Genomic DNA, 135,642 nt, shown 5'->3' with positions numbered 1-135,642 from the left:
CCCTAAGACGGTGCCCTAGCAAAACTGGAGCGGAATGATGGACGCTGCTGACTTTGATCAGAGTTGACAGCTTTGATTCTCTTATCCACATGCTGCTTCCTCTGGGGTAACCTCCTGATCCAGAGCCACAGACCCGAGTGACTCCTACCCCACTAGCATCCTGGGCATGACTTTTCTGGACCTGTTTTCACAACTGTAAAATAGCTATGATCACTGCTTGCTACTGTAAAATAATAGTCGGCCCTGCGTAGGCACTTGACTGTCGGATACGGTGCTTACTTGCCCCAGCGAATATGATTATGACTTTAGAGAAACTTGACGTTTGTTTTATTCCTTCTGCAGCTTTTGAAATATCTGAAGAAACTCTCCGCCTTGCCTATTACAGTAGACATCCTTGCGGTAAGAGTTGTGTAACTTTAAATATTCTATGACTGTATTCTGCCCCCTTCCCGCTGGAAAGAGCATAGGGGGAGATTAAGGGCGTGGGCCTCCACTCAAGACTACATCCTGCATGCTTCCATTCCTGTGGAATGTCCAGCGGAGGCAAACCCAGACACAGACGGACAGGCAGAGTAGTGCTTGCCAAGGACTGGGGAAATGGGGAAGAAGAGGGTGACTTTTGGGGGAGGTGGACCTGTTGTGGAATTCGCTGGTAGTAATGGTTACACAGTATTGTGAGTGTCCTGGAAGCCAGTGAGTTCCACGGTTTAACATGAGGAATTGTGTATTGCGTGAGAGTTATTCCAAAATTTAAATGAATTAGAACAGTATTGGCTTTCTCCAATCCTGGATCCAGATCCGAGTTCTGGGACTTTGGTGAAGTGGGTTGACCCTGCTGCCTGGACGTTGCAGACTGGCTCCTGCACTATCTACCAAACCCTTCGCTGGGCGCCCGGCCCCTGCCGTGGTCACTGCTGGCGTTACTGTGAAAGTTGTGACCCCTCTGTGCTTGGTACACTGTGCTGCCGGGTGTCACGGAGACTTGGAAACATGGGCACAAAGGGGCTTAGTCTGTTTGAGGAAAGAAGTGCTGTGTGTTGGGTTTCTCAAGGCAAGAGGCCTTATTTCTGTAAAAAAACGGGAGTCTAGTTGGTGACTCTCCGCCAATTCCTCTGTCAAACGTGCAGGAGACCGGGGTTGGCAGGACGGTGAACAGCCTGCGGAAACACGAACACGTCGGCGGCTTTGCCAGGGAGCTCGTGGCCCAGTGGAAGAAGCTGGTTCCTGTGGAACGGTAAAAGCTGTGTTTTGTCAGCTCACGCAGCGCCAGTTTTCCATGCTGTCCCTACTCTGCCTTCTTATTTCAAGTAACTGTCTTAGGAGACAACGTTTGCTGGCATGCCCAGATGCCATATTGGAGTGCCTGGGTTCCAGTGGCTCCGCTTTTGACCCAGCTTTCTGCTGATCGTCACCTGGGAGGCAGCAAATGGTGACTGACGTACTTGAGTCCCTGTCACCCAAGAAAATACATTTTTTAAAGATTATTTATTTAAAACTCATAGTTACAAAGAAGGAATGATAGGAGAGAGAGAGAAGAGAAATGTTCCATGAGCTGGTTTACCCCCCAAAGTGAAGCCAGGAGCTTCATCTGGGTCTCCCATGTGGATGCAGGAGCCCAAGGACTAGAGCCGTCTTCCACTGCTTTCCCAGGTGCAGTAGCAGAGACCTGGATTGAAAGTGGTGCAGCTGGGACTTGAACCGGCACCCATATAGCATGTTGGTGTTACAAGTGGCAGCTTTGCCTGCTATGCCACAGTGCTGGGCCCAGAAAGTATTATTAAAATAGAATGAGTTGGGACTGATGCTGTGGTGTAGCAGGTTAATGCCCTGAAGTGCCAGCATCCCATATGGGCACTGATTCAAGACCTGGCTGTTCCACTTCTGATCCAGCTCTCTGCTATGGCCTGAGAAAGTAGTAGAAGATGGCCCAAGTCCTTGGGCCCCTGTACCCACATGGGAAACCCAGAAGAAGCTCCTGGCTTCTGGCTTCAGATCGGTGCAGCTCTGGCTGTTGCAGCCAATTGGAGAGTGAACTATCAAATGGAAGACCTCTCTCTCTGTGTAACTCTGACTTTCAAATAAATAAATATTAAAAAAAAAATAGAATGAGTCAACATATCTTATATTTCTATTTATTTTTAAAGATTTAGGTCTTTCTTTTAAGATTTTTTATTTGAAAGGCAGAGTTAGAGAGAGATCTTCTATCTGCTGGTTCACTCCCCAAGTGGCCGCAACAGGCAGAACTGGGCCAATCTGAAGCCAGGTGCTGGGCGCTTCTAGGTCTTCCATGTGGGCGCAGGAGCCCAGTACTTAGACCTCTCTCCGCTGCTTTCCCAGACCAACTAGCAGGGGGCTTTACCTGCTACACCTGAGAGCAAGATCGTTCCTCTGCTGGTTCATTCCCCAACTGGCTGCTAATACCGGGTCTGCACCAGGCTGAAGCCAGGAGCTTCATCTGGGTCTCCCACATGGCTGCAGGGTCCCAAGCACTTGGCCACTCTCTGTTGCTTTCCCAGGCACATTAGCTGGCAGCTGGATCAGAAGTAGAGCAACTGGGACACGAACTGGTACCCATATGGGATGCTGGCATCACAGGTGACAGCTTTACCCGCTACACCATTACACCAGCCCCATAATGCTATTATTTAAAGATAAGCATTATTAATACTTTGATGTGGTTCTTATATTTTCTTAAAAAGCATTTGTATATAGTTGTGAGCTATATAAACCAGAGCCCCCCTTTGAAGTAACAAGTTAAATACGTCCCTAGGTTGGAAAAAGATCTCCAGGTGTTTTCCTGTGCACAAGATACTAATTTGTATGTCGTGGTCACACCCATCACCTTCCATTTGCCAGTGTTCTCCTCATCTCATTTCTGCCTCTGCTTCAGGGCCGCACCAAGGTTCACATCTGTTTCTCCTTTCCTCTTAGAAACAATGAGCCTGATGAGCAGGACTTTGACAAGAGCAGTTCCCGCAAGCGCCCCCGGGAAGCTCTGCAGAAGGAGGAGGAGATGGAGGAAGAGGACCAGGAGCACTGGGAGGTCTCCGGGAGCCAGTCCTGCAGCCCTGAGCCCAGACAGAAGAAGCACAGGAAGCTTGCCGAGCTGGAGAGACCCCACAAAGCCTCCCACAGCCACGAGAGGAGAGACGAGAGAAAGCGGTGTCACAGGGTGTCGCCCGCTTACTCCTCAGACCACGAGTCTTCAGATTATGGCCACGTGCAGTCCCCCCTGTCTTCTGCCAGTCCTCATCAGGTGTACGTGGACCATTACAGGTCCCCGGACCAGGACCCCGAGCCCATTGCTCCACACCAGAAGCCTGGAAAAGGCCACAGCCATGCCTTGCAGGACAGACTGGGGATCAGCCAGGAGCGGCACCTGGGTGAGCCCCAGGGGAGAGAGGCTGTGAACCAAAACAAGGAGCACAAGTCTTCCCACAAGGAGAAGCGCCCTGGGGGTGCCAAGGCCGAGGAGAAGGCCTGTGCCATAAGCAAAGAGAAATCTCACAGCCGGAGGCCGCTCTCGGGTGACAGTGCGAAGGAGAAGCTGCCCTCGGGTGTCTCCCAGAAAGAGAAGGAAAAAGAGGGCAGCAGCCACAAGAAGAAGTTTGCCCCCTCCTTGGAGGTGGCTTCGGACAACCACCTTAAAAAGCCAAAGCACAGAGACTCGCAGAAAACCAAATCGGACAAAAAGCCCGGTCCAGACAGCGTGGACGCGGGCAAGGGGGGGAAGGGGAAGACTCAAGACGGGAGAGTGAAGGCCTCCAAGGCGGGAGAGGAGGATGCCGAGGACGGCTTTGAGGAGCCCACCATGTCCTTTGAGTCGTACCTCAGCTACGACCAGCCCAAGAAGAAGAAGAAGAAGGTCGTGAAAACGTCGGCCCCAGCACTTGGAGAAAAGGGGCTGAAAAAAAGCGACTCTAAAAGCACTAAAGACTCGGGCCCAGCTCGGAAATTGCCTAAGGGGAATGAAAACCAGACGGAGAAGCTGCCGGCAGCCAGCGCCGACTCAGCCAAGCCGAAGAAGGTAACCCTGCAGCCCACCCCCGCTACCCGGCTGGTGTCTGAGGGCCCGTGCCATCTGCTTGCCGTAACTTCTCAGGGCCAGGGCAGCTGGTGCTTTCTGAGCTGTCCCAGTCTGTTTCCTGATCATGGGCCCCTCCAACAGGGACGTGCCTGTGCCGTGTGCTGTGTGCCGTGTACTGAGTCCCGCCGTGGGACGGGAAGCTGTGCTTGTCACCGCGCTGTCCCTTCACGGCTCTCTTCCTGCAGGTCCCCACAGACACGTTACCGGCGCTGCCAGACCTCCCCCTGCCCATGATCCAGACCAATTACCGTCCACTTCCTTCCCTCGATTTGATCTCTTCCTTCCAGCCAAAGCGAAAAGGTAATTTTCTATATCGTTCTGTTTGTTTTGTTTGAAGGTTTATTTGAAAGGCAGAGCGATGGGAGGTGGTGGGGAGAGGTCTTCCATCTGCTGGTTCACTTCCCAGATGCCCACAACAGCTAGGGTTGGGCCAGGCTGGAGCCAGGAACTCCAGGGTCTCCCGCGTGGAAGGCAGAAGCACAGTACTTGAGCCATCAATTGGCTACTTTCCAAGGTTCACGTCGGCAGGGAGCCGGGTTGGAAGCAGAGGAGCCAGGACTCGGACCCACACTCTGATGTGAGATGTCAGTATCCCAGACAGCGGTTTAAAGGCCATGGGGCAGGCACTGTCCCTTTCAAATCATAAATAAATAAATCTTTGTTTAAAAAAATAAGAGAAAGACTTACTAATTCGTTTGTGATCTATTACCATAACAATTGTGTAACATCAGGTTTTTGGTGCACTTCCTGAGTGTAGGTTCTGGAGTTTGACAGCTTGGGTTTGAGTCCCAACTCTGATTTTTCTTTTTTTTTTTTTTTTTTTTTTTAAGATTTATGTATTTATTATTTTTTTGAAAAGCAGAGTTACAGAGAGACGAAGGCAGAGAGCGAGTGAGAGAGAGAGAGAGAGAGAATGTCTTCTATCCACTGGTTCACTCCCCAAATGGCTACAACAGCTGGAGCTGCACCGATCACTTTTCCAGGTCTTTCATGCAGATGCATGGGCCCAAGCACTTGGGCCAACTTCCTCTGCTTTCCCAGGCCATAGCAGAGAGCGGGATCAGAAGTGGAGCGGCCGGAACTCAAACTGGCACTCATATTGGATGCTGGCACTGCAAGTGGTGGCTTTACCTGCTATGCTACCACGCCAGCCCCTTGTTTTTTGCTTTTTAAGATTTATTTATTTGAAAAGCTGAGTTAGGTCTTCCATCTACTGGTTCACTCCCCAAATGTTCACCATGGCCAGAACTGGACCAGGCCAAAGCCAGGAGCCTGGAGCTTCATCCAGGTCTCCCACGTGGGTGCAGGGGCCCAACGACTTGGGCCATCTTCTACTGCTTTCTCAGGCCACAGCAGAGAGCTGGATGGGAAATGGACCAGCTGGAACTCAAACCGGCACCCATGTGGGATACTGGCACTACAGACTGGGGTTTTAACCTGCTGCGCCACAGTGCCGGCCCCAGCTGGGATTCTAATGGACTCGCATGTGGGATGCCAGAGCTACAGGCATTGGCCGAGTCTGTTGCACCACAGTGCCAGCCTCCCAGCTCTGATTTCTATAAGCTGTCTGACCGTGGGCAGTGTTCTAACTTCTTTGGGCCTTAGTCTCATTCTGTGAATGGGAATGATATGGTATTTGCCTCATAATCGTATTTAGTGGATTTAAAACTGATTTTCCAGTAAAGCTTTTAGCTTCAGGCCTTTCAGTTGTAAGTGTCCAATGAATCTTAGCTGCTGCTAGTCTTTGCATCCCTGTATTTTATGCTAGGTGTGATTTTTTTGTCTTAGTGGAAAAAAAAAAAAAAGACCTGTAGTTTTAATAGGAAAAGAACTAGAAGCCACAGCAGAGTCCACCAGCAGGGGGTCAATGGATAAATCATGGTCTGTCTGCACCGTGGGGTCTTTAGGTGCCATAAAAACTGGAATTTTATGCACTGACACAGAAGGATCTCTGCAGTGTGTTCAGTCACCAAAGCAGTGGTGTCATGAGCATGTTACTAATTGATTAATAAGGGGAAAACTGTTTATAAAGATCCACAAGCAATCAGTAGCACTGGCTGCCCTTGGAAGGGAAGGGAGAGGCTGTGGTCTTGGGTGAAAGGGAGTTTCGCTGGAGCACTTAGGACTTTCTGTCATTCCCTTTCTGATTTTTCTTGCCCTCTAGCATTCTCCTCACCCCAGGACGAGGAAGAAGCTGGGTTCACTGGACGGAGAATGAATTCCAAGATGCAGGTGTATTCTGGTTCCAAATGTGCCTATCTCCCCAAGATGATGACCTTGCACCAGCAGTGCATCCGAGTCCTTAAGAACAACATCGACTGTAAGTGGCCCGCGTCTCTCGGCTCGTGCGTGGCGGCGCTGGGAGGCTTGGCTGCCATTCGGCGCGTTCACCTTTGGTTTCTCTGCAGCAATCTTCGAGGTGGGGGGAGTCCCCTACTCTGTGCTGGAGCCCGTGTTGGAGAGGTGCACTCCCGACCAGCTGTACCGCATAGAGGAGTACAATCACGTGAGTGCCCCGTGCGGGTGGGAAGAGGGCGGCACGCTGCTCCGCGCCTCCAGAGACCGCTTTGTCTCTTTGGAATCGGCCGCGACCGAAGGGCAGAGCGGCAGTCGGGTCGCTGTCCTGGGCACGTTTGCTTTGCCTCCGGGCCCCTGCGCTGGCATGTTTTGAAGCACCTGCTGCCGACTGCTCAAGTGGGCCTCCCGGGCTGGAGTCGGGGTGAGACGCAGAGGCCGTGACGCACACGCCCAGCACCTCCCTTGAGCTGGGCACGGTCCTGGCAGCAGGGGGCAGCGCTTTGTGTGGACAGCCAGGTGCCTAGTGTATAGGAAAGAGCACAAACTGGTGTGCGGGGGTCTTTTTCTGGAACCATCCAGATCCATCCAGAAGTCCTCCCCACCACGTGGACGTGTTTGTCGGATTGCGTTTGTGCGCTCACTCTGCGAGGTCTGACGTCCTCCCTGCGGCCTCCTTGCCATTCAGTGCAGGGTTGTGCCGGGAAGCCCTGGGCTTGACTTCATTCAGCTCGACCCTTGCCTGCTCTCCTAGGGAAGATGATGCAGCTGGTTCTTGGCTTATCTCTTGTAGCCAACCAAAAACTGCTAGCATAGTGCCTCCCACATAACTTTTTTTTTTTAATTTAGTAGTTTAGTGTTTTCCTAGTGTTGTGGTATTTTAATATACTACTATAAAGACCAAAAGCTTCTTAAGTCTTTTTAAAAAAATCCCTTTTTTTTTTTTTTAAAGATTTATTTATTTATTTGAAAGGCAGAGTTACAGATAGAGGGAGAGACAGAGAGAGAGACGTCTTCCATCTGCTTGTTGACTCACCAGATGGCTGCAACAGCCGGAGCTGGGCCAACTGAAGCCAGGAACCAGGAGCTTCTTCCAAGACTCCCATGTGGGTTCAAGGGTCCAAGCATTTGGGCCATCTGCTGCTGCTTTCCTGGGCCATTAGCAGAGAGCTGAATCGGAAGTGGAGCAGCCGGGACTTGAACCAGCACCCTTATGGGATGTTGGTGCAGCAGGCAGAGGCTTAACCTGCTATGTCACAATGCCAGCCCCTGTTTCATTTGTTTGAAAGGCACGGTTACAGAGAGGGAGAGACAGATCTTTCATCCACTGGTTCATTCCGGAAATGGCTACAAAGATCCAGGCTGGGCCAAATGGAAGCCAGGAGCCAGGAGTGTCTCCATGGTCTCCCACGTGAATGCTGGGGGCACTTGGGCCATCTTCTGCTGCTCTTGCCAGGCTATTAGCAGGGAGTTGGATAGGAAATAGAGCAGGCAGCAACTTTACCTGCTATGCCACAACTCTCACCCCTGGAAAAGGGATATTTAAGAGTGTTTATATGCAAGAAATATCCTGGTTTGATTTCAGGTTTTAATAGAAGAAACAGATCAATTATGGAAAATTCATTGTCACCGAGACTTTAAGGAAGAAAGACCAGAAGAATATGAGTCATGGCGGGAGATGTACCTGCGCCTCCAGGACGCCCGAGAGCAGCGGTTACGAGTGCTGACCAAGAATATCCAGTCCGCACACGCCAATAAGCCCAAAGGTAGGGGCCGGCGGTGGCAGTGGTGGGCAGCAGGGTCTCGGGGACCCCTGATCTCTGCAGTGTAGAGGCCAGCGGGGGTGGTTTCATTCTGCCACAGCCCATGCTTCCATGCCTTGGGGTTTTCTGGGTTGATGAACAACCTCTAGCTCCGGGGACCTGGACCGCTGCAGATGGCGTCTCTGCTCAAGGAGGCGCATGGGCAGGTGGGCAGCTCCATGTTCCTCCACAGGCAGACAAGCAAAGATGGCCTTCGTCAACTCTGTGGCCAAGCCGCCTCGCGACGTCCGAAGGAGGCAGGAGAAGTTCGGAACGGGAGGAGCAGTTGTCGCTGACAGAATCAAGTAAGCGCTCTGTTCTTGCTTGGGGAAGAGAGCTGGGAGGTCGTCTTCCCCACTGCGAGGGAGCCGTGGGTGCGGGAAGCAACTCGCCCATGGTGGGGATGGCCCTCGGCCAGCTCAACGCTCTGCCCCCCGAGCCTGGACTCCTGGACAGCAGCATAAGGCAGATTGTTTTCCTGTGCCTTAGGGCTGTCAGGATTAACCTGGACACAGGACCCGGCACAGCGGAAGCACTCACTGGCTTTCCTTTTCCCTGTTTAAGCAAAATTATTGCATCTAAGCCACATAGACATTTTCTCTTTATTTAAAAAATTTTTTAAAAATTTTATTTATTGGAGAGGTAGTTACAGAGAAGGGGAAAGACAGAGAGAGAGAGAGGTCTTCTATGCGCTGGTTCACTCCCTAGATGGCTGCAGCAGCCTGGCAGAAGCTTAGCCTGCTGTGCCACAGTGTGGCCCCTACATGAGCATTTTCAGAAGAGAGTCCGGAACCTAAGAAATGAAAGGAGATGAAGCCAGCGTTGTGGCACAGCGGGTAAAGCAGCTGCCTGTGGTGCCTGCATCTCGTGTGGATGCTGGTTCGAGTCTTGGTTGCTCTACTTCCCACCTGGCTCCCTGCTAAAACACCTGGGAAAGCAGTGGAAGATGGCCCAGATGCTTGGGTGCCTACACCCATGGGAGAGGCCAGCCCCAGCCATTGCAGCCGTATGGGAAGTGAACCAGCGGGTGGAAGATCAATCTCTCTCTCTCTGACATTCAAATATTATCTTCATTTAAAAAAAGAAACAGTGAGAGTTGAGGCTCTCATTCATTCTGAAAGGCTGATGCAGCAGCCATCCCTGTGCCGCCACCAGAATCCAGGGCGCCCGCATCCGCCGGTCAGAGCCGCAGGAGGAACCACACTGTCCGTGCTGAGGGCAGATCTCTTCTGCTCGTGACTGCCCAGCTGTGTTCTTGTTACAGGATTAAGCCCGCCCCGTACACCGGCGGAAGCAGCCACACCTCCGGCAGCAACAGCTTTAACGCCAGCCCCGAGGAGCCGGCCTACGACGGCCCGAGCACCAGCAGTGCCCACCTGGCGCCAGTGGTCAGCACTGTTTCCTACGATCCTCGCAAGCCAACTGTGAAGAGTGAGTAACTCGGGTTCCTGCTGAGCCCCCTGCATGCAGCGACTGTTGCATTGCGTCCTGTGTGTGTGTGTGTGGGGGGGGGGGTGTTGCTTCTGAAGGACGCCTCCCAGGCGCTGGGCTGCACGGCGGCCCCTCCTCCCCACCCCGCCATGTCGGCGATGGTGTGAGATCGTAGTATTGGAGGTAACATGAGCCTGTTTCTCTGGGGAAGTGGTCGTTACTACCGACAGCTAAGTGTAACATCTTACTTGAGTCTTATAACCTTCTAAATATTTTTTTTCTCTTTTTGGATCTATTTTTTACTTTATTAGCTTCATTACCATAGACCAGCAGTAGTCTGTGATAGAACCGTTTTTCTGCCAAGGGCCATTTGGATATGTATAACATTGTTCGCTGGTCCCATGCAGAATTATCAACCCACAAATCAGCCTGCTGTAGATGTATTGAATCTTGAGTGCCGCCTGAGGTTGCCTTGGCAAGGCCAGCCCAAAGGAGCTGTGGGCTTTGCACGGCCCACGGGTGCATGCACGATCCCCAGGATCCCCAAGGGAGTCCTGACTTAAGTATTTTGTGTTCTTGGCTGGGCCCAAGCATCAGGTTCACCTGTTGCGAGTCAGGAGTTTGTGCGGCTCATCTCGGACTTGGACAGCATGAGGGACGGCGGGAGTGCTGGTCACTGATTGGACATCTGCGAGGCCACGTTAGATTACTGCCGAGTCTGGCAAGGAGGGAACCCCAGCTCTGCCCTGACACAGTGACCGTGGGCCCTGCGGGGGCCGGGGTGAGAGCGGCGGCCCCGCCCACAGGTCCTCAGCGAGTGCCGCTCTGTGCTGTCGCCTCTGTTGCGGTGTCAGCAGATTCACTGATGGCATCCGTCTGTCTGCCGGTGCACAGCGGAAAGGGGAAAGGCTTGGCGCTGCTCGCAGACCCCGGTGGTGCCGGCGCGTGTCTGCGCCGCCACAGATCTAAAGCGACTGCCCGGTTTCTTTCTACAGAAATTGCCCCGATGATGGCCAAGACGATAAAAGCTTTCAAGAACAGATTCTCCCGACGATAAAACTGAGGGCCCTCCTGGGAGCTGGAATTGTTGGGGGCAGGAAGAGAACAGTGGAGGCCGGGGGTTGGAACTTCCGAAGGAGACCAGGAGCCTTGCGTGGTGAAGACGGTGGTCCCTGAGCGCGGGCGATGCCCGTGCGCCCCGGCCCGGCCCCACTGCCTGCAGCACACTTCAGGATTCTGGAGGAGACGTGAAGCCTCAGTGCACTGAGGATTTTAAGGTCAATTATACTTTTGTTGTTAATTAGCATCTTTGTAAACTATAAGACATAGTTTTAATTAATAAATATTGCTCCCAGATTGTATTTATATTCCCCCCCCCAGCTTTTTTTTTTTTTTTTTTTTTTTTTTGTTTGGTCCTCTACCACTCACTTAGCCTTTTTCCCCCGGGTTCTTTATTAGAGTTCATGAAAAGTGCAGAACAAGCTATTTCCCTGTTCCAGCTCGGCTCTGCTGGGCGGACTCCGGTCCGGAGGGAGGCCTGTGTGGGACGAGGAGTGCCAGGGAGCGAGCCTTCCCGTGGGCCAGGACCGCTCCACGTTCCCGCGCCGCGGCATCTCTCACTCGGTCACTAGTGTTCATTTAGGGAGGCTGTCGGCCAGGGCGCCCGCTGCCCTCCATCCACTTTGTCAGTTACCGCTGTGTTTCCTGGGTTCTGTTTGTTTTGCGGCTCACCAGAGGGCACAGAACCTTGGGAGATGAATTTGTACCGAATCCCAGCATTTTGATAATTTCCAATTTCTGATTCAAAATTTCAGATTTTATTTATTTTTTTCCCCACTTTTCTATCTTTCCTGCTGTCCCTCGGCATGGGGGGAAAACACCGACTTGGCAGGGCTTCTCATAGCTCTGGATACGACTTGAGAGTTTTTAAAGCCAGCACTTTAATCCCTTATTCTCTATGAATTGCAACCAGAAGCCAGTGGTTTTACAAGTCGTGATGCTTGGCTGGAGGTGGGTTGAGAGTGAGGCCACGTGACGGGAAGAGCACGGCGGTTGCTGTTGGGTGGTGAACTTGCAGTGGAAGCTCTGCTTGCTGAGTTTTTAAGCCAGGATTTGGAAGAAAGGGCCAACTTAGGGAAAGTCTGAGCTGAGGCATCAGGACGGGGCAGCCCGCGGGCGCCCATCACGTGTGGGACCGGCGGCTCTCGCTTCCCAGTGGACACGGGAGCAAGAGCCCAACGAGGAGGGCAGCGTCAGCCCCCTTCTTGGCTGTCACAGAGCTGCTGGGTGGGACCCAGGCAGGAGGGGGAGACTGCACGTTTGAGAGGCACGCCTTTAAGGAAACCCAGGAATGAGACGGAGGGGATGGTGTGTGACAAGCTGACAAGCTGGGCAGGCCCTCTGGGAGCCCGCGGTTTGCAGGCACCCTGGAGCCCTCGCTTCGGCTGACCTTGAAGACTCCCGAGCCACACAGAAAATTCTGCGCAACAAAAGCTCCGCATCCTTCCATGTGTGTTGCTGGGCCGGGTGTCTGTGGCGACGGGAGGCGGACACCGCCGCATATCAAGTTGCCGTTTATCTTTGAATTGGATAAAGCATTATTCCCAAGAGAAATGATGCATCACCTTTGCCCCGCCCGCTCCTCTCCTAGGCTGTTCACCACATCTAAAATCCAAAAACCCCTGTCTGACGCCAGACGCACGTCTGGGTCAGGTGCCAGATGCCCTTCAGTCACCCGGCACAGCTTCCTCTAGGTGTCGCCACCTGGGATCTCTCCCTGAGCCCTGGGTTCAGTCTGTGCCATTGACAGCGGATTCTCCTGTTTCCGGTTCTGTCGGGTCTGCCACGATTTCCCTCACTAAGAGCCCGCCCCCATGGGTAGCCACTGGGACACAGAGGTTTGTGGGCAGCCGGACCCCGACCCCCCCCCCCCCCCGCCCGCCCCAAGCTCATCTGCAGAGCAGGCATCAGATGATGTTGGGCCTCGGGCCTCGTTTGGGAAAACGTGTGATTTTTTTTTTCCCCCCCTGTGCCACACTACACAGAGATGACCACGTTACAGATGAGCTCTGCGATCCTTGGCATCACGGGCAGTTTCCCCGGGGCGTTCTCTCTCCGGGAAGCGGGAGGGAAGGCGCAAGGCGGCATCCTGCTCTTCATTTGTATTTTGGTCCCAAAATGTAAATACAATTTTCTATGTTACTTTTTTGTGGTAACTACCAAGATGAATATTTTAATTAGATAAGTTATATAAAAAGGAAAATTCCATGTCTAAATAAAAAAAAAAAAAACTGCACCTGTGCCACGTCTGTCTGCTTACCGTGCCGGGGAATGGAGAGTGGCGACAGTGGTCCCGGGCCAAGAGGCGGGGGTCTTACTCCCCGGCGGGGGTTTAACAGTGCTGGATTAGGAAGAGGGAATTCCAGGTGCGAGAACCACGTGCACGGCGGGAGGGGACTCGGTTGTCAGGAGCACTTGCTGGGAGCACACCCTGTGCCGTCATATACCTGGAATCCCGGACGGTGCTGGTGGCTTCATTTTGCCGTTAGAAGCCATGGCTCGGGGATGCCACCCAAGTGCCCAGCTTGTATGTGGAAAGGAAGGGCTTGGGGCTGTTCTACTTTGACTCCGTCCTTGGGACATGAGGGGCCCAGGTGGGTCCCATCAGCCTCACGCCGCCATCCTAGTGAGCACAGGACGCCGGTGCAGGCAGGGTGGCAGCAGCAGGGACTGGCTGAGCTGCAGGAGCTGCAGCACATGGCCAGCGGAGCCCAGGGTGCGGCATCCCCTGAGACGACCCCTCAAGTCCTGCCCCTAAAGAGGGCATCCTTGACCCATGGTCCAGACTTGGGTTTCCCAATTCTTTGCTAGATCGGATGGTCACTGTTAAGACTTCAAAGTTAATTGTGATGTGTGACAGCTGATGGGTTTTGCTCAGAATTGGCAAGTTAGTTCTTTGGCTCTTACTAATCCAACACTGAGCCAGGATGTGTTGATACAGAGGCACATGCATGTCCAGGTGTCCAGGCAGAGTAATTGGCCTTATTGGCTCATGACCCCACTCTGAGAAGGTTTTTTTTTCTTATTTGAGACATAGAGTTACAGAGGGAGAGACAGAAAGGTCCTCCATCCACTGGTTCACTCTCCAAATGGCTGCAATGGCCAGAGCTGAGCCGATCTGAAGCCAGGAGCTTCTTCTGGTTCTCCCAAGTGGGTGCAGGGGCCCAAACACTTGGGCCATCTTCCACTGCTTTCCCAAGACATAGGCGGAGAGCTGGATCAGAGGAAGGGCAGCCGGGACACAAAGCAGCACCCAGGTTGGATATTGGCACTGCAGGCGGAGTCGTAGCCCACTGTGCTACAGTGCTGGCCCCAGCCGTGCTGCTCTATCCCGGCTCCCTGTCGTGCACGTGGGAAGGCAGTGGATGAGGCCCAGGTGCTCGTGCTCCTGCTACCCACGTGGGAGCACCGAAACGCTCCCGACTTCAGTCTGGCCTAACTGTTGTGGGCACTTGCGGGGTGAAGGTGAACCCTTGGATGATGGAAATCTCCCTTTCTCTGTCACTCTGCCAATGAATAAGTTAATAAATAATCAGTCTTGGCATTTCTCAAGCATAGAATCTCTTGAGCTGGGGGTCCCCAGAAATACAGTTTAGAAAAGCAACCCAAGTGTTAATCAACTGAATGCTGGGTCTCCCCAAAGTGTGTTGCAATCCTAAGCTCCAACGTGGCAGATACAGGAGGTGAGGGCTCTAGGGGTGATCGGGTCCCGAAGGGTGGAGCTTCATGAATGGGATTCTTCCTTATACAGAGAGAGTTTTCTGTCACTCTCCTCTCTGCCACGTGAGGATACCATGGCTTGACAGCGTCTGCAAGCCAGGAGGGGCTCTCCCCAAACAGCTTCTGCCGCGCACCTGATCTTTGGAAACCAATATCATTTGTTACAGCAGCCTGAACCACGACGCCATGCAGTTAAAGTGTCCACTGACACTGGAGATGCTCCAGAGAGTTGGCCTTGAGTAGTGTAGTAAGATATGGGTCACGGCTGGGCTTCCTGGACATTCCGTCACCAGCAAGGCTCGCGTCGCCTCCCCTCTGTGTCGCTGCATAAGGCAGTTGCCCTTGGCCTCGTGAGACTTTGTGCTAGGAGGGGAGACAGTAACCAAACAACTACATGGATACCTGTTTAAAATACAGATGCCTGGACCCCACTGCAGTAATCTGGGCGAACAGACCAGAGGTGGGAGCTGACAGGACCTGTGGAATGAGTCAGATCCCAGTTCAAATCCTGGCTCCACCGCTCCCGCCCCCTCTGAGCCTCGGTCTCCTCATCTGTGCAGTGGGAACGATGATGCAAGGGTGCAGTGAGAAGGGAGCTGAATGCCTTTGCGTGCTTCCTTCCTTCCTTCCTTCCCTAAAGGAGGAGTGAAAGGAAGAAGCGTTGTTTCCCGCTGATGGGAACTGAAAGTGGAGGGCCACAGCTAAGAGGTCGGCAGGTCCTCTCAGAGCTGCCTTCCTGGGCCCTGCTGCCCTAAAGTCGGTTCAGCTTCTCTGGTTTGGGGCCGCTCTTCTCTTCTCAGGCCCCTCAGAACCTCCTTCCTCATCTCAGAGTCACAAACTCAAACACAGCAGTTTGCAGCAAGCAATGGCCAGTGCAGGAACAGCAGGAAAGCGAGAGCTATTTACACAGCTCCACCTGACTGTGTCCTGGTGGAGGGAAGCCAAGCCTCTGCCGCCACGTCTCCTGGGCTGTAAGGAAAAGGCAGAGGCGCTGGCGCTGCGGTGCGGCAGGTTCAGCCTCCACCTGTGATGCCGGCTTCCCATGTGGGCGCCAGTTCAAGCCCTGGCTGCTCCACTTCCAATCCAACTCCATGCTAATGCACCTGGGAAAGCAGTAGAAGATGGCCCAAGTCCTTGGGCCCCTGCACCCACATGGGAGACCCTGAAGAAGCTCCTGGCTCCTGGCTTTGGATCGGTGCAGCTCCGGCCATTGCGGCCAATTAGGGAGTGGACCATTGGATGGAAGACCTCTCTCTCTCTCTCTCTCTCTCTGCCTCTCCTCTCTGTGTAATTCTGACTTTCAAATAAATAAAATAAATCATTAAAAAAAAATAACACACAAATTCTGGAGCTTGAGTGCCTGGAGTGGAATCTTGGTTCTGGTACTAACCACCCACGTGACCTTGGGAAAGTCACTCGGACCCTGTGCCCCAGTCAGCCCACTGCAGAACGAGGATCACAGGACACCTGAAATACGAAGATTCAAAAAATCACGGAAGTAGGAGTGGGCATTTAGCCGAGTAGTTAGACATCTGTATTCCACATCGGAATTCCTGGGTTTGATTCCAGCTTCCTACCGATGCAGACCCCCGGAAGCAGCAGTGATGGCTTATGTAACTGGGCTCCTGCCCCCAACGCGGGAGACCTGAGTTGAGCTCCAGCTTCTGGTTCTGGGCCCATCAACCGAGTCATTGCATGCATTTGCGGGGGTGAACCAGCAGATGGGAGTGTGCTCTCTCTCTCTGCCTCCCAAATACTAAATAAAACACACACACACACGTAAGTAAAGTCCTAAGACAGTACTAGAGCATTACTGAGTTATATGATTGTTAACTGTTATTGTTACTATACCATCAGCTTGCCACAAAGAAGCAGTCAAAAGTGATAATAACAGCAACAGTTTCAGTTTCTTACAGGCTGTGGCGGCAGAGAGAGGAATGTGGAAATACATGCATGTGTTGAACTATGAAAACAGTTATAGACAGAGCCAGAGGATGCAGGCTGTAGCTTGACCCACCAGGCCACAACGCTGGCCCTGAATGCAAGAAAGAAAAACCCGGGAGCTTTTCCTACTTGCCTCGGAATCGTCCTAGGAGCCGGTGAGAGTCCCCATTTGTCTTTAGACCATTCCTGCAAGATAGAAGTGCAGGAGAGGGGCCAGTTAGCAAAGGCCCAGGATGTTATTCCCCAAAACTCAGCTGGGCGTCCCTGCAACTCTGGCCGCTTCCTGCTGTATCCTGCGCCTGTTGGCCACTGCAGTTTCCCATCCAACCAGATGGGGGTGCTGGACAGACAGCCTTGCCCTTGGCCCCAGTGAGCCCCACTGTAAAAGAGACAGGTTTTTCCTTTGGACCAGTATGGAACACTTTTTATGTGTGATCTAGTATTACTGGTGTCACAGAACTCCACAAGGCCTGTATTCTTATTTTTCCCATTTTATATAAGACAAATCTGAGCCTGGAGGGCATTTTTAATATTTATGTCACTGAGGCAGGAGTACAGATGCAGCCAACTTAAAAAGTTACCAATGGGGGCTGGTGCTGTGGCTTGGCAGGTAAAGCCACAACCTGTAGTGTCCTGGCTGCTCCACTTCCAGTCCAGCTCCCTGATAATGTGCCTGGGAAAGCAACAGCAGACAGCCCAAGTCCTTGGGCCCCTGCACCCACATGGAGACCTAGGTGGAACTCCTAGCTTCCAACAAGCCCAGTTGCAGCCATTTAGAAAGTGAACCAGCCAATGCAAAATTTCTGTCTCTGTCTCTCCCTCCCTCCCTCTCTCTTTAAAATAAATAAATTTTTTAAAAAAGTTATCAACATAATGGGTGGTTAGATGAAATCAGCCTATTCTGCTACTTTGATAAAGAAACTTTTGGGCCCGGCATTGTGGCGTAGCAGGTAAAGCCACCACCTGCAGTGCCGCTGGCATCCCATATGGGTACTGGTTTGAGTCCCGGCTGTTCCACTTCTGATCCAGCTCTCTGCTATGGCCTGGGTTAACATGCAGTCCTTGGGCCTGTGCACCTGCATGGGAGACCCAGAAGAAGCTTCTGGCTTCTGGCTTTGGATTAGCCCAGCTCCAGCCCTTGTGGCCATTTGGGGAGTAAACCAGCAGATGGAAGACATCTCTCTCTCTCTGCCTCTTTAACTCTGCCTTTAAAATAAATCTTTAAAACTTTTTTTTTTTATTTGAAAAGCAGATCTTCCATCCATTGGTTGACTCCCCAAATGCCTACAGCATCTCACGCTGGCCTAGGCTGAAGCCAGGAACCCAGAACTCAGTCCAGGTCTCCCACATGGGTGGCAGGGACCCAAGTACTTCTCACCTGTTGCCTCCCAGGGTCTACACTACCAGGAAGCTGGATGGGAAGCATGGAGTTAGGACTTGAACCAGGCACTCCAACACTGGATGTAGGCACGCCAAGTGGTGACTTAAGCCATTGCATCAAACCCTCAGTCCAATGTTTCTTATTTAAAGCTGTTAAGTTTTATGATGGCTTGCTACACAGCATAAGCTAATTGATAGAACATGTTTACTTTGTGTGCCCCTCCCATTCCACTCCAGGAAACCAAAGGAGAATGTGTTCCAGGAATAAACCATTTTATGGAGTTGGCATATGTTACAGCAGGTTAGGCTGTTGCCTGCAGTGCCAGCATCCCATATGGGTGCTGGTTTGAGTCCTGGCTGCTCCACTTCCAATCCAGCCCCCTACTAACGCACCTGGGAAAGCAGTGGAAGATGGCCCAAGTGTTTGGGCTCCTGCACCCATGTGGGGGACCCAGATGGAGTTCCTGGGTCCTGGTTTTGATCTGGGCCCCCTGTCTCTCTGTCACTCTTCCTGTTACAAGAAATAAATAAAACACTACCTGTCTCTCAACATCCCCGTGAAAAGTGATTAAGATGAAATATGTCACGTGCTTAGCATAATGCCTGGTATGCTGAACCTGAGATCAGCAAGGAGGACCCTGATGGAAGCGAGAGAAGACGTCCGGGCACAACCCATGCTGGGCCTCCGGTGGCACACACAGGCTTTCCAAGGAACAGCCAGTGCGCGTGTCATCCAGTCGACCGGACACGTGCTCAGTGTTCACCACAGAATCAGCACCTGGCCTGAAACTGTGGCGTGGGAACAGGCATAATTCAGGGCATTCGGCTATTTTTAAAACAGGGTTTATTTTATTTTTTGAAAAATAGAGTTAGAGAGAGAGAGAGACAGAGAGAGAGGTCTTTCATATGCTGGTTCACTCCTCAAAAGGCCACAATGGCTGGAGCTGGGCTGATCCAAAGCCAGGAGCCTCTTCTGGGTCTCCCACGTGGGTGCAGGGGCCCAGGAAAGTGGGCCATCCTCTGCTGCTTTCCCAGGCGCATGAGCAGGGAGCTGGATCAGAAGTGGAGCAGCCAGGACCGGAACTGGGATGCCGGCATTGCAGGCAGTGGTTGGCTCCAATAGCTGTTTTGAACCCAAATCAAGCTTACCTATTTCACACATAACTGAAGCAGGACATCAAAAACCTTTCTGGCTGTGCTTGAGCAGATAGATTTTTGGGTTTCTATTTCATCAGCCTCCATCTTGTCTGGGCACTGCAGAGCTAATGGGAAGGGTGAAGGTATCCAGAATGTTCTATAATGTCCTCTGCAAACTGTCTTCCCATCCCCACCAAGGAGCCAGGAAGCATTCTACCCCGGAAACAAAATCACGTCAACTCTCAAAGAGCAGCTTTCAATTCTGTAGAGCTTACCTCAGCCCACAATATCAAAAGACATCGTGCCTGAGTATACAAACCCAAGCCTGAAACTAAAGTCTCATTAATGGAGATTTAAAATGTATGACATACAGAGACACACACACAGTAAAGTCCGTGACATTCTGATTTTAAAAATTGTATTCTATTTTTAAAAAATGTTGCCCACATGGGGCCGGCGCTGTGGCTTAGTGGGTAAAGCCACCGCCTTCGATGCCAGCATCCCATATGGACACCAGTTCGAGACCCGGCTGCTCTCCTTTGGATCCAGCTCTCTGCTATGGCCTGGGAAAACAGTAGAAGATGGCCCAAGTCCTTGGGCCCCTGCACCCAGGTGGGAGACCTGGAAAAAGTTCCTAGCTCCTGGCTTCGGATTGGCACAGCTCCGGCTGTTGTCATCTGGGGAGTGAGCCAGCAGATGGATGACCTCTCTCTCTCTCTGCCTCTCCTTTTCTCTGTGTAACTGTGACTTTCAAGTAAAATAAATAAATCTTTAAAAAAAAAATGTTGCAGCCAGCGCCGTGGCTCACTAGGCTAATCCTCCGCCTTGTAGCGCCGGAACACCGGGTTCTAGTCCCGGTCGGGGCGCCGGATTCTGTCCTCGTTGCCCCTCTTCTAGGCCAGCTCTCTGTTATGGCCCGGGAGTGCAGTGGAGGATGGCCCAAGTCCTTGGGCCCTGCACCCGCATGGGAGACCAGGAAAAGCACCTGGCTCCTGCCTTCGGATCAGCGCAATGTGCCGGCTGCAACGGCCACTGGAGGGTGAACCAATGGCAAAGGAAGACCTTTCTCTTTGTCTCTCTCTCTCTCTCACTGTCCACTCTGCCTGTGCAAAAAAAAAAAAAAAAAAAAAAAAAGTATTAAAAAAAAATGTTGCCCACAGAGGCCAGCATTCTGGTGCAGAGGGTTAAGCCGCCACCTGCAATGCTGACATCCCATGTGGGCACCGGTTCAAGTCCCAGCTGCCCCACTTCCCATCCAGTCCCCTAGTAATGTGCCCAGGAAAGCATTGGAAAATGGCCCAATGCTTCTACCCCTGGGAGTAAATGGCTCAATGCTTTTACTCCCCTTTTACACCTGGGAGCTCTAGATGGAGTTCTAGGCTCCTGGATTCACTGTGGCCATCTGGGGAGTGAAGCAGTGGATGGAAGATGTCTCTCTGTCTCTCCCTCTTTCTAACTCTGCCTTTCAAATAAATAACTCCTAAAAAAAAAAAAAAAAGATGAAATGTTGGCCACAGTCTTGTAGACAGATTTTAGGACCTATTGATGAGTCACAACCATCTGTCTGAGAAAACTCCTGGGAAACATCATGTGGGAGGGAACTTAAAGACGATCCAGTCTCGTTCCTTCACTTAACAGGGGTGGACTGAGCCTCAGAGAGGTTAAATCAGTTGCGCAGGGACACACAGCTGTGGCAGAGCTTCGACTGGATTTTTCATAACTACCAGGTGGGGGCTGGCACTGTGGCATGGCAGGTTAAGCTGCCATCTGCAGCACTGGCATCCCACTGGTTCCAGTTTTGGCTGCTCCTCTTCTGATCCAGTTCTCTGCTATGGCCTGGGGAAGCAGCGGAAGATGGCTCAAGTGCTTGGGCCCCTACACCCACATGGAAGATCTGGAGGAAGCTCCCAGCTCCTGGCTTCGGCCTGACCCAGCCTTGGTACTTGTTGCCATTTGGAGAGTGAACCAGTGTATGAAAGATCTCTCAGCCCGGCGCTGTGGCGCAGCAGATTAAAGCTCTGGCCTGAAGCGCCGGCATCCCATATGGACGCCAGTTTGAATCCCGGCTGCCCCTCTTCCGATCCAGCTCTCTGCTATGGCCTGGGAAAGCAGTAGAAGATGGCCCAAATCCTTGGGCCCCTGCACCCACGTGGGAGACCCCGAAGAAGATCTGGGTCCTGGCCGTAGCTGCCATCTGGGGAGTGAACCAGCGGATGGAGGATTTCTCTAACTCTGCCTCTCAAATAGAAAATTTTAAGGAAAAGACTTATTGTTACAGGATCAGCAACAGGCCAGGCCTTGTCGCCAGCTCTGGCCATCCCTAAAGCCCATCCTCAAAGCCCGTCGCCCGCAGAGCGGTCCAGCAAAGCCCACGCAGGAGCGAGCAGGTGCACCGGCCACAACGCGGCGTCCGCTGCGTCCCGGGCCGTGTCCAGCGGCTTCCACAGCAGCGTGGTGGCCAGAGAAGGCAGCACAGCCTGTGGCTTCCCCCACCGATCGCTGGGAACACCCGCTGGCTCTCTCCGCCCTTCAGTATCGGAAACCGCGAGGCCGAGACAGCAGCAGCGCGCGTCTATCCGGCGCGGAAAGAGTCAACACGAACCGAGACCTAGAGGGCGTCTCCCAAACGCCCAGCCCCTCCAAGCGCCGCCCACTCCACTGGGCGCATGCGTCGCACAGGGGCGCCTTTTACGACGCGGCGGAGGCGGCGCGCTTGGCGGCCGGAGCGGAGCGGAGCGGAGCTAGCGAGCCGAGCGGCCGGCGGCGTCGCCATGTCTCACGGCCACAGCCACGGCGGGGGCGGCTGTCGGTGCGCGGCCGAACGAGAGGAGCCACCTGAGCAGCGCGGCCTGGCCTACGGCCTGTACTTGCGCATCGACCTGGAGCGGCTGCAGTGTCTCAACGAGAGCCGCGAGGGCAGCGGCCGCGGCGTCTTCAAGCCCTGGGAGGAGCGGACCGACCGCTCCAAGGTGGGCCCGGGGCGGGCGGGCCCCCCAGGTCTGCTCCCTGAGCCCCATTCCCGGTGTTCAAAATAGCGACGGCCTGGTTGCCCGGCGCCTTGTGGTGCCCGGCCCCTGCCAGCCCTCGGGGAGGCGCCCAGGGCTGCGTCTCCCCATGTCGCAGACAGGGACCACGGAAGGCTAGCGAGGGGAAGGGGCGCTTCGGCTTGGCGCAGCCTGGCGCTGGCCGATAGGAAGAGCTGCCGCGGGGACCACCCTCCTGCCGTTTGACCGTTGGCCCCACGGCCGCTTGCTTGAGCTTATCATCTGGGTGTTCCCCACCCAGAGCCACTGTGGGGCCCAGGCCCCTGCGAGAGCCGTCGGAGAGGCGTGCAGCCCCAGGCCCGGGAAAAGGCGCGCTGATTGGTTGGTCCTGGAGATTCTCCCACTGGGCGCCTCTCGATGGCATGGTCTGTAGCTGTTAGCACCTGTGGCTCGGCCTCCTCGGCCTGGAAGACCACGGACTCTCCCGCGCTGCATTCCGGCTGTGCAACAGGGTGGGAGACGCCTGAAATGGGAGGTTCTCAGCGAATATCTGTTGCTTTCTCCTCCCTCCTCCCCGCCCCTCCAGTTTGTTGAGAGCGATGCCGACGAAGAGCTGCTGTTTAATATTCCGTAAGTATCTCCGTGGTGCCTGCTTCAGGCTGAGCAGGCTGGACCCAGTCGCCTCCTCGGATGGAGAGGTTGGTGGTGTCCAGGGCCCACGTCCGTGTCCGGGAGTGGGGTGAATTGCTCGGGTGGGCTTGAGGAGGAAAGCATGCGGGTCTCTTGGTGCGGACTGGCGACGGATGAACTTGTTGAACAGTCCAGGGAAAGCCGGAGGTAGCCGGGCTCTTAGAATTTACCCAGTAGGAGTGAGAGAGATGAGTGAGTGGCCAGCCGGTGGGGGAAGGGGCTTGCCCAGGGCCCCCGGCCCAGCAGGCTGACAACCTTCTCTCTCGGTTCTGGCAGATTCACTGGGAACGTCAAGCTCAAAGGCATCATCATCATGGGAGAGGACGATGACTCACACCCCTCAGAGATGAGACTGTAAGTGGCCCGCGAGAACCCGAGCGTCCTCTCTTGGGTGACACTTTAGTTCAGAGCCAGTGTTCTTAGCGGGTTTAATGTTCCCCTTTGATTATGTCTTGTCCACTTATCTCTTCCTGAATTAACGACATTCTCAGATTCGGCATCTTGAGGGCCAGCAGCGTCTCTCTCTCCTGAGCGCCCGCTGTGGGAGCCTCCCGTAAATGCCGGCTCTTGGTGGCCTTGCGCAGGTCTCAGCTGATCTTCATGGGTTCCTCGCTCCGGGGTAGCCTCAGGATTTCCCTGTGCTGTGTCGTGCAGTAATGTGTGTGTGGGTTCATTGACGCGGGGTTTTCCATCTGCGTTTGTGTGGCCTTCAGTGAGCGACGTTCTGTGTACCTGCTGGCAACGCCGGGTCTGTTGCCCCCAGAGCACAGACCGACCTCACTCGAGCTCGCCTTCCTCAAAGAAGACGAGAACTAGCCTTTGGGTGTTGGAGGAACAAACCTCAGAACTTCACAGACAAAAAGTCACCTGATAGATGGACCAACCTTAGTGACCAGAGGTAGATGCTATGTTTGAGTGTTAAAACGTGAATTAAAACATCACGTAGAGCAGCTCCTTGTCCGTGATCTCACCGTCTGGTTTGAGATACACGCGGTCAGCGGCAGCTTGATGCAGTGAACACAGCATTCTGGGAATGGGCAGTTCCGGAGGTTTCAGGTGCACCGCGCTGGGGAACGTGGTGAACCCTCAGGTCCTCTGCCCTGGCTGTGGCCGCACCGTGTGCACCTGCGCCTGAGTCACATCGTGGCCAGCGTGGTTATCAGTGGCTGTCACGCTGTCGCGGCGTCGCAGTGCCTGTTTCACTCGATAAGTGTCCAGAGGAACGAGGGTGGTGATGCTGCCAATCGGGATTTACCAAGAGAAGCCATACAGTGTTTCCTTGGAGTGAAAACGTGAAAATTCATGACTTCACGAGGAAAGAAAGTCACTTGTAGGCTGCAGTTGCTAAGATCTGTAGTAAGTTATTGGTGTTAATGTCTTACTGTGCCTCCATTTGTAAATTAGTCTTTATTGCAGGTATATGTGTATAGGAAAAAAGCTTGTGTGTGCATATATATAGGATCTAGTACTCTCCATGATTTGCAGCATCCACCGAAGGTCTTGGAATGTTCTTCTCGGTGTGCGGCGTGTTTGACGCTTTTGGAGATCAGTTACTGAGGAGGTGGACTGTCCGCTGAGGACTGGCTTCCCACGCGGTGGGGTGATTAAGAGTGCCGGCTCTGGAGGAAACGGGGTGCAGAATCCTGCCGTACGCTTGCTAGCTGCATGACATTGTCAGATTTTCTTTTCTAGGCCCTGATTGTCTGGTGTTTAAAATAGGAGTAGTGGGGCTGGTGTTGCACACTGAGTTAAGCCTCCATCTGCAATACTGGTGTGCCGTACAAGCACCAGTTCAAGTCCTGGCTGTTCCACTTCTGATACAGCTCCCTGCTAATGTACCTGGGAAAGCAGTGGAGGATGACCCAAGTACTTGAGTTCTGCCACCCATGCCGGTGATCCAAATGGAGTTTCAGGTTCCCGGCTTCGGCCTGGCCCAGCTCCAACCATTGCGGCTATTTGGGGAGTAAACCAGATGGAACATCTCTCTCTCTCTCTCTCTCTCTCTGTAAATCTTCCTTTCAAATAAATAAGTAAATGTTTGAAGGGAAAAAAAAAAGAGTCTGTGCAGTGGGTTAAAGCCCTGGCCTCCAGCGCCGGCATCCCATATGGGCACCGCTTCAAGTCCTAGATGCTCCACTTCCGGTCCAGCTCCCTGATAGTGCTCCTGGGCCCCTGCACCCATGTGGGAGACACAGAAGAGCCTCCTGGCTTGAGTCTGGCCCAGCCCCGATTGTTGGCAGCCATCGGGGAGTGAACCAGCAAATGGAAAATCTTTCTCTCTCTCTGTCTTTACCTCTCTCTCTAGCTCTGCCTTTCAAATAAAGAAAAAAATAAATCTTTGAAAAAAAAAAAAAAAGAATAGTAAGTACCTTATAAGGGACTTAAATGAGAGAACATGGGAAGAGCTTAAAATAGGTCTGAATCATTGAAAATGCCCAGTTTTGGGTGAGCAGATAAAAATACTTACACAACCATCAGTTCTTATACACTACATATGTTATGCTTTTATTGAATCTAAGATGTCATTGATTATAAGATGCATCATTTTATGTATAATTAATAAAAAATTAATTAATAAATAAAAAATACCTCTTTGGGGCCTGTGCTGTGGCACAATAGGTTAAGCTGCCGCCTTCAGTGCCCATCCCATATGGGTGCCTGTTCGAGTCCTGGCTGCTCTACTTCTCACCCAACTCCCTGCTAATATTCCTAGAAAAGCAGGAGGAGATGGCCCAAGTCCCTTAAGCACAAACCAAGTAGAGGTAATGGGTAAAACTGGCAAAATTGTTGATTATTGAAGATGAATTACAAATCTATAGAGATTCATTGTATTCTCTTTTGTGTATATTTGAAATTTTCCACAGTAACAAAAATTTAAATATGTACATCTCTTAGATTCTATGCAGTTTATTTTTTTTATTTGAAAGGTGGAGTTATGGAGAGGCAGTGAGAGAAAAGTTGTCCATCCACTGATTCACTCTCAGATGACTACAATGGCGAGGGCTGGGCCAAACTGAAGGCAGGAGCTTCATCCGGGTTTCCCACATGGGTGTACCAGGCACGTTAGCGGGGAGCTGGGTCAGAAGTGGAGCAGCCAGGACTTGAACTGGCACCCATATGGGATGCTGGCACTGCAGGCAGTGGCTTAATAAGCTACCCCACAGCACTGGCCCCTCTATTCAGTTTTTTTTTTTTTTTTTTTGACAGGCAGAGTGGACAGTGAGAGAGAGAGACAGAGAGAAAGGTCTTCTTCTTGCCGTTGGTTCACCCTCCAATGGCTGCTGTGGCTGGTGCACCGCGCTGATCCGATGGCAGGAGCCAGGTACTTCTCCTGGTCTCCCATGGGGTGCAGGGCCCAAGCACTTGGGCCATCCTCCACTGCACTCCTGGGCCACAGCAGAGAGCTGGCCTGGAAGAGGGGCAACCGGGACAGAATCCGGCGCCCTGACCGGGACTAGAACCTGGTGTGCCGGCACCACAAGGTGGAGGATTAGCCTAGTGAGCTGCGGCACCGGCCTCTATTCAGTTTTAATTTCCATATCAACTGTATGGAGTATGTACTGTCACTCACCCATTTTATAGCCGAGGAAACCAAGACATAGAAGTTAAATCACTTGTCCCAGATTATACAATTGGTAAATGACAGCCAGGTTTTAAACCTTGGAAGTCTAGCTCCAAAGATATTGCTTATTTATTTTTTTCTATATTGTAGTTGTTGGGAAAAAAAAGGATTTATTTATTTATTTGAAAGAGTTACACACAGAGAGAAGGAGAGGCAGAGGGGGGAGTGTCTTCCATCCACTGGTTCACTCCCCAGTTGGCTGCAACAGCTGGGGATGCACTAATCCTAAGCCAGCAGCTTCTTCCGGTTCTCCCATATGGGTGCAGGGGTTCAAGGACTTGGACCATTTTCCATTGCTTTCCCAGGCCATAACATAGAGCTGGATTGGAAGTGGAGCAGCTGGGACTGTTGCTATGCCACAGCGCTGGCCCCTGTTATAGTTAGTTTTTGTAAATTATTTATTTATTTAAAAGGCAAAGTTAGAGAAAGAGGAGAGAGAGAGAGAGAGAAAGATCTTCTATCCACTGCTTCACTCCCCAAACGGCCACAGCAGCTGGGTTGTCTTAGCTGCTTTCCCAGGTGCATTAGCAATGAGCTGGATCAGAAGTGGAACAGTCAGGATTTGAACCAGTGTTCATACGGGATGCTGGGGTCGAAGGCAGCAGTTTAATTTGCTGCACCACAAGGCCAACTCCCTATTTTATAGTTTTAATGGATAATAATTGTACATTTTGTGGATACATTGTTCTATTTCATATTTGTATACTCTGTGTAATCAAATCAGGATAATTGGCGTATTTGTCACTTTAGACATTTATCACTTCTTAGTGTTGGGTATATGCAAAATCCTGGCTATAGAACATGAGAAATAATTTCTGCCATTCAGCTGTACCCCTGTACCCCTTTACTATCTTCTCTCTAACCCCCCTTCTAGCCATATGTAACATGAGATCTACTTTCTTGGCTTCCACATAAGGGTGACAACATGCAACATTTGTATTTCTGTGCCTGACTTGTTTTACTTAACATAGTATCCTCCAGAGTCCATGTTGTGGCAAATAACAGGGCTTCAGGGTGATGTTCGGCCTTCCTGTTGAGAAAACAGTTGGTATTTCTGTGTCCCATGTTGGAGTGCTTGCATTCAATTCCTGCCTCTGACTCTCGACTCCAGCATCCTGCTAATGAAGACCCTGGGAGGCAGTGGTGATGTCTCAAGGGATGTGGGTCCCTGCCACTGTCAGGGGGAGTTGGACTGAGCTCCTGTCTGGGGCTGCTGCCCGGCTTGGGGACCATTGCAGGGATTTGAGAAGTGAACCAGCAGATGGGAGCTTGCTCCCTCTCTCTGTCTCTCTGCTTCTCAAATGAATGAGTAAAGCACTCATTCTTCTTTTTTAATGGACAAGTTGATGTTCCATTGTGTGTACCCATTTATACCACATTTCCTCGTCCGTTCATCCATTGGTGGATACTTGGGCTGTCGTGGATGGAGCTGCGTGGATCTCTTCAGCTCACGGACTTTCTTTCCTCTGCGTGTATCCTCAGTCGTGGGGCTGCTGGATCATCCGGCAGTGCTATCTTTAGTTTTTCAGGAACTGCGGTACTGTTTTCCATAATGGTTTTACCGATTTTCATTCCCACTAACAGTGTTTAAGAATTCCTCCTTCTCCACATTCTTGCTAGCATTTTTGTCCTTTTTGTAATAAGCATTCTAACTGAGTGAGATGGTATCTTACTGTGATTTTGGTGTGCATTTCCGTGATGGTTAGTGCTGTTAAACATCTTTTCATACAGCTGTTAGCCTTCTGAGTGTTGTTGTCTTTTAAAACTTTTTTTCTTTCTGAAGATTTTATTTATTTGGAAGACAGAGGGAGAGAGATTTATTCGCTGGTTCATTTTCCAGTTGGCAGTAACAGCCAGGTCTGGGCCAGGCCAAAGCCATGAGTCTGGAACTCCATCTGGATCTCCCGGGTGGGTGGCAGGGATCAAGTGCTTGGCCATGTACTGCTGCTGTTTTCCAGATGCATTAGCAGAGAGCTGGATCAGAAGTAGAGCAGCCAAAACTCAAGCCAGTGCTCCAGTATGGTCTGCTAGCATTGCAGGCAGTGGCTTAACCTGCTTCGATACAGTGTCAGTCCTCCCCTCCCCCCCCCTTAAAGATTTATTTATAGAACTGGCACTGTGTTGTAGTCGGTTAAGCCGCTGGCTGAGATGCCAGCATCCCAGGATGAGGCTCCTGGCTCCTGGCTTTGCAGCCATTTGGGGAGTAAACCAGCAGATGGAAAATTCATTCATTCACATTCTCCTTTATATTCTTTCTCTCTCCTTCCCTGTTCTCCCCTCCCCCCACCTCTCCACCTCTTCTCTGTATCTCTGCCTTTCAAGTAAGTAAAAAAAAATCTTAAAAAAATATTTATTTATTTTTACTGGAAAGGCAGAGTAACAGAGCAGTGGAGAAATAGAGAAGAGAGAGATCTCCCAACCACTGGTTCATTCCCCAGATGCCTGCAACAGCCGGGTCTGGGCCAGGCCAATGCCAAGATCAGGAACTGCATTCATGTCACCTACAAGGGTGTACTTGTACTTGGGCCATCCTCTGCTGCCTCCCAGGTGAATTAGCTGTAAGCTGGATCAGAAGCAGAGCAGCTGGGACTTGAACCGGCACTGTTATGGGATGTGAGTGTTCCTTGTGGTGGCTTAATCTGTTGTGCCATAATGCCCACTTCTGTTTGTCTGCTTTTGAGAAATATCTTAGATCATTCATTCATTTAAAAAATCAGATTATTATTTTTTTGCTGTTGAGTTCCTGATATATTTTGGATATTAATCCCCTGTTGGATTAATAATTTACAAATATTTTCCCATTCTGTTGGTTGAGACGCTGTTTTTAACTACAGTGCTTCACTGCCTCTCATGACGCTGCTTGTAAATGGTCACTATTACTGTCATCTGCTGCGCCTCATTCCTAAAAACACTTTGAAGCAAACGTTTGCTTTCTTCAATTACACGCGTTCTGCAGCAGCTGATATCCCGGCCCCCTGTGTTGGGTGTGTTAACAAAACACCCCGAGCTGGCGGCTGGTGGAGACGTGTGGCTTAGTCCTTCAGCGTCTGTGGGCTGAGGGTAGCTGTTTCTTTGAAAAACGTTTTTCTTCTAGTAGTTTCACCTTGACTTTCCAAAGTCTGTTGTAAACTTGCAGCTTTTCGTGCTCTTTCAAAACGCAAGGCCCCAAATTGTGTTTTTAAGAACTGTAAGATGACTGAGTGTATGGGGTAATTTTGGGACGCAAAGAATGTCAGAGCGTTGAGTTACCTGATCTTATCTCTTAACTGTGTTTAATATGTTTCTGCCAAAGTATGTATTTTTCCCCATGAGTAAGCTGTTTTATTGAACACCCTCTGCCTGATGTGAATGTGCTGAGTTGCTTGTTTTCTCCATTTGCTGCATGTGACCTGGTCTGAGCCATCTCTTTGTGTATCGCTTCTCATGTGATCTTAGCCCACTTAAAGATGCCACTGGGTGATGTTGCAATTCTCAGCTCTTTCCTTGTTGCATCGAAGATATTTCTATGTAATGCCAGTAAAATGCCATTTCCAAAACTTGACCCCGAAATTTGATCTCCTTTTGATAGAAGCAAAGCCAGTTGAGCAGTCAGTAGAAGTTTTGAAAAGTGTGCTGAAACGCATTTCTGGACTTTTCTTCCCTTTTCTTTCTCAGGTACAAGAACATCCCTCAGATGTCGTTTGATGATACAGAGAGGGAGCCAGACCAGACCTTTAGTCTGAACCGGGATCTTACAGGAGAATTAGAGTATGCTACGAAGTAAGTGCGGGGCCCATCTTGGCGACTTCTGGCAGCCCCTCACTTGCAGTGAGTCTGCAGTGCGTTGGCACTTCCGGAGCTTGCCCTGTATTTTTTAGCCAGCCTTCTATCCTAGCGCTGGAAGTGAGGTGAAACAGTGGAGGAGCCTTGCTCCTTGACTCCATCAGTTTTTGGCAGAAATTGAGTGCAGGCCACGGAGTTGTTAACTGGGAGAATTGACAGATCTGAGTGAGCTCCTAGGAAAGATGTTTCCTGAACTCCTCTGTGCAGAGAGCTTATGTCAGATTGAATTACACATGACCACTGCGTCTCTTTGGTTTTGTTGTTGCCGGGGAAGGTCCACACTCAGCGTGCTGGAGTCCTTGCCGGGGCGCACAGCATTTCCAAATCCCTGCTCCTTGAGGGCTCACTCCTCCTCCCATCCCTGTTGCCTTGGGCTGGGTTTGCCAGAAGCTCAGGAAATGTCTGCTTAATTAATTGCTTGTCCCGTAGAGACGAATGAGAAGAAAGAACCCTAGTGGGCTCTGACATTGGCCTTGGTTTTACCACCTAGATTGTGTAGCTGAATTGTTGTTTGCCACGGTGGTGAGATGCTTGTTGAACTGTAACCTGTGTCTTCTCTCCTCACTCCTTTTCATTCTCTAGAATTTCTCGTTTTTCAAATGTCTATCATCTCTCGATTCATATTTCAAAAAACTTTGGAGCAGATACAACAAAAGTCTTTTATATTGGTCTGAGAGGAGAATGGACTGAGGTAAGAGGAAGCTGTCTCTCTGCATGCTGTGGTGGTGGGAGCTTAAGGGGAGGGGGGAAAGAGAAGGTGAGACATCCGTTCTCCCAGTCTGTTTGTATTTTTCTGTTTCCTCACTATATATTGTCTGGTTCATTGACTAGGGACGTTTTTAAGATGGCTAAAGTTATTTATACCAATCCACAGTCTTTCACGTTCAAATTCTTTTCCTTTGTTCAATGTTTTGATAATCTTTCCATGGCAGGCCCCAGCTTACATAAGGTGATAAGTGAGATGGACAAGTTCCAGTTCTTGTGGGGCCCCCACTGTAGTAGGGAAACGGATGTTGGGTGATCCTTGATAATCTCTGTAGGCTTCTCAAGATAAAAACTATCAGAAGAGGGGAGAGATCAGGTGATGACTTCTAGAAACGAACGTGAATGGAGACGACAGCCAATGAGTGTGGTTCAGGAAAAGACAGTTCTTCATGGCCCTGACCAGCCTCTCAATTCCCTCGCAGCTTCGCCGACATGAGGTGACCATCTGCAATTATGAGGCGTCGGCCAACCCCGCAGACCACAGGGTGCATCAGGTTACCCCACAGACACACTTCATTTCCTAAGGCCGGCCACGGCTCCCACAGACGCGCTGTGTCAGTGAAGACATGCGACTGCCCGTTGGGAAGGACAGAGATGAGGCTCCAGAGAGCTGGCTGCCGCAGCCTCTGCCCAGCTTTGTCTTCGGGCTTGCTGCAGAAACCTGGCCTGTGGAAGACGCCACACCACCCGCAGAGTTGTGGGTGCTGACAGATAATCGTGGTGTTCTAGGGCCCTGCAGAAATTGGGTCTTAGGCTGGGTGGCATCTGGCAGTCACGGATAACGCTTGCTTTTCCAGTCAGTGTGGCCATGGGATCCCAAGTGTCTTGTTGCTTTGTGGCAAGATTTTTGTGTGATTTTTTTTTTTTTTTTTAAATGGAAGTGATTCCTGAGCTGCAGGAGACTTTCTGAAGCCTCAGATTTGCGTGTTTCTAACCATCAGGAGGGTCTCCAACTAAACACTCATCCCTGCTTGCTCCTTCTCCCTGTCATTGTTCAGCATTCTTGTCAAGTTGCCTTGCTCGGCATTGTCTGTCACACACAGCTTTAGTCTTCGTGACTAGAGCTGGAAAGGGAGGAGTCCCTGATGCTGTGTGATGGCTCAGGGAGGAGGCCTTCCCGCACACCACCTTGCTAAGTGGGCTGGGGAGAGCTGGGCGTCATTTTTGTGTTGGTGGGAACCTGGTCCAGTAAGACGGAAACTTGGCTAAGATTCCCCTTGGAACACCTTAGTGTTTATTAGCTTCTGACTTGTGTTGTAAGCTCAGTGCCAAAATTTGGAGATCTCTTGAGTTCTTCTGTTCATGGCCTTTATTTACTGTGACTAATCAGCTTCCTAATAAATCTTCGCGAGACTTAATGTTTGTATTTTCTTTTGAGTTTCTTGGTGGTACTCACAAGACTTTGATTTGATGGGCAGCTGTAGTGAACTTTGAGATTTTTTTGTTCTTTTGTCATTTCAGACCAGGTAGATCCAAATGCCACGTGAAGTCAAGTCTACATGATTTCTCCAGGAGAGGCCAAGTGTAATGCTGTATCGCAGGCTAACAACACTCCCACCCCAACAGTGTGTAAAAGGGAAAGTAGGGTTTGCTGTATCCCACTGCTCAGAAAGGAAAGTCCGGGGGGTGACATTCACAGAAATGGGGAGAACTGAGTCCAGAGCTCATCCGAAGGAAGGAAGGTGGGGGAGCCAGAGTGCCGTGCGTTCAGTCTGCAGGTGGACCTGAAACTCCGGGCTTAAATTCCAGAAGTCACTACGGCAGTTGGAGAGGGTTTCAGTGTCTCCAAGTGGCAACTGAGATGGTCAGTATCCTGTCCCTGGGGAATAGGAACAGTTGGCAACAAGAATTAATTCTGAATCTGATCCTCTTAGAAAATGTCTCTGAGCCGGCGCCGCGGCTCACTAGGCTAATCCTCCGCCTTACGGCACCGGCACACCGGGTTCTAGTCCCGGTCAGGGCTCCGGATTCTGTCCCGGTTGCCCCTCTTCCAGGCCAGCTCTCTGCTGTGGCCAGGAGTGCAGTGGAGGATGGCCCAAGTGCTTGGGCCCTGCACCCCATGGGAGACCAGGAGAAGCACCTGGCTCCTGCCATCAGATCAGCGCGGTGCGCTGGTTGCAGCGCGCTGGCCGTGGCGGCCATTGGAGGGTGAACCAACAGCAAAGGAAGACCTTTCTCTCTGTCTCTCTCTCTACTGTCTACTCTGCCTGTCAAAAAATTAAAAAAAAAAAAAAAAAAAAAAAAAGTCTGAGGCATTGGCCCACACTGCTGTTGTGGGTAAGGCAGCCCCTGTGTGAAGGCTGCCCTGCCAGGCCAGAAATGCAGCCTGAAACCAGCCAGAATGCAAATGTGGTTTTCGGTGCACTAAGGGCCCACTCTAAACCACAGCTTCCATGTTTCTGCAGAATCAACTTGAAGGTACAAGAAGGGGTATGTTTTAACTTGAACCAGGTTGAAAAACAAAATCTCAGTGCAGACTAGCCCAGCCTTAATGAAAGCACAAATCATAGGCAGCCCCTGAGACTGGGTCTCTGAATTTGAGACGTCACTGAAGGATTTGTGGGAAGTGCCGTGGTGTCTCAGGTGATGGTGGGGAGGGGTGCAGGAGCAGCTGTATGGTTTTCTTCCACTTTATCCCCTTTCTCCTGACATCGGGGTCTTTGGCTTGCCCTGGTCCCCTGGGCCCAAAGATTGCTCGCCCAGAGTCCTGGTGCTTTCGGCTCTGTTTCCATGGCCTGTTGAGTACTTGAAACCATCCAGGCCCAGGGGAACGTAATTTGTTGGGCTTTCAAGTCTGTGTTTTCTTCCAGTTCAGAACAGAACTGAGAGTGGGTTAAGCTGGCTCAATGAGTTCCAAGCTGCTGAGGGACAAGTGTGAGTCACTTCCTGTTTGTGGATCCTAACACGTTCTATCAGGCACTGGTCCTTTGGTGTGTCTGCTTCCCTTCCAGCCTTTCTGTGGACCCTGGGCCCTGCTTCCACGTTACCAGTGCAAAGGGCTACTCAGTGGGGACCAGCTGGAGCTTATGCTGGTGGCATTTTGTGCACAGCACAAGGCATTGCTTGTCGAAGGCAGCGCTGAGGTAGCAGTGCCCATGTCCGGCCAGCTGTCCTGATATGGCCTGTGTGTATTTTCCCACGGCCCTTTTTAGAGTGATTAAGGCTCACACTGTGATTTTACAGTGTGTAAAGTATGTTCACACGGCCTCATTTGAGAGCCTCACGACAAAGCTGTGAAGTGCGCAGGGTGGTTATTAGCGCCGTTTTACAGCCCAGGAAGCAGGTCAGGAGAGGCAGCATCCCCATGGAATCTAGAGGTGGCTGTTTATGCCCCCCCCCCCCCCCCGCCCTGGGCTGTTTCCTCTTGGGAGACTGGAGGACTAGATAAATCCTCAGGTCTTCTGAGGTCGGGGTGCATGATCCCATCCTTGTCCTGGCATAGGGCATTCATCCTCGGTGAGGAGGATGCACAGAAAATCTACAACATGGAGACCAGAGTTAACAGATGCTGTATTCAGGATGTTTGCTAACTGGGATTCTAGCCACAGAGGTGTGTGTGTGTGTGTGTGTGTGTTGGGGGATGGTAATTTGTTCCACTGTAGTGACCTGTGCTAGAGAATGTGTAGGACATCCTCCTGTGTACATTAAATGCCACAATGAAACTGCTCATATGTACCCCACAACCCGGTCGGTGACACCCAAGGGCATAGTAAGGCGTGTCCCACGGGGAGGGGGGAAAATTGGCAAACCTCACGCCAACGCTGGCGTGCGGGAGGCGCACAGGTGGCGGGGCCAAGCTGGGTCCCCGACGCCGCCTGCGCTCCTGCAGGTGGACGCGGCCCCGCCCTCTCCAACATGGCAGCCCCTAGCTGGGGAGCTTCCGGGTTCCGTACCGCCGGCCAGGCTACTTCCGGCAGAGCGATGGCTGGGTTCCCGGGACTGGAGCGGAAGTTCCGGCGGGGGCGGCCGAGGGGAAGAGTGTGTGTCTGTGCGGGAGAAAGGGGAGACTCGCCCGAGCGGTCTCGAACGCCCCGGGGAGAGAGGTACCCCAGCGGCGGGCGCGCGGGCGGGTGGAGGGCGGGCGGGCGAGGTCCGAGCGCGGGGCGGCCGGGGGCGGCCGCGGCCTGGGGAATGGGGGCGGGGAGGGGTGCGAAGGCGCTGTCCAGTCTGGGGGATTCTGGGAGTGGAGCGGGGCAGGGCTGGGGGCTGTCAGGGTGCGGGCAGAGGGACTTGGGCTTCAGAAGTGCAGGCTCCCATTGTGGGGCGGGGGCTTCTCTATGCTGCAACATGAAGAGCCCCTTTGTGGGCAGGGTGGAAATGTCAGCGTGTGGAGGGGGTGGCCCGGGCTCAGAGCTGACGCTCCCACGGTGGAGAGTGGTCAGGAAGCAAGTTCATGCCGTGGGGAGGGAGATACCAGGGCGAGGAGAAGGCGCCCCCCTTCGTGAGAGGTGGGAGTCCCCGCAGTGGAGCAGAAAGGGAATCTCGCGGGGGGGGGGGGCTGCGTTTCCCAGGGGAAGAGGGGCCGCGGGGTCGGAGGGCAGAGGTCCCACTCGGAGACGCGCTCTGGTCAGGTGGAAGCCAGGTGGGAGGGCCGGCGCCCTGGGCGGGGAGGGGCGCCGGAAGCAAGTTTGGGGGTGCTGCGGGGCGGGCGGGGAGGGGCCAGCCGGCGCTGACATTCTGTTGTGTGTTTGGGAGTCCCAGAGCCCGCTCAGCCCGAGTCAGTGACAGCCGCAGCAGCAGGTAGCCCCACGCAGGGGGGCGTGGAGCGCCAGTTGGGGGTGGGAGGCTGCCCAGTGTCCTCACGCTTTCAGGGGCGCCGGGAATGGTTCAGCCTGAACTGCCAGGCAGGCTGATGGGGCTGTGGGGTGTGGGGAGGAAGCCTGTTCCCCTGGCATTTTTCTCCCCTGCACTTCCCAGTAGGGCTAGGGCTTAGGGCAGAGGAGACCTTGGTGATCTAGAGAAGAGGTGGTGGGAGACACTGAGGGGTGTCAAGGGGGGCCCGGGCTGCCCTGCCTCTGCCTGGGTACAGCAAGCTCGGGCTCCCTGCTTGGGCCAGAACCAGGATCCCAAGGTCTGAACCCCCAGAGTGGCTGCACCTGCTTCCCAGCCCCGGGATGTAGAGGAACTTCGTGTTCCCCCTGGGGCTTCTTGCCTGCCTTTTCTCTGTGCCTGGGACAGAACCTGGGTGCCGTGGGGGCTGGGGGCAGCCCCTGCCTGCCTCTTGACTGCTCCCCCTCGTTCATGCAGGCCCAGCCTGCAGGGAGCCCTGTAGTGTATGTGTGGTAACACCATGTCTGTGCCCCTGCTCACCGACGCCGCCACCGTGTCTGGAGCTGAGCGGGAGACGGCCGCGGTAAGGATCCCCCTTTACCCACGGCCCGTCCCATGGCCAGCTCCTGTGGCGGCAGCTGGGGAGCTGGCTGGAGGGGTGTGGGAAAAATGGAGGTGGCGGGGGTGCGCAGGGAGTGGCCTGGAGCCGGAGGCCCGTGTTAATGACTCCTTAGGCAGCTACCTTAGGTCCCCCAGGGCCTCCGCAGGGGAGGGGTGTGCAGAAGTTGGGCGACCTACAAGGGCAAATTCTTCCCTGTCTCCCCATTTCTGATCCTTTTCCAGGTTATTTTTTTACATGGACTTGGAGACACAGGGTGAGTGAGTGGGGAGGGGCTGCTCCTTGGGGAGATGGGCACTGCCGTCCCCCCCCCCCCCCGACGGGTGCCTTCTCTCCCTTCCCTCCTACAGGCACAGCTGGGCTGACGCCCTCTCCACCATCCGGCTCCCTCATGTCAAGTACATCTGTCCCCATGCGTGAGTGTCGCCCCGGCAAGGGCGGGGCTGGGGTGGTCCTTTTGGAGGGATTGGACCCCTCCGGGAAGGGGTGATGCGTGTCCTACAGTCCCAGGCCTGCCCTCCCCCCAGCGGCATGCTGGGACTCATCTCAGGGCAGTTGGAAGTGCCGTTTTCAGCCTCGGCTCTGTGGAGCCCTCACAGATGGGGCCAGCACCGACCCCCAGCCCTGGGGTCTCTCAGACCTGAGACCTCCTAGGATCAGGGCCTCCCCATGTACTCACCCCCAGCTGGAAGCCGTCACCCTGTGAGGGGTTCTGCGTCTCCATCGCTCTGGCTGATGCCCCAGCCACAGCCTCCAGCCCCACGTGGTGGTTGCCTGGCAACACCTCAAACACAGGCCCTGCCTGCTGGGAGGGGCCCCCAGGGACGGCTCTGCCCCCCTCCTGCCTCTCTGCTGTGGCTTCCTCCTCCCTGCTGAGCGTGGTGGGCCTCCTGGCTCTTCCTCCGCAGGCCTAGGATCCCAGTGACCCTCAACATGAAGATGGTGATGCCCTCCTGGTGAGTTTGGGGCTGGGGGAGCTGTGGGGGCGGGCAGGGTCTCCCAGTGGCTGCCAACACCTCTGCTTCCCAGGTTTGACCTGATGGGGCTGAGTCCAGACGCCCCAGAGGACGAGGCTGGCATCAAGAAGGCAGCAGAAAACAGTAAGGTCCCTGCCCACCGAGCGTCCCCTCCCCCCGCCCCTCCCTGGGAAGGGCTGGGCAGTGCCTGGCGGGCTCCCTTCCTGGACCCCTCCCGCGGCCTCCCCCCGACCCAGTCCTGCCCCTCCCCCCAGTCAAGGCCTTGATTGAGCACGAGATGAAGAACGGGATCCCTGCCAATCGGATCGTCCTGGGAGGCTTCTCACAGGTGAGGGGGGCTCGTGGGGGGGGGGGGGATGGGTAGCTGGGCTGTGCTCTGCTAACCTCTCATCCTCTCCTCCCTCCAGGGCGGGGCCCTGTCCCTCTACACGGCCCTCACCTGTCCCCATCCTCTGGCTGGCATTGTGGCACTGAGCTGTTGGCTGCCTCTGCACCGGGCCTTCCCCCAGGTGAGCGACCCACAGCCCCCCTCCCGCGGCTCGGGGACTGTGCCGCGGCACTGGCTTTGCGCTGAGTCCCGTCTGGCCCGCAGGCAGCCAACGGCAGTGCCAAGGACCTGGCCATCCTTCAGTGCCACGGGGAGCTGGACCCCATGGTGCCCGTGCGGTTTGGGGCCCTGACAGCCGAGAAGCTCCGGTCCGTTGTCACACCTGCCAGGGTCCAGTTCAAAACGTACCCGGGTGTCATGCACAGCTCCTGCCCGCAGGTCAGTGGGGCCCCCTCCCGCCCCATCCCTCGCCCTCAGCCCTCCCGCCGGGAGCCTCACCGTGCTCCCTGTCCCCAGGAGATGGCGGCTGTGAAGGAATTTCTCGAGAAGCTGCTGCCTCCTGTCTAACTGGCCGCTGGCCTCCAGCACAGTCCTCCGGCACCGGGGGGACCCAGCAGGCAAGCGTGGCACCATCTCGGATCTGAGCCGGTCAAGCCCCTGTCCCCTCCCTCCCTGACCTGTCCTCTTCCCACAGGCCTCTGGGGCAGGCGGCCGGGGCCTGGCCAGGCCTTGCTTCCTGGCCTCAGCCCCCCGGCTGTCTGGCAGGGTGTGGGCTGCTTGCGTCTCCCATTGCCCTGGAGACGGGCACCCCCGGCAGCAGGCGGGGCTGGAGGCAGCGGGAGAAAGGGGCCCGGCCGCCGACCCACTCACTCAGGACCTCACTCAGAGCCCCGCTTTGGGCCCCCTCCTGTGACCTCAGGGTTTGGCCCGTGGGGCCCTCCCAGGCCCCTGCCCGTGATTCTGCCCAGATAATCGTGTGTCTCTCCTGCCTCCCGCCACTCCAGCTGCTTCTCAGTCATGAATGTGTGCATGGCCCCGGGGCCCCTGGCTGCTGCTGCCTCTGCTGCCGCCACAGCCGCCTGCCCCGGGCAGGAGTGTTGCTGAGGAGGCGGAGTCCCTCGGGGCCCCTCCCTCTGCCATTCCGACTTGGGGGCTGGGCCCTGCCTCCCTGTCACCCTCTTCCCCCGCAGGCCTGGAGCCTGCTGGGCTGGACTGAGGCTCAGTCTCCCCAGCTGTCTCCCCCGACTTCGTCCCCACTCCAGGCCAGGGAGGCGGTGGGGGAGGAGCTGTGTCTCGTCTTCTGTCTCCATGTGGTTTTGGGTGTTTTTCTTGTTGTGTCCTGGATTCCAATTAAAATGAAAGAAATTGCTTCCTCAACTCTCAGGCCTGGCTGGTTCTGTCCAGGGGCGCGGAGAGTGACCATCTGCCGGCTGCCCAGTGTAAGAAACGTTTATTTTCAACACTTCGGAGAGCTCCTTTGTAGCAGTATAAATTAGTGCCTGGGGGGAGGCGGCGTTTGGTCCCAGAGCCTCCCTCCCTGCTCTCGCTGGTCCTGGGAGTTGCTGGACCCTGTGGAAGATAGAGTGGAGAGAGGCCCGGCTCCTGGTCAGTGGAGCCCACGGCCTCCTTCCTGGTGGGCTGAGCTGGCCCAGCTGGGGTTTGAGGTAGGGGAGGCCTTGGCTTGGCCCCAGACGCTCTGGGGCTTGGCTTCCTGCCAGAGGCTGGAGCGCAGGGCGGCTGCTTCTCATTCTCCTATCTGGTCCATGGAGAGGTGGGGGGTCCTCAGGCCTGTGCGCCAAAGCCCGAAGGATTCTGCTTCTGCCAGCGCCATAGATCTTCACCTGCGGCAGAGTGAGGCGTGTGGTCAGGGCCCCGAGTCCTGCGGGCAGCCCGGACCCCATCCGCCCCGTCCAGCCCCCAACACTCCCAGGGCTAGGCCAGCACTCACACATCCTATCCAGCCCTAAGGCTGCCGTCCAGCCCAGCTCTTCGTGGGCCAGGCTGGGGTTGGCGTAACAGACAGCCACATCACCTTCCCGCCGGGCCACCACCTTATACGGGATCTGCAGGGGAGGGGACCCACAAAGCTGAGTCCAGCTGGCCCTGGGCCTCGCCCCTCAGCTGCTGGCCAGGGACAAGGCAGGCCAGGGAGGCCGGGCGGTGCTGGGCGTCCACCTGTAGACCAGCAGGAAGGGCCTGGGTCTTTGCTGCTGAGCGGTGGAGCTGGGCCGGGGGAGGGGAGCCTACCTTCTTCCCAGAGGCCTTTTCCATGGCTTGGACCATCTGCAGCACCGAGTAGCCTGTGCCCGTGCCCAGGTTGTAGATCTGCCCGGGAGAGGGGAGCAGGCTTTGTGGAAGGGGCTGGAACCCCACCCCAGTGGGAAACTCAGACCAGAGGTAAAGAGAGGTGTCCAAGACTACAGTGTGGGCCCTGATTCTGCCCCCAGGCCCTAACCCGCCGTGTGCCCTGCCTGCAGACTGGGGAGCCCCTACCTTTTGGAACTGCACTGGCCCAGGCTTCCGTCCCCTTCCCTCCCTGGCACCGCTCCTCTCCCTACCCGGCAGCCACACTGCTCCTTCAGCTTCTTCAGGGCTGCGATGTGGCCCTTGGCCAGATCCACCACGTGGATATAATCCCGGACGCCTGCAGAGGAGGTGGCGGTTGGGTGGGGAGCTTGTTCCGTCCCTGTCTCCCCACTGGCTCCCGTTCCTGGGTCATCCTAGGCTCACCTGTGCCATCCTCTGTGTCATAGTCATTGCCAAAGACATTCAGGGCCTCCCGACGCCCGATCGCCACCTGGAGGCCGAGGTCAGATCAGCTCCTCTCAGGTCTCCAGCACCAGCTGGGACCCTGGGCCACGCCCCCTGCCCCTCCCCTTCCTCCTTACCTGGGAGACGTAGGGCATGAGGTTGTTGGGGATGCCCTGGGGATCTTCGCCAATGCAGCCGGAGGCGTGGGCTCCCGTGGGGTTGAAATAGCGCAGCAACACTGCGTTCCAGGCCTGTGGGACACAGGTCACATGGTGGGGGCGGGGCCAGGCAGCACGTCCCACCCTTACCCCATAGCCTCTGTTCTCCACAAGCCCTCAGAGGCTGGGGCCCCACCCCGCCCATGCTGGGACCTAGACAAGTCACTGTCGCTCCATGGCCAGAGCCTCCTCCCTACCCAGGGGTGCTCAGGATCCCAGCTGCTCATGGGAAACTCGAGGGCTCAGCCGGTGCGCGGGGCCAGGGGGCCCTCACCTTGTCTGCCCGGCACAGGTCCTGGATCATCTCCTCGATGAAGAACTTGGACTTGCCGTAGGGGTTGGTACAGCCCCCTGTGGGGTGGGCCTCGTCCAGAGGTAGGTACTGGGGGTTCCCGTACACGGTGGCTGAGCTGCTGAACACCAGGTTCTTCACCCCGTGGGTCCTCATGATCTGGCCGAGGCGGGAGGCATCAGTGGCCCGGGCCCCCCACATTCATCCCCACCCTGCTCCTCTGCCACGCTTCTGTGCACACGCACCCACAGATGGGGAAACAGACCAGAGGTAGAGAGGTGTCCAAGACGTACAGTGTGGGCCCTGATTCTGCCCCCCAGGCTCTAACCCACTGTGTGGCCCTGCCTGCAGCCTGGGGAGCCCCTACCCGCCGTGTGGCTCTGCCTGCAGACTGGGGCCCAGCCAGGCCCTCCCCTGCCCCCGCCCTGCCCCCAGCCTCACCTCCAGAAGCTGGATGGTCCCAGTCAGGTTGACTCTGTAATAATCCAGGGGCTTCTGCACCGACTCGCCCACGGCCTTGAGCCCCGCAAAGTGGATGACGGCCACAAAGCTGTGCTGCAGGGCAAAGCCAGGGTCAGGGTTGCTTTCCTGGCCCTTGACCGTGGCAGTGTCTGCTGCCTGCCTCTCTGCCAGGCACCCACCTTCTGGAAGAGACGCTGTAGGGCCGCCTGGTCCAAGATGTCCATCTCCTCAAACTCCACCTTGCGGCCCGTCAGCTCCTGGACCCGCCGCAGGCTCTCGGGCATGGCGCCCCCTCCTGGTAGGGTGCAGGGAGGCCGGGAAGCTCAGGGCTAGCCAGACACACCCCCCCTCCATCCCCCACCCCCACCCCCTCGGTTGGGGAGGAGCAGCAGGGGCTCCCTTCTGCTGGCGGCGCCCAAGCTCACCGCGGATGGCATTGTGGAAGTTGTCGATGACCACGGGCGAGTAGCCTGCCTCCAGCAGCTCTAGCACTGTGTGGCTGCCGATGTAGCCGGCTCCACCCGTCACCAGCACCTCCTCAGCCATCGCACTGGCCCGGTAGGGACAGTCTCGGAGGGGGCCTCCTTTTGTGGGGAGTCTGGCCCCTTGAGCGCACCTGGAAGGCGGGCGGGCAGCAGCGAGCCCTTGTTAACAGGGTGGCGGCTCCGAAGTCAGCCCTGGTTCAGTCCCTCGCTGGCCTTAGGCTCGGGAGATCACTAGTTCTCTCTTGGCCTCAGTTTGCATCCACGGGGCCACAGCAGGGCTTGGATGGGGAGATGGACACGCAGGCACCGTACACTCTAGTTCCATTTGGCCCAGGTTGTGAACATGGGATCTGAGGTCCACTTTTCCCTGCCCAGTGTCTAGTGATTGGAGAGTCCTGGGCGGCAGGCCTGGGGCTCCGGGATCCTGGGAAGGGGGCCTGTCTGCCTGGCGTAGGCCGCCCCAGCTCTAGGTGGCAGGTCTCTGAGCTCAGTGACTAACACCTCCCCCCTTTCCCTCCAGGATCAGCAGGCAGGAAGCAGGAAGTAGATCAGATGACCTTACACAGGCAGGCTGAGCCCAGCTCTGGGGCTGTAGCCCTAGTCCTAGTGTGGGCCTCACCCTACCCCACCCCAGGCTGGTTCAGCCTCTGCCCATGCCAGGGCCAGCCTGGTCACTCCTGGGTGGAGCTAGGGATTCTGCCCAATTCAGGCCGCAAGCCTAAGCCGTGTGGACGTGGGCTTGGCCTCGTCTCCACTACCAGGTGTGCACCTCCGCCCTGAACAAACTGCAGGCAGGCGGTGGAGCCCAGAGGAAGCCCCAGACACTGAGGCCTTTCATTCCCAGCCCTGGCGCGCTGCCGCCCCTGCGCCCTGCTGCCTCACCTCTGGGCGCATCTGGCTCTAACTGAGCGCCCGCTGCGTGCCACGCTCTGCATGACTTTCCTGAATTTCACCCACATCTGGATGAGGCGGGTGTTGCTACTGGCCTTGGGCAGACACCAGGGTCCGAGAGGTGAGGGAATCCGCCGTGGTCACACTGTCAGCGGCAGCCAGGCTGACAGCCGGACCCCCAGGCTGGCAGCCCGGCCCCTCTGCCCAAGCAGTCAGCCAGCCCTCGTCCTCCCTGCTGCCCGCTGGACTCTGCCCGGGCCGCGAAGCCGCCCCCACCCCCACCGCCCAGTCCGGCGCTCTGCACTGAGCACGGAAGGTGGCCGCAGAGTGGCTCTGGAAGGCTGGTCAGCCGCCGTGGTCGCCTCCTCAGTTTTTCCAGTCTGTACAATGGAGGGGAAGGGGCGCTGGGCCGTGAGCGCTCGAGGGCGGCTGGGCATCAGCCGGGACTTTGCGCCAAGGCTCGGAAGGAGCCGAACTAAGAGTCCCTGGGCCGGGAATGAATGAACCGGGCGGTCCAGCCCAGACAGCGCCGAACGGGAGCAGAGGGGCGGGCCTGCCCGCCCTGGCAGGATTCCGCCGGGTGCGCGGCCTGGGCCCTCCCGAAGCTCCCTCGTTGCCCGCGGACCACCCGGTGCCTCCCGAACCCACCCGGCCCTTCATTCCGCTTCCCGAACCTGCACAGAATCCCTCGCCCAACGCTGGCTCCAGAGGCGCCGCCTCCCGCCCTGGAGCGGCGGCTCCTTTAAGGGCTGGCGGCCCACCCAGGTCCCACCCCCTCCACGCCCCCAAGAAAACGTGTCACTTAGGCTACGGCGACACCGGGAGGACAAAAGGCCTGCGCGGCTTCAAGGCGATTGCGCGGCCAGCTCCCACGGAGGGCGGAAGTGGGCGGGACCATCCGCTGACCGGCGCGGTGAGCCGAGACGCGGCGCCCGCGGGCCCAAGTGCCCGGGACGGGGTCGTGCCGGAGTCTCGTGGGCAGAGGGAGGGCATCTGGCGCGGGGCCGACGAGCCCGGGCCCCACTCTACCCGCAGATGTCCAAGCTCTGCCCGACCCTTCGTCCAGTCTTCCTTCGGGAAGTCCGATTCCGTGCAGCTCGGGCAGCAGGGGCTCGGGGCGGGGGGCGAAGGTCGCGGGCGGCTCGCTGGGAAGCTGGAGGGCCTCGGGAGCTCCCGGGGTTCCTGTCGACTGCTCTGTGTCTCTAAGAGGGACTGATGCGCTTCAGGTCGCGCCGCAGCCTGCGCAGTCCACGCACGAGCGCGCCGGCGTTCCCCGAGCGGGGAAAGCCCGGGTCTGCCCGAGCCTGCGGCGCCGCGAGCTGCCACTGCGGACCTGGGAGAGGCCGCTGCTGCCCCCAGGGGACGTCATGCAGCAGTCCCGGGCTCCCAGGCGAAGCCTGAGAAAGGGCCCCTGCGGGTGTCCGCGGGCAGTGGCCCGAGCCAGCCCGAAGCCACTGATTTCTGGCGTCCGTGTTGGTGGCCGGGGAGGAAATCCAGAGATGAGCATACATTTCCCTCTGAGATTGCACCACTGCCAAGGAGTCGTACTCCCCAGTCACACACACACCTACACAGGTACATTCTGGAAAATTAAAGCTTTAATTATCAAAAATCATATTCCAAGTGGAGATTTTCCAGAGTTGCTGGAGTTGGCAGATGCCCCCCGCGGAAGCTCAGCCCTCTGCCTGTCTGGGGGTCTTCAGTGCCCCTTGCCCTAATAATCGGGGCCCCAGGGGTGCCCTGAAGGCTGCCCCCAGCAGGGGCTGGGGTTTCCGCGTGCCCTCAGTCACCTCCCGGGCTGCCGCTGGGGCCCAGGGAAGGGAACCTGCCAGCCCCAGCCTCTGGCGCTCAGGGCTGCAGGGAGGGCCCGGGGCCACAGTGCCTGGTCCTACGCCTCCTTTCGGCCAACTGAGACCGTGCAGGGAGGCTGGGAGGCCCCGCCCCTAATTTCATCCTCATTGCCACGTCCCCATCCGAGAGTCATGCACGCCTGCCCCTGCTCTCTCTCGTCCCCAGGGCTTGATGCGCACAGGGGCTCAGAGTTTGCAGGTGGCCTGAGCCACTTTGGAGCCGGTTTTCCTGTTGAGGGCTTGACAGATAAAGTCCCCTGCTTCCAGGAGCTTCTGCAGGTTCACACCCTTGAGAAACAAGTCAGAGGAGGCCGAGTCGGGAGCTGTCGGCTGCCAGGAAGCAGCAGGCCGGCCAGGCCCCAGCGCTCCTCACAGGCAAGGTGCGTCCCCAGTGCCTGCGAGGGTGGACCCGGCCGCCCCTGGCTTCCCTCATACACGAGGCCCCAGTGGTGCCCTATCTAGGCCTAGCATGGGGCCTGGCCCACGGGGATCAAACAGGCTGGGAGGCAGCTGGCGTCCCGTATCTCTGTGCTGGGGTAGAGTCCAGTGCCTTCTGATGCAGCTCCGTTAACGCACCGGGGAAAGTGGCAGGTGACGGCTCATGTGCTCGGGTCCCTGCCGCCCACGTGGGGGATCCAGTGGTCTGGGCTGCTGGCATCAGCCTGGTCCAAACCCGGCCACTGCCGGTATCTGGGGAGTGAGCCAGCAGCTGGAAGATCTCTCTCTCTCCTCTCTGTCACTCTGCCTTTCAAGTAGGCATAAGAAAAATGGCACCTCGAAGCAAGGACTGTGAGGTGGAAAGGAGCGGGCATGAATTGCGGACAAGAGCAGCAGGAAGAAAACCTGCTGACACAGCCCGACTGGCCGGGTGCTCGCGGGCTCCGCTCCTGCTAAGCAGCCTTATGAGCAGATGCTATGGTCATTCCCAGATCCTAGATTAGAGAGGGATGAGACAACTCGGGCCTGTGAGCATCAGGACTCAGTTTTACTTTTTTTTTTTAAGACTTATTTGAAAGGCAGAGCGAGGAGGACACAGGGGGAGCAGGAGAGAGGTCTTCCCTCCCTTGATTCACTCCCTGAATGTTCGCAACAGCTAGGGCTGGACCAGGCTGAAGTCTGGAGCCTGGAACTCCATCCCAGTCTCCCACACGGGGCCCAGAGACTTGGGTCACCCTCCACTGCTTTCCCAGGCACATTAGCAGGGAGCTGGATAGGAAGCAGAGCAGCCAGGACCCAACCAGCACTCTGACGTGGGATTCCGGTGACACAAGCAGTGGCAGCTTAACCCACTGCACCACAATGCCAGGACTAGGTCCCAGGACTAGGATTTCAACCCAGCTCCGTCTGATCCCAAAGCTTCCCGGCCTCCAGGCCACCACTGGGGGCCCTTAGGATTCTGGGCCACCTGATGTGCTCCTCTCATTTCACAGACAACCAAATAAGGGCCCAGAGAGAAGCTGCTCATTTCAGGTCATGAACCTGACCCCTCTCCAAAGTCCCGGGCGCCTCTCACACGGAGACCCTGGTGGTCTTGCGCTAATGCTGTTGCCTCCTTCACTCCCACTCTGCTACCTCATAAACCTAAAGTGCCCCAAATGCCGGCCACACTCCCACCATGCTAACAACTCCAGGGCCCCTCTTCTGTCCGCCTCAGTTCCCGGCCATCACCAGCAGGGGGGAGGCGCACTTACCGTGTGAATGCCCAAGCCCTCCAGCATGTAGACCAGGTCCTCGGTGGCCAAGTTCCCCGACGCCCCCTGTGCATAGGGACAGCCTCCTAGTCCGGCCACAGAAGCGTCCACGACGCTCACCCCCATCTGGAAACAAGGATGCCGCGCTGCCGCCAGGGCCCAGGCCCCGCCACGCCCATCGGTCCCCGGAACTCCGCGGTCACGCCTTTCCTGAAATCCTGCTCCGGCCCCGTCTGCTGCTGCGCGGGCGCGCGTGGGCGAGCACCGCTGGCTGGAGGGGAGCAGGCTCACACCGCGGGGATGCTGACCATCACCTGTCTCTTTCCGCTGCAGCGGGTTCCGCTCCCCATCCTGACAGTTGATTCTCTTTCTTTAGGCCTCGGCTTCCAAGCCACCTCCTCCCAGAAGCCCCCCTCACCACCGGTCCGGCCCCTCCCACTGCTAACAGGCAGACCTCTGTTCTTCCTGCCACCCATTCACCTCCTGTCCCCCCACCCCCGTCTGCCCCTGCCTGCTGTCACTTGGCCCCACCAGGGCCCTATCATGTCACATGTCCCTGACGTCGCTTCCTTCTCCCCAGAAGACGACTTCATTTCTTCACTGTCCCTAGGCCTCCGCCACCCCCTTCCCCACCCTCACTTTCAGCTGCTTCTTTATTCAAAGGGGAAGCAGACGCCTGCTCCCCCTGCACACGTGCACTGCACACAGGCGAGCGCGCGCCCCGGACCCAGACTCACCCACACAGTGCAGTCCTGCCTCCCTACCTTCCCTCTTCTTCTCTCCGTCTTCAGCCTCGCTTGGGCCACTTTTGCCAAATCCCCCGACCCCCGCAGCTGGGGCGGGGCCCCTCTCCAGGACTCCTTCCCTGGCGGCACCTGTCACCGTGCAGCAGGACCACTGGCTGCCCCCAGAGGGTGCCACGCACTGACAGGACAGGGTCACCATGCCTGTGTCCACCACACCAGCCCAGGGCCTGGCGTGCCGGCATCAGGGAATGTTTGCTGAGGGAATAACAGAAACCAGGCTGTCCTACCACCACGCCCTGCCCTTCGGGGAAATGGGCACGTGCTTTTGATTACCTGTAGGGCCATCAAGGTGTTGGCCAGGGCTTGGCCATAGGTGTCGTGGCAGTGGACAGCCAGGGCAGCCAGCGGCACCTCCCGCATGACGGCAGACAGCATGTCCTTCATGGCTCCCGGGGTGCCCACCCCGATGGTGTCCCCCAGGGAGATCTCGTAGCAGCCCATGGAGTACAGCTTCTTGGAGACCTGGGGAGGCAAGCAGGTTCTTGGGGACTCGATTCCGGCAGGCAGGGGTGCAGGGGCTCGGAGCAGGGATCCTTGTGTAGGGAGAACACCTCCGTGTCCGAGTGTGAGCCTGGGCTCGTGGCTCAGAGGGCAGAGCCAGCTGCGCCCGGGCCCTCCTCCTGCCACGTCCCTCCCACTTCATCCTTTGCTCATGCCTGGGTGCTGGAATCAGGGCAGCCGACTCCTCAGCGAGTTCTGTCCTGGGCAGTAAGATCCCTGCAGCCTGGGCCCGCGACGCTGCCTACATATTCTTAGCAGGAATTCCTAACTACCAACATTTTAGAAGCCACTGAAAACCCATGACATCTCAGGACAGCTGGGCAGGACACGCCTCCCTGCGGAGACGCTGCCACGTGGGCTGCTGGACAGGGGGAGGAAGGATGTGACACAGCAAGGGACCTGGGCGACCTCACCAGTCTCCCGCACAGCAAATGAACTGGCGATGTCCCGCGCCCTCGGCCAGGAGCAATAGCTGGGCCTGCTGGGGCAGTGGGGGACAGTGGGAGGTGCATGCCTCTGGGGTCCTATGGTGCTGGGTTAGAGCCCCTGGGCTGGGTGAATGAATGAAATCGTGACCTACCAGGAAAGAGCAGGGAGAGGAAGCCCACCCGACTGTCACCCTCACAAGAGCCCCGCCCGACACACACCTCCGCCACTTTAGCCGGGGAGATCTTCCCTTCGTAGGGGCAGCCCAGCGCACAGGACACGTACCTACGGGAACACAGGGCAGGAAGGACATCGGTGCCCCGGGCTCTCCGGCCAGCAGGGCTGATGCAGGGTGGCTGTTGAGGACGCACAGTCCTGGCAAGCCTGCAGCCAGAACCTGAGGGCTGGCAGGAGGCCGCAGTGAGGCTCACTCTGGGAGGTGCAGAGGGAACAAGGCAGTGCAGCCTAGTGCCAGGAGGGGGCAGCAGAGAACCCCACAGGGCTCACAGTTCAGGAGAAGCGGGGCGTGAGCGGGCACCTGAGCTGGAGCTGGGGCTGGGGCTGGGGCTGGGGCGTGTGTGTGTGTGTGTGTGTGTGTGTGTGTGTGTGTGTCCACGTGGAGAAGCGGGGAGTGAGCCGGCACCTGAGCTGGGGTTGGTGTGTGTGTGTGTGTGTGTGTGTGTGTGTAACTATGTGCCAGGGGAGACAAAGACTGGCTGAAACTGCAAACCCGCACACAAGCCCAGTGGGCTGAGGGCCGAGGGGTCACTGCCGCTTGCCGACTGGCCTGCTGTGTGCCAAGCAGGGGCACTGAGTAAGAATGACCAGGTACCCAGCCTTCTGGATAAAAAGGCAATCAAATATATAGGTGTAAAAATCTCAGAAGTGATGGGCTCTGGAGGGAAAAAAAGGGACGCAGCTGGAGGCCAAGTCCCACATGGGGACCAGGAAGCCCTCTCCCAGGCCGCTGGGGCTGCGGGAAGGGCATCCCAGAGCAAGCAGCACCCGGCAAGGGGCAGAGGAGCGGAGGCATGGCGCGCATCGAGGACGAGGAGGCGGGAAGGCAGGCGCGCTCTGCTCATGGCTGGGGGTGTGGGGGGGTCTTGGATGGAGCTGGCCTCTCCTCCCACTGGCCCTCCTGGAGCGGAGGCCCCTGGAAGCCTTTGAGAGTCAGCACAGCAGCCTGCCCATTAGAAGGCACGGGAGGGGCTGGGGTGTGGCCAGTGGCTTAAACCGCCCTGCGACACCTGCTTCCAATATGACCGCAGGTTTGAGTCCTGGCTGCTCCACTTCCCATCCAGCTCCCTGCTAATGTGCTTGGGAAAGCAGCGGAGGGTTGCCTAAGTGCTTGGGCCCCTGCACCCATGTGGGAGACCCAGATGGAGCTCCTGGCTCTTGGCGTCAGTCTGGCCCAGCCCTGGCTGTTATGGCTATTTGGGGAATGAACAAGAGGATGGAAGACCTCTTTATCATCTCCCTCTCTCTGTCACTATGCCTTTCAAATAAATAAATAATTTTCTAAAAAAGAGGCATAGTAAATGTTTTCTGGGTAAATATTTTTCTTAAAGATTGATTTATTTGGAAAGCAGAGTGACAGAGAGAGCAAGAGAGAGGGAGACAGAGAGAGTGAGTGAGTGAGCCTCTATTCACTGGTTTACTCCCCAGCTGCCCACACCAGCCAGGGTTGGGCTAGGCTGAAGCTAGCAGCCAGGAGCTCCATCCAGGTCTCCCATGTGGTGGCAGGGGCCCAAGTGCTTGGGCCATCATCTGTAGCTCCCAGGTGCATTAGCAGGTAGCTGGATTGGAAGTGGAGGGGCTAGAACTTGAATCAGCTCAACAAACCCACTGTGTCACAATGACCCGGCTACTCACTGGGGACCCAGAGATCTCAGTACACTTTTCCATTTTAAGTCTCCCGCTGATTCACCAAGCACTGCTGAGGAGCCAGCACAGGCCTGGGAGTCGGGAGACAGGAGCCCCTGCTTTCCCATTCATCACCCACGCACCGCTTCCTGGGCACCTGCTCTGTGCTGGGCTGAGCACGTGGAGAGGAGAGCACAGCACGAACTGGTAGAGATGTGGGCCCTGCCCTCATCCACGGGGAGTGGGGACACGAGAGGATCCAGTCAAAGGTAAGTGTTACGTCGGAGCGTGGCCAGGGGCTGTGGGAGCCCAGAGCAGGGGCAGCCGCTCCAGCTGAGGACGGGGGAAGCTCTGAGGAGGAGCAGCCTACAGGAGCAAGAGGTTCTGAGTCTACGGAAAACGCGTGCAAAGGCCCAGGGGTGAGAGCGCGCAGTGGTCGGGGAGGACACAGGGGCCAGTGGGCTGGCGGGCAGTGTGCGGAGGACGCAGGGGCCAGTGGGCTGGCGGGCAGTGTGCGGAGGACGCAGGGCCCAATGGGCTGGCGGGCAGTGTGCGGAGGACGCAGGGCCTAGTGGGCTGGCGGGCAGTGTGCGGAGGACGCAGGGGCCAGTGGGCTGGCGGGCAGTGTGCGGAGGATGCAGGGGCCAGAAAGGGGCCAGGGACGATGAAGCAGCAGAGCGGCGGGGACTGAACCACGCGGGTCCTGCAAACCACCTCCAACGCCTGAACTTGGCCATCATGGGAAAGGTCTTTAACCGCGAATGGGCTCAGGTGTGTGCTTCTGAAAGCTGCCTCTGGCTATCACCAGGCCAGCTGTGCAGCCTCGCGGGAGACTACCCACTCTCCCTGAGCCTCAGTTCTGCCGTCTGAAAAGCGGGGATGGCTCCTTGCGGGGCCGACAGGAGGTACTGATTAGAGTAGATACCGTGCACACGGTGCTAGGAGCTCCAGCTCCCAGGGGCCTCGCCCCGTTCTGGAAAGGCACTCAGGAAACAGAACCACAGACTCACCCCCGCACTCACCCCCGCACGGGGACAGCGGCCGCCCGAGCCGCCTGCATGATGGCGTCAAACCGCTGGAAACTCGCATCGATGGAGCAGTTGACGTTCTTCCTGGTGAAGAGCTCTGAGGCGGCTCCGAAGATGCTCACCTCCCTGGCGCCGGCAGCCACCTGTCAGTACCCGCGGGAAGCTCTCAGCCCTCTCTCTTCCGGGAACACGCACCCACAGTGTCCCAGTGAACTTCACGGAGGGCGAGTGGTAGGGGTAGAATCTGTACCTCAGGATGCGACCTTCTCTGTGAAAGGCCATTGTGGGCGCAAGGAGTCAGCATGAGGCCATGCTGGAGGGGGGCGGGCCCTGGCCCAATAGGACCGGTGTCCTCACAAGAAGACGGCCAAGAGAAGACGCAGAGACATGGAGGAGAGGGCAGACTGCAGTGACGCACCCGCAGGCTAAGCAGTGCGTGGACTGCCGGCCCCTACCAGAGGCAGCAGGGCGCCTGCACAGATTCCTCAGATGGAACCAGGCACAGCACAGCTTCCTGTGGGATTTCCAGCCTCCAGCCCCGTGAGAGCACACACGACTGTCATTTTAAGTGACCCACTTAAAATGGTAGCACTGTCTCATAGTAGCCCTAGAAAATAAATACAGTGACTTATGTCTCAGTAATAATATTACAGGAGGGCACTGTAGTGCTGTGGGTTAAGCTTCTGCCTGGAACACCTGCATCCCACATGGGTGCTGGTTCGAGTCCTGGCTGCTCTACTTCTGATCCAGCTTCCTGCTAATGCATCCTGGGAGGCAGCAGCTGAGGGCTTAAATGCCCGGTTCCCTGCCTCCCCTGTGGGAGACCAGGATGGAGTTCCAGGCTGCAAGCACTGGCCTGACCCAGGCCTGGCTGTTGTAGGCATTTGGGCAGTAAGCCAGTAGAAGGAATCTCTTTCTCTCTTGCTCTGCCCTTCATGGAGATGAACACAAAAAGACATTAAAAAAAAAAAAAAATAAGAAAGCAGCACAGGCCGGCGCCGCGGCTCAGTAGGCTAATCCTCCGCCTAGCGGCGCCGGCACACCGGGTTCTAGTCCCGGTCGGGGCGCCGGATTCTGTCCCGGTTGCCCCTCTTCCAGGCCAGCCCTCTGCTGTGGCCAGGGAGTGCAGTGGAGGAAGGCCCAGGTGCTTGGGCCCTGCACCCCATGGGAGACCAGGAAAAGCACCTGGCTCCTGGCTCCTGCCATCGGATCAGCGCGGTGCGCCGGCCGCAGCGCGCCGGCCGCGGCGGCCATTGGAGGGTGAACCAACGGCAAAGGAAGACCTTTCTCTCTGTCTCTCTCTCTCACTGTCCACTCTGCCTGTCAAAAAAAAAAAAAAAAAAAAAAAAGAAAGCAGCACAGACTTCCTCCAGGGAAACACCAGCACCACCTCTGCCACCACCGCTCAAGTCACTCCTGCAAGGAGCCTTTTGCCCGAACGCAGGACCAGCCTTTCCAGCGACGCTCCTGTCCAGAGCTGTAAGGAAGCTGGCAGGTGCTGGCAGCTCCTGGTGCAACCCTCCTGGAGGGCAGGTGTTTGGCACGGTGGTTAAGTCACTGCTTGGGATCCACACGACCCACACCACAGTGCCTGGGTTTGAGTGGTGGCTCTGCTCTCTCTTCCGGTTCCTTGCTAACATGCCCCCTGGGAGGCAGCAGGTGATAGCCAAGTAGTGGGGTGCCTGCCACCCAGAAGAGAAGACCTGGATGGAGTTTCGGTCTTCTGGCTTTGGTCTGGCCCAGCCCTGGCTGTTGCAGGTATTTGGGGAATGAATCAGAGGATGGGAGATCTCCCTGGGTCTATCTGCCTTTCAAGTAAGATGAAAGCCAACACAAATTAAAAAGAAAAAAGAGAGCCTGCTGGAGAGCTGCCTTCCTCTGAAGCAGGCAATCACAGGAGTAAGTCACGTCTCCTAAGCACGTGGGCCAGGTTCTTGCTAAGCAACGCGTGCAAATTCTAGCTTCTGAAGTCCTCCCGGCGTCAGGCACTGTCATTCATTCTACAGCAGAACTGGAGACTCAGAGAGGTTAAGCATCTGTCAGGATGGCGAAGAGTGGCAAGGGGCAGGCCCAGCACTGCAGACAAGCTGTTCAGATGGACCCCCCATGACAGGGGGCGGGGCTAGAGACAAAGCAGGGACCAGTGTCACCTGTTTCATTTCTGGGGCCCCCACCACCATACCAGTCTCTTACCGCTGACTCAAAGCCTTTCAAATTTGGGGTCAGGACCGGGTAGTTTCTACCAGGAAACTTCCGGATGCCCTTTAAGACTTCAGTGTGGTCAGCCATCTGGGAGCCAAGGGAGAGACATTGCAAGTCATCACCAGGAGCAGGCCGGGGAAGCCTCCTCACCCAACCCCTGTCCTCCAGGAGCCCGGGCAGTGCGTCCTGTGGAGCTCATCTCCCTAAAGTCAGCAGCAATTGTTCGACCACCGGCAAGGCCCTCGGGTTTGGGTGACAGCCCTGATTTCTCCATGAGGCCAACCTGCCAGCATCACATGTCGAGCCATGAACCGAGGCCAAACTGTACGTGTGACACTCATCCTGGAGCAGACCTCTCCTCCCTGCCTGCCCGTGCCTGTAAGCGGGAGGCCTGGGAGGGGAAGGCCTTAGCAAGGTCACCCAGCAAGTCCAGGCAGTGTCAAGGCTGACCCTGCACCCATGACTCCTGGCTCATGCTCTTTTGGGCACCATTGCACAATGACTCATCCACGGCCCCTCAGCCAGGGGCCTGGAGGCCTCTGTTCCCCACGCCCACCAGCTTCAAGAGCAAATGCACGACTTCCCACCCCTCTTGTCCCAGGAAAGGCTTCCCTCTGGGGGTTGGGGCTCACCTGGGGAACCCACTTGGGAGACACAAAGCTGGTGGCTTCTATGACGGGGAGTCCGGCTTCAGACAGCATGTCTATCAGCTTGATTTTCACGGCAGTGGGGACGATGTTCTGCAGCGGACAGAGGAGCACCAGAGAGGCCAGGTCAGCACAGCTGGGTATAAAACTGTGCCTATCGGTTCACTCCCAAACCCCACCCGGAAGCCAGGCACACTCCCTGCCCACAAGCAGGGGACAAGCCTTGTCTTCAGGTCCTGCAGGTGGTGGGCAGTCCACACTGGAGGCAGTGCTCACCCAACAAGGAGTTAGTATTGGCATGGAAACTTATCTTTCCACCATGCAGACATTCCCTTGATTACATGTGTAGATTATGACCCCACTATAAACAACTTGAGAGCAAAGTGCCATGGCCTGAAAGGGCAGAGATGACCGACCTTTGGGGTCCTATGGAAAGGGGCCCCCAAAATATCACACTCTCCCCTTTTCCATCTCCCAGCTGGCACTGGACTTCATTCTCACATGTTCAACCCACTGCCCCTTGCCCTCCCTCCTCCACATGCAGCTCCCATGGATCGCTCTGACCAAATCTCCTGCCATTATCCCATGAGCACAGTCTCACTCCACCAATCCATCCTAAAACACAACTTTCACTGTCTCACTCTCTTGCTCAACAGCCTTCCGAGGCTCCCTAGTACTTTCAGGATTGGGTTAAGAATCCTAAAAACTCCAGGTTCTTTTCACCAGGCCCTGCGGCCTGCCCCTTCTCCCTCTCCCCCACTGCATTCACTTAACCCGTTCCACAGATAATTTTTGAAAGCCCCTGAGTTCCAGGCAATGTGTTAGGTACAAGGGATACACAGCAGGAAGCAGGACAGATATGATTCTGCCATCATGGGGCTGTCAGACTGGTGCTCCCAACAAGCACTCACTATGGAAGCCAGACTGCTCCGTCTTAAAGAAAGAACAAAAAGCTTTTCCTACCAAAATACTGAACAGCACATGAGTTCAGAAAAATATGCCCATGACAAAACTACTCTTAGTCCCAGAGATACTATTAGCACCCTGGGAAGTAACTCCCCATCTGTGTGGTCCAATACGTTAGCCACTAGCCACCTGCGGTCATTTAAATTATAGAAAATGTCAGTTCCTCTGTCACAGTAACTTTACCTGTTTGAGGGAGACAGAGACAAAGCTCCCATCTGTTGGTTCACTCCCCAAATGCCCACAGTGGCTAGAGGGCCAAAGCTGGGAGCCAGGAACTTAATCCAGGTCTCTCACGTGGGTGGCAGGGATCCAACTACTCGAGCCGTCACCACTGCCTCGCAGAATGAAGCTGGAGTCAGGAACGGAGCTGGGGATCAAACCCAGGCCCTCGGAGGTGGGACATGGGCATCTAACCACCAGGCCAAACGCCACCCCAGCCACACAGCAAGTGCTCAGAGCCACATGTGTCTAGTGGCCAACACACTGAGGTCTAGAATATTCACAACCAGGACATTTTCCCATCTTCACGGAAAGTTGTACGGGACAGTAAGGGTGTAGGTTCTATTGTAAATGTCACCCCTCGAACACACAGATTTTTGTTTCTTACACAAAAATGTAAGATTTTAAATATATATATTATTTTACAATCTGCTCAAGTCACTCAATCAACTCCAACAATACTGGATCTTACGAAAAGCCTAAGATGCACTTGACCCAGCTTAGTCGCATCTTGGGCCACACTTCCCACCATGCGGCAAACTCAAAGCAGATGGCTGGAGCACCCGCTTGGTTCACGTCCATCTTTACCTTTTCATTTTGCAGTCCATCTCGGGGACCAACTTCCACGATTTTCACCTGTTTGGGGAGCGTGCCCATAGGCGACGATGTGCTGACCTTTGGTTTAAAAGAGGAAACACAAAATAAGAGGAAGAGGCTGTCACACCCACCAGGGCACCACTGTAAGGGAATGCACTCATCGTCACGGCCCTGGGACCAGAAGCCACGGACCTCAGCAGTCAACGCACATTTGGCGAGGACGTCTTAGGAACAGGAATGAGCAAGACTCACACTCGCAGGGCACGCTCTTCCCTGAAGCGCTCACAGAACTCCGCACCTGCTCCCACAGCCCGTGTGTTCCACCTTCTCTCTCTCCACCGCAGCCACCAGCTGCTTAAACCACAGCCTGACCCATCCCCTTCCCCCACGGCCCGTGAGGCTCCACGTGGTGTGGCTTCCGCTGACCTTGCTGAACCCAACAGGTCCCTCAACTACCACGTCTGCCCTAGAGGGCGCCAGGCTCCAGTGCCCCTGGCCGCCTCTCCCAAGGCTTCCCTGTGCCGGCAGGCGCTTCTCCCATCTCTGTTATGGAGCCCCCCCCCCCTTTGCAAAGCTGCCCCTCCCTCCCTCCCCTCCACCACTCCCTATTCCAGGACTATGATTATTTCCCGCAGAGCACTGCCAATAACGTCTCCTGGGTGCTTCCTCAGGCAGAACACAGGCCCCTAAGGGACCGTGTCTGTCTTCCCCGGCGCTTCACCCCTACCATTTGGCAGGGCACAAGGCAGGCACTCAGCAAATTTACCAAAGCAACAAAGAAATGCACGAAGGGCTTGGGGGTCCCAGCGGCGCACCTATGGAGCGTGGGAGGAGCATGGGGCTAGTCTCGGCTTTGAGGCGGGCAGGGGTGGGGGTGAGGATGGCAGGAAGGCTCTGTCTGGTTAGTCCGAGGCAGGGCAAAGCCGCCCTGAGTCCTCTTTACACAACATCTATCCCCAGGCTTCCCCTCCGCCCCAGCAAGCCCTGTGCGAGTCCTTTTCCTCCTTTCCCTTACCCGTCTTACCCTGACAGCACTTAACTTTAGCAGATTTGATCAGGATAAATGTTCCGCAGTGGGCGGAGAGGAGGGGTACGTGGTGTAATCCGCTGAGGACCCCGACCCCTGAGAACCTGTAGGAGCTCCCTGCCATCAGCCAGATGCACAGTGAACAGCTGGGCTGGACTGGCCTGGCTTTAGCCAGCAAAGCTTCCTGGAGGCCAAGGGGACAGGCCACACGGGAAGGGCCTGCGACCCGAGGCTCCGGCAGGGCTGGCAGCCTCGGCCGTACACGGCCCTGAGAGTGTCCTGCGGCTCTGTGTGCCTGACTTCTATTCTCTGCTTATTCCAAGGCCCGGGACCTACCAGGGGTGCGATAAATAAGTGCTGGGTGCTGTTGAAAGAACGGAAAACTTCCTGCCGAGTTCCTTATACTAGAACAGTGTAACTCCACCTCCTGCCCTTCCTATAACAATCCACATTCATTAAACAGTTTGTCAGCGCATAGCCTCTTCTCAGCAGCCTTAGGAGGTAGGACTGTGTACCTGCTACGGACCCGAGAGCCCGGCAAACCTTGCGGAATTCTACTAAGCAACAAATCTGAGGCTTGGAGAGATGACGTCACTTTCCCAGAGTCACCTGCCTGGCTGGCCCCCGGGGTGCTACGTCGAGCGGCAGTGCCACCCTGCTGCCTCTGTGCCACCCTCAGGGCTGCAGTCTTGTCCCCCCGCAATGCTCAGCTCCTTCTCTCCATAACCGTCTGCTCAGGGATGGGCCCCCCGCCCCCCAGGGATGAGTCCTGCGCTGTGACGCACCCCCACCAAAGCCAGCGTCGATAACGACCCAAACCCTGAGCATCAGGACGGCCCCCCTGTCAGCCCCGCCCCGGGAACGCGTGTCCTGTCACACAGCTAGAGAGACACAGCTTGGTCATGGTGTCGCTATGTAGACGAAAAAGCGGAGGTTTAGGCAGTAGATAACTACGTCGGGGCCACCGCAGCTGGGGCTGTCATTCAACCCCTTACAGCTGGGTGTCCCACCCTCTCCCCCCGCGTGCGGACGGGAGAACCTCAGATCCAGCCCAGGGGAGTCCCAGCCTGGCCCCACGCGACCCAAGCCACGCTCAGCAGGCCGGCACAGCGCCCCGCGTCCCTGAGAGCGACAACAGCTGGAAACCGACGGGTCAATTTCGCGAGCGGCACTGGAAGCAAGTGTTGTGGTTTTTACTAAGAGGTGACAGGTGTGAGGCTCGGCGGGAGGAGGGAGCCGGGGCACCGGGAGGGCCCTGCACGGGGAACCCACGCCCGGGATGGCGTCCCGGCTCTCCGCGACCCGCTCCACCTCTCGGGGCCTCAGGGGCCCCCACAGCCCTGAAGGGATCTGGGCGAGCCAGGGAGCGCCGAAGACTCCACGGCCCTCCCGACGCTGCCCAGCTTCGCCTCTCAGAGGGCGGCCGCCACGGCTCAGGCCCCCGACCCCGACCGTCACGGCTGCCTGCAGGGTCGTCCCTTCGGCGGACGGGGCACTTACAGCCCGGAGGGTCGCCAAGCCCACCAGTCGCCGCGGCACCACCTTCCTCATTGTCGCCATCTTGGCCCCGCTTTCCCAGTCACCGCCCAGCGGCGCCCCACGTGACGGCCTGGGGCCATGGCTCCGCCCCCGGGGCGGGGCCTCGCGGTGACGTTTGGGCGCCGGCTCCAGCCCCGTCTCTCCAGTTATTCCCACAGCTGGTTCTTTCTTCGTTAGCTTTCTGAGCGCCCGTCGTATGCCAGACAGGGTAAGACGCTAGGGACGTGAAGATGAACAAAAATCAAGCAAAGCCTCCGGCTTCGTGGGTTTAGAGCGTGAGAGGTGAGGGGGGTAGATGTTAATAACCACACACAGTTCTATGCTTTTTAACTTTCATGATAAGAGGCGTCACTATTCGTCACTCTGTTCTGAGTTCCTTGCACGCACTGATTCTTCGTCACGATCTCCACGGTCCAGATGTAGGCGGTGAACCCCAGGAAAGCGAGCAGCTTTTGATTTCAGACCTCGAAGTAGAAGTAAAATCTGTCCGGGCAAGGAGGATCCAAGAAAAGCTTCCCAGACAGAGGGACTAGCAAAGGCAATGGCTCGGGGCGGGGGAATGTTAGTGTTAGAAGCAGGTTTTTTTTTTTTTTACTTTTATTTAATAAATATAAATTTCCAAAGTACAGTTTATGGATTACAATGGCTCCCCCCCATAACTTCCCTCCCACCTGCAACCCTCCCCTCTCCCACTCCCTCTCCCATTCCATTCGCATCAAGATTCATTTTCAATTATCTTTATATACAGAAGATCAATTTAGTATAAATTAAGTAAAGATTTCAGCAGTTTGCACCCAGAATGCTGGTTCCTCAAAAAGTCAAGCAGGGAGCCATCATAAAATCCATAATTACCGTAGAGTCTCGGCATTTCTCTTCTAGGCACACCTACAGGAGTTGAACAGAGGGGACTGAGACAGGTGTCCCTACACCAGTGTGCAAGAGCACATTGTTCACTGTAGCCAACAGCTGGAAACAAGCCACATGTCCCTCTCTGGATACAGGAGTACGCAACGTGCGGGTTATCCATGAAATAGGACACGCCCACTCCTCACCCCTGAAACGGAGGGAAAGCCCGGAACACGTCGCAGCCTAGGTAAGCCCGAAACGTACCAGGCTAGGCTGGCACGGAAGGACACACGCCAGATGGTGACACTTTCCCATGTGACGGCCACTTTGTGTGTCAACTTGACCCGGCCGCTGGGATGCCCAGGGATTCGGCTGCACATTGTTTCTTGGTGTGTCTGCGAGGGGATTTCAATGTGAGATTAGCACTGAATCAGTCGAAAGAGGAAAGAAGCCCACCCTGTCTCGTGTGGGTGGGCCCCATTTAATCCATTGAGGGCACACGTGGAGCCAAAAGGTGGAGGAAGGGAGACGTCCCCTCCCCTTGCCTGCCCTGGGAGCCACGCCACCGACTCCCCGGGGGCCTGGCGCTTGCTGGCACCAGGTCTGGGACTTCTCAGCCTTCACGGTTGGGGGGCCAGGGCCAGCCGCTGGAGGGGCTCCTCTGGGCTGTGCTTTTCCAGAAACCCCTGACAAGCACAGTGAGAATCTAGAACAGCCAGATTCACAGAGGAGTCAAGTGAACTCATGCTCCCGGGGGCAGGGGAGAGCGAGCCGAGCATCCTGTTGAATGGGACAGAAGTCACGACTCAGGAGCCCGCATTGTTAGGCCAGCGCGGACGAGGCTGCCATTCCGTGTCAGAGAACTGGTCCCGGTCCCGGCTGCTCCACTTCTCATCCAGCTCCCTGCTAGTGTGCCTGGGAAAGCAGTGGAGGATGGTTCAGGTGGGAGACCCAGATGGAGTTCTGGGTTCCTGGCTTCAGCCTGGCCCAGCCCTGGTCACTATGGCCATTTGGGGAGTGAACTAGTAGTTGGAATCTCTCTCTCTCCGCCCCACCCCCACTTCTGTCACTCTTTCTTCTTGTTCTTCTTCGAATATTTTTTAAGATGTCAAGTTAACATTTCATCAAATGCACCTGGAGATAAGTAGAACATTCTTTTTTTTTAAAAAAAAAATTATTTATTTATTTGAAAGGCAGAGTTACAGAGAGGCAGAGGCAAAGAGAGAGAGAGAGAGAGAGAGAGAGAGAGAGAGAGATCTTCCATCCACTGGTTCATTCCCCAGATGGCCTCAATGGCAGGAGCTGAGCTGATCTGAAGCCAGGAACCGGTAGCATCTTCCCGGTCTTCCAGGTGGGTGCAGGGGTCCAAGGACTTGGGCCATCTGCCATTGCTTTCCCAGGCCATTGTAGAGAGCTGGATGGGAAGTGGAGCAGCCGGGACGTGAACTGGCACCTGTATGGGCTGCTGGCAGTGCAGGCAGTGGCTTTACCTGCTCTACCATGATGCCAGCACCAACATGACAAATTTTATATTACATATATTGTATTGCAATAAAAATGGTTAAGCACAGAATTATCCTATGACCCAGTAATTTTCCTCCTAGGTCTACACTCAAGAGAAATAAACATGAGTCACACATGGGGCTGACACAGTGGCATAGCAGGTTAATCCTTGCCAGTGATGCCGGCATCCCACATAGGAGCCAGTTCAAGTCCTGACTGCTTCGCTTCCAACCCAGCTCTCTGCTATGGCCTGGGAAAGCAGTGCACCCACGTGGGAGACCCGGAAGAAGCTCCTGGCTCCTGGCTCCTGCCTTTGGAGGCCATTTTGGGGAGTGAACCAGTAGATGGAAGATCTTTCTCTCTGATTCTCCCTCTCTGTAGTTCTGCCTCTCAAACAAATAAATAAATCTTAAAAAAAAATAATGAATGACACACAAACATTTGTGTGCAAACATTCAGAGCAGCATTAACCACTTAGTGCTAAGTGAAAACAACGCAAATGGCCATCCAATGATAATTACGCAAATACAGATGTGGCGTGTCCTTAGGGTGGAATGCATTTCAGCCATAAAAAGAAAACAAAGTGCGTGTTACAACTTGGGTGAGCCCTGGAAACATGCTGAGTGCAAGAAGCTGGACATGAAGCTCTGCATGACTCCACTGATATTGATATATGCAGGGCCTTGAAGAGGCAGCTCACAGCCTGGCCGTCCCCCAGGGCTGGGGCAGTGCTGTGGGAAAGGGGCTTCTTTGGGGGGTGATGACAATGTGAACCCACTTTCAATGAGTGAGTGAGTGAGATAACGTGAATTATACGTCAATAAAGCTTTTTTTTTAATATCTATTTGAAAGTCAGAGTTATAGAAAGAGAGGGAGCGATAGAAAGAGAAAGAGAAATCAGAGAAATCTCCCATCCACTGATTTATTCCCCAGATGGCCACAACAGACTGGGCTAAGCCAGGCTGAAGCCAGAAGCCAGGGCCTCCATCTGGATCTCCCATGTAGGTGCACGGGCCCATACATTAACCATCGTCTGCTTTCCCAGGCACATTAGCAGAGAGCTGGGTGGGAAGTGGAGCAGCTGGCGCCGATATGGGATGCTGGCACTGAAGGCGGTGGCTTTACCTGCTACAACATAGTGCCAGCCCCAAAACTATTTTTTTTTTTAAATGGACAAAAAAAAAAAAATGCAGGGCTGGTGCTGTGGCATAGCGGGTAAATCCTCTGCCTGCAGTGCCGGCATCCCATATGGGGGCTGGTTGGAGTTCCAGCTGCTCCACTTCCCATCCAGCTCCCTGCTAAAGGCCTGGGAAAGCAGTTGAAGATGGCCCAAGCACTTGGGCTCCTGCATCCACGTGGGAGACCTGAAGGAAGCTCCTGGCTCCTGGCTTTGGATTGGCCCAGCTTCAGCCATTGTGGCCATCTGGGGAATGAACCAGTGGTTGGAAGACCTCTCTCTCTGCTTCTGCGTCTCTGTAATTCTGCCTTTCAAATTAAAACAAACAAACAAACAAAATATAAAAATGGGGAAGGGAATTCCCCAAGATGACTGACTGTGGAGTCCTTTGGCCTCAAAAGCCCACTCAGCCGTCCTGCCTGCTTGAGGTTGGCCATCTGGGTTCCCACAAGCAGAGTTTGGGGCTTAGACAAGATCTCTTTGGCGACATCACATGTCCCCAGGTGTCCACAGAGGCAGGATTTTCTACCTCCAGGGACCACACCAAGAAAATGTCTAGCCCATTAACAGAAGAGTTCCTTAGAAACTTTTTTATTCATTTGTTTTCATTTTACTTGAAAGGCAGAGAGAGAGAGAGAGAGAGAGAATGAATCTTCCATCTACCGGTTCACTTCCCAAATGTCTACAACAGCCACGGTTAGGCCAGGCCAAAGCCAGGAGCCCAGAACTTCGTCTGGGTCTCCCACGTGGGTAGTTGAATCATCATCTGAGCCAGCATCTACTGCCTCCCAGGGTGCACATTAGCAGGAAGCTGGGTGGGAAGTGGAGCAGCTGGGACTCAAACTCGGCTCTCAGCTACGGGATGTGGGTCTCCACTGCTGCACTAGGCGCTTGCCTCCAGGGGTCCCCTTTGACAGCTTCCTTAGATAAGCATGGTGCAAGAATAATTGTTCACACTAGAACTACATGGCGAACGGAAGTGAGAGGCCTCCGTGGCCCCTGGGTGAAGCGTTGACACAGACCTTGGGCCTCAGTTTTCTAAGAGGTTCAATCCACTCTTCATTCCTGCTGTCCTGGCCTGTCCTGGCGCTGTGGTGTGAGAGTTAAAGATCCTCAGCAGGCTTGGTTCCCAGGGTGCCGCTGCTGGAAGGAGGTGGCACCTGAAGGGGTAGGGCCTAGGAGACGCCCCGGGTCATTGGCATCGTGCCCTTGGAGGGTAATTCTCATGAGATGGTTGTTCTAGAAGCCTGACTTCGGGGTGGGCACTTGGAGCAGTAGTTAAGAGGCTGCTTGGGGCTGGCATTGTCGCAAAGCAGGTGAAGCCACCACCTGTGACGATGCCAGCATCCCAGTTTGTGTCCTGGCTGCACCACTTCCCATCCGGCTCCCAGACAGTGGCCTGGGAAAAGTAGTGATGGATGGCCCCAGTGCCTGGGCCCCTGCACGCCTGGGGGAGACCTGGAAGAAACTCCTGGCTCCTGGATTCGGCCTGGCCCAGCACTGGTCATTGCGGCCATCTGGGGAGTGAACCAGCGGATGGAAGATCTGTCTGTCTCTCCCTCTCTGTAGCTCTGACTTTCAAATAGGTAAATAAATCTTTAAAACAAAGATGCTGCTTGGGATGCCCACAACCTACACGGGAGAGCTGGCTCCTTTCCTATTCAGCTTCCTGCTAATGCCCATCCTGGGAGGCAGCAAAGGACGGCTCGAATATCTGGATCCCTGCCACCCGTGTGGGTGACCTGGATTGAGTTCCAGGCTTGTGGCTTTGGCCTGGCTCAGCCCTAGCTATTGTGGGCATTTGGGGAGTGATCCAGTGAATGGAAGTTCTCTTTCAAATAAAAATGAAAAAAAAAATGCAGCTACCTGATCTTAGAATTTGAACCCCCCAAACTGTGAGCCAAATAAACCTTTTTTCTTTATAAATTTATTTGTCTCTAGCATTTCGCTATAGTAACAAAGAGCTAATACACTTGGTAGTTTCCACACTGAACTACTGTAGACATTTGAGAGTAAATCTTGTAAGGCTCCAATTTACTGTCTCCACTTGAGAGAGCTTCCGAGTGGATTTACTGAGTGCAGACCTACAGGCACTTGCTACAGTCTGGACACACTTTGACCTCCATTTTGTGAGGGTCCATCACGTGTCAACACAGGAAACCCCCCTGGCCGACCAAACTGCACGGACAGAGTTACTCCACTTCGTCAGGGAGGTGGATTGGAAGCATCACACCATGGACACTGACTTTGTAAGGAACTGGACCGATCCGTGTCCATCATCACCATCTAACAGATTCCGCAGCTGTGAATCGGAATCACGTCCAACATCACAAGAGACTCCAGACGCCGGTAGACGCAATCTGGACATCTTAGAGTTGGACGCAGCTTAGGACTTGAATTTTTTAACAGATTTATGTATTTATTTGAGAGGCAGAGTTAGAGAGAGAGAGAGAGAGAAAGTTCTTCCATCTGCTGATTCCCTCCCTAAATGGCCACAATGGCCGGAGCTGAGTCTATCTGAAGCCAGGGGTCAGGAGCTTCTTCCGGGTCTCTAATGCAGGTGCAGGGGCCCAAGCACTTGGGCTATCCTCTGCTGCTTTCCCAGGCCATCAGCAGAGAGCTGGATGGGAAGAGGAGCATCCAGAACACAAACTGGCACCTCTATGGGATGCTGGTGCTGTAAGCGCAGGCTCAACCTATAAGCACCGGCCCTGGGACTTGATTTTATAAGGAATTATCTGTCTCCATTGAAGATGTGAGTGGAGGTGACTAGAATAGAAGTTCTTATCTTTCCACAAGAAAAAGAATTGAGGCCGGTGCTGTGGTGCAGGTTAAGTCTCCATCGGAGGCGCTGGTACGAGTCCTGGCTACTTCTGAGACAGAGAGTAGTGGTAAGCAAGGAAGCTCAGTTCGATGAGGCAGTGCATCCATCGGGATGGAGGGGCCCTCTCCAGACAGCCCTGAGAGCGTCCAGTCACTGAGACCAGGGTTTCTAAGGGTGTGGGGCCCACTTCTGCCTGCCATTTCTCCTTCCCCTCATCCTGGTCTCCTGAACAAAGGGTTCCCGGGTGTGAAACGAGTGAACATTCCTCCCAAGGTTTTTTTTTTTTTTTAAGATTTATTTTATTTATTTGAAAGACAGAATTACAGAGAGAGGTAGAGACAGAGAGAGAGGTCTTCCATTCGCTGGTTCACTCCCCCAGATGGCTGCAACGGCCAGAGCTGGGCTGATTTGAAGCCAGGAGCCAGGAGCTTCTTCCGGGTCCCCTACATGGGTGCAGGGACCCAAGACCTGGGCCATCCTCCACTGCCTTCCCAGGCCACAGCAGAGAGCTGGATTAGAAGTGGAGCAGCTGGGACTCAAACCAGTGTCTACATGGGATGCCGGCACTACAGGCCAGGACTTTAACCCACTGTGCCACAGCCCCAGCCCCCCAAGGTTTTATTGCTCAGTGTTATAAGACTGAGGAGCCCATCCGGTGCTGGGCAGAGAGGATTCTCCTGGGGTGATTTTCAAGGCAGAGGGGGGGAAGGCTGGGGCCACCAATAAAGCTGTTGGGGGTATGGGCAGGACTTTGTAGGGTAAAGTTCTGGGCTTCTTCCTAGGTGTGCTTCTACATTCCTTTCCATGGGTGCTTTGTTTTCCTTTGGCCCCTTTGCACACACAGGCTAATTTCTATCTTCCCATCTAGCAGAACCATCATGAAGTCAAACCCAACAGCCAGATTTACCCCAGACATTGGCTGTAACATTGACAATTAGGTGGGGGTTGGGGACACATTTTGGGACTCATTTTTTAAAATTTATTTGAGAAGCAGAGTTATATACAGTGAGAGAGAGAGAGAGAAGAAAGGTCTTCCTTCCACTGGTTCACTCCCCAAATGGCCGCAACGGCGGGTGCTGTGCTGATCTGAAGCCAGGAGCCAGGTGCTTCTTCCTGCTCTTCCATGTGGGTGCAGGGGCCCAAGCACTTGGGCCATCCTCCACTGCCCTCCTGGGCCACAGCAGAGAGCTGGACTGGAAGAGGAGCAACCGGGACTAGAACCCGGCGCCCATATGGGATGCCAGTGCCACAGGCGGAGGATTAACCAAGTGAGCCACAGCGCTGGCCCCCGGGACTCAGTTTTGAAAGGAGTTGGGTCTACTGGTTTTCATACCAGCCATTCTTCAATAGCACCCAAGAGCTTGGGTTTACATGAGACAATGGGTGCAATATTGAAGACTGAGAGTTGGGGCCACACGTTAGCATTACGTTTTCAGGGAGTTGGATCTACTCTTCTCCATGACAACCATTCTGGACTTGGATCCTAAAGCACTCCAGTTATTTGGTATCTTCTGGAAGACTTAAGAACTGAGAACATGGGGCCGCCATTTTGCCGGGAGTTGAATCTATTCATAGATTCACCCAATGGTACTTGCTGGAGACATCACAACCATTGAGCTTGAGGCAGAAAACTTCCAGTAGTTTTTTTTTTTTTTTTTTTTTTTTTTTTAAGATTTCTTTATTTGAAAGTCAGAGTTACACAGAGAAGGAGAGGCAGAGAGAGAGAGAGAGAGAGAGAGAGAGAGAGAGAGAGAGAGGTGTCTTCCCCCAGATGGCTGCAATGGCCAGAGCTGTGCCGATCCGAAGCCAGGAGCCAGGAGCTTCCTCCGGGCCTCCCATGCAGGTGCAGGGGCATAAGAAGTTGGACCATCTTCCACTGCTTTCCCAGGCCATAGCAGAGAGCTGGATCGGAAATGGAGCAGCTGGGTCTTGAACCGGCGCCTATATGGGATGCTGGCACTGCAGGTGGTGGCTTTACCCCCTGTGCCACAGTACCAGCCCCTCCAGTAGCTCTTAGAAGCCAGCCTGGCACCATCTTTTCAGCTCTGCTTCTTCCTCTTGGCAGGAAATGGCGGTTTTAACCCTAGGGCCCTTGGGGCTCCACCGCTTGGAGGTCTCTGGAACAACTTTTCTTAGTTTTATTGCAGCAGCATTATTTGTGCCTTGTTATGGTAAACAGGATTTTTTTCATTGTTTTCTAGTATTGGGTTATAGAAATGCAGTAGGTTTCTGTGTACAGATCTAGCCACTTGCTAAAGCATCCCACTAATTCTGATAACTCCTTGGTGTGTCCCATCTTCTATGTGGACGGTTGTATTGTCAGTGGATAATGGCAGCTTGGCCCCTACACCCTTTATTTATTTCTTGTGTTTTCCTGGGTCTACCGAGACTTCCCATCAACACTGCACACGGTGATCTGGGCACCTTCTCATTCCTCACAGGGAAACCTTGCTTCTCATAGCTCCTCTCTGGGCTGGATGTTTGGCATTGCCATTATAAGTGCCACTTGGGACAAGTGCGTCCCACATCAGAGCGTCTAGATCTGAGTCCTGGCTCTACTTCCGATTCCAGCTTTCTGCTAATGGGTGTCCCGAGAGGCAGTGGGAATTTGCTGCTTAGGGCGATCTGTGTTCGGTGACGAAGTTTGTAAGTAAGAAGAGCTGGAACTCAAAGGTCAGTGTGGGTCCAGGGCTGTGGTAGAGGGGGTTAAGCTGCCGCCTGGGACGCCAGCATCCCGTACCAGAGCCAGCTGGAGTCCCGACTCCTCGCTTCTGATCCAGCTTCCTGCTAACTGCCTGGGAAGGCAGCAAGTACTGGAGTCCCTGCCACCCAAGTGGAAGACAGAGTTCCTGACTCCTGGCTTTGGCCTGGCCCAGCTCTGGCTAAGAAGGCATTTGTCCCTCAACCAATAAACAACCATCTCACCTCAAGGTCTGTTTGCTCTAAGTTGTTAATATGCACTGACTTACAGCCCTGCTTTGCAAAGTCTTTTTTAAAAATCACAAATGTGCTTTGATTGCATCAAAATTTTTTTCTGAAATAATGGAAATAGCATGTTTTCCTGTTATTGTGAATTCACTGATAGTTTTTCTTATGTGGAAGCAAGTTGAATTTCTGAAATGTAAACTTTTTTTTTTTTTTAAAGACAACCCAGTTTATTTTATTTATTTATTTGAAAGGCAGAGTGAGAGAGGGAGAGACAAGAGAGAGCAGGACAGGCTGAAGTCATGAGCCTGGAACTCCATTTGGGTCTCCCACATGGGTGCAGAGGCCCAAGCACTTGGGTTATCATCTGCTGCCTTGCCAGGTGCATTAGCAGGGAGCTGGATCCAAAGTGGAACAGCTGGGAGCCCAGCTAGTACTCTGACATGGAACACTTGTGTAACAAATGACAGCTTAACCCACTGTGCCATATGTCAGCCCAACACGCTGCTTTGCTGGACGCTGGCTTTGGTTTGCTGAAACTCTTAGAACTGGATGCATCCCTAATCATGAACAGATAGGGCAATCCTTTTATTTTACTCTCACTCGGCTCTGGTGTCAGGGTTACTAAAGTATCCAAACCCAGGGGAAGTTCTGCACGGGTCCCTCTGAAACCAAGGGTCTGGTGTTATTATTTTTTTTTTCTTTGGCAGGAGGATTGTTTGCTACTGATTCAGATTCTTTAAGCCTCAGAGGACATTCAAGTTTTCTCTTTCTCCTTAAGCCACTGTGCTGTTAATTTTTAGTAATGTGCTCCTTTAAAATTTTTTAAAAGATTATTTATTTATTTATTTGAGAGGCAGAGTTGCAGAAAGAGGGAGGGAGAGACAGAGAGAGAGAGAGAGAGAAATCTTCCTCCTGCTGGTTCACTCACCAAATGGCTGCAAATCCCAGAGCTGGGTTGATCCGAAGCCAGGAGCCAGGAGCTTCTTCAGGGTCTTCCACGTAGGTACAGGGGCCCAAGAACTTGGGCCATCTTCTACTGCTTTCCCAGGCCATAGCAGAGACCTGGATCGGAAGTGGAGCAGCCAGAACAATAGGCACCTATATAGGATTCCAACGATGCAGGCAGAGGATTAACCTAAGAAAGCCACAGCTCCGACCCCTGTTCCTTTTAAATTTTATTGGAACAAAATCATCCATAATCTTCTTTAAAAACTACATGAGATTAAGTTGTGCATTATCTCCATTTTTTAAAAAAAATTTATTTGAAAGTCAGAGTGAGAGAGAGAGAGAGAGAGAGAGAGAGAGAGAGAGACTCCCCAGATGGCTGCAACAGCTGGGGCTGGGATAGGCCAAAGTCTGTGTCTCTCACGCGGGTTTCAGGGGCCCAAGCACTTGGGCCATCTTCTGCTGCTTTTCCCAGACGCTTTAACATGGAGCTGCAATGGAAGCAGAGCAGCCAAGACATGTACTGGCGCCCATATGGGATGCTAGCGTCGCAGGTAGCGGCTTTACGCGCTAGGCCACAGCGCCAGCCCCGTCTTGGTTTCTGCGTTGCTGGTGCACCCAAGAATCAAGCTTCCCTCTCAGGGATCACCACAGTTCCTGTGGTGTCTGCTTTCAGTTTCATTATCTCTGCTTTCTCTGGACTGTCTTTACGTGGACACGGAATAGCGTCTCAGGAAGCGACTGACTTCCGTCAGTGATGTGGATGATCAAAGAATTCACCGGAGCAGGTGAGAGAGGGCGCGGAGCGGGGCTTAACACGCTGCAGGGGAGCTGTGGGCAGGCCAGCAGGGGCTCAGGCTGCAGCAGGGACGGCGAGCCGAGGGGGCCACAGATCACCACCAAACGGCAGCCCCCTGAGGGTTAGGGTGTTTGTCTTCCCAAGGTCCCACTGGTCTCCCCCCAACCCCCATTAGGTACTCTGCATCTCTGGGCAGATCTGGGAGGGTTTTACTGCCCTTAGCTAGGGACTCGCCCATCCACCGGGTGCCCCGTGCCACTTCCACAAGATAGCTCGTTAAACTCCAGCCTCTTCAACACAAACATTTCACACTATGCATTTGCCTTAGTTTTTTTTCCCATCTGAGTTTCTGTTATTATCCTTGAATTATGTTGTCTCTAGGACACCAGTTCATTACTTGAGATTTGCAGGTGTCCCACACATGCTTAAGAAAAATACAATCCCTATGTAAAGATTTTGATGCATATTTATCAAATAAAAGAGAACTTGCTGAGACCTAGACCTGAAGAGGTAGAACAGGTGGTCGACTCGGAGGGCCGGCACTGCAGGTGAGGCGCAGAGAACCGGCAGAATGCTAGACCCATGAGCTGCTATGTTAAACACACCGACCAGGCGCTGGCCACAGAGCTGCAAGCAGCCCACACTGACACCGGGGAAGGATCCTACAGCACGCGTTCTGGCCCGGGTGATCTGACACACACGTTTATTTACTTGATTTCAAGGCAAGGCAGAATGGCAGCGGTCACTGTGACAGTGTAGCCGTATGCACACCGAGGTTCACACGCCGAGGTTCGGGGCCCTGGGTGCTCCGGAAGACAGCAGCAGCCCACGGACCTCGTCCTGCCCCTTGTGGGAGGAGTTTGGCGGTGGCTGAGTTTGCCAAACCCTTTCCCCCTCCTCCAAGCAGCAGCAGGTGGACTTGGCTGCTTCTTGATCTGAAGTCCTGGAGGAAGGAGGCCGGGTATCCCACACAGAGCGAGGTTTCCACTGTAGGTGATGCCCAAGCATGGGAGCGGAGGGGTTAACTGTTCGGTGCCTTCTTTGGCCGCTCAGAGGGATAAGGCCATGGATCGCACTAGGATCTTGGATCATTAAGAAATCTGTCACGCACTCAGTTCATCTGATGAATGTGTGTTGGCAAAGCCACGTCTGGGCAGGGAGAAGCGTTTATTGCGGTGCGGTCCCAAGAGGGAAGGAGCCAGGGCAGCACCGCAGGGCCCCCTTGCCCCGGCCAGCACGCTCACAGCACTCCTTTCAGCTTCACTGTCCAGGCAAACTCCACCGGAAGAGCAGGGAGTGGCAGCACGGGCAGGGAAATCAGGAGTCCCTTCCCGGGGCTCACGGTCCACTTCAGCTCCGCTTGGACCCCAAGCATCTTCATCTGCAGACAGCAAAAGGGAAGCAGTGTTAGAGAGCGCCGGGCAGGGCGGGGTGGGGCGGGCCAGGCTGGGCCGAGCAGGGCAGGGCAGGGCAGGGCAGGGCGGGGCAAGGCAAGGCGGGAGAGACGGGGAAGGGGTGGGACGCAGCAGGGGGTGCCGACTGCTCTGGGCAAGGCTGCACCCCAGGAAGGCCCAGCAGAGGCACCCCACCTTTGTAAATGAGGTAGGCACAGGGGACTCCAGGCGTAGGACTCCATCTTCCGGCCAGTGCAGGAAAATGGCATACACGGCTGGTCCTTTCGAGGTGTACCTGGGAAAAAGCCAGCGTCGGTGTCACAGTGTCCTGAGAAGGAACGGCAGGCCGCCCCCCCGCCCCGTCACTGAGTCCCAAGTGCACGGCCCACTGGGGAGCACGGCAGCGCGAGGCCCGCGTCTGCAGCGGGGACGCAGGCAGCGCAGCTCCTCTGGCGCCGTCCGTCTTCCCTCTCTTCTAGGTTGAGTCTTCCTTTAAAATTAACTCTTCCTATCGCTTATTTCAGACTGGAGCCGTTCACCCTCTTTTTTCAACCCCAAACCCATGGGAAACTAGTGGAGGGTGCAACAGGGCCAGGGCACACGCGGACGGTGAGAGGAGAAAATGGAAACTCATCCAGCACGGGGATCCGCAGGCCGGCGTGCCCCGCCGTAACCCCGCAGCTGCCTTCCTCGGGACACAGCCTGGCACTCGCGGATGCTTTACCTACACGGTTTCATTTAATCCTCAAACGGCCCTGTGAAGTAGTTAGTAACTACTGTTAGTAGTTACTACTACTACTGTAGTTAGTAGTTAGTAACCCTGTGAAGGTAACTAACCGTTACTAACCTCGGCGGCAAGGTCACGGTCACAGTCACATGGACGGTGCTTCGTGGCTCCTCCCCTTTCCACACTCCCTTGTCAAAGACGTGCTGGGGCACACGACTTATAGCCTGAGAGAGGCCTTCCAGCCTGGCTGGCGGCGCTGCGGACCCATGGCCGCCCGGCGCGGGGCGCAGGCCACGGTCCCCATGCTGCGACGGCCGAGGACGAGACTCACCACACGGACGCCGACACGTTCTTCTCGAGCTGCACGCGCCACGGCTTCGAGCCGTAGATGGCCTCCCCGTTGACGCTCAGCCACTTCCCCACGGCCAGGAGTCTCTCTTGGAAGATGGGCACTATCAGCCCGTCCTTGGTGGGGCCCACGTTGAGAAGGTAGTTGCCTCCCAGACTCACCGTCTGCACCAGTTCCTGGAGGGGCAGAGACCCGGGCCCGTTATGCCGCGAGCAGACTCCGGGCAGACCCTCCCTGCTGCGGGCAGCCTTTGGTGTAGAAACAATACTGTCTATTTCCCGCCATTGTAAAAAGGTGGACAGACTCATACAGGAAACCTGAAAAACCCTGGCTAAAGATGGAGAAACGGATGGACCCGGTTGGGGGGTGCCCAGCCGCAGCGGGCAGCAGCATGGTCTCGGAAGCCCATGGTGTCAGAGCCCGAGGGACAGCTGGGCAGGGAACACGGCGACTGACCGGCCCGGAGACCAGGGGGCCGGAGGGGAGCACCCGCTGCAGGGGGGAGAGGGCGGGGGTGGCGGGGCGGAGCTGGCGTGGGCGTGGCAAGGAGCCGGTAGTTAAAAACAACAGCTCGTGCCCAGGCACTCTTACAGAGATGATTTCGGACTCGCTGGTGATGTCCGACAACACCATGTTGCGACGATAGCCCCAGGACGCCTTGTCGATGCTGGTGCACATCTCCCACTTGTGATCCGGCAAGACCTGCGGCTTGTACTTATCTTGACAGTTGTAGTACCCTCCGTGGCGACAGGAGCAGTTCTGACCCCATCGGTCATTCACCACCACCTCATCCTAGAGGAGGGAGGAGCACCCGGAGTTAGCTGCCCTGCCCGCTTGTTTACATCACGCACTGTGACAGGCTGAGTCGGTTCAGAAGCCAGGGGCCGACAGTCTGGAGCTGGGGATGGTTTCCCTGGAGGGGACATTTGGCAAAGCCTGGAGACATTCGGGGTGATCACGACTGTGTTGATGCCACTGGGGCCAGTGGGCAGAGAGCAGAGATGCTGTAAAAGGTCCTACAGGACACGGGGCAGCCCCTCTCAAGGGAATGCCCAGCCCCCGATGTTGATGGCGCTGAGGCTGAGAAACCCGGATCCAGAGGTGTGGGTCGGGGCCGGGCAGTGCTTTAAAGATCACCCGGCAAACCTCCTACAAGGGGACTTCAAAACCTCCATGGAGGATGCAATCAACAGAAAACAGTTTTCATTCTTTTTAGAGATCTTTGAGTGGCACAGGGAGAGAGAGAGCGAGAGCGAGAGGGAGGGAGGGAGGGAGAGAGAGGACACTCCTATCTACCGGTTTACTCCCAAACGCCCACAGTGGCCCAGGCTGGGGGATTCATCTCATCTCGGGAGCCAGGAACACAACCCAGGTCTCCTGCTCGAGTGGCAGGACCACAGTTAACCTGAGCCATCAGCGCTGCCCCTCAGGGTCTGCATTAACAGGAAGCTGGAGTCAGGAATGGAGCCGGGTAGCAAACCCAGGCCTTTGATATGAGAGATGGGTGGGTGTTCTAATGGGCATCTTGATTGCAAAGCCAAGAGCTTGCCTGAAAGGTAAGCTTATTTTGGTAAAAAAATCCTGAAGTCTGCAGCAGGTTCTTGGCTCAGCAGTTAAGATGCTGTCTGAAGGGGCAGGCATTGTGGCATAGCAGGTAAACCTGTTGCGCTGCTGGCATCCCATATGGGCACCACTTTGTGTCGTGGCTGCTACACTTCCAAGCCAGTTTCTTGCAGTGGAAGGTAGCACACATGTTTGGGTCCCTGTCACCCATGTGGGAGACCTGGAGGAATCTCCTGGCTTCAGCCTGGCCCAGCCTTGGCCTTTGTGGCCCTCTGGGGAGTGAACTAGTAGATGGACTCTCTCTCTCTCTGTAACTCTCTCAAATAAATAAATATTTAACTGGGACACCTGCATCCCATATCAGAGCGTCTGGGTTCCAGCCCTGCTCCTGACTCCAGCTTCCTGCTAATGTGCATCATGGGAGGCGGCAGGTGCTGGTTCAAGATCTGAGTCCCTGCCACCCACATGGGAGGCCCTGACTGAGTTCTGGGCTCCTGGTTTCGGCCTGGCCTAGCTCTGGCTGTTGTGGGCATTTGGGGAGTTAATCAGTGGAGAGATCTCTGTCTGTCTCTGCTTCTTTCAAGCAAAGTGGAAATAAATAAAAAATTAAAGAGAAAAAGAAAATTCATTCATATGAGGGTCCTTCAACAAACTTATGAACATGTGCACTATGAAATCACTGTGCACGGAACAGGCGCCACTGGGGCGGCCCGGCGCACCGAGGCCCTGGACAGCTACCAGAGGCCTCCCAAGCAGCCGTCATGTGGCTGAACCCACCAGGACAAGAAACTGTAAAGCAGTAAGAAGAAAGCATTTCCTTCTGGGACACTCACCTGCAGCTGGAAAAGGAAACTGGACTGTCAGGGCAGACCTGCATCCTGTCCAGCCTGCTCCCGTTTCAATCCTTCCACCTGGCGTTCTGGGTTTGGACTGTGCGGGAAAGTTAACTGTCTTCTAGGGGCTACACTTCAACAAATTTGTAAATACTGTACTTACCAAAGGGTGTGACACTGAGACGACTGGGGTAACCTTGGGAAATTCTAAAATAGTTACTCCTCACTTCTGGGATGTAGGTGGCCAGGAGAAATTAAGGCCACCACGGAAGTCTTACACCACGGGCACAGATGGCACTGTGCTCGGTGTGGGCTCGGTTGATGTTGAAAGGATGGAAGATGCAAGACCTGAACTCCACAAAATAACCAGGACAGCAGAACATCAAGCAGTCCCTGTGCTAATAAACAAGACCAGGGAACACAGGTCTCTCTTGTCAGCAATGGGGGACGGAGCTTGGCACGTGCAGCCTACCTGTGCACACGGGAGATGAACTAAAGCAGGACTCGAGGAACCACATGACACGATGATTAAAGGAGAGAAATGTCAGCACAGAGAAAGGAGCGCACCCGCAGCTTTTACATCCGTGCGGAGCAGGTTTGCTCTGGTCCGATCCTGACAATGGGAGCCACTTAAAGCTTTGTTTTGCTGGACATTGAGATGTCCACCCTGCTGCCGCGCGGAGGCCGCCGAGGTGCAGTGCCTCCGGAAGCAGTCTCTTCCTCTCTTCCTCCCTTCTGGTGCCACTGCTCTGGGAAGCCAAGCAAGGACGGTAAACTGACCAGACAACAGTTGTGGAAATCGACTGAAGTTAGTGAGATAAAACTTGAAAGAGTGTCTGCCTACTGTTTTGTGCTAGTGTCCTTTTAGGAGAAGCCTTCACAAGGAAATTGCATTCAAGGCTGTGTAAGCTAAACTGAAATGCAAATGAATGGAAATATTAAGGTAGGTTAAAGGTCATATTGGTCACACTGGTCCAACCAGTCCTTTTTTTGTCTAAGGAATGGAGAAGGAAGTGTTTGCTTTTTAAACTTTTGACCAAATGTTTTTTGGCATTTTCTGGAATCTAATTCCGTACCTTAATTCTAGATAATATTTTTTAAAGATTTATTTATTTATTTATTTGACAGGTAGAGTTACAGACAGTGAGAGAGAGAGACAGAGAAAGGTCTTCCCTCCGCTGGTTCACCCCCCAAATGGCCACTACGGCCAGCGTGCTGTGCTGATCTGAAGCCAGGAGCCAGGTGCCTCCTCCTGGTCTCCCATGTGGGTGCAGGGCCCAAGCACTTGGACCATCCTCCACTGCCCTCCCGGGCCACAGCAGAGAGCTGGACTGGAAGAGGAGCAGCTGGGACTAGAACCCGGCGCCCACATGGGATGCCGGCACCGCAGGCAGAGAATTAGCCAAGTGAACCATGGCGCTGGGCCCTCTAGATAATATTATGTTGGAAAACTTTAATAAAAAGGCATATGAAAGGGGCCAGCGCTGTGGCATAGCAGGTAAAGCCACCACCTGCTGTGCTGGCATCCCATATGGGTGCCAATTCGAGTCCTGGCTGCTCTTCTGATCCAGCTCTCTGCTATGGCCTGGGAAAGCAATAGGAGATGGCTCAAATGCGTGGGAGACCTGGAGGAGGCTCCTGGCTCCAGATCAGCCTAGTTCCGGCCACTGTGGCCATTTGGGGAGTGAACCAGCAGATGAAAGATTTCTCTCTCTCTCTCTGTCTCTCTGTAACTCTGCCTTTAAAATAAATAAATAAATAAATTCTTTTTTAAATAAAGGCACATGAGAAAAAAATATGCATGGATTTCAAATTGTGTGCCAAAATAAATATCTCCTGATTGCACTTTTCATGAGCTTCCTGAAGCATGCTTGTGTTGGAAGGGAAACAGAGGGGACAGGACTTGTCTGAGGTCACGCTGGGCAGTTTTGTAAGCTGAGAACCTGGTGTCCACTACACTGCTTTCTTTGCTGAGCTCAAGAGAAGTTAACAGTCAAATGTTCTCCTCCTCCCCTCAAGGTTTAGCTGAACTATGGACTATCTGAATGTAAACATCCAACACAGCCGCAAATTTTATAACAGGGTGGCCAACACAAGGAAATAACTGAAAACACTTTGTACTCGTCATAACAAAAGGAGATTAAATTAAAACTTAAGGGGCCAGCACTGTGGCTTAGCAGGCTAAGCCTCTGCCTGCAATGCTGGCATCCCATTTGGGCAGTGGTTCTAGTCTCCTGTGGGGAGCAACCCGGACTGGACTAAGTTACTGGAATTAAGACTTATTCTATGCATCTGCTCTCCCACAATATGGCGCTGGGAGAGAAGAAAACAGCTTCTACGCAGCTGCCTCTTGCCAACTTGAGTGATGACCTCCAGGAGCTGATCCTGCTCCTGATTGGAGGAGAGCAGCGTACTCGGCGTGTGGGCAGCCGAGTTAGGATTGGCGGAGGAGGACTATAAAGGAGGAGAGAGACGGCATGCACCAGGAACATCTAAGGGGAACACCTGTGCAGCCCCCGAGAGAGCCGGCCGGCGGTGTGCCGCTCCCCTGCGGAAGTGGGGAATGTGGCAGGGGGAACCGCCCTTCCACGGAGGTGGAAGGGTCGGTAGCCAACCCGGGAAGAACCAGCAGCAAACCCGGGGAGGACCGAGCAGACGAAAGAACAGCGCAGGGTTCAGTGTCGTTCCTCCATGAAGAGGGGGAGCGACATAATGGTGCCGTGACTCGGATATGAAGCCTAGGCAGGGTTTAGTGTCGTTCCTCCATGAAGACAGGGAGCGACAGTCTCCGATGCTTCTTTTCTGATCCAGCTCTCTGCTATGGCCTGGGAAAGCAGTGGAATATGGCCTAAGTATTTGGGCCCCTGCACCTGCATGGGAGACCTTGAAGAAGCTCTTGGCTCTTGGCTTCGGATCGGTCCAGGTCTGGCTGTTGCAGCCATTTGGGGAGTGAACCAGTGGCTAGAGGACCTCTCTTTCTCTGCTTCTCTCAAATACATAAATAAATCTTAAGGAAAAAAAAAAAAGTTGGTTAAGGCACCCACCTCTCTGGGCTGGCACTGTGGTTTAGAAGGTTAAGCCTCAGGCTGGCGCTGTGGCGTAGTGGGTAAAGCTACCACCTGCAGTGCCAGCATCCCATGTGGGCGCTGGTTCTAGTCCCAGCTGCTCCACCTCCAACCCAATTCTCTGCTATGGCCTGGGAAAACAGTGGAAGATGGCCCAGTCCTTGGGCCCTTGCACCCGTGTGGGAGACCCAGAGATGCTCCTGGCTTTGGATTGGCACAGATCTAGGTTTTTTTGCAGCCATCTGGGGGAGTGAACCAGAGTTTGGAAGACCTCTCTTTCTCTCTCTCTCTGCCTCTCTGTAACTCTGCCGTTCAAATAAATAAATAAATAAATAAATCTTTTTTTTTTTTTTAAAGGTTAAGCCCCTGTCTGCAGTGCCAGCATCGCTTATAGGCTACTCAGCTACTCCACTTCTGATCCAACTCCCTGATAATGTGCCTGGGAAAGCAGTGGGAGTCAGCCCAAGTACTCAGGCCCCGCACCCACGTGGGAGATCCAGAGGAAGTTCCTGGCTCCTGGCTTTGGACCTGCCTAGCCCCGGCTGTTGCAGCCATTTGAGGAGTGAATCAATGGATGGAAGATCTCTCACCCTTCTCTCTCTGTATCTTTGCGTTTTAAATAAATAAATCTTAAAAAAAAAAAAAAAAAAAAAGACACCCACCTCTCACATCCAAGTGCTTGGTTCTGAGTTCTGGCTCTGCTGTTGATTCTAGTTTCCTGCCAATGTGAATCCTGGGAGGGAGCAAATGATGGCTCAAGCCCCTGGGTCCCTGCCACCCACATGGGAAACCCGGATTGAGTTCCTGGCTCCTGCCTTTGGCCCAGACCAAATCCAGTAATTACAGGCATCTGGGGCATGAAGTAGCAGACGGAAGATCTCTCTCTCTCTCTCTCTCTCTCTCTGTCTCTCCCACTCTCTCTGTAACTCTGAATTTCAAATAAACAAATCTTTTTTTTTTTTTAAAGATCCATTTTAAAAATTTATTTGAAAGGCAGAGTTAGAGAAAGAGAGGAAGAGACACAGAGAGAGAATCTTCAATCTGCTGGGTCACTCCCCAAATGGCCTCAAAGACCAGGGCCGGGTCAGGCTGAAGCCAGGAGCTTCTTCCGGGTCTCCCACACGGGTGCGGGGGTCCAAGCACTTGGGCTATCTTCCACTGCTCTCCCAGGCCATTAGCAGGGAGCTGATCGGAAGTGGAGCAGCTGGGAATCAAACTGGTGCCTAAATGGGAGGCCAGCGCTGTAGGTGGTGGCTTAACCTGCTATGGCACAATGTGGCCTCGATAAATAAATCTTGAAAAAGAGAATGAAGAAAAACAAAGAAGTAAGTTATGTAATCCATACCTTGACAGGGCTGTCGTTGTAGAGCCAAGCGAGAAACTCCGTGGAGTTCCAGTAGGTGTAAGGACACTCCCACTCCCCGTCAGACCAGATCAGGTCAGGCTTGTAGCTGGAAGACAGGCGAATGCGATGCCACTGCTGGGTCAGTGCGTTCACAGACTTTTTTTCAGCAAATATTTAAAACTTAATTTTCCCTACTATGAAAGTACAAAATCACAATGCAGAGGATGGGACAACACCACAACAAATCACCTTGTTAATGCAACCGCTGTCTAAGACAAACAGCGTTTTGGTTTATTCCCTCCTCATCTTTTTTATTTCTTTTTAGAAAAAATAATTATGGGGGGGGGGCGGCGGCACTGTGGCATAGTGGTTAAAGCCATTGACTGCAATGCCGGCATCCCATATGGGCACCAGTTTGAGTCCCAGCTGCTCCACTTCCGATCTAGCTCTCTGCTGTGGCCTGGGAAAGAAGTGGAAGATGGCCCAAGTCCTTGCACCTGCGTGGGAGACCCAGAAGAACGTCCAGGCTCCTGGCTTTGGATTGGTGTAGCTCTGGCCATTGCAGCCAGTTGGGGATGGAAGACTTTTCTCTCTGCCTCTCTTTCTCTCTCTGTGTAACTCTTTCAAATAAATAAATAAATCTTAAAAAAAAGAAAAAAGAATTATAGGGGCCGGCACTGTGGTGTCAGGGGCTAAGCCTCCACCTGCAGCACCGGCATCCCATATGGGCACTGGATGAACCCTGGCTGCTCCTCTTCCAATCCAGCTTGCTGCTATGGCCTTGGAAAACAGAAGATGGCCCAAGTCCTTGGGCCCCTCCACCCATGTGGGAGACCTAGAAGCTCTTGGCTCCTGGCTTCAGATTGGCGCAGCTCCGACTGTTGCAGCCAATTGGGAAGTGAACCAGGGGATGGAATACCTTGCTCTCTGACTCTCCCTCTCTCTATCTGTAACTCTACCTCTCAAATAAATAATTTAAAAAAAAGAAAAAAGATTTATAATCAATGTATGTGGGTGCTTCAGAAAGTTTATGGAAAGTGGAATTAAAAGATAAATTTATTTTGGCACAAATTTTTTTGAAATCCATGCATACAATGAGGTCTTCAAAAAGTCCACTCATGTTAAAAAAAAAAAAAAAACCTGCATGGATTTCAACACTTCTTTTTTTTTAAAGCTCTGTTTATTTGAAAGGGAAGAGTTACAGAGAGAGAGGTCTTCCATCTGCTGGTTCACTCCCTAAATGGCCACAATAGCCAGGACTGGGCCAGGCCAAAGCCAGGAGCCTCTTCCGGGTCCCTCATGTGGGTGCAGGGGCCCAAGGACTTGGGCCATCCTCTGCTGCCCTCCAGGCGCATTAGCAGGGAGCTGGACCAGAAGTGGAGCAGCCAGGACTCAAACCAGCACCCGTATGGAATTGCTGTAACTATGACTTTCAAATAAATAGATAAATAAATAAATAAATAAATAGGGCCTAGCCCTGGTCATTGCAGTCATTTGGGGAGTGAACCAGCAGATGGAAGACCTCTCTGTCCCTCTCTTTCTCTCTAACTGCCTTTCAAATAAACAAAATTGATCTTTTAAAAAATAAAATCTTGGGGCTGGCGCTGTGGTGTAGTAGGTTAAGCATCTGCCTATAGTGCCGGCATTCCATATGGGCACAGGTTTGAGTCCTGGCTGCTCCACTTCCGATCCAGCTCTCTGCTATGGTCTGGGATAGCAGTGGAAGATGGCCCAAGTCCTTGGGCCCCTGCACCCACATGGGAGACCTGGAGGAGGCTACTGGCTCCTGGCTTCAGATCGGCGCAGCTCCAGCCGTAGGGACTATTTAGGGAGTGAACCAGCGGATGGAAGACCTCTCTCTCTTTCTCTCTTTCTGCCTCTCTGTAACTCTGTCTTTCAAATAAATAAATAAATAAATATTTAAAATAAAGAACTAAATCTTAAAAACAAAAGCAAACACAAAGCCACTTTGGATGCCCGAGGCTGAGTCCCAGCTCCACTTCTGGCTCCAGCTCCTGCAGATGCGCTCCCAGGGAGGCAGCAGTGCCGCTCAAGTACTTGGTCCCTGCGCCCACACAGGAGGCGTGGAGCGAGTTCCTGGCTCCTGACCTCAGTCTGGCCCAGCCCTGCTGCTGCAGGCATCCGGGATTGAACCAGCAGATGGAAGAGCTCTCTCCCTGTTTATTTCTTTCAAACAAATAATAAGAAGAAACTTTTTTAAAAAGATGAACACCACCAGCACCCTGCTTTGCACCAGGCAGCGTGACAGCTACGTCTGGTGTGTGATTCCGAGCCCTCCTCAGCAGGCTCTGCGATCCCCACTCTACGGCGACAGGCTCAGGCCCGGCAGGGGGCTGCTTCATGCGTGTAACACACGCCGCCTGACACCGCCCCCCCCAGGTCCTGACGCAGGGAAAACACCACACAAGGAGGGAACTGAAGTCCTGACAACTCTCAGTCTGTTCCAGTGTGACCAGAATAGAAGGAAAAGACGCTGCGGAAAGTTGGCTGGGAAAAAAAAAATATTTTGCCTTAATGCAAACCATCACTTTGACCGTTTTGCTGTCTTTCAGACTTTTTCTTTAAACCTGCCGCCTCTCTTTTTGAATAGCACCCCATGGGAAGGTCTGAGTTCACTGCCAGAGGTCATCAGGAAGGTCTGAGTTCACTGCCAGAGGTCATCAGACCAAACACTTCCAGCCCTTACTTGTTAACAAGGTCGTACAGTTCTGGCAGTGTCTTTGTGTTGACAAAATACTGTGTTTTGAAGCCATTTTTCTTATCCTGTTGGTAGAATGGATGGAACCACTCCATGAGTGAGTAGTACAGTCCATATCGTATGTTCCTAGAACAGAAAACAGGAAAGAAACTGTTGGGAAGCAAAGAACAAACACATTATTTTAAGAAAAATCAATTCCAGTTTTTTTTTTTTTAATAGCTTCTTGAAATTCACCTACTATAGCATGCAGGGGGGTAGAATCCAAAATTATCTCCTTAAATTATTTCTTATCATTCACTTAAGAAAAAGATTGGGTCGATTGTGTTTTTGAAAATCTATTTAACTACTTTTTATACATAGATAACTTAACATCACAAAGTCATTTAAAAGGGCTGGTGTTATGACGTGGTAGGTTAAGCCTCTGTCTGCAGTACCAGCATTGCATATGGGTGCTGGTTCGTGTCCCAGCTGTTCCATTTCCAATCAAGCTACATGCTAATGGCCTGGGAAAGCAGTGGAAGATGGCTCAAGTCCTTCGGCCCCTGCACCTGTATGGGAGACCTGGAAGAAGCTGCTTGTTCCCAGCTTCAGATATGCCCAGTTCTGGCCATTGTAGCCATTTGGGGAGTGAACCAGAAGATGGAAGACCTCTCTCTCTCTGTAACTCTGCCTCTCAAATAAATCTTAAAAAAAAAAGTAAAGTAACTTAAACACACATCTTTTAAGTAAAAAACTCAATAACATATAGTTTATTAACATGTCCAATTATTGCTTCAATTAAAAAAATAGTATGAGAGCCAGCGTTGTGGTACATTGGGTTAGGCCACCACCTGCGACATCAGCATCCCACATTGTAGCCCTTGCTCAATTTCCTGGCTGCTCCACTTCTGATCTAGCTCCTTGTTAATGCACCTAGGAAAGCAGTAGACGACGGTCCAGGTACTTGGGCCCCTGCCACTCATGTGGGAGACCCAGACAGAGTGTGAACCTCCTCCTGGCTTCTACCTGGCCCAGGCCTGGCTGTCACAGCCATTTGGGGGAATGAGCCAGCAGATGGAAGTTCTCTGTCTCTCCCTCTAACTCTGTCTTTCAAACAAACCTTAACAACAACAACAACAGGTCAGTGTTACAAAACGTTACTGAGTACACAAGGATAACCCCGCGATGGCACAGCTAAGAAGGATCTGAAGTCAGTTACTTACCATATGCCTGCAAGAGAGACAGCCATGTGACTTCTGAGTCCAGAGCTAATCAACCCAGCAGGCTTATTAGCAAAGCACAGCTCTGGGAAGCAACACTGCCCAGGGCACAGGAGGCCCTAAACTCTCTTAGAGGTACAGGGCTGGGGTTTTGGCACAGCGGTTTAAGCAGCCACACTGGACTCCTGAATCCCGTATCAGAGGGCCAGCTACTCTGCTCCCTGTCCAGGTCCCTGCTAATGCACACGGGAGGCGGTGAATGATGGCCCAAGCACTTGGGGTCCTGCCATCCATGTGGGTGACCGGGATGGAGTTCCAGGCACTTGGCTTCGGCCTGGCCCAGCCTCCGCTGTTACAGCCACTTGGGGAGTGAAGCAGCAGATGGAAGCTCTCTCTCTCACCCCCATCCCCCTTTTCTGACACTCTGGCTTTCAAATATATAAATAAATAAATCTAAACAAACATCCAGGTAGTATTTTAGGCCTTGCAGGCCGTCCAGTCTCTAGCTCAACTCTCAGAGCGCACCTGGAGAGCAGCCACGGGGGTGAACACGGGGCACCGGTGAGGCTGGGGCCCAACCACACTCCATGACTTACAAGAGCAGGCGGCCGCCGACCCCTCAGATGGAATGTCAACTCTGGCAAATCACAGCAGAGCTGTAGTTGGAAATGCCACAAATGTCATTCTCCTCCTGACAGGCAAGCCTACCCGGACTGCCGGGCCAAGCAGACACACCTGGGCTCCAAGTCCTCTGCGCCCTGCCCCACCCCGATCTTGGGAAGTTGTGCGCCTGAGTCAGGATCCGGCTCACTTCAGCTGCCCCTCCGCTCCCTGCTTGCTCTGTCAGTCACCCTAACTTCCCGTCTGCCTAGAGAGGCCTGGCTGAGGACAGAGCTGGTCCCTGGCCTCCGTCGGATGCGGGCAAAGGCTCTGGGTTGGACGTTTCCCAGAAGGAACCCCTCTCAGGCTGCAGGTGGAGCCCCGTGATCCATGCTGGTGTCCTTCACCTGACCAGACTTGGCCCTGAACTTCTCTGACGGGGTTCCTCTGGGTCACGTGACTACCACATCGAAGGCTGCTCATTCAGTGGCCCGGGGCCCTGCGGCTTACTTGCTCAACGCAAACCCAGCACAGAACAGCGCAGAGGGCACAAAACTCAGGGTGGCTAGGGCAGGAGAGAGGACGCAGACACGCACCTCTTCCGGATGGCTGTTCCCAACTCACCAACCACATCACGATGTGGGCCCAGGCTCTTAGAGTTCCAGTTCCAAGACATAGGACTTGGCCAGTTTGTGAAGCCTTCGTGATGCTTTGTCGTCAGCACCACATACCTGTGGGCATGAAAACCATATGAGCAACGGCGCTGGGCCACAGCATGAACTTGCCCAGCAGGCCCGGGGCTTTCAAAATGGCTGGGAGAGCGGCCAGTGTTGTGGCACTGAGGGTCAAGCTGCCGCCTACGACGCTGGCACCCTACATGGGTGCTGGTTTGAGTCCTGGCTGCTCCGCTTCTGATCCAGCAGAAGATGGCCCAAGCCCTTGAGCCCCTGCACCCACGTGGGAGACCCGGACGCAGTTCTTGGCCCCGGCCATTGTAGCCATTTGGGGAATGAATCAGCAGACGGAAGATCTCTCTGTCTGTCTCTCCTCCTCTCTTTGTAACTGCCTTTCAAATAAATAAATAAATATTTTTTAAAAATAAGCAAAATTATTAAAAAAAAAAAAAAAAGGCTGGGGAACTCGCCCACGGGAGATGCGCTCGGGCGCGGGGGTGAGCAGCTGTATCAGCAGCATCCACAAAGCCGCTGCTGGATCCCCACCCCTTGGAAGCCACCTGGAGGAAGTCAGGACCTGGAGTCCTCAGGCAAGGAGGAGGCCCGGGAGGGAGGAGCAGGGGGCCAGGCGAGCCGTGCACCTCAGCCCTTTGATCCTCAACCCTTCAGGTTATACATGTTCTTCCTTTGCCCCGGAGGACAAAGACCTCTACTGCACACAGCTGACAGAGGCGTAAGCTGTTGGTCTTGCCAAGCCTCAGTCTTGTGCTGGCTGCCGCGGGGCTTCCAGGATGCCGGGGCCAATTCCATGGCAGGTTTCATGGGGCACATTCCTCTCGCAGCAGCTGCTTCTTGGAAAATGTCAAAGCCATCATCACTACCTGAGCCCTGCAGAACCCGGCAGGGACGGGTCCCTGGGCGCAGACCACCCGCCCCCCCCCCCCCCCCCGGTCACACCACGTGGGTGGCGTCCAGACACTAGTCCCTTCCTGTCCCCGGGCCCTCGCCTCACCCTTCGTGTACGCGGCCTGGCCAGAGGCTGGGTCCCAGACTTGACTTTGTTTATTTCACGTGTAAGCTCTGAGCTCTCAGAGCCCGGGAAGGCAGACAGCCTTCCTGTCCATCCAGGTCTTCCTCTCCCCCACATCTAATGCAAACGCTACCCTCCAGGTGCGATTTCTCCTCAGTACAAGAGAACCTACAGCCTGGGAAGCAGGTGGAGGAGCCCAGGCAGGGGTGGCAGACAGCTCCACGCCTCGTCCCCGCCACCCTTGTGGAAGTCGTATGCCCAAGGCAACGAACGGAGCACAAGGCGGAGATCTGCCCCAGACGCTGCCTCCCTCCCTTCCCACCCTGGGGCACCAGGGCCCGAAGGAGCGCACGCAGCCCCTTCCCAGCGCCGTCCCAGGGGGCTGCAGTGCCTGCCCAGGTCCACAGGTGACCGCTGTCCGAACGTCCTGGCCTCCGGCTCACCCGCCCATCTTCCGCCTGGCTCCAGCCCCTCCACAGCCGAGCGCGGGCGGGGCCCAAGACACCCCCCCCCCCCCCGGAAGCCTGCATCTCTAACATTGCCAGCCAGCCACACCTCCTCCTCTGCGCCCGCAGCTCGGACCCGCGCCCCTACGCGCCTGCCGCCCGCAACCACACTCACTTGGCCCCCGCAGCCTCGAAGAGTTTGGCCCACTCGTCCGGGTTGAAGAAGCGCGCCGTGAACTGCGGCCCGAAGTCGGCGTACTGGAAGCCGGGCGGGTAGTTGTCGCTCATGAAGCGCAGGTACTGCGGCAGCTTCTCGCCGTCCAGGTGCCACCAGAACCACTCGCTGCCCCAGGCGGGCACCGAGTACACGCCCCAGTGCACGAACACCCCGAACTTGGCCTCGTCGAACCAGGCCGGCAGCGGCCGCGAGTCCAGGCTCGGCCAGTCCGGCGTGTAGCGGACCCGCGACGAGGCCGCCCGGAGCAGCAGCAGGAGCAGCAGCAGCGCCGCCGGAGACCCCATCCCGGACCCCGCACGGCCGCTTCCGCGTCTCCGGCGCCCCTCTTAGCGCGCAGCTATGGGGCGACGCCCCGGCCGCTCTGACGGGCGATTGGCTCTGACGAAAAGGGGGCGGGGCAACCACAGAGCCTCGCTGCCGAGCCGCGGCCTCTCCAGGTCGGCCGTTCCTGGAGCGCCCTCTGGCGTCCAAAGGGAGACAGACGCACGAAGGCGTTGACAGCGATGCGCCCGGGGACAAACATTTTCAGCAGGGACTTAATTGCGGGGTTTTGTAGGTGGGGAAGGCCCGGCTGGGGCTGGGAACTGGGAGTAGCCCATTTTGCTGCCGTAGTCCTGCACGGGGAGGCTGAAGTTACAGCACGGGTTTGGTATACTGGGAGCCACAGGGCGTTTTGAGCTGTGTGTAGTGTAGCATGGCTACCAGGTGAGAAGGGTGTGCCACCTCCCTGGCAGAAATAATGAGGTAGAGGGATGACGGGAGGAAGCATTAGGAGAAAACTGGGGGCTGGCAGGAGAGCAGATGTGATCGTTTTGCCTGCTTCATGTTTGTTGAGCTGGTTAACACCTAGGGGGAAAATGAGACCCGTGCACAGGACGCCACCGAGAAATGTGTCTGAACTACTAGGGCTGGAGAATTGGGAGCTAAGAGGGTCTAGGCCCAACAAGTGTGTGTGAGCTCGCCCGATAGGGAGACCACCCCATCCTTCTTTTTTTTTAAGATTTATTTACTTATTCGAAAGTCAGAGTTACACAGAGAGAGAAGAGGAAGAGAGAGAGGTCTTTTGTCTGATGTTCACTCCCCAGATGACCGCAATGGCCAGAGCTGCACCGATCCGAAGCCAGGATCCAGGAGCTTCTTCCGGGTCTCCCAAGCGGGTTCAGGGGCCCAAGGACTTGGGCCATCTTGTACTGCTTTCCCAGGCCATAGCAGAGAGCTGGGTTGGAAGAGGAGCAGCCGGGACTAGAACCAGCGCCCATATGGGATGCTGAGGCTTCAGGCCAGGGCGTTAACGCACTGTGCCACAGACCAGCCTCTACCCCAACCTTCTAAAGTCGAGGTGCCAGCAGGGAGAATGCCATCGTGTTGGGCAGGGCTTTGGAGAGCCTTGCTTGGCCCCATGCTTCCAATTTTACAGATGGGAAAACTGAGACCTGGTGGGGGGAAGGGAGCGGCCCAAGATCAGGACGCCCGTTTGGGTCAGTGGTGGGACGAGGCAGTCTGTGCCTCTCTGTGCTGCTGCTGTCTTGCACCAGGGGAAGACAGAGCCATGGTGACGGCCCGGAGCAGTTCCTCCTGCCGGCAGGGATAAGGAAGCACAGGCCGCGCTGCTGCTGCCACTCCTGGGGCAGCTGCTGCCTTTATCTCCCGCGTTCCTTCCGCTGCAAGGTTGTGTTGAAATCCTGTGTGGACCCGCAGTCACGGACCCCTTCAGACAGAACCCGCGCCTTCTCGTGAGCACAGCGCTTCCTGGGCTTGGGCGATACGGAACTTAGCTTGCGGCAGCTGAAATGGGACTCTGACTTTCATGTCTCCTATCCACACACCTTCAGGGGCAGGTGAGAAAGTGTAGAAAGTGTAGAAAGACTTTGACTCTGCTGGTTTTAAAAATCTGGCTGGATTTGTTCAACAGACATTTACGGAGTGCCGACTTGGGCCAAGCACTTGGGCGTTTTCCTCGCTAAAATGAGAGAAGGGCTCACCAGTGCGGAAAGTAAGGCCTGGCTCTCCTGGCAGGAATCGCAGGCTGTGAACATAAGGTTCACCTTCCAGAACGTGAGCCGGGTCTCTGCCTTACGCAACGACGGGTGTCTGGGCTAAAATAAGGGCCGATTCTCCAAAACACTGCACAGGGCTTCGGTATTCCGCAGTCACTGCCTAGATTCCCTGGGGCTCTGTGCCGGGTCCTCGCCAGGCACTGGACGTGCAGAGGTGTCCGCGGTGCTCCTCTCGCGGGGAAGAAAGCTCGTGACTGCCGCCTAACCCAGCCGGAGGGGTGGGCTCTGCCTTCGGGGGCTGTCTGGGTTGAGGGAATGGCGTTGGCAAAAACTTCGCGTCCACCTGGCACTGACAAGTGTGACTTTCTCGAAGATAGGGGCTGTGCAGGTGGAATGGGTTCAGTTAAGGTGAGGGCATACTAGGGACCACACCCAGGGATGGTGTCCTTGGAAGACTCCAGCAGATCAGGGAGAAGGCCGTGGAAGACAGAGGCAGGCCCAGGGACGACATCGCTTGGAGGCAGGGAATACCGGGAGCCCCCAGGAGCTGGAAGAAACAAGAACAAATCCGCCCCTTGGTCTGGGACGCGGGTCACGCGTTTCTGCTTACCCAAAGCAGGACTTGGTGAACGCCTGACACAGGAGACTACCGCAAGGCCTCCAGGGAGTGTGCTGAGACCCGTTTGCTGGGGGAGCAGCCATCTGAGGTCACGGAGAAGGAAAATGCCCCCGCTGAGCGATGGGCGAGCAGAATCGCACTGACCGAGGCTGAGAGGGTGACGGGCAGGCGCTGGAGCACACAGAGCTGTTTATAAACCACGGCTCTGCTGCCGGTCAGCCCCCGGGAGCGGCAGGCTCCGAACGCACACATTGGACTGAGGACTGCTTGGGGAAGCTGTAGCTTCCGCGCTAGACCTGCCAGGCGGCTGGTTCTTGTCATCAGTCCCTAAACAGCCAGTGTAGCCACTTACCAGCACTTAACGTTGCCTTAGCAGGCTCTTGTGCACCTGCAGGTGGTTGAAGCTGCGCTGCAGGAGTATGCAGGGCGGATGGTTTGAGCTCTTGGGTTCAAGTACTTGGAAACCCACTTGGCCTTGGGTTCCTGGCTTTGGCCTGGCCCAGCCCTGGTGGTTGTGGGTATTTGAGGGAGTGAACCAGTAGGAAATCTCTCTTTTTTGTGTGCTCTCTTTCTCTCTCTTTTTGCCTTTCAAATGCAATTGTTAAAAGATTTATTTATTTGAAAGAGTTACAGAGAGAGGCAGAGGCAGAGAGAGTGAGAGTAAGAGAGAGAGAGAGAGAGAGAGAGAGAGGGAGATCTTCTATCCACTGATTCACCCCCCAAATGGCCGCCACAGCCAGAACTGAGCTGATCCAAAGCCAGGAGCCAGGAGCTTCTTCCGGGTCTCCTGCATGGGAGCAAGGCCAAGGACTTGGGCCATCTTCCACTGCTTTCCCAGGCACATTAGCAGGGAGGTGAATCAGAAGTGGAACAGCCAGGATTCTAACTGGTGCCCACATGGGAAGCCAGTGCTGCACCATAGCACTGGCCCCTCAAATACAATTTTTAAAAATTAAAAAATACAGAGCCATTTTATATAAGGGACTTGAGCATCCATGGGTTTTGGGGTCTGTGTGTCTGTGTGTGTGTTGCAGGGCTTGAGGGTGGGTGTGGGGGCAAGCCTGGAACTGTTTCCTGTGGATACCTAGGCCCAAGTACAATATGTGTGACCTCAGCCACCTGTGACTTTGCCACCCTAAGGGTCCCTCGTCGGCAAAAGGAGCACACCAGGCTGCTGTGGGGGCCGTGGGAAAGAAGGCATTGAGAAGCACCTCGCACAGGCTCGGTGATAGCCAGCTGGCGCGTCTGGCTGAGCTGCCGCTGGGTCTGTCTTATGTCAAGGCCTCAGGCAAGACCCATCACATGCGTGGTTCTGCCACTTTCATCCCCGGGACTGCTTGCAAGTCTCTCTTTACTCATTGGCCCTCTCCTCCTCCTCCTCCTTCTTTTTAAGATTGTATTTATTTGAGAGAGGTAGAGTTACAGACAGAGGGAGGGAGAGGCAGAGAGAGAGAGAGAGAGAGAGAGAGGTCTTCCATCCTCTGGTTCACTCCCCAAATGGCCTCAATGGCCAGAGCTGAGCCAATCTGAAGCCAGGAGCCAGGATCTTCTTCTGGTCTCCCACACGGGTACAGGGACCCAAGCATTTGCGCCATCTTCCACTGTTTTCCCAGGCTACAGCAGAGAGCTGGATTGGAAGAAGAACAGCCAGCTCAGAACCAGCGCCCATATGGGATGCCGGCGCCACAAGCGGAGGCTTAGCCCACTACACCACAGTGCTGGCCTGGCCCTCTTCTTACCGGAAGGCAGAGCCTAAGCCCCACAAGACGGGGAGAACCTCATCTGTGGCTGCCCTGTTCACCCAGGACCGGGCTCGGAGCCCAGCGCCCACTGGAAAAGCAGGCGGACAGCGCACACCTTGGCTTGTCAGTCGTCAAGGCAGCCGTGCCCAGCCAGTAGCGTCATCCCCTGTATTCCACGCGTGGTCCCAAAGATTTGCTTTAGGACCTCTCGGCAGTCCTGCCCACCACCAGCGATGCTCTTGCCTCCCGCTTTAAGCAAGTTGAGAAGAACCCAGCCTCTCTGACGTGTGAAAGGTGGGAACCCTGGGGTCGTCAAAAGCAGGGAGCTAGGTCCTTGCTGGGCTAGGCGGCTGTGGCCCGTTAGTCTGGTGCCTGGCATGTAGGAAGGCGTTTGCCCTCCTCCCTGTAGCGCTTCTCACCTCCCATTGTTGGGGTGTGCAGGAGGCTCCAGGACTGTACCGAGGGCACTGGGGAATTGACAAAGTCTTCCTCCGAGTTAGGTTAGCCAGACAGACCGCCTGCTCCTGGCAGCACTGCCACGCAGGAGCTTACAGGGGCAGCACAATATTCATTTAAAAAAAATTTTTTTTATTCATTTGAGAGGTAGAGTTACAGACAGAGAGAGGGAGAGACAGACAGAGACAGGTCTTCCATCCGCTGGTTCACTCCCCAAATGGCTTCAATGACCAGAGCGGGGCCAATTGGAAGGCAGGAGCCAGGAGCTCCTTCCCAGTCTCCAGTGAGGGTGCAGGGGCCCACAGCAGAGAGCTGGATTGGAAGTGGAGCAGCAGGACACAAATTAGCGCCCATATGGGATGCTGGCCTCACAGGCGGGAGGCTTAGCCCACTGTGCCACAGCGCAGGCCCCAACACAATTTTCTGAAGTCTGTGTCTTGAATGTTTGTGCCTCCTCCAAGGAGCTGAGAGAGTGGGGACTGTTAGGATGTGGGGGTGGGGCCCTCATTCCGAACAAGGGACCCAGAGCTGATGTCATCCCCCACCTCCAGAAGAGGGGCCAACACCTGGACACTCAGCACATCACAGTTCTCTGCCCTCCGTGGGCCCAGGTGACCCGGAGGTGTGATCTCTCGTAGTTCCTGACCCAGGGAGGCCCAAAGATCAGCAGTGGTACCCGGGTTTCTAGAAGAATCCTCCAAGTCCCTCAATGCTGGGGGTGGAAGGCTCCCTGGGCGCCTGTGGTTTCTGGGGGACACAGGCGCTGAGACACGTTGCAGGGCAGGGCGTTGCTGGGCCTGACACCCGCTGAGCCCGCCCAGCCCTTTGTCTCCCAGCCACAGGCCCTTGCTCTTCAACAGGCTGCTTGCTGATTGGCAAGGGCAGGGCTCTCTGGGGAGTCGGTCCCAGCACCTCACAGCCTACTGGGGTGGCTGTGGCATCCCCTGCTCCCGCAAGAGCAGCGTCGCTTCAGACCTGGAGTGCAGGCATCGCCCGAGCTCCGAGCACTACTGCCCTCCAGACTCTGGCCCCAGGGTGAAGTTCCTGTCCGTCTCTGAGATGGATGACCTTGACCTTGGGGCCTCTTCTTTTTCTTCTCGCCCCAGGCCCTGCAGGCGCTTCTTCCAGCGGGCCAGGCGGCGTTGGGCAGAGGAGCGGATCTCCCCACTCCGCAGGGCGTAAATGACGGGGTTCACCATGGAGTTGACGAGGCACAGCATCGAGCAGAAAGCGAAGGCCTTCTTGACCTGCTCGCTCAGCGTGGCCACCAGGCTGTGGACCATGAGGGCCAGGACTGGGAACCAGCACAGGAGCAGCACAGCCAGCACCAGGCCCAGGGTCTTGGCCAACCTCACGTCCAGCCGCATCCAGGCTACTCCCGGCACCTGCTGGTCCTGGTGCCCAGCCAAGCTGGCTACGTGCTGACGGGCTTTCCAGAGGACATGCACGTAGGTGCAGATGATGCCACAGAAGAGGAAGGCGATGAACAGGAGCCAGCTCAGCAGATAGTCGTTGGGGATCAGGGGGAAGAGCTCGGAGCAGGGACTGGGGCAGCAAGTCCACCCCATGAGGGGCAGGTAGGACACCAGTGCCGAGAGGACCCACATGACGCCCAGGGTCACCAGCGCCCTCCCACGGGTCAGTAGGGCTTTGTACCTAGGTGGGTAGCGCAGACAGAGGTAGCGGTCAATGGCGGTCAGCAGCAGGCTACCCACGGAGGCAGTGAAGGTCAAGGTCACGCTGCCGATCTTCAGCAGGAAGACAGCCCTGGAATCCACACCCTGGAAGACGTGGAAATTTACAAAGTTGCAGGCAAAGACCACACTGGCCAGGAAGTCAGCCACAGCCAAGCTGCCGATGAACAGGTACGAGGGCTTCCGGCGGAGCCAGTGGGAAGACAGGATCAGGTAGAGTACGGCCAGGTTCTCCAGGGCGCTCAGCAGGCCCAGGAGCGTGCACAGCACCGCAACAGCTATCTTCTGGGGGTCGCTCAGGATCATGTACTGCTCCATGGGGTTGAAGTCCAAGCCTTCGGTGGAGCCATTGGCCGCCTCCGTCACCCCGCATGGCTCCATGGGGTGGGCCCGTTGGCTTTGCTGTAGCGCTCTGAGAAGAGAAGAGAAGAGAAGAGACCCAGTCAGTGCGACAATGGCCAGTGGTTGATAGCAGTCAAAACTGCGACCTGTGCAGTGGATGGAGAACGTGCCGAGAAAGCAATGCGTGCCCCGTCTCCCTGGCGCAGCAGCGTGGGGAGCCAGCTCTGTCCCGGGTGCCTCAGGGGAGGGACGTGGGCATGCGACAAGCAAAACTGCCCTGTAAGCTTTTCGGCTTCTATTTTCCAGAAGACAAATTCTAAGACTTCCCTTTGAAAGCAAGGAGTCAGAAGTCAAGGGGAAATCAAAACCAAGAAGTGGAATCTGGAGTGATCAGACACAAGTGGTTTTGTGTTGTTGCTGTTTTTTTTTTTTTTTTTTTAAATTAATTAATTAATTCATTTGAAAGGCAGAGTTACAGAAGGAGAGGGAGAGAGAGAAGGAGAGAGATCTTCCATCTGCTGGCTCACTCCCCAAATGGCCACAACAGCCAGGTTGGGCCAGGCCGAAGCCAGGAGCCAGGAGCTTCATCCGGGTCTCCCCTGTGGGTGCAGGGCCCAAGCACTTGGGCCATCCTCTGCTGCTTTCCCAGGTGCATCAGCAGGGAGCTGGGTTGGAAGTGGAGTAGCCGGGACTCAGACTGGTGCCCATGTGGGATGCTGGCCCTGCAGACTTCACCCACTACGCCACAGTGCCGCCCCGCCCCCCTTTATTTTAACATTGCTGTTTCTGTTTTGCCAGCTTTGAGGAATTCATTCATTTTTATTTTTTAGATTTAAAAAATTTATTTGAAAGTCAGTATGACAGAAAGAAAGGGACAGATAAAGAGATCTTCCATCTGCTGCTTCGTTCCCCAAATGATCACAATGGCACGGGCTGGGCAAGGCCAAAGCCTGGAGCCAGAACTCCATCCACGTCTCCCACGTGGGTAACAGCAGTCCAAGTACCATCTTCTGCTTTCCCAGGCACAGAGCAGGAAGCTGTGTTGGAACCAGCCCTCAGACAGGGATGTGGGCGGCACAAGCTGTGAGTTAACCCTTTGTGTGCCACAACGCTGGCCCAAAGGTACTGAAGCTTTAATAAGTACCGGATGAGAGGTGAAACGTTGGCTTCACACTGGTTCAAGTCCCAGCTGCTCCTCTTCTGATCCAGCTCTCTGCTATGGCTTGGGAAAGCAGTGGAGGATGGCCCAAGTGCTTGGGCCCCTGCACCCATGTGGGAGACCTGGAAGAAGCTCCTGATTCCTGGCAATCTGGGGAGTGAACCAGTGGATGGAAGACCTTTCTCTCTGTTTCTCTCTCTGTAACTCTGTCTCTCAAATAAATAATAAAAAAAATCTTTTTTTTTCTTTGAAAAACAAAAACGCAAGCCTTGGCTGTGGCTGAGGTCCTCAGAGTGGGCACAGGGCCTTTGTGTGTTCCGGCCCCTTTGTCCCTCCGACCTCCCCTCCGTGTGCTTCAGCCTCTCTGCCTCTCTGTGCATCAGTCACACGTGAAACTCCGCGCCCCGTGACTGGAGACCACGTATGTGGATCTTGATCAGACTGCCTATGTGCCAGTGACAAGCACTTTTCAGAAACATGTTGAATGATCTGTCATACGCAAGGCGTGCTCTGACCACATGCAATTTACTTAGAAATCAAGAACTGAACAAATATGACTGACAAACTTCAGAGGTTCTGAATAATCTTGAGCCAAAAATCATAAAGGAAATTAGAAAATGCTTAGAACTGTATGATCATGACATCACAGCACATTCAAATGTGTGGGCTGCGCTGAGCGGTGTGGCACGGGGACACATTCCATTCATAGTACACGTTACAAGAGAAAAAGAAGAGATTGACGAGCTCAGCATCCAGCTCATGAAATTCAAGAAAGAGCAACAGTGTCAATGCAGAGAAGGCAGAAGACAGGAATAGTAAGGAGGGAAATTAAATATTTTTTCTTGTTCAGACTTATTTGTTTGAATGGCAGAGCAGCAGAGAGTGATGAGAGGGAGAGGAGAGAGACAGAGACAGACAGAGGTCTTCCATCCACTGTTTCCCTCCTCAAATGCCTGCAACAGCCAGGGCTGGGCCAGGCTGAAGCCAGGAGCCAGGAGCTACATCTGGGTCTCCCACGTGGGTGCCGGGGCTCAGGCGCTGGGGGCCGCCATCTGCTGCCTTCCCGGGCACCCGAGGAGGTTGGTTTCAAGGCAGAGCAGCAGGGACTCCGACCTGCCCTTGGATATCGGAGGTGGCAGCTTAACCCAGTGCACCACCACGCCAGCTCCTGGGGCATCTTTCTGATTTGTGGTCTCTTTCCTTTTGTTCTTGTTAAAATAAGATACTTTTTAAAAGTTTATTTCACAGGCAGAGAGAGACACACAGAAAGAGGTCCCATCCACTGGCCCACTCCCCAAATGCCTGCAATGGCTGTGCCAGGCCAAAGCCAGGAGCTTGAATTAGCCAGTGGAGCTGGGACTTGAACCTAGCACCCCAGTTTGGAATGTACTGATAGGTCCAACAACGCCCCTCCTTTTTTATATGACCAGGCTTGAGGTTGTCTATTTATTATCTTTTCTTTCTTTCTTTTTTAATGTTTATTTATTTATTGCAAGGCAGAGTTACAGAGAGGCAGAGGCAGAGAGAGATAGAGGGAGGGATCTTCCATCTGTTGGATCTCCCCAAATGGCCACAATGGCTGTCCAAAGCCCATCCAAAGCCAGGAGCCAGGAGCTTCTTCCAGGTCTCCCACATGGGTACAGGGGCCCAAGAACTTGGGCCATCTTCTGCCTTCCTAGGCCATAGCAGAGAGCTGGATCAGAGGCAGAGCAGCCGGGACTTGAACCAGTGCCCATACGGGTTGCTGGCGCTGCAGGTGGCGGCTTTACCCACTATGCCACAGTGTTGGCCCCATGTATTATCTTTTCAGGGAACTGGCTTTGGTCTTGTTAGGTCTTTCTATTTTTACACAAGTTTTTGAAGTACCCTGGTACTGGGTTAAGTAGCGACTTCTCTCCCCTGTTTCTTTCTTTTCTCCCCTGTTTGTTGGATTGACTGATTTGATGTGGCTTTGGGACAGTCTCGTTTCATGGGTGGCTCACACAGAACAGGGCAGCTCACAGCAGCACCACGAGCTGCCTGTGCACACACGGCCCAGCGCCACTGCAGGCAGCCTCGGCTGGCCCAGTGCCACTGCAGGCAGCCTCGGCCGGCCCAGCGCCACTGCCCAGCGCCACTGCAGGCAGCCTCGGCCAGCCCAGCGCCACTGCAGGCAGCCTCGGCCGGCCCAGCGCCACTCCCCAGTACCACTGCAGGCAGCCCGGCTGGCCCAGCGCCACTGCCCAGCGCCACTGCAGGCAGCCTTGGCCGGCCCAGCTGCGTGCTGCACTTCTTCCTTGCCCCAGATTCCTCCCCAGCTCTCCTGCCTTCTCCAATCCCAAGCTCCCACAATCTCATGTGAAGCTCCCAGAATTCCTTTGTATCCATGGCAACTGCTTCTGCACATGTTTTGCCCACGAACTAGACCAATAACCAGGGGGTGGGTGTTTGGCACCAGCATCCACAGTGGGTTCGATTGCTGGTTCCGGCTCTTGACTCCAGTTTCCTGCTAATGCCACCCACGCGGGAGACCTGGACTGAGTTTCTGACTCCCACTGAGCTTCGGCCTCTGCTCAGCTCTGGTCACTGTGGGTATCTGGGGAGCAAACCAACGGATGGGAGTGCTCTCTCGCTCTCTCTCTCTCTCTCTTAATTAACAACAACAGAGGCTGGTGTTGTGGCCAACAGGTTGAGCCTCCGCCTGTGACATTGGCATTTCATATGAGCACAGGTTCGAGTCCCAGTCACTTCATTTCCAATCCAGCTCCCTGCTAATGTGCCTGGGAAGGCAGTGGAAGATGGCCCAAGCGCTGGGGTCCACTACCCATGTGGGAGACCCAGACGGAGTTCCACGTTCCTGGCTTCTACTTGGTACAGCCTCAGTCTTTATGACCATTTGGGGAGTGAACAAGCAGATAGAAGCTCTCTCTCAATCCCCATCTCCCTCTCTCTCTCTCTCTACCTTCCAAATAAAATAAATAAATCTTTAAATTTTTTTTTAAAAAAACCAACACTCTAGCCAACATTTGCATGGAGTTTAAATTCTACAGATATTTTCTCCAGCCACAGTCTAATTGCATCCACACAGTTCTATGCCATAAGAATTCGGGTTAGATGTCAGGATTCGGTGCAGTTGGGACACTGCTCGGGATGCTGCGTGCCACACAGGAGCACCTGTGTTTGAGTCCTGGATCTGGTCCTCTCCATTCCAGCTTCTTGCTAATGTGCACTCCTGGGGACAGCAGGTGATGGCTCAAGCAGCTGGGTCCCTGCCACCCACATGGGAGACCTGGGATTGCATTCCCAGCTCCTGGAGTCAGCCTGGCCCAGGCTCAGTGGGGCATTTGAGGAGTGGGCCAGCAAATGGGAGTTCTCTCAGTCTGTCTCTACCTGTGTCTCTCTTTCAAGTAAAATAAGATAAAAAAAAGAGAGAAAGGAAGAAAGAAGAGAAGAAAATTCATTCTTTTTCCTTAAGATTTGTTTGTTTATTTGGAAGTCAGAGCTATAGCGAGATAAGAAGGGAGAGAGAGAGAGAAATCTTCCATCTGCTGGTTCACTCCCCAAACAGCCGTAATGGCTGGGGCTGGATCAAGAGCCAGGAGCTTCTTCTGGGTCTCCCATGTGGATGCAGGGGCCAAAGCACTTGGGCTATCCTCTGCTGCTTTCCCAGGCACATTAGTAGGGAGCTGGATCGGAAGTGGAGCAGCTGGGACTAGAACAGGAAAATTCATTCTTAAAAAAATAAAAAGAGAGGCCAGCGCTTTGGTGTAGCGGTTAAAGCTGCTACATGCACTGCTGGCATCCCATATGGGTACAGGTTTGAGTCCCGGCTGCTCCTCCTCCTATCCAGCTCTGTGCTATGGCCTGGGAAAGCAGTAGAACATGGCCCAAGTGCTTGAATCCCTTCACCCTCATGGGAGACCTGGAAGAAGCTCCTGGCTCCTGGCTCCTGGCTCCTGGCTTCAGATTGGCCCAGCTCCAGCCATGGTGGCTATTTGGGGAGTGAACCAGTGGATAAAAGACTTTTTCTCTCTCTCTGCCTCTGCCTCTCTATAACTCTGTCTTTTAAATAAATAAATATCTTTTAAAAAGAGTATATCACATTAATTTAAAAATAATTTTTAAAATGATGGATGTTGTTACTTCACAGATAACAGAGGCCCAGAGAGGTAAACCACCTGGCTGAGCCCCAGAGCTTGTCAAGATCAGAGAGTGGTGAGCCTTTTGAAATTCCAGTCTTCAGTGTCTTAGCCCAATGCCTGTGGTGGGTGGGTTCTCAAAACCTGCCTGATAATGAAGCCACCTGGCTGGAAAGGGGCTGCCTCCACCAGTGCAGACCCTGAGTGTGAGTGTGCTGCAGGTGGAGCCGATTCCCTGGGTGCAGGTCCCAGCCAGATTGGCCTCGTTCACGATACCTAATGCGCCGACTGCCTCATTGCTCGTCCGAATGCGTGTGAGAGTGCGGATGTCAGTGAATGAACGCTACACACGGGAGTGTTCGTTGCGAAGGGGATGTCACCCACTCCACGCTGGGCGGAGGGCATCTGAGAGCACAGACCATTTCTAGTCCACGGGGTCCTTATCTCCATAACAAGCAGAAATCTGAGTTCCTGTCTCCTCTGGGCTCCTTCCAGGCGGCCCAGGTTCCTCCGCGGAAGCAGCCGGCTCAAGGAGCAGATGGAAACCTCCCACCTGCTCTACCTCCATCAGTTTTCCACGGAGGGAGCAGAGCAGAGCGGGAGGGAATTTGCCTGAGGTCGCCCAGGGGGTTCGCGACAGAGCTAGGACTGGGTTCCCGGCCCCTGAGTCACAAGACAAAGCCTGGTGCTGCCAGCACAGAGAAGCTGCGAGGAGCGTTTCCCTGAGACAGGTGTCCTTCGCTGAGTCTGGTTAAGGTCCCAGCTGTGCTGACAGGGAGACAGAGACAGACAGACTGACAGAGAGAGCTCCCAGCCACTGGTTCACTCCCCAGACGCCTGCAGCAGCAGGTCCTGGGCTGAGGCCAGGAGTCAGGAGCCAGAACTCATTCCAAGTCTCCCACGTGGGAGGAACCCAATGGCTTGAGCCATCGCCTCTGCCTCCCAGGGTCTGCATTAGCAGGAAGCTGGAGTCAGGAGACAGGAACTGAACCCGGGTACTCCAATGTGGGAGGCAGGCATCTTCATCATGAAACTGAAACCCGCCCGGAAGGGCCGGAGTGAGCTGCTCCGGGGGTGATCCCGTGAGACGGCCTGCCTAGCCCATGCTGTTAGCCTGACTGCTGGCAGGCAGCGGGAGCCCCTCCCCCCCGATGCTGACAGCACTCCGGCCTTGAGGGATGAGCCCGCACTGCTCTCTGCACCCTTGCTGCTCACGCCCCCCACGGGGACTCCAGCTCCCCCCAGCCTGGGAATGGCTTACCTCTCGCTGGGTCCAGGTAGGGACGTGGAGGGTAGCGGCTGGCAACTGTGCCTCACCCAGGCCTGTGTGGCCCCTGACACGTGGTTACTATCTGAAGTGGGCGGGGACGGGAAATGCTGGCATTTGGATGGAGCGTCTAGGAAGACAACATCCGACAACAACAGGATGTGCAGAGCAACCGGAACCCAGCTTCCTGTCTTCCCTTCGGGCCGCAGCCTTGCAGGGGTCAGAACGTGTGGTCTCCAGGCGGGGCGGGCGCTGCGGCCGAAGGTCCCGCACAGGCGCTCAGTGTCTGCCACATGGACTGCTGGTTCCAGTTCTCCCTCTGCCTCCGCGCAAGCCCCTTTGAAATTCTGGGCCCCTTTCTTCTCTGTGAGATGACAGTAACAAGACGTGTCCCGTTCTCCCTGGGGAGGCCAGGCGTTTGGCAAGCAGAGAAGATGCCCCTGTCCCATATCAGAGTGCCTGGGTTCAAATCCCAGCTCCACTCCTGCTCCAGCTTTCTGTTAATGCATGACCCGGGAGGCAGCAGGTGAGGGTGCAAGCATTTGGGCCCGTTGGGGCCAGCACTGTGGCTCAGTGGGTTAAAGCCTCAGCCTGCAGTGCCGGCATTCCATATGGGCTCCAGTTCAAGTCCCGGCTACTCCTCTTCCGATGCAGCCCTCTGCTGTGGCCCGGGAAGGCACAGTATAGGAAGATGGCCCAAGTCCTAGGGCCTCTGCACTTGCATGGGAGACCAGGACAAGGCTCCTGGCTCCTGGCTTTGGATCGGCTCAGCTCTGGCCATTGGGGTCATTTGGGGAATGAACCAGCGGAATGGAAGACCTCTCTCTCTCTCTCTCTGGCTCTACCTCTTTTTGTAACTCTGTCTTTTTTTTTTTTTTTTGACAGGCAGAGTGGACAGTGAGAGAGAGAGAGACAGAGAGAAAGGTCTTCCTTTGCCGTTGGTTCACCCTCCAATGGCCGCCGTGGCTGGCGCGCTGCGGCCAGTGCACCGCACTGATCCGATGGCAGGAGCCAGGTACTTATCCTGGTCTCCCATGGGGGGCAGGGCCCAAGCACTTGGGCCATCCTCCACTGCACTCCCTGGCCACAGCAGAGAGCTGGCCTGGAAGAGGGGCAACCGGGACAGAATCCGGCGCCCCAACCGGGACTAGAACCCAGTGTGCCGGCGCCACAAGGCAGAGGATTAGCCTAGTGAGCCGCGGTGCGGGCCGTAACTCTGACTTTCAAATAAATAAATAATTCCTTAAAAAAAAAAAAAGTATTTGGGTCCGTGCCACCCATGTGGGAGACCTGAACAGATCCAGGCTCCTGGCTTTGGTCTGGTCCAGTCTGGGCTTTGGTGGACAATTGGGGCAGGGAGCAGAAGATGGGAGATCTCTCTGTGCCTGTCTCTGTCTCTCTGCCTTTTGATAAATAATTAATTAATTAAAAAATAAGGCAGCCAAATGGGCTCCATGACAGTTTTGAACCTGGGGCTACGGGTCCGCCCTTGCAAAGTGTACTGAAGATTTCACGCCTATGCACTGTTTAGTAGGAAGGAGTCACAGATTTTAAGTGGTCAGTGATGGTCAGATGTTAAGAACCACTGAAGGTGGGGCCAGTGTTGTGGAGCAGTGGATTAGGCTGCTGCTCGCCATGCCGGCACCCCATATGGGCGCTGCCTCACTTCTGGTCAGCTCCCTGCTAATGCGCTTGGGAAAGCAGTGCAGGACGGTCCAAGTGCTTGGGCCCCTGTTATCTGTGTGGGAGACCCGGATGGACTTCCAGGCTCCTGGCTTCAGCCTGGCCTATTCCTGACTACTGTGACCCTTTTGGGGGAGTGAGTCAGCAGGTGGAGGATCTCTCTCTCTCTCTCTGTCTTCCCCTCTCTCTCTGTAACTCTGTCTTTCAAATATAAATAAATCCCTAAGAAAAAAAGAACCATGGATGCATGCAAAAGCATTTTGTGATCTGATGCTGTACAAATGCAAGATTCGAAGAGAACCAACAGACCAGGTGCTCTGCTCGCCTGACAAGAGTGCCGCAGCCAGCAAGCACCTGTCCGCAGTAAGGTGTCCAGGCTGGGGGCAGCCTCGGGGCTGCCACCTGGAGCCCTGACTTGCTGAGTTCTGGGAAGGGAACCTCAAGGCCTGGGAAACTGCTCAGGAATAGGTGTGCCTGGGTTTTTCCTGACCGAAGTGAAAGTGTGAAGTGAGAGTACACAGTTGGCAGCCGGCCTCACCTCTGCCGCGGCGGGGCGGGCGTGTGGCACAGTGGCTGAGTCTCTCTGCTGGGGATGCCCACATCCCATATCAGAGTGCCTGGGTTCGAGTCCTGGCTCCAGTCCCGATTCTTCCAGCTTCCTGCTAACGCGCACCCTGGGAGGCGCCTGCTAATGCACCCCAGATGATGGATCAAGTCCTTGGGCCCCTCCCACCCACGTGGAAAAGCTGGATGGAGTTCCTGGCTCAAGGCTTCGGCCTGGCCTAGCTCTGGTTCTTGTGAGCATTTGGGGAGCAAGCCAGCATAGGGAAGATCTCTCTGTCTCTCTGCCTTTCAGATAAAATGAAAATAAATAAAAAATCTGAAGTTTTTCTTGAGCCGAGGCAGGCAAAGGATCACCACTCAGTCTCAGCTGAAACTTCATCACAGCAAGGCCACACCTGCCTGACCTGCAGGGGTGACTCATCAGAAACACACGGGTGGCTCCCTCAGTGCTGTGCACCACCACTGGGGTGTGTGTGTGCGGGAATGGCACCACTGCAATAAGGTTTTTGGGGCTTTGCGGCTATAGACGGTGTTCCTTCACCCGAATCTTGCCAATTTTTACATCTATTTCTGTAGCAAAAGCCACCTCTTCCAGGAAGCCTACTCTGGTCTCCCTTCCAGTTGGGTGAAACCAGTTGTATTGTAGCGCACAGACCACTGTGTCCACCTGGTGTTATCTGTGTCCGTTTTGTGTCTTGTGTCCGGAACCCCTAAGCTCGAGAGAAGAATCTGGACCCGGAAGTAAAGTCATCTTCATATTCTACTTTGCCTGTCCCAGTGTTTGGGCCATAGCTGGTTCTTGGTGGAGTCTGGAGGAGGGCTGGAGCAAAGCTAGCAGCCCTCAGGGAGGTGGAGCCCCGTCCAGCCAGGGGAGGCAGTCATGGCCCCGGACACACCTCCGCTCCATCCCAAGCCTGTGACACACACGGCTCCCCGCTGCTCGTTCCCCTGGAGCCTCACTGCATGGCTCATCCTGGTGCTCCCGGGCCACACTTGCAGAATGAGGTGGCAGCCACGGCAGTGGCTCTAAAGCGGAACATGAACTGGAAGGTGGGCAGCTAGCTGTCCAGGCCCCTTGACCTTGTGGGCTGGAACACCAGGTGGGCGGTCACTCCCCGAGTGGATGTACCAGGGGAGGGGGCGCCCAAGGACCCGAGTCCCAGGAGTTGTATGGATAGAGGTGAAATACACCAAGTCTCCCAGGGCGGGGAGGACCAGGACTGCAAGGGGCTTGCTTCCTTGTCCGTTCCGTTACTAAGTTCCTCCTGGGCTTTCCCGTGCCTGATCTTGGCGCTTCGATGCTGTTAAATCAATTGCCTGGAGGAATGAATGAACAGATGCTTGTTGGGGGGACAGCAGGCTTCTTGAGACGGAGGGGTGCTGCCTTCTCCCCAGGCTGCGGCAAGCCCAGCACTGCACGCACACGGGGTGCAGCCCGGAGCCGCTCACGTTGGCTCCTGACTCAGTCACTGCTGTGAGTGATTTTATTTCCACTGCTCTCATTCATAGCATAGCCACCCCTGGTCCTTCCAGGAAAGAAGTCACGGAACTGGAGCAGGTGACCGTCGGTAAGCTCTCCTCTAACATTCCTTTCTCAAATGTCCGTGGGCTACACATGTGGGCCCCCTGGGGGACTCCACCCCGAGTCTGCCGTCCACTGTCTGTCATCGCCCCAGCCCTGGTCTCTGTGTCTTTGCCACCTGCTGTGGACTCACTCCTTTTCCTGGGACCTTCCTGTGCCTCCCTCTGGCTCCGCTCCAGTCTCCCTCCCAGCAGAGCTGAGCCAGGTGAGGGTGAAGCGCCACGGTCTGGGGATGAACCGACACTGGGTTCAACCCCCAGCTCTGCTGTGCCCAGGCTGTGTGACCTGGAGGCAGGTTAGCCAACTCGCTCAGCGTCAGTGCCTCCATCTGTGGGCGGGGAACTCGCACCTGCACTCTCCACGGGCACGTTGCAGAACTATTCAAGACTAATTTAGCAGTGGCTTAGCTGCCTAACGGAACTAGAGCGAGGGCGTGATTGGGGGAGGGGGGCAGAAAAGGGTCCCGAGGGAGGAGTCAGGGGCTCCGGGCCTGACCCTGGCAGCAGCACCTGTTGGCTCTTGGGAGAAGCCGCTTGCTCTCTCTTGTCCAAAACTGTCACCCAGAAAGAAGACTGGGGGACGATGTGGACAGCTAACTGGCATTGTACTAGTGCTTTCTGTATGTTCTATCATTGAAAACTCAAAAGGATCCTACAAAACAGGTACTACTACTACTACTATTATTATTTTCCATATTTTATAGATGGGGAAATAGAGGCCCGGAGACACTAATCAGGCATGGTGGGGCCTTAGGGACCCTTATTCTCCATTATTCTGCAGATGTAGGACCCCAGCCTCTGGCTTGGCAACCCCTCCCTCCACCTCCAAGCAAACACTGGGCAAAGCAAGCAGTCTGCAGTCTGCCCCGGGGACGGTTTTGTGAGTCTTTTCTCACATCTTCTTCCTCTTTCAACCACCTTACACTTCAGTCACTTCCCTTCCAGAGGACCCAACAATACCCACGTTTGTATCACAGCCTGGGACGCTCACGGCTGCTGGGCAGGCAGATTCTGAGGGACCCAGACCACAGTGAGTGGCAGGCGAAGCTAGGATGTGAGTGCTAGTGATGACAAGGTCGCACTGGGAAGGCGCAGGCTCAAATGCACGGCCTTTCCCCAGACATGGGGGCCTTGGCCATGGACACTCCTTGTCTTTGCTCCCAGGGCCTGTCCCATCTCCCCTCTTTCTGATTGCTCGCCAACGCCCTGCGGTCACTGGCTGGGCCTAGACTTTGGTTCTGTCCCCAGCTCCTGGGTGGAGTCCAGAATACCTCTCTCCCTCGGATTTCCCAGCTGGGCTCTGGGGTCCAGCAGAGACACATTGGGTCCAGTCTTGGCTCAGCCAGGTGTTAGGAGCGCGGTGCCCTTGGCACTCACTGACTTGGCTACTGCTTTTCCTCAGTTTCCCAACTGTAAAACGAGTCTCCCTGGCGGTGCCAGGCACACAGGGCCCCTGGTAATGGGTGCGATCGTAGATCATACACAGTGTGTGTGCACATGATGGGTTCCTCTGCGCTTTCCCTAGCTCTTTGCTGCTGATGAAAGGGAAAGACAGTGTCATCTCTGTGCGCCGCCCTTGGGCCAGTAGAGGGAGGGTCAGGGAAGGAGGGAGGTGACAGGCAGGAGGGAAGAGCAGCCAAGACAGCAGAAGGGGACGGTGCCGTTTCCACTCAGGATGTTTGGGGTTGAACGAACAGGAGCCCAGTCTGTGCTGGGATCCTGGCTGATGATTAACCAGACTGTAGCAAAGTCAGCACCCGGGGCTGGCATTGTGGTGCAGTGGGTTAAGCCGCCCCTTGCAACGCCAGAATCCCATATAGGCACCTTTTTGAGTCCCGGCCGCTCCACTTCTGATCCAACTTCCTGCTAATGCACCTGGGAAGGCAGTGGAGGATGGCCCAAGTACTCGGGCCCCTGCCACCTACAGGGGAGACTCAGATGGAGTTCCAGGCTCCTGGCTTCAGTCTGGTTCAACCCCAGCCATTGTGGCCCTTTGGGGGAGTGAACTAGCAGATAGAGGATTCTCTCTCTCTCTCTCTCTCTCTCTCTCTCTGTCTGCCTTTTAAATAAAGAACTAAATCTTAAAAACAGAATAAAAGAAGTCCACACCTGCCAGCCTGCCATCATGACCCAAACCAAAGAGGCCATGGATGCTGGTTCTAGTCCTGTGTGGAGTTGGTGCCTTTCTCAGCGTGTCCCTCGGCTTCAGGAAGGGTTTTTCAATGAGATCTCAAAAGATTCTCTCAACTTGGAAGTTGTGCAATTAACCACATGGGGCCGGGGGTGGAGGTGGTGTCAGATTGCCAGAGCGCTGGCATGAGAAAGCCTGCTCAGGACAGCTGGAGCAGCCCTTCTCACACGTTTGCCACCTTGGAAGGCACTGGGACCCAAAGCAGCATTTGTTGGTATGGGTGCATCTGCTAATATTTATTATATTAGAACATTGGGAGCTTACCAATATACGTCTATATAGATATATAAAGATGTATTTATTCTCTTTGGAAGAGGGAGAGGGAGAGGGAGAGGGATCTTTCATCCACTGGTTCACTCCCCAAATGGCAGTAACAGCAGGGGCTGGGCCAGACCACAGCCAGGAGCCAGGAGCTTCCTCTGGGTCTCCCACATGGGTGCAGGGACCCAAGGACTTGTGTCATCCTCCACTGCTTTCCCAGGCCATAGCAGAGAGCTGGATCAGAAGTGTTGCAGCCAGGACCCTCGAACCAGTGCCCGTATTGGATGCTGGCACTGCAGATGGTGGCTTAACCCCATTACACACAGCACCAGCCCCACAAATACGTATTTAATAAGCCTTTTATGTGTTTTATAAACTTTTATGTCTTTATTTATTTGAAAGGCAGAGAGAGAGAGAGAGAGAGAGAGACAGAAATCTTCTAGCTGCTGATTAACTCCCTGAAAGTCCCCACCAACCAGGACTGCGCCAGGCTGAAGCAGGCGTCCAGAACCCCATGTGGGTCTCCCACATGGGTGGCAGGGACCCAAGCACTTAGGCCATCACCTGCTGCCTCCCTGGGTGTGGGTTAGCAGGAAGCCAGATCACAGTGGAGCTGCAGCTCAAACCCAGGCTCTCTTGTGTGGGACGTGGGCATCTCAACCCCTGTGCCAAATGCCCTACCCCCAGGATCCTGTATGCTAATGGAAATAGCATTTTTAATGAACATAACTTTTCTGTTTAGCAAACTTCTTAGCGTCTGGCTTACGAGCAGGCAGCTGGAGCTGCCATCCCCTCGGCATACAGCCTGGGGCACTGGGTCGCTGTGGTGGGGGCACCCCGGGAGAACGGAGCCGCATGCTGCCGGCTCACGCCTTTGTGGCGGGTGCTACAGGAGCATTTAACTAGCACCGCTTCCTTATTGGCAGGGGGGGAAGGAGGGTAGGGAGAGGGGAGGGTTGCAGGTTCATTTATTTTGTAGGTAAAATGTTTTCTTTTGAACGGATAAATACTAAGGAGCACAGAGTGAGGCTATGAAGGCTCCCGAAGAGCAGATGGCAGGTGCTCCCAGCGCACGGCCAGGCGCAGCCTCCTCTGGCGGCTGGGAGAGGTGCTCGGTTTGGATGCGGTCTGAAGGCCTCCCCCAGGGTTCATGTATGGTCGTCTGATCCCCACGGTGAGGAGGTCCCAGGGAGGAAGCCTAAGCCCTCACAGTGCTCGGAGACGGGCCTTTGGGAGGCGACTGGGACTGAATAAGGCCATCCTCTTGGGCAGAGACTGGCTTTGTAAGAGGGAAAGACTGGAAGAGAAAACGTGCCCGCTCCGCCCCTGGCCGTGCGCCTTCCCGTGCGGCCTCGGGGTCTGCGCCGGGAGACCATCCCCGGATGTGGGCCCTCGCCCTTGAACTTCCAGAACTGAGAGCAGAGTAAATCTCCTTTCTTTATGAAGTTGCTCAGCCTCGAAGCTTTTGTTATAGCCATGCAGATTGGTAACACATTGCCCTTCGAAGGAGGTTGTCTTATTTCCACTATTTTTTTTAAATTAAAGAAATAGATATATATATTCTACTTATTTGAGAGGCAGGGAGACCCAGACAGATGGACAGGGACTGACAGATAGAGAGACAGAGTTCCCATCTGCTGGTTCACTCCCCAAATGCCTGCAACAGCCAGTGTTGAGCCTGGAACTCCATCCAGGTCCCCCACGTGGGTGGCAGGGACCCAAGACCTTGAGCCATCGCTTGCTTCCTCCCAGGGTACACATTAGCAGGAAGCATTGGAAGCAGAGCCAGGACGTGAACCCAAGCACTCTGACATGGGATGCAGCCGTCCCAAGAGGTTGCTTAACCACAGTGCCACACATCCACCCACATGTTCACGGTCTTTCTAGACAGGGAGCTGAGGCTCAGGCAGAATGGGTGTGTAAGTTGCTGAGTCCAACTCCAACCCGGGCCTCACTGATAGACCTGGAGGCCCCCTGTGGTGGGAGGCAGGCAGCCTGGCTGGAGGGGCCTGGGGTCTCCCTGTACAGCCACGCAGGAATCTCCTCCCGGCCTCTCCTTCCCAGCCTTTCCTCCTTGCACCACCGCAACCCAGCACCAGCAGCTGCAAGGGAGTTCGAATTCTGCCCCAAGAGAGGAGGGGCTCCTTGGTGGTTCTGCTCACTGCTGTTATCGAGAGAGTCAGAGAGAGAGGTCTCCTAACTGCCAGTTCATTCTCCAAGGGCTTGCAACAGTGGGGCCGATCTGCTGCTGATGCTGGGAGCCAAACACTCACTCCAAGTCTCCCACGTGGGTGGCAGGGAGCCAACGACTTGAACCATCACCATCACGGCTGCCTCCTGGGATCTGCGTTCACGGGGAGCTGGACACAGGAGCCAGAGCGGGAACTGAAGTCCTGTACTTTGGGGGAGGACATTGGTGTCTTCACCAGCAGGCTAAACACCCACTCCCATTGCTGTGTTGTAGGCGCAGCCGCGTGGCCCGTGCTGGCCGCTCAGTGCCTGCGGCTGGGTGACTGGCTGAAGTTCTCTACGTCACATGTGAAACTCCTCAAGGAGGGCTTGTCTTCTTCAAGACTTTCCCCGGGCACCAAAATAAATGGATCGCTTAATTCCATTCTCCTCCAACTCGGAAGTCCCCTCATGTTAAAAAGAGTGTCAGGGCCGGCGTTGTGGCACAGCGGGTTAAGCCGCCACCTGCGACACCGCCATCCTGTATCTGAGCGCCAGCTGAAGTCCCAGCTGTTCCACTGCTGATCTAGCTCCCCGCTAACGCACCTGGCCAAGCACTTGGGCCCCTGCCACTCAAGCAGGAGACCCAGGTGGAGTACCCAGCTCTTGGCTTCAGCCTGGCTCAGCCCTGGCTGTTGTGGCCATCTGGAATGTGAACCAGCAGATGGAAGCGCTCTTGCTCACGCGCTCTCTCTCTCTCTCTCTTTCTGTGCTTTAAATAAATAAACAAAATTTTTAAAAAACAACTGCTGGGCTCTCCATTTCCTGCTTTCCAGACCCCAGGGCCCAGGGGCCCAGAGGAAACGTCGGGAGACGCGCCCCGCAGTGTTGTCCCTCTGCACACGGCCGGCTGACCTGGGGCCCGCCTCCCAGCTCCTCTGCCTTTTATAACCTCCCCTCCATCTTGGGAACTGGAGGCCTCGCTCCCTCCTTCAGAGAAAGCCTGCTACGGGATTTGGAACTCAGGGATCCTGAGGTGGAAATAAGTGGCTGATGACCACATGTGGGTGCCCTTCACCCTGGGCACCACTGAGGTCTTTTTTTTTTTTTTTTTTTTTTTTTGACAGGCAGAGTGGACAGTGAGAGAGAGAGACAGAGAGAAAGGTCTTCCTTTGCCGTTGGTTCACCCTCCAATGGCCGCCGCGGCCGGCGCGCTGCGACCAGCGCACCACACTGATCCGATGGCAGGAGCCAGGTGCTTCTCCTGGTCTCCCATGGGGTGCAGGGCCCAAGCACTTGGGCCATCCTCCACTGCACTCCCGGGCCACAGCAGAGAGCTGGCCTGGAAGAGGGGCAACCGGGAAAGAATCCGGCACCCTGACTGGCACTAGAACCCGGTGTGCCGGCGCCACAAGGCAGAGGATTAGCCTAGTGAGCCACGGCGCCGGCCACCACTGAGGTCTTGATCAGTGTGTGTATGTGTGTGTGTGTGTGTGTTGGCAGGGGGTAGCGTGGGATTGGGGGAACCCTGTCACAGTCACACCTGGATGTGGCTGCTCGCCTGCTGCTGTCTGTAGCAATGGAAGCTTTCACCACAGCGAGGCTGCTATGGCTTGGATGTTGGTTTGGGTGCCCCCCCCCCCCAAGTCTGCGAGAAGCCACAACAAAGGCAGTATAACCAGGTGCTGTTGGGCTCAGCCATACACCTCCCGTATCTAGGAGCTGATTCCAGCTCCTGCTGCTCCGTTTCCGATCCAGCTCCCTGCTATGCTGCCTGGGAAACAGTGGAAAGTGGCCCAAGTGCTTAGACCCCTGCCACCTGCGTGGGAGGCCCGAATAGAGTTCCAGGCTCCTGGCTTCTGCCTGGCCCATCCTTGGCTGCTGTGGTCATTTGGGAAGAGAACCAGTGTGTCACCCTTCCTTCCTTCTTCCTTCCTTCCTTCCTTCCTTCCTTCCTTCCTTCCTTCCTTCCTTCCTTCCTTCCTTCCTTCTTTCCTTCCTTCCTTCCTTCCTTCCTTCTTTCCTTCTTCTTCTTCTTTTTTTTTTTTTAAAGACTTTTATTTATTTGAAAGCCAGAGTTACACAGAGAGAAGGAGAGGCAGAAATAGAGAAAGTTCTTCCATCCGCTGGTTCACTCTCCAGATGGCCACAACAGCTGGAGCCGTGCCCACCCAAAGCAAGGATCCAGGAGCCTCCCCTGGGTCTCCCACATGGGTGCAGGGGCCCAAGCACTTGGGCCATCTTCCACTGCTTTCCCAGGCCATAGCAGATAGCTGGATTGGAAGTGGAGCAGCCGGGACTCGAACCAGCACCCATATGGGATGCCAGCACTGCAAACGGCAGCTTTACCTGCTATGCCACAGGGCCGGCCCCACTCTGCCTTTCAAATAAACACAATAAACCTTTTCAAAAAGAAGGCAGTGTAATCAAGGGGACAGAGAAGTTTGGATGATGACACGGACTTTTCACAGTAGCTTCTCTCTATGGCAGGAGCAGGACCGGGCTAACCACAGGATGGATGTTCTGAATCACCTGTGGTTTCCCTCTGGGCTGTTCAACCTCTTCCTGGCTTGGCCAGATAACAAAGGGCACGTCGCCCTGGTTTGTTTGTTGGGTTGTAGTGGTGGGAGTGGGTGTTGTGATTCAGGCTGGTTCCCCAAACAGAAGTGGGGGGAGTGCAGATGTGAGGTGGGGAGCACTTGGAACACCCTGGCAATTGTGACAATAATAGCAAATGTGGGGGCCAGTGCTGTGGCATAGTAAGCTAAGCCTCTGCCTGCAGCGCCAGCATCCCATATGGGTGCTGGTTCGAGTCCTGGCTACTCCACTTCTGATTCAGCTCCTTGCTGAATGGCCTGGGAATACAGCAGAGGATGGCCCAAGTGCTTGGGGCCCTGCACCCACGTGGGAGACCCAGAAGAAGCTCCTGGCTCCTGATTGGCCCAGCTCTGGCTGCTGTGGCTGCTTGGGGAGTGAACCAGCGGATGGAAGACCTTTCTCTCATCTCTCCCTCTCTCTGTCTGTAACTCTGCCTCTCAAATAAGGAAATAAAAAAAAAAAAGCGCAAATGTTGACTGAGCACCTACTGTATACTGTGTGCCAGGCCCCATTCTGCACACGGGGCTCCATGACTTATGTGTTCTTCATGGTGAGCCCATGTGGGGACCGGCGTGGCTCCCACTTCCGGTGCACTTGAGGAAACCAGAGCTGCAGAGGCTGCTGAGATCTGTCAGTGGTGACAAAGGGGCTGCAGGGGACACAGGGCACCTGGAAGAGGCCACTGCGGGGGTGGGTGAGGAGAGGCTGGGGCTGGGCCAGACGTGTTCCACCTGCCCCTTTATAGCTGATCCAGTCGCCGTGCACGGTGAGTGTGTTTGGTGTTTGGTCTCTGGGGCCATTGAGAAGACAGTGAGTTACCATCTTGGGCCCGGGACTTGGGATCCGGTCTCCCTGCACTATTAACTCACAGGGTCACCCGGGTTTCCCTCTCACATCCCTGGTCCTGTCCCGTGGTTAACAGATACAACCAAGTGAGACTGAGAAGGGACTGTATAGAAAAAGGTCTAAGAAGCAGCCCGAGGAGCCAGCGCTGTGGCGTAGCAGGTAAAGCTGCCGTTTGCAGTGCTGGCATCCCATATAGGCGCTGGTTTGAGTCCCAGCTGCTCCATTTCTTATCCAGCTCCCTGGTATGGCCTGGAAAAGCAGTGGAAGATGGCCCAAGTGCTTGGACCCCTGCACCTGCGTGGGAGACCTGGAAGAGGCTCCTGGCTCCTGGCTTCGGACCAGCGCAGTTCTGGCCATTGCGGCCATCTGGGGAGTGAACCAGCGGATGAAAGACCTCTCTATCTCTCTGCCTCTGTCTCTCTGTAACTCTTTCTTTCAAATAAATAAATAAATCTTAAAATTAAAAAAGCAGCAGCCCGAGTTGCAGGTGTGAGTTCTGGTTCTGCCCTTTACGGAAGCTGTGGTCTTTTGGGCAAATTACCTTCTTGCCTTGCCCTCAGCATCCTTGTCTGTGAACTGGGAAGCAGGAAAGAACCCCCACTGAGGGTGCACTGGAACTTGGGGCCCCCAGAGAATGCATGGTCCAGGGCCTGGCTGCCTAGGGAGTGTTAGTCCAACACTACGTCGCTGTTACCTTTGTTGCCTATGTGTGAATTTTCTCTTGTCCAGTTACTTCATGGTCAGATCCAAGACTTAAAGAACAAAACACGATGGAGTGTGGGAGCTGGACTTGACCTTGCTCTCTCTCTTTTAACCCTGGAGCTTATCTCACAGTCATACAGAATTTCCAGCCCCCATGCCCCCGCGGAGTAACTCTAGCCATTTGGTAGCTTTCTATGCCTCGTGAAAAGGGAAGTGATTTTAAGTCAGATGTGCTATTTTGTTGGGGGTTTTTCCCTGCTATGTAGCATAGTTTAGAATTGTGCTTATTTATAAATTGGAAATCAGTAGCAAGTCCCAGGCATCTTGATGGTGTTGGGCGGCCCTGGACTTGACTTTTGTAATAGAACAAAGTGTACGGAGACCGGAACGCCGCCACCACGGGCAACCTGGTGCAAAGGCGCCTGGGTTCTTTGTTCCCTGTAAGTGACGTCTGTGAGGCAGGTTGCCTATTGTCCAGCAGACAATTCAGCGCCCTCCACCTCCGATGCTTGGTTAGAGAAGTTAAATAGTTTTGTTTATACCTTGCTTCTTTGCAATAGGTTCAGTGAGTTCCCAACTGTTTGCTGCGTTTCAATGCTAATGTATCTGTATACATGGGGCAGTAATGATTCAACCATTGTTGTTCAATAAAAATGAAGAGCAGGAGATGTTCGGGGCTCTTGAGCTACCATGCGAGGAGCCCCCCACCCTGCCTTTCTTCACTCCACTTTGTGTTGCTTGTAATTCTCTCCACGCCTGCTACTCAGCCCTTTGGGTGCCTCAGTCGTCCGGTGGTCCGCAACATGTAATAATTTTCTCTGACATTCATTTTAAACCTTTAAATTGTATGCATGACATAAGAAAAAAATTTTTTGTCCTCTCTGCCTTTTATAAGAGGCATGCGATCTTGATCTACTTTTAAATGGTTGCTCCCCAAGTTTCCTAGTGCTGGGTTCCCGGGCACCGAGTGTGCAGTTACGTGGGCTGAAACCCTACCAGGGTCCCTCCATCGGGACCGGCAGCCTTGAGCGCTTGCCCTCGGTGCTTCGAGCGTCCCTGGAGACCTTCAACCAGAGTTTTCTGTTTGCTCCGTGTGCAGAGGAAACAGCGCCCAGGTCTTCAGCTACAAGCTGCAGGACCACGTCGCATTTATGCCCAATGTGGGGAAAGACAAATGCATATGGTTTCCTCCTTTTTAGAAACATAGAAGAGAGAGAGAGAAGGAGGGAGGGAGGGAGATGGAGAGAGAATGCTCCCATCCTCTGGTTCACTCCCCAAATGCCCACGGCATCCAGGGAAGCCAGGCCAAAGTCGGGAGCCGGGAACTCACTCCAGGTCTCCCACGTGGGGGCTGGGACCGCTAGGCCCACTACCCACCCTTTATTTTCTCCTATTTAACAACCCTTGGAGTTTTGGGGGGTATTGGCATTCCCCCTGATGGGCTGTGTAAGAGCTTTGATCAGCTAAACACCCTTTATTAATCTTAAGGCAAATTGGTGATTATCATCTTCCTGCTCTTTATTTCCTTGATGTCAGAGCTCCTTAAGTTTCCTGTCTGCAGTCACTGTTCATTTGGCTGTAAATGCGACAGTGTAGGATTAATTATGGCGCCAGTGAGCCCAGGACCCACCAGCCTGCCCGTGGGTTCTAGCAGTGGTCTGATCAGCTCTGTCGCTACTCAACTTTGCATTTGTCCTGCGACACTCTTACAACGAGAAAAGTATCCCTTAAATATTCAAACCATTGTTTACCAACTTTTGGAAACATGGAAGCAAGCGCCAGGACCTCTGAATGATAGGAATCTTCTGGAATCCTCTCCCCTTGGCAGGAAAAGCTGGCAGAAGGTGGGCAGGACTCCTGTCCCTGCCGCTTTCCCGAGTGTCTGAGCCCCGGAGGCTGCATCTGTCAAATGGGCCTTGTTAAGACTGGCCCCAAGGCGGGGAGGATCGAGTGGGTTGGGAAGCACCTGCCTGCTTCTCCCAGTGTTCCAGCAGGTTCTCAGCAGGTGCCCAGACACCTCTCCTGCTTTCCCAGGCCCCAGATTCAGGGGGAGACAGAGGACAGCCGCACTGAGATTCAGCACAGTGCTGTGAACACAGCTGTGGCTCTCAATGAGGAACTCCGAGGCGGCCCCAACCCCTAGGGAGACAGGGGAGGGGGAGTTTTGGCAGGGTGGGGTTGGGGGGTGGGGGTGGGGGTGGGGTTGCCTGCTACTTGCTGTGTGAATACAATGTCTGAGGCCTCCCCTCTAGGCCGTGGGAGCAGGTGGGGGAAGGGAGGAGAAACCACAACACTTAAAGTTTGCCCAACCGCGGTCACTTCTGGCCCGGGTCACACCAACAGGCTGCCTGTGTGTGGGACCCCTGCAGCCTGCTGACTCACGCCACCGTGGGGCTGCACCCGCTCTGGCCTGCCCGGTGATCCGGAGCTGTCTGTGTACTTGGGGTCTTGGTGACATGGGTGGGGGCGGGGCACACCCCATGCTCCGGGAGCCCATTCTCACCCTGGAGATGGAGGGGAGAGGCCACCGTTCTACTCTTCTGGGGACCGCTCTTGGTGGCACCCCTCCCTGGGTCTGGTTAGCCCTGCTGGGGAGCCAGGGGGTTCCCACTCTGCCCTCTGGCTCTCTGGCCTTGGCAAAACAATTCCCCCCTCCCCCTTAGTTTCCTCTTTGCAAATGCGGATTAAGTAAGAGGATACCACAGACAGCCCCAGGCACAGGCAGGGGAGGCCCAGTAGAGATGCTGATGGAAACAGATCCCCTGGGCCAGCCGTTGAAGCCACAAGGCCTGGTGGGTGGGAGACACCACGTGACTATGGGGGTGGCCTGCTGTTTGGGGAGGGGAGGGGCCAGCCACAGTCACAAGATGGGATCCCCTTTGTCCCGGGCAAGGGTTCTCAGCTGTCCGTGCTGTGGCATCAGAAACACTGCAGGTGACACAGCAGAGATAACAACGGTGGCTGTTCCTCACACCCACCTCGCACTTTGCACACCAGCTCCCCTGTGTGATTCTTACCACGATAAAGCCTGGTTGTGGGCCCAGACTGACCTGGGCTGGAGCTGTACCAGCAGCTGCACCACCTGCCAAGCTTCTCAGCTCACAAGTGTGGGTTGTGAGAAAGCTCGTGGGAGAACTGACCCAGGTAAGGTCACAGAGCCCTAACGTGTGGCAAATGCCCCATCAATGCTGACTTAAGATGTGTTAACTTGGGGCCAGCATTGTGATGTCCGTAGCAGGTAAGGCCACCACCTGCAACATCAGCATCCCATAGGGATGCCGGTTTGTGTCCCGGCTAATGGCCTGGGAAAGCAGCGGAAGATGACCCAAGTGCCTGGGCTCCTGCACCTGCGTGGGAGACCCAGAAGAAGCTCACGGCTCCCGACTCCAGCCATTTTGGCCATCTGAGGGAGTGAACTAGCAGAGGGAAGGTCTCTGTCTCTCTGTCTGTCCCTCTCTCTCTGTAACTGACTTTCAAAATAAATACATTTTTTTAAAAGGAAATGTTAAGAAGGAAACAAATCCAGCGCCCGCTAGAGGCAGGCTGGGAATGTGATGACTGCTTCATTTTTAGAGTTGAAGATGTGGAAGCTCAGACAGCGATAAGCCAGGGCCAAGGTCGCCTGACTCAAGGGTGAGGGGACCTCCTGCATGACGGCATCTGACCCGGTGGGGGACAGCGCGAGCCCGGGGCCCCGCAGAGCCAACTCCGCTCGCACTGGCCGCACCATTCCTCGGCCATGTGATGCTGAGGAAGTCACTGTGGCTGTAGGGCCTTCCTCTGCTTTATCTGAGAGATAGGGCTGCCTGCCTCCTTGCTGGGGTGCCCCCAGCTTCAGGGACTTCCTGCAGGGAGGGGTGGAAAGCAGAAGCTCTTCAAAGATGAGCCTTCTTCCTGTCCTTTGAGCTCAGTGAGCTGCCAGATGGGGAGGGGGAGAAGCGTGTGCGCTGCCATCCGAAGACAAGAGAACGCAAGGTGGCCCCATGCTGGGGCGCGCCCAGGTTGCGGGTCCCTTGTCGGGCGGGGAGCTGGGCTGTGCTCCCTGGGAGATGCGGGACCTCTATGTAAAGTCTCTGAGCGGCTCACTCCGGGGGTCGTGGCTTCAAGTCTTGGTAAAAAAATCCAGACTCCAGCTCTGCCAGGGAAGTGGCTGGACTCCAGAAGATGGAGCCCATCAGGACCAAGAGCACCCCCTGTAGGAGGAGCCAGGGCCCCCTCACACTTGCACTCAGTGTGTGACCCCCAGGGCCAATGTGCGATGCTGGGAGGGGCTGAGGCTCGCGTCCCACCAGCTCTGTAGGGTGGAGGCGCAAAATCCCACTGAGTGTGCTCTCATCAGAACAAGCTGAAGAACAGTAGAGAGCCACCTAAGGACCTTCGCTAAAAAGAGATGGTGGTGGAGGGGGGAGGGAGGCGGTGCTCTGCTCAGGGGAACTGGGCTGCCCTTTGGCTGCCTTACCTGTGCCAGCCCAGCCCCCACTGGTGAGAGGCAGAGGACAGCTTCACCGGTAAACAATGTGTTAAACTGCCACCTGCAGTGCCAGAGTTCAAGTCCTGGCTGCTCCGCCTCAGATCCAGCTCCCTGCCAATGTGCCTGGCAAAGCAGCGGAAGATGGCCCAAGTACTTGAGCCCCTGAACCCATTTGGGAGACCCGGATAGAATTCCAAACCCCTGGCTTCAGCCTGGCCCAGTCTGGCCATTAGGGTCATTTGGGGGAGTGAACCAGCAGAGGGAAAAGCTCTCTCTCCTCTCTCTCTCTCTCTCTCTAACTCTGTCTTCAAATAAATGAATAAATAACTCAATCTTTAACACAAACAAAAAAACGGATGTTGGGGCCAAGGGCAGCTTGGGTGCCCTGTCTGGGGGGCCACAGGTAGGTACAGATCTGGGGCCAGGTTCTTGGGGCTCCGCCTCCCTGGGTTGCTCAGCAGGCCCCTCCTCTGCCTAGTCCAGTCCTCCTGCCCTCCAGGGGTCTGGAAGACCAGCCCACATCCCGCCTTTGTCCTCATCTCCAGTCCTCAGCCAGGTTAGGGCGTGAAGACCAAAGTCTCCGCTGCTGGCGTTCCCCTAGCCCCTCGCAGCAACCCGGCCCCAGGCCGACATGACCCCCGCGACACTCACAACCAGCTGTGAGCAAGTGACCTTCTAGGCCCAGGCTGCTGGGAAGAGGAAGGTGAACAGCGAGGGAAGTGGCGTGATTTACCCGGCACCATGCAGCCGCTGGTGACAGAGCCGGGATGCCAACCCCAGACGCTCACCCGGGGCCCCCAGAAACACATTGGACCACCAAGTGGGGTCTCCAAGGCAGCGGGCACCTGGCTTGGACACACCTCCAACACCACCCCGCTGCTGCTCTGTGCCTCAGTTTCCCCGCCGCGCTCTCCAGGTGGTCTCTAAGGCCCCTGCCAGCCCTGGCCTGCCCCTCCTGGCCCACCTCTGTTGAAGCATGCATCCTGCAGAACAGCACAGCCTGGTGGCCGGCAGGTGGGCCGGGAAGCCAGGTGGGCCAGCTCTCCTGCTCGCTCTGAGCCACCAAGCCACCAGCCCCCAGCCATCCTGGAGCTGACTATAGACAGTGAACTAAATTCAACCACGATGGGCCCTCGGAGCATTGCCCAGCGCCCAGGCAGGCTGCTTGCGAGTCTGACTGCCTCTGGGACGAGACCAAAGCTCTGGCCCTGCTCCTGGTTCCGCCAGCCCCAAACACTCCCGCCACCCATCCCCACAAACCTCAGGCCTCCAGACTTGACATTCAGCCTCACCCCCCTGCCCCAGACAGGGTCCCCCAGCTCCTCAAGCCCCTGCCGACAAGAGCTAAGGTGAGAACTCAGGTTTTCTGGAATGAGGAAGAACACTTGAAACAATAAGAAAAGCGACTCACGGTTGTGAGGGCGCCGGGAGCCTGGCGGGCGCTGCCTGCCTGTCTTGCGCCCACTCCCCACGCGTGGCCCCGGTCCGGCTCTGAGCCGCTGTTCCGCCGCTGCCTGCAGGCCAGCCTTCTCTCTCTCGCTGTTGCGCTTTCTCACAGATGAGCGGGTGCCAGCAGGTCTGGCCTTCCGCCCCGGGGTTACCACTTCCCCTCTGCGTACTCCGTGCCACAGGGTTCTTTCCCTTGCCCCCTGAGTGGCTCTGGCCAGGGTGGGGCGTGGGTCTAGGTCCTGAGTCAAGGGACGTGGGTTTTAATCCAGCCTGGACGCGTGGAGCAATTCACTTTAGCTCCCTAAGGCTTAGCGTCTTCATCTTTGTGTGGGGGGACAGTGTGCCAGCCTCCCGTAGATCACCTAGGACTTCCCATTCCCACGCAGAGCTGTAGATGAGAAATGCCTGCAGGCGCTGGACAGAGAACATGAATAGGTCTGAGTGAAGTGGTGTGAGGCTACAGGGAGTGGGGGGGACTGTGGAGAATGGGGGAACATAGGACCGGCCAAAGGGGGCGGCTCCAGCCAAGCCAGGTGTTCCAAGCTTTTGGAAGCTGTAACATGTTTTCCAAGAGACACCAGAAATCCTGGTTTTTATATGATAGGTTCCAATTTTTAAAAAAATATTTATTTATTAATTTGAGATGGAGAGTTAGACAGTGAGAGGGAGAGACAGAGAGAAAAGTCTTCCGTTGGTTCACCCCCCAAATGGCCACAATGGCCAGAGTTGGGCTGATCTGAAGCCAGGAGCCAGGTGCTTCTTCCTGGTCTCCCACACAGGTACAGGGGCCCAAGCACTTGGGCCATTTTCCACTGCTTTCCCAGGCCACAGCAGAGAGCTGAATTGAAAGAGGTGTAGCTGGGACTAGAACTGGCACCCATATGGGATGCTGGTGTCACAGGCAGAAGACTAACCTACTGCGCCATGGCACCAGCCCGGATAGGTTCCAATTTTGGCATGTCTAACACAAGGGAAATTTTTTTTTGACAGGCAGAGTGGACAGTGAAAGAGAGAGACAGAGAGAAAGGTCATCCTTTACCATTGGTTCACCCTCCAATGGCCGCTGTGCCTGGCGCACTGCGGCAGGAGCACCACGCTGATCCGAAATCAGGAGCCAGGTACTTATCCTGGTCCCCCATGGGGTGCAGGGCCCAAGTACTTGGGCCATCCTTCACTGCACTCCTGGGCCACAGCAGAGAGCTGGCCTGGAAGAGGAGCAACCGGGACAGAATCTGGCACCCCGACCTGGACTAGAACCCGGTGTGCCGGCGCTGCAGGCGGAGGATTAGCCTAGTGAGCCGTGGCACCGGCCCACAAGATCAAATTTTTAAAAGATTTGTTCTATTGACTTGAAAGGCAGAATTACAGAGAGAGAGAGAGAGAGAGAGAGAGATACAGAGAGAGAGAGAGACAGAGGGCGAGACATGGAGAGAAAGACAGATCTTTCCTCTGCTGTTTCACTTCCCAAGAGCTGCAATGGCTGGAGGCTGGGCCAGGTCAAAGCCAGGAGTCCGGAACTCCGTCTGGATTGCCCACATGGGTGGCAGGGGGCCAGGCACTTGGGACACCTTCTGCTGCTTTTCCCAAGCACGTTAGCAGGGAGCTGAATTGGAAGCAGAGCAGTGGGGACTCGAAGTGGCACCCACGTGGGAGGCTGGCATTGCAGGTGGCTTAACCTGCTGCACCACAAGTTCAAATGTTTAACAAATGCTATGTGAGTCCAACAAAAGGCCATGTCCAGTTTGTCTTATCAGGGCTCGTGTCCCTAATGTCCTGTCCTGGGCTCAGTAAGCACTCGGGCATTGCACCTGATGCACTGCAAAGTGTTTGCGTTCCTCCTCAGATGAGCTGTTCCATGAGTCTCAGCTCCGTCTGTCTAGGGATACGTGACAAGTGGGATAAAGCTGCGGCTCTCCTGGCTCCTGGCCTCTGAGCATCTCATCGGCTCTTCTCACTACCTGCTCCCACCCCCTGACCCCAAGGGATGGCTCTGGTAGGGTTCTCCAGGAGGGAGATGTTTTGCCAGCAAGTAAGAACAGCAGACAGCAATATTGGAGACGTGTATGGTAACGTATTCTGTTGCTTCTCTGAGATTCAAATTTTACTGGGCATTGTTTATTGTGTCTGGCACCCCTCCATCGAGGGGACACTCAGCAAAGCCCAGCATTTTCTGTTGTCACCTGGTGAGGAGCATATGGGGGAACTCTACTGACATCTAGTGGCAGAGGGCAAGAATGCTGCTAAGGGGCCAAGGTGGCCGCCTGCATCCTTGACCGGCATCCCAGACCCCAGACTCCAGCACAAGTCTGAGTCCCGGCTGCCCTGTTCCAGTGCAGCTCCCTGCTAATGCACCTGGGAAAGCAACGGAAGATGGCCCAAGTGCTTGGGGCCTTGCCACTCATACGGGAGACCAGGATGGAGCTCCAGGCTCCTGGTTTTGGCCTGGACCAGCTCCAGCGATGGCAGGCATTTGGGTAGTGTCCCAGTGGATGGATGATTTCCCTTCTCCATCACTCTGCTTTTCAAATAAATGAACCAATATTCATCTATCTATCTATCTATCTATCTATCTATCTATCATCTATCTAACTATCTATAAAGAATACTGCCAGATATCCTATAAGGCACAGGACACCCCTGCCACAGTGATCACCCAGCTCCAGATGTTAACTCAGGTTGAGAAGCGCTGGTGTAGACCAGGCTCCACCCCTTCAGGGCAGACTCGATGCTGGGGGTGAGAGAGCCTTATAGTGACAATGAGTCCCCCTGGGATAGGGCGTGGTGACAGCCTCCAGCCCCTGGGCTTCTCCCACGAGCAGGTGACAGGGAGGAATGGGACTGGGAGCTCTGGCCACCAAGAAAGAGGCACAAAAAGAGAAGGCGCTGGGGCGCCTGGGCCGCTGCAGCCCCCGTGCAGATCCTACAGAAGCCGGAGGCATCAGAGACCCGGGGGTGAGTTGGAACCGGGTCCAGCTGAGACTTGCACGATCCTGGATCCCGACTTTCCGTGTGCGGCAGAACCACAGGGCCAGAGGGCCACGGAGCGAGAAGGCGGCCTCGCAGGGTGCAGTACTGCCCGGGTCTCCTCGGCCCTGCTTCTGCGGGATGCTGCCCCCTGCTGGATGCACCTGCGCCCTGCAGGGTCCGGTCTGGCTGAGGAGACTCTTCTAGGAGGTGACAGTTTCTTACTGGTTCACTTTCCAAATGCCCACGACAGCCAGGGCTTGGAACTCAACATGAGTCTCCCACGTGGGTGGCAGGGACCCAGGTACTTGAGCCATCAAGCTGCCTCCCCCGGTGTGCATTAGCAGGAAGTGGGATCAGACACAGAGCCAGGACGGGACCCAGGCAGTCTGATACGGGGTGCAGGTGTCCCAAGTGACATCTGTTGTGCCATTGCCTGACTCCGCCCACCCGCCATGTGCTTCACCAAAGACTCTTCATAAGTATGAATTCGGAACTTGTTTGCACCCAAATATGCTTATCTTAAAAAAAAAAGATTTATTTATCCATTGGAAAGGCAGAGTAACAGAGAGGCAGAGGCAGAGAGGAGAGGGAGGGAGGGAGGGAGAGAGAAAAAGAGAGAGAGAGGTCTTCCATCTGCTGCTTCACTCCCCAGATGGCTGCAATGGTGGGAGCTGCGCCAATCCGGAGCCAGGAGCCAGGAGCTTCTTCCGGGTCTCTCACGTGGGTGCAGGGGCCCAAGGACTTGGGCCATCCTCTACTACTTTCCCAAGCCATAGCAGAGAGCTGGATCAGAAGTGGAGCAGCTGGGACTCGAACCGGTGTCCATACAGGTTGCTGGCGCTGCAGGCAGTGGCTTTACCCGCTATGCCACAGCACTGCCCCCTGCTTATCTTTTAATTCAGGTTTCCATGAGCATTCTGAAGTACCTTTGTATTTTCACCAAACTGTTGCTATATTTTTGCCTTTAAAATCCTGGCATACAGTTATCTTTTTAAAAAGTTAGTTAGGGGTCGGCCCCGCGGCCCAATAGGCTAATCCTCTGGCTGTGGCGCCGGCACACCAGGTTCTAGTCCTGGTTGGGGTGCCGGATTCTGTCCCAGTTGCCCCTCTTCCAGGCCAGCTCTCTGCTATGGCCCAGGAGTGCAGTGGAGGATGGCCCAAGTGCTTGGGCCCTGCACCCTCATGGGAGACCAGGAGAAGCACCTGGCTCCTGGCTTCGGATCAGTGTGGTGCGCTGGCCACAGCGCGCTGGCTGCAGCGGCCATTGGAGGGTGAACCAACGGCAAAAAGGAAGACCTTTCTCTCTCTCTCTCACTGTCCACTCTGCCTGTCAAAAAAAAAAAAAAAAAAGTTAGTTAGGAATAGGTGTTGTGGCACAGTCTACACCACTGAAGAGGTGCCTGCCTTGGAGAATGCACTGAAACCACCCTCCCCCACCCCCGACCCCGCCGCCCTGTGAGACAGAGCTGGGGCGAGGCCTGCTCTGAGTAGGAATATAGGAAAGGGCCTCCTTCCTTCTCCCCAGGGCCCTCCCCTCCCCCACGCCTTGATGAGGCCTGGAGTGTCACAGGTTAGACCCTGAGTGTCCACATCAGGCCTGGGAGGAAAGGACTGGCAAGTGCCCAGGGCGGCGGCGTGGAAGGTCAGAGAAGCCCAGAGCCTCCCGGTCTCCCCAGGGTGTCAGCTCCAGGGTACCAGAGTGGGTCAGGAGCCCACTCGTCAGTGCGGACAAGCATCAGAGTCCCAGGCTGAAGTACCCTGACCCCTCGAGGGTGCACGTCCCCCCAGGGAGCTGGATGTTGGGCCTTCCTCATGTCAAACACACCGGGGCTCCCCGCCTTTCCAGAGGGGCTCTCCCAGGGAGAGGGTGCCGCGATCATGGGAAATCCAATCCGGGTGTGAAGTCAGCCCATTTTCCCTCGGGGGCCACCTCCTCGAAGGGTTCCCGGCTTTGTTTTACCTGTGTTCGTGCACAATATGCGCCCCCATTTTTAGAGGCAGGTTTATGAAGCTTCTGAGATTGCACTGATACGTAGCCTTTCTGAAACCATTATACTGTATTTTTAAAAAAGGTTTATTTATTTATTTGAAAGGCAGAGAGAGAGAGAGAGAAAGAGAGAGAGAGAGAGAGAATTTCCATTCACTGGTTCACTCCCCAGATGACCACAATGGCTGGGGTTGGTCCTGGCCGAAGCCAGGAGCCTGGAACTCCATCCGAGTCTCCTGTATGAGTGATAAGGGCCCAAGTACTTGGGGCATCTTCCATTGCTTTCCCAGGTGCATTGGCAGGGAACTGGATTGGAAGCAGCTCAGCTGGGACTCCAACTGGCACCCATATGGGATGACAGCATCACAGGTAGTGGCTTAACCTGCTTGCCACAACTTTTGTTCCTATACTAATTTTAAAAAAAATAGACTTGATATTTTAAAGCAGCTTTCAGTTCACAGCAATATTGTGCAGGAAGTATAGAGATTTCCCCAAACTCCCTGCCTCTATGTGTGTGTACCCTCCTGCACGGTCACATCTCCCACCAGAGGGTGCGTCTGTTAGAAGTGATAAACCTGCATCCACACGTCACTACCGCCCAAAGTCTATAGCTTATGTAAAGGTGTTGAATGCTCTCTGAGCTTTGACAAATGTACGGTGACACGCGTCCACCGCTACAGTATCAGACAGAGGAGTCTCGCTGTCCTGAGAGTCCTCTGTCCTCTGCCATCCCGCCGTCTCCATAGATCTGCCTTTTCCAGAATGTCATCGAGTTGGACTCACACACTCTGTGGTGCCACTGCACATCCAAGGCTGATTCAGCAGTGTGCTGTTGCGTAACCACAGATTCTTCAAAAGCGGTTTGGTGACGAAGAGCAGTTCGTGAACGTTGCAAGAAGTTGGTCGTGGCCGTCATCTGCAGGTTTGCAGCTGCCTCTGAAGCACTGGGCTCAACGTGGTTTGACCCATTGATGAGGCACTGTATTAGCCTTTCATTATTTTTCCCAGGTCCAGACACACTTGTATTTTTACTAAGGCTTATTTTTCTCTACTACTCCAAGATGGTTTTGATGGGTTTCTCCCCTCATTAGCGTTGTTAATCCATGGAAAACAGATAACTGACTCATCTTGCAGGCCCTGAAATTTCAAAAGTTTAAGGTTTTGTTAAAATTATTTTTGTTTACATATTTTATTTATTTGAAAGGCAGAGAGAGACAAACAGACAAAAGTCTCCCATTCACTGGTTCACTCCCCCAAATACCCACAAGAGCTGGATCTGGCTCAGGCCAAAGCCAGGAGCTAGGAAGTCAGTCCTGGGCTGCCAGTGGGTGGCGGGGACCCACGTACTTGAGCCATTGCCTAGTATCTCCCAGCATGCCTATTAGCAGGAAGCTGAAGTCCGGGGCAAACCTGGGACTCACCCAAGTACTCTGATACGGGATGTGAATGTCTTAACTGCTTGTCTGTAAAGTTAGATTTTTATTAGGCGCATAATTAGCTATTTTTTTTAAAAAAGATTTATTTGAAAGTCAGAATTACAGAAAGAGAAGAGGCAGAGAGAGAGAGGGGGAGAGAGAGAGAGAGAGAGATCTTTCATCCGTTGGTTCACTCCCCAGATGGCTGCAATGGCCAGAGCTGCACCGATCTGAAGCCAGGAGCCAGGAGCTTCCTCTGGGTCTCCCACGTGGGTGCAGGGGCCCAAGCACTTGGGCCAGCCTCCACTGTTATCCCAGGCCACAGCAGAGAGCTGGATTGGAGGAGGAGCAGCCAGGACTAGAACCGACGTCCATGTGGGATGCCGGTGCTTCAGGCCTGGGCTTTTGTTAATTTTAAAGGCAGAGTTACAGAGCGGCAGAGGCAGAGAGAGAGAGAAAGATCCTCCATCTGTTGGTTCACTCTCCAGATGGCTGCGATGGCTGGAGCTGTGCTGATCCGAAGCCAGGAGCCTGGAGTTTCTTCCAGGCAGGTCTCCCATGTGAGTGCAGGGGCCCAAGCACTTGGGCCATCTTCCACTGCTCTCCCAGGCTACAAGAGAGAGAGATGGATCGGAAGTGGCGCAGTCGGGACTTGAACTGGTGCCCATACGGGATGCCAATGTAGTAGGCAACTGCTTAACCTGCTATGCTACAATGCCAACCCCTGAAATGAATCTTAAAAAAAAAATAATAACAACCACCCTATCTTCTATTTTTTTCTTAAGCAAGGTAAGCATTTTCCAGAGATAAAGGAATCATTTGGCTGCTAAAAGAAAATATTGAGACTAAGTTCCTTTTTACTGTGGGATATAAGGCTCTTGGAGGAATAAGACTTTTCTGTCTACTTACCAGGCTTATTGGAAAGATCAAATGATTTAAGATGGCTGAACTGTTCCAGAAAGCGCCGTGTGAACATAGCCACGAGGAGCATTCCGCGTGTTTGCCGGAGTAATTCTGAACACGAGGGCTGGCAAGTTTTTCTGCAGAGGGCAGAGGGTAAGTGTTTCAGGCCTTGGGGACCCTGAGATTGCTGTCCCTCCTACGCAGCTCTGCCCTCACAGAGACAGCAGCCGCGGGACGACAGGACAGGAGTGGGGCTGTGCTGTTTGCAGAGGAGTTTTATTTATAACTGCTTGTGGCCACTCACTGTCGTTGGCAGACTCTCAGAGTCTAAAAGAGACGGCCAATTCCTTAGGATCCAAAGAACGGCGAACAAATTGCCCTTAAAAAGCCAGGGAGGCATTTGAGAGAAGTACCTGCTGAGCCCTGCCTGAGAGATGGCCACACAGTGCTGCTCACCTGAGAGGTGGCCGCACAGGGCTGCTCACCTGAGGGGCGGCCGCACAGCGCTGTCCGTCTTACCACCAGGTCGATTTGACTTGGGTGATGTGCATGTGGGGTCTGCCTTGTCACAGGTATCTGGAGCAACCATGAGTCATCTTTGGTTCTTTAGATATGCATTCCTTGTCTGTTCCTAGAAGTGGAGGAAAACCCACGAACGAATACACAAACCATCTGTGAGTGGCCTTCAAGAAGTTCGTGGAAAATGTGTATTGTGGGAAATGATGCATACACTTTAATATTTTTTTTTTTGCACCCAGGCAAGAATTTTGGCACAGTGATGAAGACATGGCTTAGACACCCACATCCCATGTAGAAGGCCTAGGTTCAAGTCTCACCGCTGCTTCTGATCCAGTTTCCTGCTAATCTACTCCCTGGGTGGCAACAGAAATGGCTCAAGGCTCTGGGTCCCTGCTACCCACTTGAGAAAGCCAGTGGAGTTCCAGGCTCCTGACTTGAGTCTGGCCCACCTCCTTCTACTGCAGGCATTTGGGACGTGAGCCAGTGAGTGGAAGATCTCTGTCTCTCTTTGTCTGCCTTTGTCTCTCTCTGTCTGCCTTTCAAATAAAATGAAACTAAATACATTTTAAAAACAAGTCAATTTTTTGCACTAAAATAAACTTTTTTAAAAAGATTTATTTTATTTATTTGAAAGACATAGTTACAGAGAGAGGTAGAGAGAGAAAGAGAGAGAGAGGGGTCTTCCATCCACTCCCCATATAGGCTCACGGCAGGAGCTGAGCCGATCTGAAGCCAGGAGCCAGGAGCTTCTTCTGGGTCTCCCATCTGGGCGCAGGGGCCCAAGCACTTGGGCCATCTTCCACTGCTTTCCCAGGCCATAGCAGAGAGCTGGATTGGAAGTGGAGCAGCCGAGACTCAAACCAGCACCTAAATGGGATGCTGGCACTGCAGGCGGCGGATTTAACCCAGTACACTTGGTTTAATTCCATTTTCTACAAGCTTCACCTTGGCATATGCTTGCCGTCGGGTTTCTTGCTAGGAATTTTTGGTACTTTGTAGAGGCGAGGGGATTCACACCATGGTCTGTGGGTATAAGCTGAGGTGGGACTAGAGTGTTGAGTGGGGAGCCACAGGTCGGGGGAGGGGGCAATCACACACCTGCCAAGGGCCGTGGAAGGATGTTAATGACGTTGAAGCCCTGTTGGGTCTGAGAGCCTGTGGCTGGGGTCTGATGACCTGCAACTGAGAACAAACTCTGCATGTGATGTGTCAAGGAACACAGAACACGAGGTGAGACTGTTCTAAATAAAACAAGGAAGCAATTAAAATGCAAGTCTTTAATGAAAATAATAATAATAAAAAACAGAATCTGCAGAAGCTGGACGTGGAGCCAGAGTTTGGGCTTCAGCGTCTGAAGTCTTCCCGGGCCGAGCACGGGGACGCACTGGCCTGCCCTTGCTGCACAGTCTCAGCTCCCGGTAAACAACCAGCTCCATAAATAACGGCCGAGGCGGGGCGGGGGCGGGGGCGGGGGGGGGGGGCAGATCTGCGCCTGCTGGGCTCGGGGTGAGGGTGTTTAATAATAGCCTTGACTTACCACAGCTCAGGCAGCAGCATCCTGCCCTGCAGAGCGGGCCTGTGGCTGGCCTCTGTGGTGGCAGCAGGTTAGACTGGATTTTTAGGCGAGATTCTGGCCATGAGAAACAGCACAGCAGGAGAGCTAAGCTGATGTGGGCCTCTGCTTCGAGTTCTGCCACTGAACAGTTTGTGACCTTGGCCAAGTTACTTAATTTCTGTGCATCTCAGTTTTCCTGGCGCTAAGGTCGCCTAGCAATCAAATGCAACGTAACTGGGAAGCACCAGAGATTGGTGTCAGCACAAGATAGAGACAGACACGGGTGCTATCACTGACCCAGACCCTCTCTTTGACCAATTTTGTTGGGCTCCTCTGAGCTGTCTTTTCAACTAGCCTTTGACCTTGACTCTATCCTGTCTTTGACCTGCACGGCCCAGTCTTGGCAAAGACTCCTGCTAAGTCATCTCCCCGCCCTTGTTATCCGGCCAGATTCCTTATCCATCACCTTTGAGGTGTAAGTCCTTGGCCTGCCCTTTGCAAAAATCCTGTTAGGTCTGTGTAGCAAGAATCGCCCTACCCTGATGTCTCCTCCCAGTAGTTTCCCACCTACGGATCCCCTCCCTCTGCTTCTTGCCTATAAATCCCCACTGGTCCTTGTCACACTTGGAGTTGAGCCCGACCTGTGTCCCTTGTTGCCATACCACCAGTGTTGTGATCTTGAATACTCTTCACACTCGGTGTCAGAATAATGTTGTTCAATCTGAACAAATAATTGAGAGGTTAACCCAGAAGAGAACCAAACACAATCGGGCAGAAAAATCCTCCACGGTCAACTCCACGCTATTCCAGCACCTGGACCAAAAGTCCATCCCAGGGCAGCTTCAGTAAGCACTTGTTTTCGTTTTGTTTACTTGAAAGTCAGACAGAGATAGAGAGGGAGCTCCTGTCCACCGGTTCACTCCCCAAATGCCCACAACAGCCAGGGTTGGGACAGGCTGAAGCCAGGAGTCCAGGACTCGGACTCTCCCACACGGGTGGCAGGAACCCATTAGGAGGAAGCTGGAGTTGGAATCTGATCCTGGATTCCAACCCAGGCACTCAGCGCAGAACGCAAAGCAGCGTCTTGACTGCTGTGCCAGACGCCGGCCCCCGGAGGTGTTTGTTGAATGGCTAATTGCTGAGTGCCCATGGGACAGCACAACTAACAGAAGCCTGCGTACGTAAGGGCTGAACCCGCGCCATTCCCTCAGCTCAGGAGGTGGAAGGTGTGGAGGAAGAAGGAAGCTGTGGGAGTCAGAGACCACGCTCAGCCCCAGGCCTGCCCTCACTCCCCCTCTGAGCCTTGTGCCCTCAATGTAAGAACAGGCTGGGGCCGGCGCTGTGGTACCGGGCTAAGCTGCTGCCTGCAACGCTGACATCTCATATGAGCACTAGTTCAAGTTCTAGCTGTTCCATTTCTGACCCAGCTGATGCTAACCCGCCTGGGAAAGCAGCGGCAGATGGCTCAGGTACTTGGGCCCCTGCGACCCATCGGGAGACCTGAATGGAGTTCTTGGTCCTGGCTTTGACCTGGCCCAGTCCTGGCAGCCATATGGGGAGTGAAACAGTGGATGGAAGATTCTCTCTCTCTCTGTATCTCCTTCTCTCTGTAACTCTGCCCTTCAAGTAAATAAATATTAGAAAAAAGAAAAAAGATGAACAGGCTGGGTTTGGTGAGAGTTTTTTTTTTTCCTTACTGCAATCTGTGAAAGCTCTGTATGCTGTCCACACAGCCACAACAGCAGTTCCAGGAAATTATAATCATCCTTACACTATGGGATGTTCTCTGATATTTTCTTGGCTGCTTTATTCTCTTCTAACTTATTTTAGATCCTTTTTAAAATGCTATTTATAGCCAAAGAAATCATATTTATTACTCAGCGATAGGTCACAAACTGAAATCATGTTTATTTATTCATTTTTTAAAAAGATTTATTTATTTATTTGAAAGAGTTACAGAGAGGCAGAGGCAGGGGCAGAGACAGAGAGAGAGAGAGAGAGAGAGAGAGAGAGGTCGGTCTTCCATCCGCTGGCTCACTCCCCAAGTGGCCACAACGGCAGGAGCTGCGCTGATCGAAGCCAGGAGCTTCTTCCAGGTCTCCCACGTGGGTGCAGGGGCCCAAGGACTTGGGCCATCTTCTACTCATTTCTCAGGCCATATCAGAGAATTGGATCAGCAGTGGAACAGCCAGCTCTCAAACCAGTGCCCATATGGGATGCCGGCACTGCAGGCAGCGGCTTTACCTGCTATGCCACAGCACCGGTCCCAAAATCATATTTATTACTCACCAATAGGTCACAAACTGAAATTCAGAACAACCCCTGGTAGGCGGGCCTGCCCTGCAGAGCGCCCCCTGGAGTCCTGCGCCGCCCGTGCGGTTCTGCCTCCACACCTCTGACTCCCCCACTCTGCAGTGCAGAGTGACCTCTGACTGCCCCACTCTGCAGAGGGAGGGAGCCCTCCTCCTCTCCCACCCTGACCCCTGCAGGAATTCAGGGAAGTGGAGGCGGGGAGGAGAGTCAGGGCTGAGCGCAAAGGGAAGGAAGCGGCTCCTGAACAAAGGAAGCCGGGAGCCGAGGCCTGGGCAGGGGTTGAGGGAAATGGGCCAGAGGGAGGGGCTTCCTGTTGCCCACTGGCTGGGTCACTGGAGATTCAATCAACGCCAGGGTCAGTGGCTTCAGTTTCCACTCTGGCAGGGGCCAAAGATTCCACCAGCCCTGACCTGCGACCCCGTGTTCCTCTCTGGCTTGGCCAGCGTTGGCAAGGACCCCGCCCGCGTCCCTCTTCCTTCACCCCACTGTCCCCTCCCCTGGAGGTGTCTGACCGCCCTGGCCTGCCTTCAGCAGGAATCTTGCGTGATCTCTGTCGACAGAATCCCTCTCATCCCTGATATTTCCTTTAGTAATTTTTCACTGGCCGCCCAGCTCCCGCGCTGTTGTTAGTGTTGAGCCCAATGGAAAAACACCATTGCAACCATTCCCTATGTCTGCACTCTGCCCTCTCCCCGCCCCGCCCCCACCATAAAGTATCCTTGGCCATCTTAGCAAGTCTCATGCTACAGTTTGAACAAGATTTGGCTCTCAGCTTAGACAGCCCTTTAACCCCCCAAGTCCTATGCCAATGGCAGGTGGATTAATGTTAGTGGTTGATGGATTAAAGGACCAAGTTCTGGTTCTGGCTCTGTCTCATTCTGGCCATGTGACCTTGAGCAAGTCTGGGCCTTAGATTTTTGCATAAAATTATAAGATGGAGCTGCTCAGCTCTGGGCTTCTTGTGTGAGCCTACGTGAGACATGAACCCTGCCCTAACCTCTCTACAGTCCAGTTGGGAAGGAGACCCATCAGCTGAACTGGCTCATGACGCCATTCAGCTCTTTGGCCACGGTGGGGGTTCTTGGTGCATAATCAGAATCAGTACTTATAAATGTCTACTGAATAGGTGAAAGGAAGCTAAAACCATCTCCACGTAAGAGCCCTCCCTGTGGACCAGACATAGAGTGAAACTTGGCACAAGTATTTTCTCATTTAATCCTCACAACTCTTAGTAGTAAGGGTTATAGATCCGTACAGTTTTATATGTGGGAATACAACACAGTCATCCCCAGGAAGGAGGTAAGAGGAGGGGAAAGACTTGTCCATCATCCTTTGTGCCCTTTGTGACATGGCTCTATAAGGCAGAAGGCAAATCTCTCACCTCACCCCACAATTTCCTCTCCCTGACTTTGTGCTTTTCCAAAGCACTTACTATGACCTGAAACTAACTATGTGTTTCATTGATATCTCCATGGGACTGTCTCTCCTTGATAAAATATGGACTCTACGAGAGCAGGATCTGTGTTTTGGCCACTTCCATATCCTCAAGTGCTTAGAACAGTGTGCGGTACACACTAGGGGCTCATCCTGCGAGGCCTGCGCACAGTGGGATGGTGGGGTGACGGCGCTCTTGGACAGGAAGCACCAGAGACAAGTTTCGGTGAACATGTCTGTTATTAATGATCAACCTTTTAAAGGGCAGGCAGAAGGGGCGGAGCTAATTCAGGGCAACACTATTCTATAGGATAAAACTGATATTGGCACTGCTGTGCTGCTCCAATCAGCTTGAAGGTCATGTAGGCTACCGTAGCTTTCCAGGCAGTCCTAATGGGCCTGGGCCATACCCAGGAGCCATACCCGGGAGCAGTTTACCTGACTGGCCTTCAACAGAAGGCAAGGGTGGGGGGTGAAGTAGAGGGGATGGGGGAAGGAGAGGGGATGTGCCTGGGGCTCCTGCTGCCTGCCAGCAGTCTGGCTAACCTCCTGCAGGGGCTAGGCAGGCAGTCTCACAGGATCACCCACACTCGACTAGTATTTGTCGAGTGCATGAATGAATGGAGGAACGGGTAAAAGAGGAAGCCAAGCAGACGGGTCCAGCTCACCCAGGAGTCGATGTTCAGCCTGGTAAGACGGCCAGTCCCATTTTGGAGTATCTGGCTTTGATCCCTGACCCTGGCTCTTGACTTCATGTGCAGGGATGGCAGAAGTGACCGTGTTCCTGCCTCTCACGCAGCAGATCTGGATTGAGTTCTTGGCTTTGGCCAAGGCCAGTCCTGCTGTGGGCATTTGGGGAGTAAACCAGCAGATGGGAGTTCTCTCTGTTTCATTCTCTTTCCCTCTGGATCTTAATTAATTAGCTTGAAAAGCATCTTACCCACCGTTATCCAGCCAGCAATTGGCAGAGCTAAAATCCAAACCTAGAACTGGGACATTCTTGGAGGCAATTCTACTGGTTAATTACTAAACCTCAACTGTCTCATCCATTCAACAACTGCAGACTGAGACCCTCATCCGGGCCGGGCAGTCCTCCGAATGCTGGAGATGTAGTGGCGAATAAAGGAGATGCAATTCTTGGCCTGCGGTGCTTGTATCCTGGGGCTTCCCCCATGAGAAGAGATGTAGCATTATCAGCTTGGGATGCAAGGCCATGCGCAGACATCCCACTCTTGCATCTGTGGCAGACATAACTAGTCGATCAAAGCTTTTGCTCTTGCAGAGCCCAGCTGCTACCCATGATCCTCCTTTATATAACACTCCAGACTGATACTGCCACGTGACCGGAGTTGGCACCAAAATAAATCCTGTGTGTCATGTGTGAATAGGCTATGGCCCAGAAAGGCAGTGGAGGATGGCCCAAGTGTTTGGGCCCTGCACCCGCATGGGAGACCAAGAGGAAGCAGCTGGCTCCTGGCTTCGGATCGGCACAGCGTGCCGGCTGTAACAGCCATTTGGGGGGTGAACCAACGGAAGGAAGACCTTTCTCTCTGTCTCTCTCTCTCTTTCACTGTCTAACTCTGTTGTCCAAAAAAAAAAAAAAAAGCAGTTAAATGTTCACAGGAAGAAAGGAATGACACTGCCGGCTTACCTCACTGAGACATTGTCTTCCACGTCTAAGAGCACACGTGGGCCAGTTGAGCTGCTGGGATTCATCCTTGGATCAGGCTTTCCGATGCAGGCGTGCCGGGAAATCTCCATTCCACACGGCGTCCCAGCCCGGAGGCGGGATCTGGCTGTCACTGCTGCCCAGCTGCTGAACTGCAGAAGGAGCACTGGACTTGGAGTCCTGGGTTCAGGCTCTGCCCCACCACTTCCTAGCTGAGTGATGCTGGTCAAGGCAGTTTGACAAGCTGACCCTCAGTCTCCTCACCTGGAAGATGGAGCTGTCACAGCTTCCAGCATGTACTGACTGCTCTGCTCACCCTGGGCACCAAGCGCTGTAAATGGGCCCCTGCACTGATCCACACAGCCGCCCAGTGGGATCCTACCATCTCCATTTTACCGTTAAGGAAACCACCCCTGAGATGTTAGGGATCTTGCATGGAGCCAGGCAGCAGCTGCGTGCACAGCTGGGCTTCAAAGCCAGGCTGTTGGGGGGGGGGGTGCTGTGGCGCAGTGGGTCAAGGTCAATCCCCAGCCTGTGACAGCAGCAGCCCATACTGAGCACAGGTTTGAGTCCCGGCTGCTCCACTTCCGATCCAGTTCCCTGCTAATGAGCCTAGGAAAGCAGTGGAAGATGGGCCAAGTACTTGGGCCCCTGCCACCTACATGGGAGATAAGGATGGGGTGCTTGGATCCTGACTTTAGCCTCACCCAGCCCTGGCTGTTGTGGCCATTTGGAAGGGGGTGAACCAGTGGCTGGAAGATTTTATCTCTCTTTCTCTCTTTCTCTGGCTTCCAAATAAATGAAGAAATCTTTAGAAACAAAAACCAAAAAGTGAAAGCAGGCTGTTGAGCTCCGGGGCTTGTGCCCTGACCCATGCTTCCCCTGCTGGGGGGCGGGGCGGGGGGACGCTCCAGGGACAGCCGTGCAAGTCCAGGCGGGACTGCTGCAGAGGGAGGCGGGGCCTTGTGCAAGGCCAGGAACCTTTCTGCAGGAAGCTGCACCGTCCACAGAGCACTTGGCCGCTGCCTTAGCGCACACACAGTTGCTCCTGTTTCTGGATCTCCCTGTATCAAAGCTCCTTGAAGGAAAGACCCCTGCAGCCTGCCCAGAGTGCACTGGGGCTCAGAAGAAAAAATGAATTGGATGGAGTGCGTTCTTCTAAGCTGAGACACTAAAGCAAAGACATGTGCTTGTAGAGACACGATGGAGGTGAGAGCACCTTCCAAAGCACATTTAGGAAGTTCTCGGCCTGCCCTGAACACTCCTGACGCAAGCTATTTGTGGCTTTAACCCAACTCAGTATCTTCTTTCCTTCCTTCCTTCTTTCTTTTATTTCCTTAAGATTTATTTATTTATTTGAAACTCAGAGTTACACAGAGAGAGGAAAGGCAGAGAGAGAGAGGGCTTCCATCCGCTGGTTCACTCCCCAATTGGCTGCAATGGCCAGGGCTGAGCTGATCCGAAGCCAGGAGCCAGGAGCTTCTTCCAGGTCTCCCACGCAGGTGCAGGGGTCCAAGGACTTGGGCCATCTTCCACTGCTTTCCCAGGCCATAGCAGAGAGCTGGATTGAAAATGGAGCAGCTGGGACTCGATCCAGCGCCCATAAGGGATGCCGGCTCTGTAGGCGGTGGCTTTACCCACTACGCCACAGTGCTGGCCTTTTCTTTTCTTTTCTTTTCTTTTCTTTTCTTTTCTTTTCTTTTCTTTTCTTTTCTTTCTTCTTCCTTCCTTCCTTCCTTCTTTTAAAGATTTATTTATTTATTTGAGAGGCAGAGTTATAGAGGGGAAGAGAGAGAGAGAGAGAGAGAGAGAAATGTCTTCCTTCTGTTGGTTCATTTCCCAAATGGCCTAAATGGCTGGAGCTGAGCTGATCTGAAGCCAGGAGCCAGGAGCTTCTTCTGGATCTCCTATGTGAGTACAGGGGCCCAAGGATTTGGGCCATCTTCTGCTGCTATCCCAAGCTGTAGCAGAGAGCTAGATTGGAAGTGGAGCAGCCTGGACAGGAACCAGTGCCCATATGGGATACCAGCATTGCAGGCATTGGCTTCACCTGCTACACCACAGTGCTGGCCCCAGTATTTTCTTTCTTGAGAGCTTGCAGATGTGGTCACAAAAGCAGGGGAAAGAGAAGCAAATGGGCTTAATGGCTCCGTGAAGCACTCCTGACACTTTAATGTTCTAGCTGGGACGATGGCCGCACACACCCCAGGGCTGCACTCTGACCATGGAGTGATCTGGAAGCAGCTCTCGCGGGACAGGAGACTTTGTGGAAACTGGTTTTGTAGAGTTCTCTTGAATGGGACCTGACCCAGAAACTCTGGGGCTTTGAGAGAGGCTGATGTCACTGGGCAGCCATCCAGGAAATCAGGTCCTGAAGCGTCCAGCAAACTGAAGTCCTTCTCGTCGAATAGCACTGCAAGACGCCCACAGAAAACTAAAAGCTAAGTCTATTTGGGTGTAAAAGCTGAAATCTTGCATAGTTTTTCATAACATGCATTTTTTGAAAGATTTATTTTCATTTATTTGAAATGCAGTATGTGGGGGGGAGGGAGGGAGAAGAAAGGTAGGGAGAGGGAGAGAGGGAGAATCTTCCATAGGCTGGTTCACTTTCCAATGGCTGCAATACCTGGAGCTGGGCCAGGCCAAAGCCAGGAGCCAGGAGCTTCATCCAGGCCTCCCACAGGGGTGCAGGGGCCCAAGGACCAGGGCCGTCCTCCACTGCTTTCCCAGGTGCGTTAGCAGGGAGCTGGATTGGCAGCGGAGCAGCCAGGACTCAAATCAGTGCCCATATGGGATGCTGGTGTTGCAAGTGGTGGCCTCATGTTACGTGCCTTTTTTCATTAACTGTTTGAAAACTCTTCAAAGAAGCCAGAAAGCCTCAGTGGTTTTCAAGGTGACAAGAAAAGGGGCTGGCTAACGTGCCTGGGGGAGCAGCGGGAGATGCCTGAGTGCTTGGTCCTCTGCCACCACGCAGAGGACCCTGACGAGTTCTGGACTCCTGGCTTTGGTTTGGCCCAGCTTTGGCCGTTGCATGCATTTGGGGAGTGAACCAATGGATGGACGTGCTCTCTGTCTCTGTCTCTCTGTGACTGTCTTTTAATTAGTTAGTAATTTTTTTTAAGTAGCAAGAAAGGAAATTCTTTAATGTTTGTGTATTGGTGAGTTTGCATTCTCTTTCCCATAGTGGGTAGCAAATTTCCATGACAAGGTGACACTGAACCAAAATAGAAGAATTTCTCACATTCATTTGCCTAGTGCTAAACTCAGCAGAAGGAGCTCACTGTTCTACTCATGAGCAGTCATTTGAGACTTGCCAATTACAGGGCTAAGCTCTAAATTAAAAACAAGAACACTTCTTATGCACCCACGGTATTGAAGCAGCCGCGTGTGCCCGGGTAGTATTGCAGTTAAAGCCACAGCTTTGGCTGCTGGACAGGCTGCGCTGAATCCCAGCTCCGTTATTTTGTGGCTGTGGGGCCATGAGTACATTACTGAATCACTTTACATCTCAGTTCCCTCTATTACAAACTAGACCTAGTAGTAGTGTTGTTGGGAAGGTTAAATAAGTATATATACATAAGACTTAGCATATTGAAGTCCTCAGTAATGTTAACTATTATGGTAGACAGCCTCCCAAATGGATCCGGTAATCCTGGTTTATTAATGTGCTTTTCAGTGCTATAATAAAATAACCGAGAGAGGCTACTTATGAAGGAAAGAGGCTTACTTTGGCTCATGGTTTTGGTTTCAGTCCAAGGTTGGGTGGGCCCCACTGGTTGGGCGTCAGGTGAGCCAGAGGATGGTGGTGACAGAGCACGTGTGGAGGAAGGGTCACGTGGCCAGGAAGCTGAGAGAATAGCTGGGCCCGACGCAG

General features: G+C 54.6%; 7 protein-coding genes, 1 long non-coding RNA gene and 1 pseudogene across 15 annotated transcripts in view; 4 read left to right on the top strand and 5 right to left on the bottom strand.

Annotated features, from left to right (window-relative positions):
* Positions 1 to 10,984, top strand: part of ELOA (elongin A) — a 15,930-nt gene extending 4,946 nt beyond the window's left edge. For all 3 annotated transcript variants that reach the window (XM_051856697.2, XM_051856698.2, XM_070079101.1), the window contains exons 2-11: positions 343 to 399; positions 1,128 to 1,234; positions 2,932 to 4,027; positions 4,273 to 4,387; positions 6,252 to 6,407; positions 6,496 to 6,593; positions 7,968 to 8,148; positions 8,378 to 8,489; positions 9,449 to 9,615; positions 10,611 to 10,984. In XM_051856697.2, coding sequence (XP_051712657.1) covers positions 343 to 399; positions 1,128 to 1,234; positions 2,932 to 4,027; positions 4,273 to 4,387; positions 6,252 to 6,407; positions 6,496 to 6,593; positions 7,968 to 8,148; positions 8,378 to 8,489; positions 9,449 to 9,615; positions 10,611 to 10,672 — 2,151 coding nt within the window. In that variant the 3' untranslated portion in view covers positions 10,673 to 10,984. The remainder of the gene's footprint in view (positions 1 to 342; positions 400 to 1,127; positions 1,235 to 2,931; positions 4,028 to 4,272; positions 4,388 to 6,251; positions 6,408 to 6,495; positions 6,594 to 7,967; positions 8,149 to 8,377; positions 8,490 to 9,448; positions 9,616 to 10,610) is intronic.
* Positions 10,985 to 21,518: 10,534 nt separating this feature from the next.
* Positions 21,519 to 32,096, top strand: PITHD1 (PITH domain containing 1). Its single transcript, XM_002715983.5, has 6 exons — positions 21,519 to 21,824; positions 22,426 to 22,469; positions 22,806 to 22,883; positions 29,806 to 29,910; positions 30,556 to 30,664; positions 31,161 to 32,096. Exons 1-6 carry the CDS (start codon positions 21,522 to 21,524, stop codon positions 31,260 to 31,262), a joined length of 741 nt encoding a protein of 246 aa, XP_002716029.4. The 5' UTR covers positions 21,519 to 21,521; the 3' UTR covers positions 31,263 to 32,096.
* A 2,549-nt stretch (positions 32,097 to 34,645) lies between these two features.
* On the top strand, positions 34,646 to 38,809 carry LYPLA2 (lysophospholipase 2). 2 transcript variants are annotated; one of them, XM_002715982.5, is made up of 10 exons: positions 34,646 to 34,781; positions 35,986 to 36,091; positions 36,352 to 36,383; positions 36,478 to 36,543; positions 37,036 to 37,083; positions 37,157 to 37,227; positions 37,359 to 37,432; positions 37,512 to 37,613; positions 37,697 to 37,870; positions 37,949 to 38,809. In XM_002715982.5, exons 2-10 carry the CDS (start codon positions 36,014 to 36,016, stop codon positions 37,997 to 37,999), a joined length of 696 nt encoding a protein of 231 aa, XP_002716028.1. In that variant the 5' UTR covers positions 34,646 to 34,781; positions 35,986 to 36,013; the 3' UTR covers positions 38,000 to 38,809. The 2 variants fall into 2 exon arrangements, with proteins under 2 accessions (XP_002716028.1, XP_051712663.1); XM_051856703.2 differs by lacking the exon at positions 34,646 to 34,781 and adding an exon at positions 35,402 to 35,478.
* A 56-nt stretch (positions 38,810 to 38,865) lies between these two features.
* Positions 38,866 to 43,325, bottom strand: GALE (UDP-galactose-4-epimerase). Its single transcript, XM_017346469.3, has 11 exons — positions 43,206 to 43,325; positions 41,581 to 41,771; positions 41,335 to 41,450; positions 41,135 to 41,248; positions 40,676 to 40,852; positions 40,321 to 40,434; positions 40,163 to 40,229; positions 39,991 to 40,076; positions 39,680 to 39,757; positions 39,381 to 39,495; positions 38,866 to 39,273 (listed from the first exon to the last, which is right to left on the bottom strand). Exons 2-11 carry the CDS (start codon positions 41,699 to 41,701, stop codon positions 39,215 to 39,217), a joined length of 1,047 nt encoding a protein of 348 aa, XP_017201958.1. The 5' UTR covers positions 41,702 to 41,771; positions 43,206 to 43,325; the 3' UTR covers positions 38,866 to 39,214.
* Positions 43,326 to 44,111: 786 nt separating this feature from the next.
* HMGCL (3-hydroxy-3-methylglutaryl-CoA lyase) lies at positions 44,112 to 58,005 on the bottom strand. Of its 3 annotated transcripts, XM_070079098.1 has the most exons (9): positions 57,855 to 58,005; positions 55,319 to 55,405; positions 53,531 to 53,638; positions 52,890 to 52,985; positions 50,691 to 50,839; positions 48,027 to 48,090; positions 47,152 to 47,340; positions 46,073 to 46,198; positions 44,112 to 44,669 (listed from the first exon to the last, which is right to left on the bottom strand). In XM_070079098.1, exons 1-9 carry the CDS (start codon positions 57,912 to 57,914, stop codon positions 44,568 to 44,570), a joined length of 981 nt encoding a protein of 326 aa, XP_069935199.1. In that variant the 5' UTR covers positions 57,915 to 58,005; the 3' UTR covers positions 44,112 to 44,567. The 3 variants fall into 3 exon arrangements, with proteins under 3 accessions (XP_069935199.1, XP_069935200.1, XP_017201960.1); XM_070079099.1 differs by lacking the exon at positions 52,890 to 52,985; XM_017346471.3 differs by lacking the exons at positions 48,027 to 48,090; positions 50,691 to 50,839.
* Positions 58,006 to 69,596: 11,591 nt separating this feature from the next.
* On the bottom strand, positions 69,597 to 85,480 carry FUCA1 (alpha-L-fucosidase 1). The gene is made up of 8 exons (XM_002716023.5): positions 85,035 to 85,480; positions 83,306 to 83,440; positions 80,899 to 81,036; positions 78,192 to 78,297; positions 71,977 to 72,177; positions 71,368 to 71,561; positions 70,505 to 70,604; positions 69,597 to 70,296 (listed from the first exon to the last, which is right to left on the bottom strand). Exons 1-8 carry the CDS (start codon positions 85,379 to 85,381, stop codon positions 70,156 to 70,158), a joined length of 1,362 nt encoding a protein of 453 aa, XP_002716069.2. The 5' UTR covers positions 85,382 to 85,480; the 3' UTR covers positions 69,597 to 70,155.
* On the top strand, positions 72,448 to 74,532 carry LOC127493514 (ADP-ribosylation factor-like protein 4A; annotated as a pseudogene).
* Positions 85,481 to 90,022: 4,542 nt separating the features above from the next.
* Positions 90,023 to 117,121, bottom strand: CNR2 (cannabinoid receptor 2). Of its 2 annotated transcripts, none has more exons than XM_051856699.2 (2): positions 116,969 to 117,121; positions 90,023 to 92,017 (listed from the first exon to the last, which is right to left on the bottom strand). In XM_051856699.2, the coding sequence occupies exon 2, from the start codon at positions 91,984 to 91,986 to the stop codon at positions 90,919 to 90,921; it is 1,068 nt and encodes a 355-aa protein (XP_051712659.2). In that variant the 5' UTR covers positions 91,987 to 92,017; positions 116,969 to 117,121; the 3' UTR covers positions 90,023 to 90,918. The 2 variants fall into 2 exon arrangements, with proteins under 2 accessions (XP_051712659.2, XP_002716068.3); XM_002716022.5 differs by lacking the exon at positions 116,969 to 117,121 and adding an exon at positions 98,486 to 99,052.
* A 6,338-nt stretch (positions 117,122 to 123,459) lies between these two features.
* Positions 123,460 to 126,499, bottom strand: LOC138850712 (uncharacterized). Of its 2 annotated transcripts, XR_011390845.1 has the most exons (5): positions 126,335 to 126,499; positions 125,896 to 125,979; positions 124,764 to 124,909; positions 124,285 to 124,415; positions 123,460 to 123,985 (listed from the first exon to the last, which is right to left on the bottom strand). It is a non-coding gene; the product is annotated as an uncharacterized lncRNA (long non-coding RNA). The 2 variants fall into 2 exon arrangements; XR_011390846.1 differs by lacking the exons at positions 123,460 to 123,985; positions 124,285 to 124,415; positions 124,764 to 124,909 and adding an exon at positions 125,393 to 125,625.
* Positions 126,500 to 135,642: the final 9,143 nt, after the last annotated feature.

This window comes from Oryctolagus cuniculus, chromosome 7, assembly GCF_964237555.1.
Source record: "Oryctolagus cuniculus chromosome 7, mOryCun1.1, whole genome shotgun sequence".
In the NCBI taxonomy this organism is placed as follows: Eukaryota; Metazoa; Chordata; class Mammalia; order Lagomorpha; family Leporidae; genus Oryctolagus; species Oryctolagus cuniculus.
The sequence above is the reverse complement of the archived record's forward strand: the minus strand, read 5'-3'. Positions and strand labels throughout refer to the sequence as shown.

Coding starts and splice junctions, on each gene's coding strand:
- FUCA1 (XM_002716023.5), bottom strand. CDS start 85,381: ATGGGGTCTCCGGCGGCGCTGCTGCTGCTCCTGCTGCTGCTCCGGGCG. Junction 78,298..80,898: donor CTGTACGACCTTGTTAACAA/GTAAGGGCTGGA, acceptor CCTGTCTTCCAG/CTACAAGCCTGACCTGATCT. Junction 71,562..71,976: donor GCGAGTCCGAAATCATCTCT/GTAAGAGTGCCT, acceptor CTGCCCCTCCAG/GAACTGGTGCAGACGGTGAG.
- LYPLA2 (XM_002715982.5), top strand. CDS start 36,014: ATGTGTGGTAACACCATGTCTGTGCCCCTGCTCACCGACGCCGCCACC. Junction 37,433..37,511: donor TCCTGGGAGGCTTCTCACAG/GTGAGGGGGGCT, acceptor TCCTCCCTCCAG/GGCGGGGCCCTGTCCCTCTA. Junction 37,871..37,948: donor TGCACAGCTCCTGCCCGCAG/GTCAGTGGGGCC, acceptor CCCTGTCCCCAG/GAGATGGCGGCTGTGAAGGA.
- GALE (XM_017346469.3), bottom strand. CDS start 41,701: ATGGCTGAGGAGGTGCTGGTGACGGGTGGAGCCGGCTACATCGGCAGC. Junction 41,451..41,580: donor CTTCCACAATGCCATCCGCG/GTGAGCTTGGGC, acceptor GCACCCTACCAG/GAGGGGGCGCCATGCCCGAG. Junction 40,077..40,162: donor TGACACAGAGGATGGCACAG/GTGAGCCTAGGA, acceptor CCTCCTCTGCAG/GCGTCCGGGATTATATCCAC.
- CNR2 (XM_002716022.5), bottom strand. CDS start 98,940: ATGGGACAGGGGCATCTTCTCTGCTTGCCAAACGCCTGGCCTCCCCAG. Junction 92,018..98,485: donor CTACCTGGACCCAGCGAGAG/GTAAGCCATTCC, acceptor TTCTCTTCTCAG/AGCGCTACAGCAAAGCCAAC.
- PITHD1 (XM_002715983.5), top strand. CDS start 21,522: ATGCGTCGCACAGGGGCGCCTTTTACGACGCGGCGGAGGCGGCGCGCT. Junction 22,884..29,805: donor CACCCCTCAGAGATGAGACT/GTAAGTGGCCCG, acceptor TTTCTTTCTCAG/GTACAAGAACATCCCTCAGA. Junction 30,665..31,160: donor TGAGAGGAGAATGGACTGAG/GTAAGAGGAAGC, acceptor ATTCCCTCGCAG/CTTCGCCGACATGAGGTGAC.
- HMGCL (XM_070079098.1), bottom strand. CDS start 57,914: ATGGCGACAATGAGGAAGGTGGTGCCGCGGCGACTGGTGGGCTTGGCG. Junction 50,840..52,889: donor TGAAAGGCTTTGAGTCAGCG/GTAAGAGACTGG, acceptor GGGTACTGACAG/GTGGCTGCCGGCGCCAGGGA. Junction 47,341..48,026: donor CCCCGGCTAAAGTGGCGGAG/GTGTGTGTCGGG, acceptor TTGCCTCCCCAG/GTCTCCAAGAAGCTGTACTC.